General features: G+C 52.9%; 6 protein-coding genes and 1 long non-coding RNA gene across 10 annotated transcripts; 3 read left to right on the top strand and 4 right to left on the bottom strand.

Annotated features, from left to right (window-relative positions):
• Positions 1-16,596: 16,596 nt before the first annotated feature.
• Positions 16,597-38,477, bottom strand: tsr1 (TSR1 ribosome maturation factor). The gene is made up of 15 exons (XM_033045896.1): positions 38,324-38,477; positions 37,412-37,515; positions 35,381-35,597; positions 34,794-34,928; positions 33,677-34,089; positions 31,946-32,093; positions 30,607-30,773; positions 26,855-27,060; positions 23,996-24,155; positions 22,535-22,645; positions 20,672-20,804; positions 20,023-20,139; positions 19,164-19,304; positions 18,153-18,227; positions 16,597-16,835 (listed from the first exon to the last, which is right to left on the bottom strand). The coding sequence occupies exons 1-15, from the start codon at positions 38,439-38,441 to the stop codon at positions 16,657-16,659; spliced, it is 2,424 nt and encodes an 807-aa protein (XP_032901787.1). The 5' UTR covers positions 38,442-38,477; the 3' UTR covers positions 16,597-16,656.
• A 2,592-nt stretch (positions 38,478-41,069) lies between these two features.
• Positions 41,070-50,484, bottom strand: LOC116989154 (tyrosine kinase receptor Cad96Ca-like). The gene is made up of 11 exons (XM_033046381.1): positions 50,391-50,484; positions 49,486-49,573; positions 48,245-48,419; positions 47,653-47,791; positions 46,767-46,865; positions 45,387-45,547; positions 44,647-44,778; positions 43,960-44,074; positions 42,862-42,961; positions 41,971-42,070; positions 41,070-41,703 (listed from the first exon to the last, which is right to left on the bottom strand). Exons 1-11 carry the CDS (start codon positions 50,482-50,484, stop codon positions 41,590-41,592), a joined length of 1,317 nt encoding a protein of 438 aa, XP_032902272.1. The 3' UTR covers positions 41,070-41,589.
• Positions 50,485-57,580: 7,096 nt separating this feature from the next.
• wdr81 (WD repeat domain 81) lies at positions 57,581-79,564 on the top strand. The gene is made up of 11 exons (XM_033045895.1): positions 57,581-57,633; positions 63,996-67,635; positions 68,136-68,243; positions 68,705-68,892; positions 69,285-69,466; positions 71,090-71,255; positions 72,551-72,692; positions 73,292-73,936; positions 75,128-75,273; positions 75,685-75,864; positions 78,769-79,564. The coding sequence occupies exons 2-11, from the start codon at positions 64,050-64,052 to the stop codon at positions 79,087-79,089; spliced, it is 5,664 nt and encodes a 1,887-aa protein (XP_032901786.1). The 5' UTR covers positions 57,581-57,633; positions 63,996-64,049; the 3' UTR covers positions 79,090-79,564.
• Positions 79,565-83,846: 4,282 nt separating this feature from the next.
• On the top strand, positions 83,847-94,929 carry LOC116988888 (alpha-2-antiplasmin-like). 4 transcript variants are annotated; one of them, XM_033045892.1, is made up of 8 exons: positions 83,847-83,996; positions 85,498-85,569; positions 86,733-87,384; positions 89,235-89,378; positions 90,201-90,404; positions 92,517-92,659; positions 93,376-93,574; positions 94,318-94,929. In XM_033045892.1, exons 1-8 carry the CDS (start codon positions 83,862-83,864, stop codon positions 94,650-94,652), a joined length of 1,884 nt encoding a protein of 627 aa, XP_032901783.1. In that variant the 5' UTR covers positions 83,847-83,861; the 3' UTR covers positions 94,653-94,929. The 4 variants fall into 4 exon arrangements, with proteins under 4 accessions (XP_032901783.1, XP_032901782.1, XP_032901784.1 ...); XM_033045891.1 differs by having other exon boundaries at positions 83,847-84,005; XM_033045893.1 differs by lacking the exon at positions 83,847-83,996 and adding an exon at positions 84,029-84,121.
• Positions 94,930-96,818: 1,889 nt separating this feature from the next.
• Positions 96,819-110,176, top strand: LOC116988886 (pigment epithelium-derived factor-like). The gene is made up of 8 exons (XM_033045889.1): positions 96,819-97,046; positions 102,176-102,263; positions 103,496-103,706; positions 104,838-104,993; positions 106,180-106,383; positions 107,701-107,843; positions 108,165-108,375; positions 109,320-110,176. The coding sequence occupies exons 2-8, from the start codon at positions 102,189-102,191 to the stop codon at positions 109,586-109,588; spliced, it is 1,269 nt and encodes a 422-aa protein (XP_032901780.1). The 5' UTR covers positions 96,819-97,046; positions 102,176-102,188; the 3' UTR covers positions 109,589-110,176.
• A 6,441-nt stretch (positions 110,177-116,617) lies between these two features.
• On the bottom strand, positions 116,618-117,086 carry LOC116988887. The gene is made up of 2 exons (XR_004416083.1): positions 116,887-117,086; positions 116,618-116,787 (listed from the first exon to the last, which is right to left on the bottom strand). It is a non-coding gene; the product is annotated as an uncharacterized LOC116988887 (long non-coding RNA).
• Positions 117,087-117,443: 357 nt separating this feature from the next.
• LOC116988885 (unconventional myosin-Ic-like) lies at positions 117,444-135,890 on the bottom strand. The gene is made up of 15 exons (XM_033045888.1): positions 135,781-135,890; positions 134,812-134,929; positions 133,171-133,284; positions 132,895-132,971; positions 131,707-131,775; positions 129,528-129,612; positions 127,869-128,028; positions 126,440-126,523; positions 125,208-125,301; positions 124,602-124,657; positions 124,202-124,337; positions 123,138-123,208; positions 120,924-121,021; positions 120,238-120,337; positions 117,444-117,729 (listed from the first exon to the last, which is right to left on the bottom strand). Exons 1-15 carry the CDS (start codon positions 135,848-135,850, stop codon positions 117,703-117,705), a joined length of 1,359 nt encoding a protein of 452 aa, XP_032901779.1. The 5' UTR covers positions 135,851-135,890; the 3' UTR covers positions 117,444-117,702.
• Positions 135,891-136,024: the final 134 nt, after the last annotated feature.

Below are 136,024 nucleotides of genomic sequence, written 5' to 3'. Positions count from 1 at the left end.
GACACAGCAATGTCATGTAAATGAAAGTATTCATGTTTAGTATTTTATTGCATATCCTTTGCATGCAATGACTGCTTGAAGTCTGCAATTCATGGACATCACCAGCTGCTGGGTGTCTTCTCTGGTGATGCTCTGCCAGTATTGCAGCCACCTTTAACTTATGCTTGTTTTGGGGGCTTCAGCATATGAAAGGCATGCTCAATTGGGTTCAGATCAGGTCAGATCGGGTCTTGGCCACTCAAGAACTGACCATTTTTTAGCTTTGAAAAACTCCTTTGTTGCTTTAGCAGTATGTCTGGGATCATTTGTTTAAGAAAGAAATGCAGTTGCTGGAAGGTAGACAAAAAATGCTGGAGAAACTCAGCGGGTGAGGCAGCATCTATGGAGAGAAGGAATAGGCGACGTTTCGGGTTGTGACCCTTCTTCAGACTGATGTCGGGAGGGGGGGGGCGGGAAAAAGAAAGGAAGTAGGCGGAGACAGCGGGACTTGTGGGAGAAGGGGGAGGGGAAGGAGGGAGAAAGCAAGGGCTATCTAAAATTTGAGAAGGCAATGTCCTTGTTACGAACTCTAGGGACTCTACCCCCTACTCCCAATTCCTCTGTCTATGCCACATCTGTGCCCAGGATGAGGTGTTCCATACTAGGGCATCGGAGATATCCCCATGCCCCTACTCGTAACAAGGACAGAGTACCTCTTGTCCTCACCTTCCACCCCATCAGCCGTCGCTTACAATATATAATCCTCCAACATTTTCACCACCTCCAACGGGATCCTACTACTGGGCACATAGTCACATAGAAACATAGAAATTAGGTGCAGGAGTAGGCCATTCGGCCCTTCGAGCCTGCACTGCCATTCAATATGATCATGGCTGATCATCCAACTCAGTATCCTGTACCTGCCTTCTCTCCATACCCCCTGATCCCTTTAGCCACAAGGGCCACATCTAACTCCCTCTTAAATATAGCCAATGAACTGGCCTCAACTACTTTCTGTGGCAGAGAATTCCAGAGATTCACCACTCACTGTGTGAAAAATGTTTTTCTCATCTCGGTCCAAAAAGATTTCCCCCTTATCCTTAAACTGTGACCCCTTGTTCTGGACTTCCCCAACATCGGGAACAATCTTCCTGCATCTAGCCTGTCCAACCCCTTAAGAATTTTGTAAGTTTCTATAAGATCCCCCCTCAGTCTTCTAAATTCTAGCGAGTACAAGCCGAGTCTATCCAGTCTTTCTTCATATGAAAGTCCTGACATCCCAGGAATCAGTCTGGTGAACCTTCTCTGTATTCCCTCTATGGCAAGAATGTCTTTTCTCAGATTAGGAGACCAAAACTGTATGCAATACTCCAGGTGTGATCTCACCAAGACCCTGTACAACTGCAGTAGAACCTCCCTGCTCCTATACTCAAATCCTTTTGCTATGAATGCTAACATACCATTCGCTTTCTTCACTGCCTGCTGCACCTGCATGCCTACTTTCAATGACTGGTGTACCATGACACCCAGGTCTCGTTGCATCTCCCCATTTCCTAATCGGCCACCATTCAGATAATAGTCTACTTTCCTGTTTTTGCCACAAAAGTGGATAACCTCACATTTATCCACATTATACTGCATCTGCCATGCATTTGCCCACACACCCAGCCTATCCAAGTCACCTTGCAGCCTCCTAACATCCTCCTCACAGCTAACGCTGCCCCCCAGCTTCGTGTCATCCACGAACTTGGAGATGTTGCATTCAATTCCCTCGTCCAAATCATTAATATATATTGTAAATAGCTGGGGTCCCAGCACTGAGCCTTGCGGTACCCCATTAGTCACTGCCTGCCATTGTGAAAAGGACCCGTTTACTCCTACTCTTTGCTTCCTGTCTGCCAGCCAGTTCTCTATCCACATCAATACTGAACCCCCAATACCGTGTGCTTTAAGTTTGTATACTAATCTCTTAAGTGGGACCTTGTCGAAAGCCTTCTGAAAGTCCAGATATAACACATCCACTGGTTCTCCCTTATCCACTCTACTAGTTACATCCTCGAAAAATTCTATAAGATTCGTCAGACATGATTTACCTTTCATAAATCCATGCTGACTTTGCCCTATGATTTCACCACTATCCAAATGTGCTGCTATCCCATCTTTAATAATTGACTCTAGCAGTTTCCCCACTACCGATGTTAGACCAACTGGTCTGTAATTCCCCGTTTTCTCTCTCCCTCCCTTTTTAAAAAGTGGGGTTACATTAGCTACCCTCCAATCCTCAGGAACTACTCCAGAATCTAAAGAGTTTTGAAAAATTATCACTAATGCATCCACTATTTCTGCGGCTACTTCCTTAAGTACTCTGGGATGCAGCCTATCTGGCCCTGGGGATTTATCGGCCTTTAATCCATTCAATTTACCTAACACCACTTCCCGGCTAACCTGGATTTCACTCAGTTCCTCCATCTCATTTGACCCCCGGTCCCCTGCTATTTCCGGCAGATTATTTATGTCTTCCTTAGTGAAGACAGAACCAATGTAGTTATTCAATTGGTCTGCCATGTCCTTGTTCCCCATGATCAGTTCACCTGTTTCTGACTGCACATCTTCCCATCTCCACTCCTTTCTGCTTTCCGCAGAGACCATTCCCTCCATAACTCCCTGGTCAATCTGTCCCTTCCTACCCAAACCACCCCCTTCCCGGTTATTTTCCCCTGCAACCACAGGAAATGCAACACTTGTCCCTTTACCTCCCCCCTGGACTCCATCCAAGGACCCAGTCTTTCCAGGTGATGAAGAGGTTCACCTGCACCTCCTCCAATCTCATCTACTGCATCCACTGCTCCAGGTGTATATTCTCTACGTCCGCGAGACCAAGCGCAGGCTCGGCGATCGCTTTGCTGTACACCTCCGTTCAGTCCGTGTTAACCAACCTGATCGCCTGGTTGCTCAACACTTCAACTCCCCCTCCCATTCCCAATCTGACCTTTCTGTCCTGGACCTCCTCCATTGCCAGAGTGAGGCCCAGCGCAAATTGGAGGAGCAGCACCTCATATTTCACTTCGGTAGTTTACACCCCAGCGGAATGAACATTGATTTCTCTAATTTTAGAAGATAGCCATTGTTTTCTCCCTCTTTCCCCTTCCCTTCCCAGCTCTCCCACAGCCCATTGTCTCCGCCTCTTCCCTTCTTCTTCCTGCCCCCCCCCCCGACAGCAGTCAGAAGAAGGGTCTCGACCAGAAACGTCGCATTGTCTTGCTGTAGAATGAACCGCCGACCAATGTGTTTTGAGGCATTTGTTTGAACTTGACCAGATAGGATGTATCTATACACTTCAGAATTCATTATGCTACTACCATCAGCAGATGTATCATCAATGAAGATAAGTGAGCCAGTACCTGCAGCAGCCATACATGCCCAGGCCATAACACCCCCACCACTGGGTTTCACAGATGAGGTGGTATGCTTTGGATTGTGGGCAGTTCCTTTGCTCCTCCATAGTTTGCTCTTGCCATCACTCTGATATAAGTTAACCTTCGTCTCACCTGTCCACAAGACTTTTTTTCCAGAACTGTGGTTGCTCTTTTAAGTACTTCTTGGCCAACTGTAACATTGCCAGGTACACAAAAATGCTGGAGAAACTCAGCGGGTGCAGCAGCATCTATGGAGCGAAGGAAATGGGCGACGTTTCGGGCCGAAACCCTTCTTCAGACTGCTTCAACATTGCCATCCTATTTTTGCGGCTAAACAGTGGTTTGCATCTTTGCAGTGCAGCCTCTGAATTTCTGTTCATGAAGTCTTCTGCGGACAGTGGTCATTGACAAATCCACACCTGACTCCAGAAGAGTGTTTCTGATCTGTCGGACAGGTGTTTGGGGATTTTTCTTTATTATAGAGAGAATTCTTTTGTCATTAGCTGTGGAGGTCTTCCTTGGCCTGCCAGTCTCTTTGCGATTAGTAAGCTCACCAGTGCTCTCTTTCTTCTTAATGATGTTCCAAACAGTTGATTTTCGTAAGCCTAAGGTTTGGCTGATGTCTCTAACAGTTTTATTATTGTTTCTCAATCTCACAATGGCTTCTTTGACTTTCTTTGGCACAACTCTGGTCCTCATGTTGATAAAAACAGCAATAAAAGTTTCCAAAGGTGGTGGAAAGACTAGGTGCTGAGAGCTCTCTAATACCTGCATTAAGGAGGCATTTAAACACACCTGAGCAATTACAAACACCTGTGAAGCCAAGTGTCCCAAACATTATAGTGCCCTGAAATGGGGGGACTATGTATAATATGCAGCTGTAATTTCTACATGGTGAAACCAAAATGTATAAAAATGGCCTTTAATAAAATCTGACAATGTGCACTTTAACCACATGTGATTTTTTTCTATTACAAATCTCACATTGTGGAGTACAGAGGCAAATAAATTAATGATGGGTCTTTGGCTCAAATATTATGGAAGGCACTGTAAGAAATGTTGCAAGTTGAAGCGGTGGGAAGTTAATGACGCATGGTGAGGCCATTTGGCCCACTATGTCCGTACCAGTCGCATAGCCTGATCCCAGCCTCCATCGGCAGCTGCAGGTCACAGCTCCTCAAGGGGCCAATCTTCCTACCTCGATATTGAACCACATCTCCAACAACCAGCCTGCAGGAGTGGAGCTGACCTTCAGAACTGATAGGTAACTGTTCAACCCCTGGTGACTGTACTCCAGAACCAAGGTTCATCTCAGTAATTAACCTGCTGTGTACAGATGAGACTTACTTTTGCACACACTCAGAGGCCAAGCTCCAAGCCAACATTGAATACGCCATGTACTCATCATACACCAAAGTCCTCCATTAACTTGTTCTGCTGCCCTCCAACAATTAAGGTTGGTGGAAAAGTGGATCAACTTCTCATTAGCCCTGGAGCTACCTCCTGACAAAAGCGAACGTTGTTGATGACAGTTGATGCCTTCAATATGGCAGCATCCCCCCATCAATCGATCGAGGAAATGTGTACTTGAGGATTAAGATCTCAAGCATGGGACAAATCTCATGGTTCATTGGGCAGCAGTGATCCCAGCCTCCTGTGTGTTGCTGAGACCTGGACCACCACCAGCAGCACCACAAGTAACTGGAGAGATCCCACCAGTGGTGTGTCTGCAAAATCCCTCAGGTTCACTGGGAGGAGAAGGGAACCAGTGTCAGGTCAGTCCTCTCCCAGGTCAGTGGCCTAGACTGGAGGTCTCGATACACTCAGTCAGTAGCCACTTCATTCCTGCACCCAACCCTAGACTCCAGAATCCAGAATCAGACCCTCTATTCCGAGCTCTGACTTGGGAAGAGATTCCCAGAGGGGCAGGAAAAGGGAATCTAGGATGTGCTGGAAGCCTCAGTAAGGAAGTGCACCGTCCCCGCTGACTCTGGGAACCTCCGGTCTACGACCACTCACAGTGGAGGAGGAGCGTTTAGGGTGGGATTGAGAACCTCAAGCCCATGTAGCGGGAGAGCACAGAGCCCCCACGTCAGTGATAAACGTTGCGCACCACCTCCCACAATACCCACCCACCACTCGGCCCATTAAATCCCTGCTGCCCCTTCTGGGGAAGGACCTGGAGTACTTACATTGGCCTCATCAGTCACATCAGAGCCCACAGAACCAGAATGGAAGCAAGTCACCCTCCATCCCCAGGGACTGCCTGAGAAGGTGGGCTGGATCCACGTATAGTCCACGTGTGACCCACACATCACCATCCTCTCGGTGAAAAGTTTATTTCTCACCTCTCCTCAAAATACTCAGTAGTTCAGACAGCGTACAAGGAGGCAGGAGAGACTGGAGGCTTTAGGGGTTACAGAGATGAGGGAGGATGTCAGACTGGAAAGGTTACTGAGGTAGGTAGGGTGGATGTAGGGGTTTGAGGGATTAGAGCTATGGAGCGGGTTACAGAGGCAAGGTAGGATGCAGTGGCTAGAATGGGCTACAGAGACAGGGAGGGGTTTAAGGGCTGGAGGGGTTTGCAGAGCTAGGGAGGGATCTTGGGGCCAGAGGGTGTTACAGAGATAGGAAGGGGTGTAGCAGCCTGAGGGGGTAACAGGGGTAGGGAAGAGTGTAGGGGCTGGAGGAGATAAGAGATAGGGAGGGTGTAGAAGCGAAGAGGGCATACTGAGATAGGATGTTGGGACCAGAGGGGGTTACAGATATAGGGAGGGATGTAGGAGGCTGAGGGATTTACAGAGATAGGGAAGAGTGGAGGGTTTGGAGGGGGGTGATAGAGATAGGGAGGAAAGACGCGGGCAGAGGGTGTTACAGAGGGTGTTACAGAGGGTGTTACAAGGGGGAATGTAACGGGCCGGAGGGGAGAGATGTAGGGGTTGCAGCAGGGAGGGGATTGAAGAGATAGGGAGAGATGCAAGGATTGCAGAGGAAGGGGTTTGCAAGGATAGGGCGGGACCCATTCTGCAGTCAGTGTGATGCTGCAGAGCTCCTACTGTGCACCACAGCTGTTGGCAGCAAGTTGCAATATTGGGCTGCAGCTCCTCTGTCTGGTGAAGCATGGTACTGCAAGCGGCAGCTGCCGTGCTCCTGAGACCAGGACTGTGCGATGGGATGTGAACACCAGAGGCACTTGAATGCCGTGTTTTATATTCATCAATGTGAAACCATGTCTTGAGAGTTGTAGTTACACCTAATCCACATTGTAACTCTGAAATAAAAACCGACAATGCTGCAATTATTATTGATTATTTTATATATTTTTTATGTTATTGTGTTAATGGGCCTGTTAATCTGCAACAAGTAAGAATTGCATTGTTCCGTGGCTGGCACTTATGACAATTACATACTCCTGACTTGATTTGATAATCCTACAGCAGGAATCCGTTGTTAAGAACACTTAGAAAATTAAATTGGGATGAATAAGCATGTGGGCCGAAGGGCCTGTTCCTGTGCTGCATTATCTCATGTTCTATGTAATATATCCAATGATACATGTGAGGTAGCAATGTGGGTTGTGAGGAGAATGGAGAAGGGCTCCAGGGAAGGTGCAGACACGCAGATGAAATGAAACATGTATAGATGTGAGGTCAGATACTTTTGCAGACAAAACGGAAAGGGATTGAATGGTGTTCAAAAAGGAACTGCAGATGCTGGAAGATCGAAGGTACACAAAAATGCTGGAGAAACTCAGTGGGTGCAGCAGCATCTATGGAGTGAAGGAAATAGGCGTGTTGGTTTTCACAGGGACCTGGACGTCCTTCTGCACCAGTCACCTAAAGTTAAAATGCATGTACAACAAGTGATTGTGAACGAAATAGTATGTTGACTTCTATTGTAAAATATTTTTTGTTCAAGAATAGAGATGTTTTGGCACAAACTATGTACACTCTGGCAAAACTATATCTGAAATATTATTTACTGGTCTGCTCTCTGGAAGGAAGGGTAGATTTGTTAATGAGGGAGCACAGCAAAGGTTCCCTGGACTGCTTGCTGGAGTGGTGACTTTATCACAAAGTGGGGTCGGGGAGGTTAAGTAGACTGGACCTAGGCTGCAAGTTCAGAATATGAAGTGATCCATTAAAATAGATAATTTCCTCCGGGGCTCAACAGGGTAGATGTGGAGTTCGTTGAGGTGTCTGGAACCAGGGGTCACAATTATAAAACAGGGCCAAGCAGGGGAGGGATGTATGCAGCCTTTTCACCAGTGAGTGGTGAATGTACAGAATGTACAGCATGGAAACAGTCCTTTGGCCCACCTTGTCTATGCCAACTATACTGGGCTAGTCCCATTTGGCCCACGGCATTCTAAACCCTTCCCATCCATATATATAAGTAAGTACGTTTATTGGCCAAGTATTCACATACAAGGAATTTGCCTTGGTGCTCTGCCCACAACAAGATATCCAAATATCTTTAAAAGTCATAATTGTATCTGCTTCTATTGGCAATGGTTGCAGCTATTAGTTGATTCGAGAGCCAGTTGTGGTTTGGTGCACATTATTGCAACCCTGGGTAGAAAAACAGTGAATCGCGAAGTGAGGGACATCGCAGAGCAACTTGGGCCCTTGCTTGGGTCATTCCTGTGTGACCGTAGAAGTGCGCAGGGAATTTTCATCAGATCACTGACTATCCATTTGATGTCGAGCAGTCATGAATCAAGCAAAGCGCTGCACACCTTCGCTCCGTGACCTCCCTGTTAGTCAGGCAGGAGAACGTTCAATATTGTTCCGACATAGACCGAGCCCTTGCAGGAGTTCCACTCCTCTCTGCTGGACAAGCCACGTCACCATGTCCCAGGTGTCCTGGGAGGATGTGAAGCTTCTCCCCCACTGGTCATCCACAGGCACACACAGTCCACAGTGAACTCCTCTTGACTTTATGGCCAATGTTTCAGTTGGTAGGGTTACAGGGAAGCTAATGTTCCAAGGACACTCGGAGACCACAGCACTCTGATACTTAACCTCACCATTCAGGAAACAGCTGGTGGTCACATTTGTTTGACAGCAACGAAGTTAAAGGAAACGCCGTGGGGAGATCAGCCTGGAAATTAGAAGCAGAGTTGGATAATTGGGAGAATTCTACACTTGTTCCTACGCGAGCGTCTGACACATCACGGTATTGCCTTTCAGACATGAATTCACTCGTGGCCTCTTAACACCATCTGGATTGAATGGCAGGTCTCTGGCAAAGTACTTCCATCAGGAATTGCTGTGCTGGGGCTGATCAGCTGACGTGGCAGAGGCTCCGCGATTACTGTGCCCAGCCAGCTCCGTCCTCCCTTGGCCCAGAGGCTCAGATAACACTGGAGATCCATTCCTGGGCAGATAGTCAACTCGGGAGTGGAACACCGTTCCCTGCTGAAGATGCTGCTATTGTTAAAGCAGCAGAACCCTCACCCCAACGCAAGGCAGTAGACAAGTTCACCCACCACATGAACCCTGAAAAGGGGGTTGCCAACTCTTCATAAGACACAGGAGCCAAATTAGTCCTCAAGAAGGAACTGCAGATGCTGGAAGATCGAAGGTACACAAAAATGCTGGAGAAACTCAGTGGGTGCAGCAGCATCTATGGAGCGAAGGAAATAGGCGACGTTTCGGGCCGAAACCCTTCTTCAGACTGATGGGGGGTGGGGGGGTGAAGGAAAGGAAAAGGGAGGAGGAGGAGCCCGAGGGCGGGGGGATGGGAGGAGACAGCTCGAGGGTTAAGGAAGGGGAGGAGACAGCAAGGGCTAGCAAAACTGGGAGAATTCAACGTTCATGCCATCCGGACGCAAGCAACCCAGGCGGAATATGAGGTGCTGTTCCTCCAATTTCCGGTGTTGCTCACTCTGGCAATGGAGGAGACCCAGGACAGAGAGGTCGGATTGGGAATGGGAGGGGGAGTTGAAGTGCTGAGCCACCGGGAGTTCAGGTAGGTTATTACGGACTGAGCGGAGGTGTTCGACGAAACGATCGCCCAACCTCCGCTTAGTCTCCCCGATGTAAATCAGCTGACATCTAGAGCAGCGGATGCAGTAGATGAGATTGGAGGAGATACAGGTGAACCTTTGTCGCACCTGGAACGACTGCTTGGGTCCTTGAATGGAGTCGAGGGGGGAGGTGAAGGGACAGGTGTTGCATTTCTTGCGGTTGCAACGGAAAGTGCCCGGGGAGGGGGTGGTACAGGAGGGAAGGGAAGAATTGACAAGGGAGTTGCAGGGAAGAATTGACAAGGGAGTTGCGGAGGGAGCGGTCTTTGCGGAAGGCAGACATAGGGGGAGATGGGAAGATGTGGCGAGTGGTGGGGTCACGTTGTTTGATAACCCAATCTGGGTTTTTGCGGAGTGATTCAATGGCAGTGCGTTCAGGGGGGGAGAGATTGGAGTGAGACAGGGGAGTGGAGAAGTTGAGGCGGTTGATAATGGCAGTGCGTTCAGGGGGGGAGTGGTGGGGTCCAACGTGATCCCACCACTCGCCACATCTTCCCATCTCCCCCTATGTCTGCCTTCCGCAAAGACCGCTCCCTCCGCAACATCCCCCAGCCCTCGGGCTCCTCCTCCTCCTTTTTTCCTTCCTTCTCCCCGCCACCCCCTATCAGTCTGAAGAAGGGTTTCAGTCCGAAACGTTACCTATTTCCTTCGCTCCATAGATGCTGCTGCACTTGCTGAGTTTCTCCAGCATTTTTGTGTAGCCAAATTAGTCCATTCGGTCCATTGAGTCTTGTGGTGTCCTCCCCTTGAGCTTTGGTCACACATTGATGTATTTATTGTTCTCAGTCGATGGGCAATGCTGGACTGTCCGTAGTCCTCACAACAATGGGCAAGTTGTGCTAACACTCAAACCTCGTCTATACAATCTGGTCATCTCGAGATGGCTCCAGACCCGAGGAGTACCTTCAATAGCCAATCAGCCCCTCATCAGGAGAAAGCTCACTACAATAACTAGTATCAGGCAGGCACTGAGAGTCAATGGCACAATTCACACCGAGAATACTCATTCTCTGAGCGTGGGCATTGCATATTAAGGTTCCTGGTTGATGGAGTTTTCGGAGTAATGAAGGTGTTAAACTTTGTTGCTAAGCTCTTGAAGTTCTTCCACTGCTGAGGAACTGCTCCAGGCCTGTCGGTGCCTGACCCACAAGGTGCGACTTTAACAGTCAGCCTGCTCTGGGCTCGCGCCGCAGTTACTGCACCTCTCGTAACCCCACAAATAACAAGAAGATGGACAGCTTGTTAGTTTTCATTCTGGTGGTGTAAGTTGATGGATAACTGTTGGCCGGGACACCGAGAGAACTCCCCTGGTTGTCTTCTACCCGTGGTATCTCAAACATCTAACTCCCCTCCTCCCCCAGACTGACAAACAGAATTAAAACAATAGGCCTGACATCCCAGGAGTGAAGTTCACAAATATGATGGCTGGTGTCCAGCAAGAGGCATCTGGCTTTGTTATGCTTGTCACAGAAATCCAATCACACTTCTTCTCAGAGCTAGTAAACTTATGCCAGTGCGTAGAACTGGTCCAGGCAAATTGTTTTAGCAGAAACTCCTGTTTCAGACAATGCAACACTTTGGTAATGGATTGCCGGACAGCCCTTGGAAACAATTCCAACTTTTCCATTTGCAAAATGCACTGGTCGTCAGATGCTGTCATTGATTCCGAATGCTGGGGCCTCGGGCAGTACACCAGGGCCGACGCAGCTCGAGGCAGCGCACTGGGTATTGGACAAGTCTCAGGTGTACGGCCACGCCTGGGAGATCCTGTGCATCGTTTCACCCATTCATTGCCAGAGTGAGGAGGTAAAAGATCGTTCTCCCTGCGTGGGCGTTCATAGTACAGGGACACTGGGTTACTCCAACAAAGTTAGTTATAGCCTGTTTAACACTCATTGTCAAATTTTCCAGGAACCGCTCAAATAATTATGCTCTCTATCACAAAATCCTCATCATCTGGAGAGCATACATAGAACAGTACAGCACAGGGTCAGGCCCTTCGGCCCACAAGATCTGTGCTGAACATGATGCCGAGTTAAACTAATCTCCTCCGTGATCCACATCCCTCCATTCCCTACATATCCATGTGCCTATCCAAAAGCTTTTTAAACACTCCCATCATGTCCACCTTCACCACCACCCCTTGCAGTGTGTTCCAGGCATCCATCATTCTCTGCATCAAAAACTTGTCCTGCACATCTCCTTTAAACTTTCACTTTAAAGCTGTCCTCTAGTCCTAACCCTACCCCAGGTAAAAGGTTCTAGCTGCCTACCCTATCTATGCCTTTCATAATTTTATATACTTCAACCTCTGGTGCCTCAGAGAAAACAATCCAGATTTGTCTCCTTATAACTGTAGACACAAGGGACTGCAGATGCTGGTTTACTAAAAAAAGTTATAAAGTGCTGGAGTAACTCAGCAGGCCAGGCAGCATCTCTGGAGAACATGAATAGGTGATGTTTCAGGTTGGGACCCTTCTTCAGACTGATTATGGTGGACGTGGGGAAAGCTGGGAAAGAGGAGGGACAGGACAAAGCCTTCTTTTCAGCATGTTCTCTTTATCGCAAGAAAAGTTGACTCCATAATTCACCATAAAACCACATTAAGCTAAGGCCAACAAAGCATCTACTTCCACCTGTAAGGCAACTCTTACCAACTTCTACAGATGTACCAAAGAAAACATACCATTGGGATGCATCACAGCTTGGTTTGGCATCTGTTCTGCTCAGGGACTGCAAGAAATTGCAGGGAGTGCAGATGCATCCATCCCATCACACAAACCAGCCTCCCTGCCATCAACTCCATCTACACTTCACACTGCCATGGGAAAGCAGCCAACATAATTAAAGACCACTTACACCCCAGTCATTCCCTCTTCTCCCCTCTCACATTGGGCAGAAGATTGAAACCACATACTAGCAGATTCAGGAAAAGCTTCTTTCCCGCTGTTATCTGACCATTGACCACTTCTCCCAATAGCTAGGGTGTCGTCTCAATCTTCCAACCCACTTCATTGTGGATCTTGCACTATTTCTTTGTAACTGTAATGACACAATGTTGTAATACTATATTTGCACTCTGGTATTTTTCTCTCTGCACTACTTGTTGTCCTTGTGTATGGCTTGATTGGACTCATGTGTGATATGATTCGACTAAATAGCATGCAAAAACAAATGATCATTGTATCTCAGTCCACATGACAATATTAAACCAATATCAAAAACTGTGAATCTAACTGTATGGGTAGATTGGGAAACCAGTAGATGCAATGTATTTGTAATGTACTTACCAAGGGGATTATGACACTGAATTCAGGCTCCCAGGTTTGGGGCGGTTTGTAATGTAATGACATGAACCAGGGATCAGGCAACAGACAGGATCATAAGGTACACAAAAATGCTGGAGAAACTCAGCGGGTGCAGCAGCATCTATGGAGCGAAGGAAATAGGTAACGTTTCGGGCCGAAACCCTTCTTCAGACTGATAGGGGGTGGCGGGGAGAAGGAAGGAAAAAAGGAGGAGGAGGAGCCCGAGGGCTGGGGGATGGGAGGAGACAGCTCGAGGGCTAGGGAAGGGGAGGAGACAGCAAGGACTAACAAAATTGGGAGAATTCAATGTTCATGGGATATTGTCAATTCTTCCCTTCCCTCCCGTACCACCGCCTCCCTCTGGGCACTTCAGATTCAGATTCAATTTTAATTGTCATTGTCAGTGTACAGTACAGAGACAACGAAATGCATTGCAACCGCAAGAAATGCAACACCTGTCCCTTTACCTCCCCCCTCAACTCCATTTAAGGACCCAAGCAGTCGTTCCAGGTGCGACAGAGGTTCACCTGTATCTCCTCCAACCTCATCTACTGCATCCGCTGCTCTAGATGTCAGCTGATCTACATCGGTGAGACTAAGCGGAGGTTGGGCGATCGTTTCGCCGAACACCTCCGCTCAGTCCGCAAGAACCTACCTGACTTCCCGGTGGCTCAGCACTTCAACTCCCTCTCCCATTACCAATCCGACCTCTCTGTCCTGGGTCTCCTCCATTGCCAGAGTGAGCAACCAGAAATTGGAGGAACAGCACCTCATATTCTGCTTGGGTAGCCTGCATCCGGCGGGCATGAACATTGAATTCTCCCAATATTGTTAGCCCTTGCTCTCCTCCCCTTCCCTAGCCCTCGAGCTTTCTCCTCCCATCCCCCAGCCCTCGGGCTCCTCCTCCTCCTTTTTTCCTTCCTTCTCCCGGCCACCCCCTATCAGTCTGAAGAAGGGTTTCGGCCCGAAACGTTACCTATTTCCTTCGCTCCATAGATGCTGCTGCACCCGCTGAGTTTCTCCAGCATTTTTGTGTACCTTCGATTTTCCAGCATCTGCAGCTCCTTCTTGAAGACTGGATCATAAAATCGGATGGCCAGTCTTTGTCCCTGGGTAGGAGAGTCCAAAACTAAAGAGCTCATGTTTATTGTGAGAGGGGAAAATTTCAAAGCGAACCTGGGCAATTGAGAAAGACCACACAGAAGTTGGCAAGGGAATGTGATTGCTCTGGGAGTTGACACAGGCTCAACGGGCCGAATGGCCTTCTATCATGTAAGGGAACGTGAGCAAATGCAAAGTCACTGCCACTGTAGATGTTCCCAGTGAAAGGGTCACACACGGTCAAAGGAGAACGGACAAACTCCACACTGACAGCACCTGAGTTCAGGATCGAACCCGGGTCTCGGGTGCTGTGAGGCAGCAGCTCTGCCAGCTGCTAAGACAGAGCGCTTTCCTCTGTGCTCTAACCCTCACTGAAGGCAGCTTCATCGGGCTTCACCTCCTCCCTCTCTGCCACTGCTGCACATATCGACCCTCACCCGCAATTTGTTCTTATTTCAGATGTCCACCATCTGTAATTCTCCCTTCCAGCTCATTCTCTTTCCCTCCCTTTGCCCTGTTTGATCCGTGACTTTTCGCTTCTTCAGTTACTCAGTACATGTTGCGAGCTTCACTTAAGCGAGGGCCTGTGTGCTTGAATCGATGTCAGCTGGCATCTAGTCTGGTAACGCTGGCTCCCAAAATAATTACTGATTACTTTCATATTTTCCTCCCTTTGCTGACAGCAAGTAAGGTGATCGAGGCCAGGCAGTTTATTTGGCATCGCACGGAGGCTCAGACAGGTCAGGCAGAGTTTTTAATTGTTTACGTCAGGGTGTTTCCAAGCTGCCAGCCAGGGGCCAGCTCTGGGTCACTGCGGCTCTTAAACTGGCCCTGCTTCTGCAACAAAGAGAATATGAAACCTCGGCCCGTTAGGCTGAATGGCTCTCCTGGGACTGTGCAGGGCGGTGCCGGGTTCAGTGCTTGCAGTTCGGCCAATCCTCCAACACAGACTGCCACCCCTGCAGAGGTTTGTGCTGCTGCCCCCGGGCTATGTGCGACCTGCGCCTGTGGACCTCGAGTTGTCCCGAGTGTTGGCGCTGGCAAAAGGACCAAGTGGCATTGAGGGGCGTGTGTGTGCGTGTGCGTGCGAGAGCCCGGTGGTGGGGGGAATGGTGCTGACAGCACGGCTCCTCTGGCAGATCACACTCCTCCAGTAACGTTATAAGTAGGTGCGTTCCAGTCATTGCTCAACCCGTGCTTTCCGTACAGATCATCGTGAACCGGCCTTGTCCCTTTACTAACTGTGCAAAGGCAAACCCTGTTCGCCCATCTTGTCCCCCAAACCCTAATGCTCTTCCCAATCTCTTCACCATCAGCATTTTTAGGACCTGGATTGTGCCGGCCTGATATCGGTTTAACCTGGTGCTATGTTCAGCATGGACATAGAGGGCCGAAGGGCCTGCTCGTGTGTTGTTCCGTGTTTTCCCTGTGACCACTTGGCTGTTCCCCTCTTCAGCCCCCCCCCCCCCCCTTCCTCCCAGCTGCTCTGCTTTACCTTCCCACATCCCAAAAACCATGTGGATGGATGAGTAAATCGGCCCTGTAAAATGTCCCTGGTGTGTGCGCAGGACATCTGGGGGAGTTGGTGAGATGCGGGATGAATAGAATGGGAGCAAATACAGGATCAGTGTAATCGGCACATGGTGGCCAGAATGGACCCGGTGGGCCAAAGGGCCTGATCCTGTATCGCAACACTCTGCTTAGTTTGTGCAGATGATGGGGTGCTCAGAAACTGAGTTTAGACACAGGGGTTGGACATGCGCAGCATGCAGTGGTGTGAGACGTGCAGCACACCCTTGACATTAGGAGGTGCCATCATACTGTTTAACGCCCAATGCTGAAGCGAGTTCCGGAACATTCAGCAGTTTGGGCACCCTTAACGTTCCAGCCAAAGCAATGCTTGTTCTGTCAGGGCAACACGTTTAGCCCAACCTTCCCGCCCACCTTCACCTGCTGTGCAGGGCAGGCTCATTGCCCCTTCGCAGAGAAGCTGTTCCTCCCAGCCTGGCACTGGCCACAGAGGGTGAGAACAGCTCATTGCACTGACCCCTTGCCATCCACAGTGCAATCACTGGGGCTCTGAATGGACGGGCGTGGCACCAGACAGTGAAACCCGATCCAAACCACACGGGGCACGGGTCATGTGGGCAGGAAGTGGGCACAACTCGGAGTTCTGGAAAAGAGTTTTCACTGTGGCTGGAGATCGACAGGACAGTCTCCAGGCTAGGTGTATGAATGGGGTTCCCACTCCCTCTCCCCCTGGATGCTGCTTTGTGGCATGCAGAGATCAGCTCGGACATAACCCAACCACTGAATGGGTCATGGTTTAATTCTCTTCACTGCCACACTGTACTCTGAACCCGTCCCCTCTCTCACTCATGTCACCTCGTGCACTCCCTGCTGACAGCCCTACATGTGCATGCCCTTGGGCCCCTGTTACAGACACAAACACCAGCATTCCCAAGCCTGTATGTTAGGCAATAAAGTCAAGCAGCACACAGCCACTTCCTACTCCCTGGAACTACACCAGGCGAGGAACAGCCTGAAGAAGGAAAGGAGTATCTGGAAAGGGAGCACATCGTGGGAAGGACTGTGGTTACTATGAGTCACAGCCCAGGTTCCAGCAGCACACATTCCATCAACAGCACATCACTGACTCCCTGTGGCAGGGCCTGGGAACTGCAGTAATCTCCTCACAGGTAAAACACGGCTCCAGACATCGCAGTGCATTCGGGGCATTGGCACTCCAACAGGATTCAGAGGGTGGCTAACAGTAACATTTTAATATAAAGGCACAGAGTCCAAACTGCTGGTGCTCACTCTAGTCCATCGCCACCTCCTGCACATCAATGCTGTCCTCACACTTCTCCCACGGCACTGGCTCGGGAACATGCGGATCATACGCCCACCGTGGGAAAACCCTCTTGTACAAGTTCATCAGCACGGTGTCCTGGGATTTCAGCTGCCCGTCAAACAAACACTTCATGTGTCCATGTGTCCCTGCAGACAACACAGTGCGTACCAGATCAGAGACATACGCGCAGCAGCAAACAGCAGCTGTTCCAGAAACAAGGAACTGCAGATGCTGGTTTACAAAATAAAACACAAAGTGCTGGAGTAATTCGGCAGGTCAGGCAGCATCTCTGGATAGTTGGCGGCTTGGGTCAGTACCCATCTTCAGACAGCAGCAGTTGACTATTCAAGCCTTCACAACGCTCCTCCGTTCAACACCTGATCATCCACTTCAGTACCCTGTCCCCACCTCCTCCCTGTTTCTTTAACCCCTTCAGCATCAGTGCTTCTTCCTCTTTCTTAAATATATTTAACGATGATTTACTTTACATACCGTTATACACTCACCACCCTTTGCACGAGGAAATTTCTCCTCATAACATGCGGCTCTGGGCACCGCATTACAGGAAGAATATGGAGGATTTGGAGAGGGTGCAGATGAAGTTTACCAGGCAGAGGTGTGTGGGCTGGAGGGAGAGAGTGTTGAGGGTGGCTGAGGAAGGGGGTGTTGAGGGCGGGGGTGTTGAGGGTGGGGGGAGTGTTGAGGGTGGTGGAGAGCAACACCATTGAGTGTCGAGGATAGGTGGTTAGACTCTTGTTCGAGATGATCACCGCCTGGCAGCTTTGTGGCATGAACGTTACATGACACGTATCAGCCGGTACCTGGACGTTTTCTGGGACTTGCAGGCATTGCTGCACTTGCTGAGCAGCTGTGAATGAATTGAAGATTGTGCTAATGACCATCCCAATACTGATGGATGGAAGGTCACTGATGGAGCAGCAGAAGGTGGCTGGGTCTGGGATCTTGCCCTGACCAACTCCAACATTGATGTCCTGGGGCTGGGATGAGTAACCTCCAACTACCATCTCCATCTGTGTACGAAAAAAAGACACCAAGTGCTGGAGTAACTCAGCGGGCCAGGCAGCAACACTGGAGGATGGGGATAGGTGCCCATTCGGATCGGGACCCTTCTGCAGTTCGACATGTATCCACGTGCTCCAAGGATGCTGATTGATCTGCTGGGTTACTCTAACACTGTCTTCTTTTAAAAATATACTCCAACATCTCTAGTTCCTTGTGTCTACATCCGTGTGTGAGCTCGGTCTCCAGCCACTGGAGGAGTTTCCCCCACTGCTGCCCATTGACCATTGACCTGGGCTCCTTGATGCCACACTCGGTCAATCGTGGACTTGCTGTTACAGGCAGTACCTCTCTCCTCAGCTGACAATAATTAGCCTGCAGAGAGCATCATCTCACAGCAATGTCGCCCCATGTAAAACCTGTGTGATTGGGCAACTGCTTACCTAAAGGCTCCTTGATGTGACCTCTGCGACCCCACTTCGTGCGAAGCTCCACTGGCTTGAACCACAGCACGTCATCTTAAAGAGAAACAAACTTGGTATCGGCAAGACATGCTCGGCACAGTAACTTTATGCCCTTAACCCCCGCAATCAGTACCTCCATCAAACATTACCAGGGCAGGGGCATCAACAGTATGGGTACAAAGTAAAGCTTCCTCTACACTTCCACGTCACACACCTCCCAGGGCAAAGGCAATAGATGCCAGGTGGAATCACGGGCTCTTCCACCTTGGAGCAGTTCCTCAGCACCAAGGCGGTAACTGAGGAGAGCAGCAGTAAGATCACAGGCAGACAAAAATGCTGGAGAACTCAAGGGGGTGAGGCAGCATCTATGGAGCGAAGGAATAGGTGACGTTTCGGGTCGAGACCCGAAACGTCACCTATTCCTTCGCTCCATAGATGCTGCCTCACCCGCTGAGTTTCTCCAGCATTTTTGTCTACCTTCGATTTCTCCCGCATCTGCAGTTCTTTCGTAAACAGGAGTAAGATCACTATTACCTCTGAGCCCCGATGCTCAATGGGATTCATGGAACACCTCAGTATGACTCAATAAGAACAATTTGTAAGACCGGCTTCACATAATGACAGCAGGTAGCTCAGTTATTTTCAGACCAACCAGGACAAAGAGGTGGAGGGAAAAAGAAAGGCAAAAGAGCTTGGTTTGGACTTTTTTACGAATTACATTCAATAAAATTGTTTGGAAGGAGATAGTGGGCTGGACCCAGAGTGAAGCTGCCTCTACACTGTCCCATCACACACTCCCGGGGTCAGACATAGTGATGCTCGCTCTCAGGGCAGGGATAGTGCTCGTTGGACATGGTGACCAACACATCAGTTGTTTCTTCACATTTTAATGAATAAGATCACGTTGATGACTACACCCCCACCCTCTCATTATCCATCTTTCCTCTCCCCGCCACCTCCATATTCAACCCCCCCTTGCCCAGCCCTTACCACGGTTAAAGAACATGTATCGAACCACCGAGGTTTTGGTCATGATCTTGAAAGGGTGGCCGCTCAAGGTGATCCGTTTCACGATCACTCGGTCAGGGTCGACCTTCAGCACAGAGCCCGTGGCTATCAGGTCCTGCATACCTGGTGAAGAGCAGAGGGACAGGCAGTGAGTGATGATGGGGCAGGACACCAGTAAACCCCCAGAGCAGGGCACTGCTGGCTTACTGCTTACCCCAACCCCACTACATCATGTTCGATAGCAAGCGCAGGCAGGTAATTCCACTGCGTGCAGCACCACAGATGATGTCCTCAGCCCCTGGGCAAGGAGGGCTCACCTGTCAGCAGGCCCCCCAAGCAACACCAGGCAGCCATGGGCACACGACCAGCTGAGCACTCGCCCTGCCAACATACCCAGCTCCGCTGGAGGGAAGCTGCAGCCATTCTGGGCTGTCCGGTCACTGCCTGCAGCGTAACAGGCCCAGATCTATCAGAATCCCACTGACAGGAAGTTTTCACACCGGCAGACCATCTGTACCGACTGCAAGCCCAGTGAGAGAGTAAGGCACAGCAACACTTGATGTTACATCGGCACAGACACATGTTCTCTTCTGTGAGCACTCACACATTCCACCCCCCTTCCATTGCACAAATACACATGCACATCCTTCCACTGCACAGATACCCACACCCTCTGCTCCACTGAGTGCTCATCCTTCCCCCTTCCACTACACACACACCTTCCTTGCATGCACACATTTCCCATGCTCTACCATATACGCCCATACAGGCTCTCCTCCTCCACCACACTGGAGAACAGCCGCGCACCCCAACAATATTGGCAAGAATCAGCAGTACCCACCGTTGGCTCTTTGTTTAAACATCAGCACAGATGCCGGGGGAAAGGTAATGGGGCAGTAGACCGTAGCCACCACAGTGGCGTTGGAGCGCAGAAACCGCTCGTACTTGAACTTGTTGGCTGTGGGGGGGATCAAGCAGATGGTGAATGAAGAAACACGCCTCGCAACACCAAGAACCCTCAGTCTACAACCACCACCCGTGCCCTCAGGATCATCTGACCCAGCGCTGACCAAGTGAAAGGAAAGCTGCCCAAGACTGACGAGTAACCCTGCTCCGCAGGACCCTCTACAGAGGGGCCTCATCCAGGGTGGCGTGCCCCCAGTACCAACTCTCAGCGTCGTTATTTACACAGTTACTCCAACTGCATCCTCAACCCTGCAGCCGGTACCAGGGAGGACATGGATATTAGGCACAGAGGGCACCATCTCCTGTGGCTTCCCCTCTGGCTCGATGTCACAGTTCACCATTGCTGGCTGCAAGTCCAGGAACTCCCTCCCTGACAGCACAGTGCAGACCCTTCAGCGGGCAGTCTGCGGTGGGTCAATGGGGCAATTTCACATTGGGCAGGGATCTACTAGCCCGAGAAACCAACCCTGGCAATCCCAGTCCCACCCTACACGGGATGTCCAAGGACAGGAGCTGACACTGACCGGCTGTGTGCTGTGAGTACAGAGGTGGGGCGCGGAACCGCCTGCAGCCACAGTGGAAAACCATCTCCTCTTTCGACTTGACCGGTCCGCTGTTGCTCGCATGTCTCCTGAGCAAGAAATGGGCAACCGACAGCTGGAAAAGAGAGGGCAACTCTGACAGTCCTCATCGTAACACTGCCCTCAAACCCTCAGTTCTACCCGTGTTCTCCCCATCCCTCCGGGAACCCCCCTCCCTCAAGTCACTCTCTGTGCTGTACTGGATATTGCCACAGGGCAGCAGAGGCACAGTGGGCAGAGCCACTACCTCACAGCACAGAGACCCTGGTTCAATCCTGACCTCCAGCACTCTTGTGGGGAGATTGCATGTTCTCCCTGTGATCACGTGGGACCGCCTGGGTGTCTGGTTTAGATTTAGACAATAGAAAATAGACAATAGGTGCAGGAGTAGGCCATTCTGCCCTTCGTGCCAGCACCGCCATTAAATGTGATCATGGCTGATCATCCCCAATCAGTACCCCGTTCCTGCCTTCTCCCCATATCCCTGACTCCGTTATCTTTAAGAGCCCTATCTAGCTCTCTCTTGAAAGTATCTAGAGAACCGCCCTCTGAGGCAGAGAATTCTACAGACTCACAACTCTCTGAGAAAAACGTGTTTTCTCTTCTACGTTCTAAATGGCTTACACCTTATTCTTAAACTGTGGCCCCTGGCTCTGGACTCCCCTAAAATCGGGAACATGTTTTCTACCTCTAGCGTGTCCAAACCCTTAATATGTAAAAGTATATATTTCAATAAGATCCCTTCTCATCCTAAACTTCGGAGTATACAAGCCCAGATTTGATTTGATCAACAATTAAATCCACCACCCTCAACCCACCAATTGTTACCCGGGTCTCCCTCACACACTTGAGATCATTTAAACTTGGTAGGCCGAAGAACCTTATTCCATGCTGCATCTCTCCAGCACTCTAATATTGGGAATCTACGGCACTGGTGGGGACAGGTTTGTCACAGTAATGGTGGGATGGGTCTGATACTGCATCACAATAAGGTACAGTACTGGCGGGGACGTTTTTGTCACTGTATAACACTGGGGTATAGTACTAGTGGAGGCAGATCTGTTGCTGTATAACACTGGGATAGAGACTTGGTGGGGACAGGTCTGCCACTGTATAGTGAAAGGCTTGGATAGAGTGGATGTGGAGCGGATGTTTCCACTAGTGGGAGAGTCTAGGACTAGAGACTAGAGATCATAGCCTCAGAATTAAAGGACATTCCTTTAGGAAGGAGATGAAAATAATTTATTTAGTCAAAGGGTGGCGAATCTGTGGAATTATTTGCCACAGAAGGCTGTGGAGGCCAAGTCAATGGATATTTTTAAAGCAGCGATAGATAGATTCTTGATTAGTACGGATGTCAAGTTATGGGGAGAAGGCAGGAGAATGGGGTTAGGAGCGAGAGATAGATCAGCCATTATTGAATGGCAGAGTCGAATGGCCTAATTCTGCTCCTATCACTTATGACCTTATGATTGTATATCACTGGGGTACAGTACTGGTGGGGACAGGTCTGTCACTGTATAACACCGCAGTGTCACTCTATACACAGTCCCCATATTTGTCATAGTCCAGAACTATGAAATGAAAAACTAATTTAAGGTACTGAAGATCAAAATAATCTCATCATATGAACCACTGAGTATAGAACAAATATCAACAATCTCATTACAACTGCAGTCAGATAACCCAATAATGCAAAGTCCTGCCCTGCTGTCCTTGTCCAACTCATCCCCCATTCACCAGCCCCGACACCTATGGCCTCTGCCCTCCATAACCGGGCTCTACCCCCTTCCACGCCCTCCGTACCTTTTGTTCGTGTGGCAACAAGGTGAAGAGCACCAGGGGTGCCTGGGGCTTGTAGCTCTCCATCACTGACAGCGGCACGTTGCAGATGTGGACCGTGACGTACCACCCAGGCTATGAAGGAAGTAAATAAATAGCTCTGAGGCTGAAGACCAGGGTGGCATGTAGGACATGAACAATATTTTCACCAGTCACTAAGTTACAAGCAATTCAAAAGTAAATCATAACATTGAGGCGTCACCTGATGGTCAGACCACTTACGGTCGAACCCTAGTCAGGACAGTCACGTGACGTTATGGGTTAAGGGGAGTGTCCTGCTACTTAAGGAGATCTTACCTTGAGATCACGAGTCGACAGGTAGCTGAGCTCAAGACAACACCCTCGCTCAGCAGCAACAGCAATGACAATATGTTAGAGGACCAAACGTGCATGTACATGTAATGTCTGAATAAAGCAACTGTTTGTTCACCATGTTTGGTGCTGCCACAACATTGGCTTTTAATACAAGGAGACTGAAGCACAAGGTTAGCAAGGTCTTGTTGCAATTGCACAGTGCTTCAGTAAAACCACATCTCAAGCAGTGCATGCCATTTGGGTCTCTGTATCCATGGAGACATCTCACTAGAGACACCTGCCTTGGGGACAGCTCAGTCTTGATTCACTGCTCTGACTCCTGGAATGAGAGGCATGTCTGGTGGGGAGACGGGGACTAAGAATGGAGCACTGAGGTTTGCTGTCATGCAGAAGGGATCAACAGAATGAATGCCAAGGGGGTGGTTCATCAGACTCGTGAGTCTAGAACCACGTTACAAATTCTCGGTAAATGCCAAAATAAGGATTCTGCTTTTGTTCTAAATGCAGAAAAGTTTTGAAATTCTCCCTGAGAATTAATGATCCTACCTTCCAAAATGGAATGGATTTGGGAGGGGTCCGAGGCTCATCATGGAACCCACCATAGGCTCATCTATACTCAGCATTGAGTATATCCAGGGCTGTGATTCACAGATGTTTAGACACCACAGATCAGGGAAAGGGATTAAATGGCCGTGAACCGCAGGATCAAAAGCTCCTGCCCCTTCTGCTGTTACATCTATTGTGGGTGTACCTAATGCTGACATGACCTCCTGAAGTATAACTATAGGCTGCAGTGAGTCTGAGGCTGAGGCATGTCTACTCCTGTGTAATCACTGGCAAGTTCCCACAGGAACCAGCCAGGAGAATAACAAACTTGGCCTTCCAACAGGAGAGATCAATGAAGTGACAAATGCATCAGCTCCCAGCAGGTTAGCAACTGAAAGGAGAGGGGGAGGTTACAGATGGATCCCAGCACACCACCCACATCGGCTCCATCTTGGAACACAGCAGCAGAAGGACATTCACTATCCCGGGCCCATAAACTCTAAAGCAGGAACCAGCGAAGGATACTAGTGTCCTTTAACACCACAGTACACACAGTCACGTTACCATTGCACCTTCCTGCTCCTCGCTCAGCTCATTGAAGATTCGTTTTCTCGTTCGGGTAAAGTTCTGGAACTGGAAGATTCTGGCATAATCTTGGGGTAGATTCTCCTTGGGGTCCCATGGTGATGCCCGGAAACTCTTCAGACCTCTGTACTTCTGAAACCTGTGATGTTTACAGGAATTCATCAAGATGCATGTATGGTAGCCAAACGCCGCATCGGAGTGGGGGGGGATAGTGTGCAATCTGGAAATACTGACACCTGCATTCTGCCTTGCAACTGGGGAACGCACCTACCCGTTCGAAAGCTGCTCACAGATCTTTTACATCTATCAAGACCAAACCTGGTCTTGGCATTGCATCAGAGATGAGGCACCAGCCCTACACTGCACTGGCAGCATCATCTTCCCCTAGTCAATGTACACTAGTACTCTAGTGGTGTATTGTAGCTCTTTAGAGGATGGAGGAGCATGAAATGACAAAGCTGAAACTGTGGCTGTAATCTGGATAAAAGAGAATGCTGGAAATACGCAGCAGGTACAGCAGCATCTGTGGAGAAGGAGAAATGGAGTCCAAGGATCTGAAATGTCACCTTTCCACGTCCTCCAGAGAAGCTGCATGGCCCACTGTTCCATTGTTTTCTTCACAAGATGCCAACATCTGCAGTTCCTTGTGTCTACATGAATTTGAGCCAACATTATTGAATCTGAGCATAAACTCCGTTCAGTTCTCTCCACGGATGCTGCCTGGTCTGCTGGGCATCTCCAGCTTTTTCTTTTACTGGATTGCCGGCAATTACTGTGTTCTATATTTCACGGTTCCAGCATTGCTTTGTCCTCTGCACCTCCTCTTATTGCATTACCTCCGGCATTTGCATTGCAGTTTTAAATGGTTGGCCCCTTATTTTGTAACTCTGCCTCTTACTGTGCCCAGTTTTGATTCCCTTACCTAACAAATGGATAGAGTCATGTTTAAGAAAGAACTGCAGATGCTAGAAAAATCGAAGGTAGACTAAAATGCTGGAGAAACCCAGCGGGTGAGGCAGCATCTATGGAGCGATGGAATAGGTGACGTTTCGGGTCGAGACTCTTTTTCAAACGGATGTGGGGGTGGGGGGGGCGGGAAGAAGAAGAGGCGGAGACAGTAGGCTGTGGGAGAGCTGGGAAAGGACGGGGAAGGAGGGAGGAAGTAAGGACTGCCTGAAATTGGAGAAGTCAATGTTCATACCGCTGGGGTGTAAACTACCCAAGCGAAACATGAGCTGCTGCTCCTCCAATTTGCGGTAGGACTCACTCTGGCCATGGAGGAGGCCCAGGACAGAAGAGTCAGATTCGGAATGGGAGGGGGAGTTGAAATGCTGAGCCACCAGGAGATCAGGTTGGTTATTGCGAACTGAGTGGAGGTGTTGGGCGAAGTGATCGCCAAGCCTGCGCTTGGTCTCATCGATGTTGGCACCTAGAACAGCGGATGCAATAGATGAGATTGGAGGAGGTGCAGGTGAACCTCTGCTTCACTTGGAAAGACTGCTTGGGTCCTTGAATGGAGTCGAGGGGGGAGGTAAAGTGACAAGTGCAGCATTTCCTGCGGTTGCAAGGGAATGTACCAGGGGAGGGGGTGGTTTGGGTGGGAAGGGACGAATTGACCAGGGAGTTATGGAGGGAGCGATCTCTGCGGAAAGCCGAAAGAGGAGGAGATGGGAAGATGTGGCCAGTGGTGGGATCCCGTTCGAGGTGGCGAAAATGTTGGAGGATTATCTGTTGTATGTGTCGGCTGGTAGAGTGGAAGGTGACGACAAGGAGGACTCTGTTCTTGTTATGAGTGGGGGGGGGGATGGGGAGTGAGAGCAGAGCTACGGATTTAGAGGAGACCCTGGTGAGAGCCTCATCTATAGTCGAAGAGGGGAACCCCCGTTCCCTAAAGAATCAGGACATCTCCAATGCCCTGGTTTGGAACACCTCATCCTGGGTGCAGATGTGGCGTAGACGGAGGAAATGTGAGTAGAGGATGGAGTCCTTACAGGAAGCAGGGTGGGAAGAAGTGTAGTCCAGGCAGCCATGGGAGTCAGGGGGTTTGTAGTAGATGTCGGTCAGTAGTCTGTTACCTGCGATAGAGATACCGAGGTCTAGAAACTGTAGGGAGATGTCGGAAATGGTCCAGGTGAATTTGAGTGCCGGATGGAAGTTAATGGTGAAATGGATGAAGTCAACGAGTTCTGCATGGGTGTAGAAGATAGCACCAATGCAGTCGTCAATGTAGCGAGTTCAGGGATAGGGCCAGGGTACGCCTCGAACAAGGATTGTTCGACGTACCCTACAAAGAGGCAGGGCCCATGCCAGAACAGAAACAGAAGATTTTTGGAGGGTGAGGACCCAATGAGTATGGAGGTTAGTGCAGGAAAGTGAACCTGAGGCAATACACGTCCCATGATCTACTGAATGGTGGGGCCAGCATAAGCGGCTGAATGGTGTACAGGCTTCAATTCAGTTTAGATTAGTCTAAAGATACGATGTGGAAACAGACCTGTCGGCTCACCAAGTCCACGCCGGCCCTCAATCATTTGTTCACACTAGTTGTACCTTCACCCACTGTCGCATCCATTCCCTGCACACAAGGAGCAATTTACAGAGGCCAATTAACCTGCAAACCTACATTTATTTGAGAAATTGAAGTAAACGGGAGCACCCGGAGGAAACCCATATGGTCACAGCGAGAACATTCAAGCTCCACACAGACAGCAGCCAAGGTCACTATCCTGTTCAAGGGCCAGATTGTTTTCTGCAAGGGATTCCTCACGCTTGCTCCAAAGCACCAAATGGAAAGCAGTCAGAAATTGCCGAGACTGGTAGCACTCAGCAGCAAGGTACCTGACTCTAGCAAGTACATCTTTCGGTGTGTCCACTTCATCCGGGAACATTTCATCCATCCGCTCCTGTTTGTACTTTTCCAGCATCTCCCTCTCCTCAGACTCGTCAATCTTCTCGTCGTAATTATCATCACGGACACTTTCGGGCAAAGTCATGGTTTCACACTCCTCTGTGGCCTCTCCCTCATCGTCACTCTCATTGCTGGCCTGTAGGGAGAGAACACCGGGATACGTCAGGCAGCTTGGGACCAGCCAGTCACCCTCAGCTACAAACCCCATGGCCCATCCCTTCAGCAGTGCATCAGCATTCATTTATCACGTCAGGCATTTTAAATTGTGTCCTCCAATGCAGGAGGCCACTCTGCCCAGAACCTGATCCTCCACTCAGTACAATCACATTTTATCTTGTGCCTCAACCCATATCTCACGTTATTCCCCATTGCATCAGTGTTCATTAATCTCATTCGTGAATATTCTCAACAATTGACCATTTGTGGTGGAGGAATCCAAAGACATGAAGCTCTGAATTTTAAAAAATCCTCCTAAATGCTGCAGCTCTTTCATTTGGACAGGTACATGGACATTTAAACAGGTACATGGATCGGATAGGTTTAGAGGAATGTATGCCAAATTTATGAGGCAAGTGGGACCAGTGTAGATGGGCATGTTGGTCTGCGTGGGCAAGTTGGGCTTGTTTCCATGCTGTATGACTATGACTCTTCAGCTCAATAAAACAACCTCTCATTATCCACTTTGTTAATCCTTCTTAGAAAGATAACCTCTCATTCTTCCAAACACGTGAGAAAAGACAATTTTTATGATTTTTATGAGGGCAAACCTACATCCAGAGTCAGCTCCTGAACTAATGTTATAGGAACATAGAAAATAGGTGCAGGAGTAGGCCATCCAGCCCTTCGAGCCAGCACCACCATATGATCATGGTTGATTATCCAAAATCAGTAAGCCGTTCCTGCTTTCTCCCCATATCCCTTGATTCCATTAGCACGAAGAGCTGTATCTAACACCAATTCATTGACTTGTAAAGCAACAGCACTAATCCTTACCACTGACAGGTCAGTTATATTCTAATTTAATTTTTGTTCCAATTCAATTTCTCCAGCTGTCAAGCTAGGACTTGAACACATGATTCTGGATCAGCAATCCAATCTTAGCCACATTACTTTAATACCCTGTGAGAAACTAAACTGAAATACAATGTTTACAATCAAATTAGGTGTGTATTGAATGTAAAGAGCTAGAGGGGGGAAGCAAGTGTAAATGGGACTGCTCTGCTAAATCAAGCATTTTCTGTTGCATCATTCTATAAATCAGTTATTTTCTTTTCCCTCTCATTTATTCCACACATCCCATTTATATCCTACCATCAATTTCACCTCTATTCATGCTCAGGTGTATTGCTAGTTCTTGAAACATTAGCTCATGGCACAAACAAACAAGATATTCCACTGAAGGATCATAACTATAATAAAGGTGTATTGAGTGACATCTGTAGAAGTCATCATATTAAGCATTAAGGAACTGGAATACCACGTGTCAAATCTTTAGTGTCCTCAACACAAAAAGAGGTGCTCAAGTTAAAAATGTATTGACCTTGCTTAGAAAGTGTAAAAATCATGGGAAAATTAACTAGTAGGAGTTACTAAATTAAGAACTGAAAAACATTCATCTCAAAGATTACTATAGCAAAATAACTTTCCTTTTCATAAGATAACACTAAAGAATTGTACAACAATTAACTAGTGGTAAAAGCAAGGGATTACGTCTGTGATTAATGTATAAGATTAGCCCACATTCATAGGCTTCACTGGTAACTTCAGCACATTTTAGAAAGAATTAATGAGACCAAATGATGAGAGTATGTTCTTACCATCTTTGTCCAATGTTCCTTTATAATGATTTGGCTATCCATTTTTCACAATTTTGAGCGTGGGGTACATACCAATATAAAACCTTTGGCCCAAACTAGTTTGTGATGTGCCATCAATTTTGGCAACTGTAATGGGAGGATCATTTTCATTTAGCTCAATGGCAATCTTTTCATATTCTGGTGCAGACCGTTGACAGTGTTCACACCTGGGCGCAATGACTCCTCAACTATGCTTCACTAGAAACCAGCAGCAAAATGGACACACTCTTCTAAAAGTGGTCTCAGTAAAGCCATGGACAATCCCAGCAAGACTTCTTTACATTTGTAAACATATGGTTTGCTTTTCTAACTATTTGCTGTGATCTGAATGTTTATTTCCTGGAACCACACACCAGTGCACCCTCTACAAGTCAATGTCTGCCATCTAAATTCTGTTTAAACATGACTGCCATTTTGCTTCAAATCTGAAGAAGGGCCCCCAACTCAAAAGATCATCTGTCTAGGAGGATGTGTAACTTGGAAGGGAACCTGTTAATGAAGGTGTTCCCATGTACCTGAACTTCATTGTTCAGGAACGCAGCATTCAGGTGGGCGGTGCGACTCACATCGCAGCGGCCTCTGCAGTCGTCTGTCTTTTTTTTTTTTGTTGTCTTGTTTGAATGTAGTTTATAGTGTTTTTTAAAAAAAACTGGGTATGTGTGTGGGGGCGGGGGGTGGTGTGTGAGGGGGGGTGGGGAAACTTTTAAAATCTTTCCCCTGTACGGAGAACCCGACCTTTTCTCTGTCGGGTCTCCGTTGTCGTTGGGGCCTAGCACAGTGGGCGGCCTCCAACCGGAACGACCTGGGGCTCCAGTCGCGGAGCCTGGGGACTTACTTACCATCGCGGAGATGGCCGAGTTCGGAGCATGGAGAGCTGTGGTGGCGAGCTGCTGCAGCCGGACCCCGGAGATTCGGAGGCTCCATCCGCAGGTCTGGTGGACAGTAACACCGGGAGCCCGTGGGTCCCTGGTGGGAGACCGCTTTTCGGGGCTTCCGCAACGGCGACTTCTTCCGCCCGAGTTGCGGGGTTGAAAATTACCTGGAGCAGGGCCTTACATCACCGCCCCGCGCGGCTTTAAATGGCCGCGGGACTTACTTACCATCGCCCGCCGGGGGCTTTGACTCTGACATCGGGAGGAGAATGAGGAGTGCAGGGGAGAGATAAGACTTTGCCTTCCATCACAGTGAGGAGGAGATTCACTGTGATGGATGTTTGTGTAAATTGTGTTGGGTCTTGGTTCTTTTTTTTTTTTCTGTGTGTTTGACTGCAGAAACCAAATTTTGTTTGAACCTCAATGAGGTTTAAATGACAACAAATAAATTGTATCATTGTATTGTATATCATTGTATTCTTGCACCACACTCTTACAGCAACCTGACACGGTACACTCAGCCAATACAAGGACGCTAGTGTCCAAGATTTAGTTTAGTTTAGAGATACAATGCGTCCCACCGAGTCTGCGCCAACCAGCGATTCATGCAAATTAATACTACCCTATACACACTAGGGCCAATTTACCTATAAACGTGTACATCGAGGAGTGCAGGAAGAAACCGAAGATCTTGGAGAAAACCCATGCAAGTCACAAAGAGAACGTACAAACTCCGTACAGACAAGCACCCGTGGTCAGAATCGATCCCGGGTCTCTGGCGCTGTAAGGCAGTAGCTTTACCGCCACGGCACTGTGCCGCGTAGGGCAAGGAGAAATGTAATACAGCTCTCTGGCACCAGGGAAAAGCACAGCACAAATGCACCAAGACTTCTGACTTCAGAGATTCATTAGCAATTCCAGACAATACAGATGATACATCCAAACGTTACTCACCTGCGACATTGCCTCCCCCATCAGGTCTTGCCCCTCCATATCATCATCATCATCACTTTCTTCCTCCTCATCCTCCCCTTCCTCATCGTCCAGAATCCATGCAGCCTGGTAGTCCGACGTGCCTTTTGGGACTCTCCGAACAATCTTCTTGTTTGCCTTTAATGCCTCTAAAGCAGAATGGAACAGAAGTGACATTGATAGCATCAAGGATTCGAATCAAGGAGCACAGCCTCCTCACTTCCAATGCAGGAATTCGAAGCTCGGCTCCTGTGATGTACCTCAGAGACGAGATCAAGGTAAAGATTGTCTGTCTGAATAACCACTGAGACGCAGGGGTGAAATAATCAAACTGACCGTCAGACACAAATATGTTAACTCTTCATAAATCTGTTATTGATATCCTGAGGGGAGTATTTTATGACTTTCAGTTAAAAACTCATGTGGTAAAGCTGAGTGGGAGACAGAAGCACACACCATCTGTACAAGAGCCTACAGGACTGCTCTGCCATACCAGCTCCAATAAATAAGGCAACAGCATTAATGATTATTGATTGTCTATTTCACACGGTAGTCTTCGACCATAATCTCCATTTTGCGCTCCACAGTTACTGACTGACCTGCTGAATGTTTCCAGCAGTTTCAGATTTCTGCAAGTGGTGATTTTCATAGATTCTATCAGTATTTGAATTCTATTCTTCACGATCATGTTCAGTGTTTCTTGCCCCATGGATGCTGCATGACTGGATGAGTCTATTCAGCAGAATCAGAAGGCAGATTGAAGTTCCAAACTAACTTAATTCTTGAAACTGTGTGTGCTGTTGATGAGCCCAACATTGAGATCTAACCCCTAGTTTATCACACCACCAGCCTCCCCACCATCGACTCCATCTACACTTCATGCTAGCTCCGGAAGGCAGCCAACATAATCAAGGACCGCTGCTGAACCGTCCTCACATAAGCTAGGGTCTAGTCACGATCTTCCAACCTACCACATTGTGAAATTTGCACTTTCTTTTAATCTGCACTTTTTCTGTAACTAACAGATGATGCCTGACCTGCTGGGTTTCTTCATCACTTTGTGCTTTGCTGATAGGACATTGACCATCGCTGTGTCTATATCCTCTAAATGTCTCACCGACAGTGTTGTGAGAGCACCTTCACCAGAAGGACTGCAGAGATTAAAGAGGGGACTCATCACCACTTCTGCAAGATCATTGAGGGATGGGCATTAAATGCTGCCCTTGCCAACAGTGCATTGTTAGGAAATGCTTAACTCTGCATGGTTGCCGAGGGGTGGTCTTGGTATTGGTATTGTTACTGGAGAATGACTAGTACGCACCATCGGCCTCTCTCAGTTCCTCATCTGTTGGCCAGGTCTGCTCCCCTTCCATCGGGTCTGGAACCACCTCCGTCTCCAGCGATTCCTGCTTGCTGGAATCCGCTTTCATGAGAACCTTCAAATCTTCTTCCATCTCAGCAACAAGCTCCTATAATCAGAAAGGAGCCTAATTATTGGAAAGGATCATGCACACCCCAGAACTATCAGCATTTCTCATTTACAATGACTTCACCCAGAGAGCAAAAAGTGGCCCGAGTCACCAATAATAACTATAATAACTCTCCGACTAATGCAGACACTGCATCAACACTAGTGATAGGGTGTCATTACAATGTGACATTTAATGCTTTAATTGCAAATGAACATACACATTGGTAATACAAAAATATACATCTTCTGGAGCAACAAGTGAATGTAATGTACGGCCCTTGCCCAACTACTTCCTGGCATACAATCAGGACCACATTTTGTCTTGGGTATTACTATGGGAGACGGGCCAGCACTGATACTAAACATTTGCCATATTTCCCACAGCAGTCACAAGGAAGTAGGACATCAATAGACAATAGACAATAGGTACAGGAGTAGACCATTCGGCCCTTCGAGCCACCACCGACATTCAATGTGATCATGGCTGATCATCCCCAATCAGTACCCCGTTCCTGCCTTCTCCCCATATCCCCTGACTCCGCTATTTTTAAGAGCCTTATCCAGCTCTCTCTTGAAAGTACCCAGACATCAGCTGCAGGGGAAGGTACAAAGATTGAGGTGAGACTTATAGAGGGGTTCAGAATCATGGACCCCTTTTCAAATATCAACGTTTGTACAAAGGTTGAAGTCTTATTGTTTGTAGTCTTTTCTTTTCACTGATATGTGTGACTTTTGACTTGGTGTGCCGACAGAATCAATTGTCATTGTGTGCTGCCAGCAGGTTTTTCACTGCACCTCCAGCTCATGTACTTGTGCATATGACAGTAAACTCAACCTGATTTGACCAACATGAATGAATACAACAGCAAAGAAAAGCCATCTCAATTCCATTGACCAGATCACACGGACAGATTTAGTGGAGGAAAGATTGCAGGAAGCATCAATGGATCTTAAATGTCTGCATGCACTGGTTAGGCCTGTTTCCGTGTTGCATTCCCTATGTAATTACAGTCGGAAATACAGTGGACAAACGTGGCACCCTGATGCTGCAGGTAGAGCTGCTACCTCGCTGCTTCACAGAGCCAAGGTCAGTCCTGATCTTTGGTGCTATCTCTGTGGAATTTGCATGTTCTCTTTGTGGCCGCATGGGTTTCCTCTCCCTCATCTAACAGACAAGCTCATTGGTAAGTTAACTGCCCCGATAGATGGACGAAGAATTGGGAGATGTTGATGTGAGATGGGACTGGTTACACAGAAATGTTGGGAAGGGGACCCGAGGCTACTCGGCGAGTCGACATAGACTCAATGGGTTGAGTGGCTTCCTCCTTGATCAGAAGAAAACACGAAAAACACGAGCGGGGAGATGAAAACAGCTTCTTCAGTGAGCTGTTCCGTTCAGGAATACATTTCCTGCAGGTTCCACAGATTTTGAAAGAGAACTAAGCAAGGAGCAGAAGGGGTAAACATGCAGGAAGTGGCACTGATCAGAGGGCTCTTCTGAAGGGCTAGCACCTGCTCCATGGGCTGAATATCCCCCCATCCCTCCCCCCGTGCTTCGCAGATCCTGCAACTCACTCTCACCTCAGCACCGGGTGTTTTCTTCGTAACCTTAGGGTTCATGGGCATGGGGTCAGGTGGTCCATCGACCTGGCTCATCTGGAAGTCCCCGTGTCCCACAATGTGCACCAGCTTGTTGACATCCAGATTCTTCCCTCGGACATAACCGGACACCTTCAGCGTTCCCACCAGACCGCTTTCCTCGTTTGGTTCAAAGGCCACATGCTGAGCCAGTAAATAGGAGCGACGTTCTCGAAAGGTCAGATGTTTCTGCTTCTGCATGGCCATGTGCCTGATGACCAGCGTGGCCTCCTGCTCGGTGTCCAGGTGAAAGGATTTGGCATCCAGGAACCGGCGCTCCAGCATCTTGCTCAGGTTCCTCTTGGCCTCTGCCCGCTTCTTGATGGGAAGGTCGTTAACTCCCTGAACCACAAACACTGCAAAATAACAGTTAGTTGTAGGTGTAGGATCAACCATCCCCACTCCTCCTGACAGCAGCCAGCAGGTCACCTAAGACTTGTGTAAGCTATTAAACGCTGTCCTGTTGGGACTGGGTTCAATGCTGCAAACTCCCTCTAAACCAGGTAATAGGAGAAGATAAACATCCCCAAAAGCAAAGACCAAACAAGTTTTACCACAATCATTCTGAAGAAGGATCCCAGCCTGAAACATCATCTGTCCATTCCTTCCACAGATGCTGTTTGACCCACTGAGTTCCTCCAGCACTTCGTGTTTGCTGCTTCTAGGTTTTATCTACAGTTCATTGGCTCATTACATATTGTTTGCTTTAAACAAAAGTAGAAAAGATTAAATGTCCAAAACTATAATTTTGCCATTTGCACATTTGATTCCAGATCACTAATCTAGTAGAAAATGACCGCACACCCACATTTCTTAGAGAAAGCTATGGAAGCAGATACAATTACGACTTTTAAGTCATTTGGACAGATATGGATCTCATATGGATAGGAAAGGTTGAGGGGGATATTGGCCAAATGCAGGTATATGGGACTAGTAGCCCCACTTGCCAAATTGGCCAGCCTGGACAAAGTGGGCTGAAGGGCCTGTGTTCGTATAACACAGCTCAATGACACCATGACTCAGCGCGCCCTGATAGCCAATGGAAACTGAAACCACATACCATGGCTAGGTAAGCCTTGAGCAAATACGCAAGAGAGACAGAAGTCCCCATAACTGTCCCAACCCTCATAGGGATCCAGTACAAACAGCAGCGTGTCTGCTACCTTGGCCAGGTCAAGAACTGCATGAATATCACCTAAAAGGGAACAAAAAGATATGAATATCAAAACCAAAAGGGATGTACAGCCCATTGAGCCACCGCTACAACATTGCTCACTGCACCACAACTCTACACTTGCTCTGCATCCTTCCTCTCTGCCTTCAACATACAAACTGACCCCACCACCCCAGCCTTTGATCAGAGTTCCCCACATTTACACCTCCTTAATCCCTTACCCATTTACTCCCTAATCACAATGTGACCCAGAATAAATTGCTTGATAATATGGATGATGGCCATGTTCATTCCATGTACATACAGCTCTGAGGGAACTACCAGTCCCAGTTCTAACCCGGTGAGTGGAGCAGGCAGTTGCTGCCTGATTTCTTTTAACCTCGGCCTCATCTGTTGTCTCCCCATGGCAACTATGGTAGCTCCATCCGCCCCACTCACAAACCCACCCAGGACAGGACCGTGAAGCCGCTCACCTGCGTTCACTCGGATGAAGTAAAACCTCCGCTTGAACCGGCTGGAAACCAAGCCAAAGCTCTCGCCACTCTCATCGCTGTTGAACACGCTAGCTGCCTCATCGCTGCGAATCAGCCGTAGGGCGCCCTGGGCACTAATGCCACCGTGCAGCGGGATCACCGCCACCAGGTGAGGTGGCCCATCTCGACTGCCCAGACTCCGCTTCTCAGCCAGCACCTGCAGTAGGAAGGAATGGCTACACCTCACGTGCTGAACTCTATACCTCGCAAGCTTCACCGATGCAGAGTTCTGGCACACTCAAACCTGGATCCTTATCACAGAAGCAGAATCGTACAGCACAGAAACCAGCCCAACTCATTCTGGCCAACTGGGATGCTCATCGACTCTGATCGAATTTGCTTGTATCAGGCCCATATGTATCCATTCCTTTCCAATCCAATTACCTGCCCAAAGATCTTTTAAACAGAACTGTATCGTTCTCTACCACTTCTCTGACATCTCATTCCAGATAACCATTACTGTCTGTGTGAAGGACAAGACATTTTAAATTTCTGATAACCATCACTGTCAGTGTGAAGGACAAGACATTTTAAATTTCTATCCTCTCAACTTCAACCTGTGCTCTCTAGTTCCAGGCTCCCCAACTATAGGAAAAGGACTCTTTGTGTCCTATCTATGCCCCTCAGAATGAGAGGGCGATAACAATCACAATCACAGCAGTGAGAATAAACCAAATCTGTCCAATTACTGCTTCTCAGGCACCATCCCGGTGAATCATGTGTTTGGTTCTGAGAAGGAATACTAGCCACGGACAGGGCACAATACAGATTCGCCAGGATCTATTCCCAGACTCTTTCTTTATTTGGAAATCAGCAGCAAGGTCTACAATATCTTTCAAGAGGTGGGGACAAGCCACCATAATCTTACCACTGGCAGTGAGGGAGTTCCAGGATTTAGACCTAAAAGGTGAAGAGGTAATGCCATCATATTCCCATTGGGATCACGCAACTTGGAGGGGAGTACGAGTTGATGTTCCCATCCACCAGTTGCTCATTCTCAGTGGAGGAGATGATGCGTTTGGGAAGTGCTGTCGGAGTAGCTGGGATGAGTATCTGTGGTGCAGCCTTGGGTGGCCAGTGGTGTTAGTGAGAATGAACATTTAGGGTGGTGAATGCAGTGCCAGTCAAGTGGGTGCTTGTCCTGAATGGTGTGGAGCTTAGAACACAGAATAGTGTAGCACAGGAACAGGCTCTCTGTGTCTGCACCGACCATGACAACAACTAGCCTCATCTGCCCGCACATGGTCAACATCCCTCTGGTCTCTGCTTGTTCATGTGCCTATATAAATGTTTCTTCAATGCCATTATTGCATCTGCCGTTACCACCACCCTTGGCAGCACGTTCCACACACCCACCACTCTGCAAAAAAAAGCCCTGCACATCTGCTTTAACCCCACCCTCCCCTTACTTTAAAGCTATACCTTCCAGTCCTTGATATTTCCACCCTGGAAAAATGTTCTACTGTTTATCCTATCTGTTCCTCTCATCATTTTATATACTTATATCAGGTCTCCTCTCAGCCTCCAACACTGCAGAGGAAAAAAATCCATATTTATTCAACTTCTCTTTATGGCTAATACCCCCTAGTCCTGGTGAACTGCCATCTCCAAATCTTCACATACTTCCTGCAACACGATGATCAGACCCAAATGAGTAAAACTGCACGCATCCAAGCAAGTAAAGAGCGTTCCATCACATTAGGGATGTCAAATGGTGATCGCCCATCACAGGGTCCCCAACCTCTGACCTATTCTTGGAACTGTGGAATTCATGTGGCTGTTCCAATAAAATGTCTGCCGTTTCTTCCTTCAATTTCTCTCTCCCCTGATTGGAAGGTACAGTGGCACTGATGTTGGTAAACAGTAGGATTGCAGGTAAAATTTCCTCTTTTCCTCTGAGACCCAGCAGACACCACAGGTACAAGTGTGGATGAGGGAAGGGTCAGGGTCGGTGGGAACAGGGTGACTCACCGTTTCCCGACTCTGCAACCGCCTCTGGCTGGCTTGGTGTCTCCTGTCATGTTTCTTCAGCTCCTTCTTCAGTTTCTTGCTGATGATCTTCACATCGACTCTCCCTGTGATGGAGCATAGAGTCAGCCAATGACCCCAGCACTGGAAAACGGAGCCGGGGGGAGCTGGACAAGAAGAGAATGTGGAAACCAGGGGGCAGGGCGGGTGGAAGAGGAGGCAATGCAGGGGCTGAGTGTTGGGGCATGGAGGAGCTATAACCAAGTGTTCAAACCAAGAGTCTGGAGAAGAAATTCTGGAGAAGGGTCTTGACCCAAAACGTCACTCCACAGATGCTGCCTGTCCCGCTGAGTTACTCCAGCATTTTGTGTCTACCAGGTGTTAAGTGTTGTGGGAGGGGGAAAGTGGGAGCCAGGCATCAATGGGAAAGGAAGGGACGGCATGGGGTGCTCAGGGGTGGATGGTGCTGGAGAAGACCAGGTGTTGTGTTGGGGGAAGGGAGAGGGGTTGGGGATTGGAGGGGAGGGGGTGCTGGTGTGTGTGTGTGGGGGGGGGGGTTGGGGATTGGAGGGGAGGGGGTGCTGGTGTGTGTGTGTGTGGTGGGGGGGGTTGGGGATTGGAGGGGAGGGGGTGCTGGTGTGTGTGTGTGTGGTGGGGGGGGGTTGGGGATTGGAGGGGAGGGGGGTTGGGGATTGGAGGGGAGGGGGTGCTGGTGTGTGTGTGTGTGTGGGGGGGTTGGGGATTGGAGGGGAGGGGGTGCTGGTGTGTGTGTGTGGGGGGGGGGGGGGGGGGGGGGATAGTGTGATGATGGGAAAGCTGGGCATTGGGGGGTCCAGCCGGGTAGAGCCGGGAATGGGGGGAGGGAGGCGAGTTCCTGCCGTACTGCGGGCGCCGGGGACCCAAAGCCTCCGGTACCTCTGCTCGTCCGCTCCACCGCGCCTTTGCTGCGGTGCCGCCCGGCCTTGTGCGTCTTCTTGGGCTGCTTGAAGCTGCCGGGCCGGTGCGGCTCCTGCTTGGCCACGCCGCTCTCCATGACAGTCCGCGCTGCACTCTGGGATGCTGGAGGACCCGCTGCCGGGTGGGCGGGTGGGCGGGCGGGCGGGCGCCGCAACCTCAGCAGCCGCGTCGTCTCCCTGTTTCTGGTCGCAGGGAGAGAGAGCAGAAACCGTGCGGGAGGCGCAGGTTTATTCCGCACGCTCGCTTCCAGAGTCACAGAGTCCCAGATAGAACGATGAAATTCTTACTTGCAGCATCACAACAGAATATGTAAATATAGTACTCTGTAAACAATATAATAAACGAGAATAAACATGTTCAGTGCCGGGAGATTGTCACTAGTTGGCGATGCCACTGCCCAGGTTGGACCCTCCACCTCCACTCTCCCAGCCACAGTCGCCCCAATGGTGGAGCTGTAGGGTGCAGACCAAAGATCAGACGGCATTTGCATTGTGTGCTCTTGGAGTCTGAGCTCCCAGATATCGCTCGCTCGTTAATTGCACCAGAGAATGGGCCTTTCACTCGACATCCACAAGACCAAAGGCAGCCTGCCCCTGTTGAACAACTCGGCTATCTGACTGTAGATAGACACAACGTGCTGGAGTAACTCAGTGGGACAGGCAGCATCTCTGGAGAGAAGGAACGGATGACGTTTCGGGTCGAGACCCTTCTACAGTTCACACACTGAACTGTAGAAATTCACAGTGGGACCCTGTGCAACATGGACAATTATAAGATCTCCAAAACCACCTCTTAGTGAAGGTGGACATCGATGATGATTCTCACCGCTGCCTGCACGAATGGAGTCTTTAGACTTCGATATTGGCATGTGGAAACAGGCCCTTCGGCCCATCGAGTCCATTCAAACCAGCGTTATCCGACACACTTGGGACAAGTTGCAGAAGATAGACACAAAATGCTGGAGTAACTCAGCAGAACAGGTAGCATCTCTGGATAGAAGGAATGGGTGCAGTCTCGACCCGAAACGTCACCCTTTCCTTCCATCCAGAGGTGCTTCCTGTTCCGCTGAGTTACTGCAGCATTTTGTGTCTATAGCCAATTAATCTCTATGTCTTCGGAGTGTGGGAGTAAACCGGTGCACCAGGAGAAAACCCACACGGTCATAGGGAGAAAGTACAAACTCCATACAGTTTGGAATGGAATTCACAAGGTCACAAGTAATAGGAGTAGAATTAGGTCATTTGGTCCATAGATGTCCATCTGCCATTCAATCATGGCTGATCTCTGCCTCCTAATCCCATTTTACTGCCTTCTCCCCATAACCCTTGACACCCGTTCTAATCAAGAATTTGTCTATCTCTGCCATAAAAATATCCACTGACTTGGCCTCCACAGCCCTCTGTGGCAATGAGTTCCACAGATGGACAACCGTCTGACTAAAGAAGTTCCTCCTCACCTCTTTTCTAAAAGAGCGCCCTTTAATTCTGAGGCCATGACCTCTGGTCCTAGACTCTCCCACCAGTGGAAACATCCTTTCCACATCCACTCTTTGCCTATCTATGGGATCATGATGGTACTTTCTCATCATTTGTACCTAGCTAGGTGCAGTGAAATTCTTTGTTTTTGCATACAAAGTGCACAAAAGAGTTGCCACAAAGGTGCCGACAAAGTTACAAAAAGTACTCATCCCTTCTTCGCCCCCCCCCCCTCCCACTGGGTCCCATTTCGTTCTCTGCACCCCTCCCCCATGCCAGGAACCTGAGGGGCAACTGACTACTGGGAATCGCTGCCCCATGTCTGTTCAAGTCGTGAGGTACTGGGGGTGGTATTGAGAACCTCGAGTCCATGCATGGGGAGTACATAGCAGCCCCACCCTGAGCCCGCTCACACATTACTCACTCACCCATCCTGTCAGTCTCCTTCAGCCCTATCTGTTATTACCAAATAATAACAAAAACGCTGAAAGTTTTCACAGGGTCAGGTTGCATCTGCAGAAAGAGAACGTTTTGGGTCAAAACCCCTTCAGCAAGACTGGGAACGAGAGAGAAATTTTAAGTTGCAGAATGGGTGGTGGAAGGGAAGATCATGAAGACATGGCCCATGACAACAGGGATAACACTCATCGAGTGGGGCCAGGACTGTCGAGCGAAGAAGCTGTTGAAACAATGTCATCCAGTCAATAGATTAATGATGGATAATGATATCAAATACTGAAGGGTATAGCTTTAAGGGGAGAGGGAGAAAGTTTAAAGGAGATGTGTGGGGTAAGTTTAAGCCAAAAATTAGTGGGTGCCTGCTGCTAGTGGTGGTGGCAGCAGGTACAATAGTGACATTTAAGCCTTCAGTTAGGCACATGGAAATGCAGAGAATGGAGGATAGGGACCACGTGCAGTTAGAGGAGATTAGTTTATGTTGGCATGTGTGGATTGGACAAAGTGAGCTGAACGGCCTGTTCCCTAATGTACTGTACTCTTTCTATGTCTTATGATAAAGGGAAGTGAGGAGAATAGGATTGCTCTGTTAGCAGACAGCATGGGCTGAATGGCCTCCTGTGCTGGAGTATGGAATGTACATTGAAATTTCTCCCTGAACGCACTGCTGGCAAAAACATTTGGTCATTCTGTTGCAATCACGATACTAATGCAAGTTGTTGTTTTCATAGCAGTAACATCAGACCAGCTGGCAAGAGAATAAATCAGTCAGATTCATGTTTTATTCCAGCTTTCACACAGTTTTACACAACGTAACACGGCAGAGTCAGACTCCGACAGTCAGCCCGACCACATCAAGTGTGTGGCTGGAAGCTCACTGGCTGTGGGTCACAGACCCACTCCCAACAGCACGATGACCAGCAACGCGCCAGTTCAGAGCCAGGGTCACCCACAGGCTCACAGTTCAAGGCCGCACAGCATGGCCAGTATCACTCCTAGAATCCCAGTTCTTGGCCAGGGTCACAGTTCAAGGCAAGAAACATTCTCAGGGTCACAGGTCGAAGACTGGGTCACACAGGATGGCCAGGATCACTCCCCTGTAGTACAAGGCCAGGGTCACAGTTCATGGCCAGGACCACTCCAAGGGTCACAGTTCACAGCCAGGGACCCTCACAGGGACACAATTGCCAAATCACTCGGCCTCCTTCCACCAGGCTCCCTCCAGGCCACGATAGCGATCGAGACTTTGGTGGGGGAGTCGAGCTCTGACCCACCCCTACCACCAGGGCTGCCTCAGACTGAGTCGAGCCAGCCACTGACGTGGGTCTTGTCCTCACGCTGGGTCCAGGGAGGGGAGCAGCTCTGCGGCACGTGCTGCTCAAAGCAGTCCTCCACCTGAATGTAGTCCTGAAGGAAGATGGTTCAGAGGGTTAGTGCGGATACATTGAGGCCCCGCTCGCTGAAGACCACACTCCCTGGGATACGGTCCGTAAATGCATCGACCCACCCCAGGGTACAGTCCCTGAAGGTGCCCTCGAGGTGTAAGTTGGGTCAGTGCACACAGGACCAGCAGTAACCCCCCGCCCACCACTCACTCCCTCCAGAGTCCACAGCCCAGCACTCCACAGGGCACACCCCCACCCTCCCCCCATTGCCCCACCTCTACCCACTTACCGCGTCGTTCTCCACCACAGCCTCCATGTATTTGGTGATGTCGCTGAACATGGGCCTCTCCTCGTGCCTGTGTATCCAGCAGTACTCCATCACCTCGTACCTGGGGAACGAGAGCAACTCTTAGACAGCCCAGCGGCGCTGACACCCGTCATCTCCACACCGGGAACCTCCCCACTGCCCACCGCACCATCCCAGGGCACCCGGGCTCCGACCGCTACTTACTGACCCCGGGGTCAGTAACTGAAGGTCCTGCTCCTAGGTTGCATGTCCCTGACCTTTGGGCACCTGGCGTGGACCTGGGGGGGGGGGAGGGTAAGTGGACAGGGAGGTTCTTATTGTCCTGCTCCCTGGGATAGGCCACAGGTGTGGGGACCACCAGAGCCGACTGTCTGCCCCACAGCACCCATAGTCAGGTTCGAACCCGGGTCTCTGACGCTGTAAAGCAGCAACTCTACCGCTGCACCACTTACTGTGCCACCTGAATGATGTTTTCATTTATGTTAAGTCGATGTCTTCATGTAGTTATTTGAAAGCAAAGCAAACAGAGAGCACACAATTGGGACCTGAGGTAAAGACTAATAAGAGGGATTCAATTCAGAGGAGAGATCCTCCTGATGTTGCAACTCTGGGACATCAGGCAAGGGAGAGATGCATCATCATGTGGTGTGGCACTCCCTCCTCACCGCCCCTCCCACAGCGCGGCGCCCCCTCACCGCCCCTCCCACAGGAGTATTCCTCTGAGAGTGCGGCTCCTCCAGTGCTGCCCCACTGACCACTCTCAGCAATTGGAGTGATATCGTCAGATGATCATTGAGTCAGGGGCAGAGGTGGGGGCAGAGGTGGGGGGTGGCTGGAATGCACAGTGGGTCCGCGGAGAGTGTGCATACGTACACTTCTTGTCGACAGCCCAGGGGGGCCTTCATCTTGTATCCGAAACAGACGTTGCACACAACCTCCTTTGCCGTCTCGAACTCTGGGTAGGGCGAGCTCCCTGTGTGAAGAAGTGAAACGGGATCAGTGTGCCCACGAGAACCTGTGTCAGGAGCACCTCACCGAGCAACACTGAGACCAGCTGCTTGTCTCGCCCAGGGAAGCCCTAGAAACCAGGGAGGGGCACGCTGTATCCACCCCTGCCCCCGCCAACGAAGAGCAAGGCCCAGGGATTTGTTCACCTCTTTAGACTTCACTAAACTTTAGCGATACAGCGTGAAAAACAGGCCCGCTGGCCCACCGAGTCCGTGCCCACCAGTGATCACCCCATATACTAGCACTATGCGACACATTAATAATGGATGATATTTATATAGCGCCTTTCTAATACTCAAGGCGCTTTACATCGCATTATTCATTCACTCCTCAGTCACACTCGGTGGTGGTAAGCTACTTCTGTAGCCACAGCTGCCCTGAGGCAGACTGACGGAAGCGTGGCTGCCAATCTGCGCCTACGGCCCCTCCGACCACCACCAATCACTCACAGAGAGTTGAAAACAGGGCAGAGCAGAGGGGAATGTTCGAGATGGTAGTCTTTGTGGGAGTGAGTCGTGTGGAGGAGATGTGGCAGTTTGGGGAGAAGAGCAGATTATGTACCTCCTATATCTTTAATTCCCCTTTCCCCTGATTCTCAGTCTGAAGAAGGATCTCGACCCGAAACGTCACCTATTCCTTTTTTCCTGAGGCGCTGCCCGACCCGCTGTGTTACTCCAACTTTATGTGTCCATCTTCTTGGGTAGGAGGATAACGTTGGAGTGAGGATTTGCACTCGTATTGGCTTTATTTGTTTATAGATTTATTTTTGTTTATTATGTTAAATATTGAGTACTGCGTTTACAAGCTTGTTGTGCTGTTGCTGCAAGTAAGAATTTCATTCTTCCGTTGTCGGTACCCACGACAATTAAACACTCTTGACTCTTGATTTGGTGAAGGGACAGTGCTGGGGTATTGGGGTTCAGGATGCGACAGGGTGGACATCAAATGGTTCATTGTTCTTACCCAAACTATGCAGCTCCCAGAGCAAGATGCCGAAAGCCCAGACGTCTCCCTGCAGGTTGTAAATCCCGTCCTTGAAGTATTCCGGGGGATACCACCGGAACGGGATGCTCAAATTCTACACAACAGAGAGAGGACACAACAATTGGCGGAGTGTCGGCAGGATGTAGCACAATATAGAGAGCATTAGAAATGAGGGCAGAGAAGTGGCAGATGCAGTTTAATCTGAACAAGTGTGAGGTTTTGCGCTTTGAGATGTCGGGGGAAGTATATACAGTTAATGACATTACCCTGCACAGCATCGATGTACAGAGGGAGCTTGGGATACAAGTGCATGGTTCCCGGAAACTGATGACATAATTAGATAGAGTGATAAATAAGGTGGACTGTATGCTTGCTTCCTGGGCATTGGGTATAAAATTTTAAAAAACATGCTACAGCAGCTGTACAAAACCTTGGTGAGGCAATATTTGGAATATGGTGTGCAGGTGTAGTCATGGCTTTACAGGAAGGAAGCTGAGGTGTGGGAGAGGCGTCACTTACAACACTGGGGTACATTACTGGTGGGGACGGGTCTGACACTGTATAACTCTGGGGTGCAGTACTGGCGGGGACGGGTCTGTCACGGTATAACTCTGTGACCAGACCCCACACACACTGCCCCCACTTCAGCGCCTCCAAGTTGCTCACCCCGTTCCCTTTCTTCTGCCTGGTTGCTCCAGGAAAGGACACATCGGCGGCCAGGCTGAATTCGGCAATTTTACACTCCTGGGGAAAGCGACCGACCAGGATGTTCCTTGCAGCCAAGTCCCGGTGAGCTATCTGGAAACGATAGGCAGCGTTAGGGATCTCAGTCCACACAAGCACGTCTGCAGCCGACCCACACCGCATCAGGCCAAGCTAAGCCATGCAGAACCATCCAGTCCAAGCTGGACCAAAGTGAGCACAGCCAGGCCAGAAAAGGACACAAAGTGCTGGAGTAACTCAGCAGGTCAGGTAGCATCTCTGGAGAAGATGGATGCTGCCTGACCTGCTGAGTTACTCCAGCAGGAGTACCTTTACCTCAGTTCTTCCCACCAACCAGGGACCCAAACGGGCTTTCCAGATGAAGCATTCATTTGTTTGCATTTTTTAGTAATGTATAACATTTAGTGCTCCTTTTGTGTATTAACCGGCATCTGCAGTACTTTGTTTGTTTCCACAAGCCAAGCCAGCAGGTTGAGCAGGAACACCTCACCGGATCTTGCTGTCAAGCCGAGTCATGCCAATGGGGAGATGGGTCACACCAAACTCAACCATGCCAAGTGGTGCTGTGCTATGTCAAGGTGGGTGTAGCTGAACCAGGCCAGGTGGGAGCAACGTGCCATGCTGAGCTCGCCGTGCCCTATGCCAGCACTCGCTGCCCATGCACGGCCGTGGCTGTCCTTTACCTTTTTGGAGGCGATGTGTTCCATGCCCAGCGAGATGAAGTAACCGGCCATTGTCAGCTGGGTCGGCAGGTCCTTGCAGCTGCTCAGCTCTGACCTGTGGGTCTGTAGGAAGCTCTTCAGGTTCTGGCTTCCCACGTGTTCCATGATCAGTATGTACGGCTCTGCAGAAACAGCCAGCAGACAAGGTCAGCAGGAGCAGGAGGTCACCAATCACCCTGCAGCCTGATCCACCACACAATAACATCTTGTCGGCTCCAGCCTCGAGCTGAGTACAACTCTCTACTCCCTCCCCATCCCCACTGGCCTCCCAACCCATCAATCACCACCTTCAATATGTTCAGTGACTCTTGCCTCCAATTGTAGAGGATTCTAGAGATTCACTGCCCTGGGAGAGAAGAAATTCCTCCTCAGAAGCAGCTTCTTCAATCAATCAATCAATCTTTATTGTCATCTTGCATAGCAACAGTTGTACAGTGCAAAATGAGAAGACGCAGAGCATCGCACATGAAACTTAAAACATTTCACACATAATAACAGTAAAAACAATCCAGTCCCTGATGAAACAGTATAAATAGTTAAAAGCAGGTAAAACAGCAACATTAAAATACAGTAAAAACAGTCATTAAAATGTCCAGGGCAGCTTGATTAGTAAGGGCATCAAAGGTCACGGGGGGATGGGGTTGAGAGGGATAAATAGATCAGCCAGGATCGAATGGTGGGAGCAGACTCGATGGGCTAAATAGTCTAATCTTGTTCCTGTGTCTTTTGTTCTCAAGCTCTAGATGGGTGTAGTGCAGGGGTGTAGACATCATCTCTCCCGTTGACTCACTGTCTATACACCAGCGGCCTGTGGTCCCAGCAACACTGTGCCCTTACCTGACTCATTCATACATACAGCCCCAAAATGTGAGACCCCGGCACTGAGTGACCCTGGGCCACCGACTGGTTACACGTTACCCAAGTGTGAGAAGTATCTAAGAAGGAACTTCAGATGCTGGAAAATCGAAGGTAGACAAAAATGCTGGAGAAACTCAGCGGGTGCAGCAGCATCTATGGAGCGAAGGAAATAGGCAACGTTTCACAGGTAGACAAAAATGCTGGAGCAACTCAGCGGGTGCAGCAGCATCTATGGAGCGAAGGGAATAGGCAACGTTTCGGGCCGAAACCCGACGGGTTTCGGCCCGAAACGTTGCCCATTTCCTTCGCTCCATAGATGCTGCTGCACCCGCTGAGTTTCACCAGCATTTTTGTCTACCTGTGAGGAGTATTCACTCGTCCCCATTCACATTTCCTTCGGCAAGCCGTGCCTCTCTGCAGGGTCACACGGAGTCTCGGCGTCAGAGTCACCCGGCCAGTCCCACACTGCGTCCACGCTCTCACCTTCCACTACGTTCCACTCCAGCAGTTGGATCACATTCTTGTGGTACCCGAGTTTCTTCATGATGTTGATTTCCGACTGCAGCTTCTTCTGGGACACGGCTGTGGAAGAGAAACATAGAAAATATGTACAGGAGCAGGCTATTCGGCCATTCGGCCCTTCGATGGAGCAGGAAAGGTCGGAGTTCAGCCCTAGGCTGGATTAGAGATCGGGCGAGGTGGTGCTGGGGGGGGGGGGGGGGAGCACAGTGTGACGTTGGCAGGCGAGTGTACATGCCCGGGGAAGTGGATGTGCGTCCGCTCTCCACCGACGCTCCGTGCTGTCCACCATTTCCCACCTCTACCCTTCACTCAATACCCCGCCAATGGGTTTCACTCCAGCAGCTTAGAGAAGTCGGAGGAGTTCCACATTCTCAAAGGAATACGCTTGTGGGAGGAGCGGTGAGGGAGCGCCGCGCTGTGGGAGGGGCGGTGAGGGAGCACCCCGCTGTGGGAGGGGATGTGGGAGCGGTGGTGAGGGAGCGCCGCGTTGTGGGAGGGGCGGTGAGGGAGCGCCGCGCTGTGGGAGGGGCGGTGAGGGAGCGTCGCGTTGTGGAAGGGGATGTGGGAGGAGCGGTGAGGGAGCGCCGCGCTGTGGGAGCGGTGGTGAGGGAGCGCCGCGCTGTGGGAGGGGATGTGGGAGCGGTGGTGAGGGAGCGCCGCGTTTTGGGAGGGGCGGTGAGGGAGCGCCGCGCTGTGGGAGGGGCGGTGAGGGAGCGTCGCGTTGTGGAAGGGGATGTGGGAGAGACGGTTAGGGAGCGCCGCGCTGTGGGAGGAGCGGTGAGGGAGCGCTGTAAGTTTTCAGATCAGACACGAGTGATCAGAGACAGCGGAGCGGGGCTGTACTCACTCCTCATGGTGAGTTTGCAGGTCACCAGCCGATGACCCCTGCAGTTTCCCCTGGTGATCTTGGCCCGGTAGATGCGACCCAGCTGCCCCACCTTGAGCACCTCGAGCAGCGACAGGTCCTGCACTGTGAAGTGGGCCCGCTGTGGGGACAAAATGCTGTGTGTAAGCCCCTCTCTCACTCAAGCTCAGCATACACTAATAAATGATACCCATTGTGCACTGTCCCCACTGATATATCAGTCCTGTGCACATAAGCCCCATGTACACCCACTGATATACCAGTCCTGGTGTAGATATGCCATGTGACAGCCCCCACTGATATCTCAGTACACGGTCCACCATTGATATACAAGCCCTCTGTACATGGCCTCCACTGTTATACCAGCCCTGAGTACACAATCCCCACTGATATTCCAGCCCCGTGTACATAACCTGTGGACAGTCCCCACTGTTAACACCAGCTCTGTGTACCAGGATCCCACTGTTACTCCGGCCCTGTGTACCAAGATCCCACTGTTACTCCGGCCCTATGTACAGGGTCCCCCACCATTACCCCAGCTGTGTTTGCAGCAGCCCCAGATGGGCGAGTGTACCTGCAGGGTGGCTGCTCGGGCTGGTTGCCGTGCTTTCATTAACTCCCTGCTGTCTCCTCGCCTGGGAGCCACATCCTGCGGCGAGGGCAGAACCTTCACCATCAGTTGCCTGCCTTCCGCGCCTGATCTTTGCTGCCACGCCACCGATCCTCCTTTCCGGCCTTTCCTCCTCTTCCTGAATAGTGAATGAGATGAGAGGTTACTCTCTTCAGAGGGACTGAAGGAAGGCGGTTGGAATAATCTTTCAGATTGTTTATTGGGGCATGGCTTCTGGGTCCTTGTCCACTGCTTTGAATTCCTAACCCGGAAGGATGACTTTAGACTTTACGTTAAACTTCAGAGATACAGCGCGGAAACAGGCTCTTCAGCTCACCGAGTCTGCGCCGACCAGCGATCACCGCACACTATAATGCCCCTGTCCCACTTAGGAAACCTGAACGGAAACTTCTGGAGACTTTGCGCCCCACCCAAGGTTTCCGTGCGGTTCCCGGAGGTCTTACCTTCCACTACCTGCAACCTCCGGCAAACACCTGCAACCTACGGCAACCACCTTCAACTAGCATCGCAACCGGCTTCGACTAAAAAATTGCCGATTTTTAAAACGGCAACCTATTTTTAGTCGCGGCCGGTTTTGATTTTTTTGAAATAATCGCCGGAACATAAAAGAAGTGGTAACCACTTTCGACCATTAGGGACACTGACAAAAACCTCTGGGAACCGCACGGATACCTTGGGTGGGGCGCAAAGTCTCCAGAGGTTTCTGTTCGGGTTTCCTAAGTGGGACAGGGGCTCCTACATACACTTGGGACAATTTACAATCTTTACCAATCCCAATTAACCTGCAAACCTGTACGTCTTTGGATTGTGTGAGGAAACTAGAGATCATGGAGAAAACCCACGTGATCAGAGGGAGAATGTGAATGAATGCTTTACTGTCACACGTGACAAGTCACAGTGAAGTTCTTTGCTTGGACACCGAAGGTAGGCAAATAGTCACCACATAAAGGGTGCTGATAACGTTACAAAGTATCCCGCACTGGCTCCTCTCTTGTTCTCCCCCAAACTCCGTGTAGACAAGCACCCGGAGTCAGATCGAGCCCGGTCATTGGTACTGTGGAGCTGCACCATGGGGTTGGATGGTGGGTGGTACCTACGGCAAGTGATGGAACGATGGGCCGAAGGGCATCCCTGCGCTGTAAATATCCGTGACTCTGTGGGGTCGGGAGGGGAGGGGGACTCACCTCAGGGTGTACATGGCGAGGAAGGCGAGGATCCCTGACACCAGGATCACGGGCAGGAGCAGCCACAGGTAGCGGTTGAGTCCCGAACCTGCTGCAAAACATCGGGGGTGTTAGAGGGGGTAGAGAGGAAGGGGGGTTGGGTTAGAGAGGGGGGGGGGGGGGAGAGGTTGGGAGAGGACAGAAGGAGGAAAGGGGGTGAGAGGGAGGGTTGAGAGTTCAGAATAGGGGGGGGGGGGAGCGAGAGACAGGGAGGAGGAAGGTGAAACAGGGTATGGGTGTAACGGGTATAGCTTGGACCCAATAGCAGCACAGAATTAGGCAGGTATAGTTGGTAACGAACTTTATTACAATACTGTAACACAGAGTAGTGATACAGGACTGGGTACACCGTACTCACACAGAGGCTCAGGATTGAGCGAGGGTTCCGAAGAGGGGCAGGCAGGAGACGTAGTCGGGGTAGCGGAAGGTCCGGTCACCAGGAGATCCAACACACGATGCAAACAAACCAGCGAGGGACAGACGAAAGGAGAGTCGAAGCCAGGCAGGAAGTCGGGGAATCGCTGGATAGTCTTGCATGAATGCTGAGAACAATCTGGCACTCTGTGAACGGTGAGGAGAGTCTATATACCGGGTTAATTGGTGATCAGAGGCAACTGAGTGCAACAGGTGAGGAGAGTTGGGCTGATGAGAGGGGAGTGGCAGGCAGGCAGGTGAGGAGAAGGAGCGACCGGTGGAAAAGTACAGGGAGGTGAAGTGGATGAGAATGAGGAGAGGGCAGACTGTGACAGTGGGACAGGGAAGAATGAGTGGCAGCTGGAGAGGGGCAGGGAGGTGGGGCAGGGGAGGGAGGTGAAGACAGAGGGGAGGGGAGGGGGAGGGTGCAGGGGAGAGGGGGAGAGTTTCACTCTCCGAGAGCAGTAAACATTGCCCCAGCAGCTGGTCACAATATAGAGGACCCACCTGGATTGTGAGACTGTACATAGCTGGAAAGTTCTCCATTCACTCTTTCTCTATCACTCTCCTCCCAACCAGCCCACCCTCCACATCCCCTCCCGCCCTCCACTCCCACTGCCCACCCGTTGCCTCTCATCCTCACCACTGTGTGAGCTGGTGGTTTGAACCAGGCTGGTGGTGAAGTCCCCGCTGGTGGAGTAGTTGGTCTGCAGGGTGTTTTTGGCCATCAGTGTCGCTGGAGATGGTGATGCCGGCCATCTGAAACACACACACACACTGGGCGGTTACTGCCCCTTGTCTCCATCGCCCTCGCCAAGCCCAGCACAGGCTACAAACAGACCCACTCCTGGCTACACCCAGCTCCCAGTCACACCCACGACCACACTTCGTGGGAAGCACCCACTGCACAGGGCTCTGTGCTTCCTGACTTTTTTTCTCTCCCTCTCCTTCCCTATCTCTCCCCTTCCTTCCCTCTCTCTCTCCCACCTTCCCTCTCTCTCACCTTCCCTCTCTCCCCTTCCTTTCCTCTCTCTCTCTCTCTCTCTCCCCTCCTCTTCCCACCATCTCGCTCTTCCATCCCTCCGTCTCTCCTATTTCCCACCCTCTCTATTTCTCCCTCCCTATTATCTCCCTCCCCCATTCTCTCCCCCCCCCCCCCGAACATGGGGGGTTGGATCGAAGAGGCTTCTTAAATTCTGACCAGACATCACTTTTAGTGTCCATTCCCGATTCCCAGCATTTCTGCACAATCCTTAGGAATTTTGAACATTCACTGTAGTCCCACACTGGGTTGCGCGCGCACACACACACACACAAACTGGCCCTCACTGGGGAACAGGTCCTCCCCACACACACACACACACTGACCCTCACTGGGGAACAGGTCCCACACACACACTGACCCTCACTGGGGAACAGGTCCCACACACACACTGGCCCTCACTGGGAAACAGGTCCCACACACACACTAACCCTCACTGGGGAACAGGTCCCCCCCCCCCCCCCCACACACATACACACACATACACACACACACACATACACACTGACCCTCACTGGGAAACAAGTCCCACACACACACTGGCCCTCACTGGGGAACAGGTCTCACGCACACACTTCAATGGGGCAACGGCTGACTTGGATGATAAAGTGAAAATACGAAGATACTGATTTCAAATCACTGACTTATGTGTGGTCTTCCCTACAAAACAGAGACAGTGAGAACCTCGTCAATAGAGAGCAGAGCGTGAGGGAAGGTACATTACCGTGGGGTGTGGAGTCGATGCTCCCCCCATCACTCACCCATCAGACTGCAGGCTGCTTCTGGATGTAACCATGGTCCACGCTCACTTCTCACACCTTGTCGCAGCACTGCCACTGTCCTCTCTTTATCTCAATGTTTCTCTCTTTCTGTGTCCTTTTTCAAACTTTCCGGCCCCACAGCCTCCTTTCCTCTCTTCCTCCACCTGTGTCGCTTTCTTTCCTGCTTCTCGCTCTCACTGTGCCTCTCTCTCTCTCTCCCGTCCTTCCTCGAGCTCTCACCGGCTCACTCACTTGCTCCGCTCTCATCAGTGACGACAGAGCCACTCTGACCATTTCCTCTCCGGTTTGCAGCAGCAGCAGCAGCAGCTTAGTGTTCCATCAGCTCCGGGCTCCAGGAGCAGTGTATGGTTTCCGCTGGCGTGCTGCTCTCGGCCGCCGGGCCTCAGACTCTCTGACTTGCTGCTCTGGGCACCTCCTCTGGGTGACAGCGTCTCATCTTTTCCACCACGAGTCTCTGGGACAGGAAGAGGGCGACAGGTTACTCATGCGATCTGCTTGAGAAGTTGAATGATGATCTTGGCATCATGTTCGGCACAGACATTGTGGGCTGAAGGGCCTCTTCTTGTGCTGTACTGTCTATTGAAAGAGACAGCATGTCAACACGCGGCCCACGAGTTGCCATGCATGCCATCTATCAATCACGCGTTCACACTAGACCAGTCTGAAGAAGGGTCTCGGCCCGAAACGTCACCTATTCTCCTTCACTCCGGAGATGCTGCCTGTCCCGCTTTTTGTGTCTATCCAAGCGTTCACACTAGTTCTATGTTACTCCACTTTCGCCCCCACTCCCTATACATTAAAGACAATCTAGAGGCAAATGAAACTCCTCGACTGCATACCTTTCAGACGTGGGAGGAGACTGGAGCACTCGGAGGAAACCCTCGTGGTCACGGGGAGAACATGCAAACTCCACATGGACAGCACCCGAGGTCAGGGTCGAACCCGGGTCTCTGGCAACGTGAAGCAGCAGGTCTGCCAGCTACGCCACTGTGCCGTCCTCCAGCAGGGGTGGTGAGGGGTGAGATTGCTGATCACAGCGAGGTGGTGTGGGGAGGAGGTGTGGTGATTGCATTCTGTGACCTGCAGTTGGTCCTCGGGTGAGCTGTGGGAGAGAGCAGGGAGGTTCACATCACCCAGGGGCGCACAATCAGAGGAGCAGGCGAGAGAGTGGACCATCCCCCAAGCGGAGAGGTTCCCGCGAGGGGACAGTAGGAACCAGACTTGCTCTGTGCTCTCGTCCATGAAGTCGGAGACAAGGGTTCAATCCCAGGCTACAAGAGCACACACTGGTACCAGCACAGAGGCAGCGCTGCTCTGGGGGCCCCGGCACTGGCGGCACTGCGCTGGGGGCGCGGCGCTGGCCGTCTGTGATCTGCCCGCTCTCTCCATCAGAAAGGAAAGATCCCGTGACCACTACTTTGTGAGAATTGAGCTTCGCCATGCTCTGGGCCCAGTGTTAACCCTTAGCCAACCTCATGGAACAGGCGGTCCGACCCCTCCCTGCCTAGAGTCCTGCTATGTAAGCTTCTCATTGTCATTGCCTTGCCTCAGAGACTCGAGAACATCATTGACGCCTGCTCAGCGTTTGGAAGACCCAACGGAGGGGAGAGGTGCTATAGAAATGAAAAAGTTTAGTATAATAATAATAATAATAATAATAATAATAATACATTTTATTTGTATAGTGCTTTTCAAGGACTCAAAGTCGCTTTACATGGTTAGTCAAGAACAAAACAAAATAGAGCAGTAAGACAGAGATGCAAAGGGGAGGGGGACATGGGACTAATGGTATGCAGAGGTGAAGAGATGGGCCTTGAGGCGGGACTGGAAGATGGTGAGGCACTCAGAAGTTCGGATCAATTGTGGGAGGGAGTTCCAGAGCCTGGGAGCTGCCCTGGAGAAGGCTCTGTCTCCAAAAGTGCAGAGGCTGGATTTCAGAATGGAGAGGAGACCGGCTGAAATGGATCTGAGGGACCGTGAGGGTTGGTAGGGGGAGAGGAGGTCAGTGAGATAAGGGGGTGGGGGGTGGGTGGGGGGGGGGGGGGGGGGCAAGTGGTTGAGGGTTTTGTAGGTGAGGACCAGGATTTTGTAGATGATCCGGTGGGAAATGGGAAGCCAGTGAAGTTCTTTGAGGACTGGGGTGATGTGGTGCCAGGATTTGGTGTGTGTAATGAGTCGGGCGGCTGCATTTTGGACCAGTTGGAGTCGGTTGATGTTGCTGGAATTAATGCCAAAGAGAAGAGAGTTGCAGTAGTCCAGTCGGGAGGAGATGAAGGCATGGATGAGTCTTTCAGCAGCGGGTGGGGGGGGGGGGGAGAGAGAGGGTCTGATTTTGGCAATGTTGCGGAGGTGAAAAAATGATGTTTTGACAACATGGCGGATGTGAGGCTCAAGGGAGAGGGTTGAGTCAAAGATCACGCCAATATAACATTATGTATCTGTACACTGCGGGCGGCTCAGTTGTAACCATTGTAAAGCTTTCCGCTGACTGTTTAGCACGCAACAGAAAGCTTTCCACTGAACTTCGGAATTCGTGACAATAAACTACATTCTGGCTTCACGCCAGTGGGCACAAACTAACGTCAGTCAAAAGTCGCATGTTCTTTCAGACAGGGACAAACTCGTGTGAGACCCAGACTATGAAAGGGGATAGACCACCACTGGCACAATGACCCATCTGTGTTGCTTAACAACCACATAGTGGTGCAGCTGGCAGAGCTGCCGCCTCACTCCACCAGAGATTCGGTTCTTCTTCTTATCGAGTCCACACACAAGATTAGAAGTTGTTCAGCCAGAGCTGAACACACTTCTCGGCATCTGCACAATGGTGTCTGTCTTGCGCTTCTTGTGCGTCTTGTGCGTGGTGGTGGAAAGATTGGTTGAAACAGGGCCGCGACGTGAACGCTCTTTCCTTGACCCCAGAGATTCGGTTGATCCTGACCTTGGATGCTGCCTGTGTGGAGTTTGCACGTTCGCCCTTTGACCGCATGGGTTTTCTCCGGGTGCTTCGGTTTCATCCCATGTCCCAAACACGTGCGGGTTTGTCGGTTCATTGGTCTCTGTAAATTGCCCCTCGTGTGCAGGGAGTGGATGCAAAAGTGGGATAACATAGAATTAGTGTGAATGGGTGATCAATGGATGGGCGGGGACTCAGTGGGCCGAAGCGCCTGTTTCCATGCTGTATCTTTAAACTAAACTAAATCAAGCAGCCCACGGGAGATCAGGCCATGAGGTTAGGACACTGCAGTAAACGGAAGGACATCACATTCTGCAGCATCGAAGGGTGAAACCAAATAACTGTGACTGGTTTGTGAGCAAGGTGGATTAAAGTCCCACACATTGCCCAACTAATCTCCACCACCGCACGCAGCGCAGCACAGACACACACTGATGGTAGCTCAGATAGCCAGAGGCCCGGGTGCATGATGCAGGATGTGGCTTCTGTTGACAAGAAATGACCGGTTTACGAAGCTGCTGCAGGCTGGTGTCAGCACACGGACTGATCTCAGAGTCTCAAACTCCAACCCACAGTCACAGAGGTCTCATCCCCACCGCTTCCACGTAACATCGAGGTAGATCAGAGATTGCCACAGGTCCCACGCAGGCTGGTCTAGGCCTGACACAGATCAAGTCTGGGACAGTAACACGGGTCACACACGGGGTGATCCAGGGCTGAACACAGTTCAGGTCTGGTACCATGACACATTATGTGAGAATACAACAGAGAAGGTGGACGAAGGGGAACCAGTCAGCATCATGTATCTGGCTTTTCAGAAATCCATTCAGTAAGGCAGTGCATCAGAACTTACTGCGCACAGCGGGAGCATCGGGGATTGGGTCGAATACATTGTCCAGGATCAGGAATAGGGTGATCACTGGAAAACATAAAACTCAGCATACATACATAATTTTCTGAATGGCAGTCAGTAGGTAGCTGGGTGTCAGAGCCTGAACTGTGTAGTCTACATTAATGACTTGAACAAAGTGACTGGGTGCAGGCTGGGGATGATACAGAGATATTTGTGTTTAATAATAATAATAATTATTATTATATCTTTTATTGTCATTGCACATAAGCGCAACGAGATTTGGTATGCAGCTTCCAACCGATGTCATAACATAAATAACTAATAAAATTTGGATTTAGATATCCCGAGAACATGGATTGTAAAAAGAACAGTAAAGCAGTCAAAACAGTTCAACAGACTAAAGTGCAGATGCAGAAGGAACTGCAGATGCTGGAAAATCGAAGGTAGACAGAAATGCTGGAGAAACTCAGCAGGTGCAGCAGCATCTATGGAGCGAAGGAGATAGGCGACGTTTCGGGCCGAAACGTTGCCTATCTCCTTCGCTCCATAGATGCTGCTGCACCCGCTGAGTTTCTTCAGCATTTTTGTGTATCTATGATACAGAGATAGGCTGGCCAGCAAGTTGTGAGCCTGCAGAGGGACAGAGACAGACTCAGTTGGTGAACAAAGAGGCAGGTGGAACATAAAGTGGGGAAAGGGTGAGGTTTCTCCTCTTTTTGGAAGGAAGAGCAAAGCATTATTTAAATGGAGGGAGGCCACAAGACATTGTGGTGGAGATCTGGGCACCAGTACATGAAACACAACAGATTGGTGTGCGGTTCAATGGTGGTCTTCATTGCAAGACGTGAGGGAACTGTGGATGGTTCAATTGTAATCATGTATTGACTTTCCGCTGGTACACAAAATTGCTGGAGGAACTCAGCGGGTGCAGCAGCATCTATGGAGCGAAGGAAATAGGCGACGTTTCGGGCCGAAACCCTTCTTCAGACTGATGGGGGGTGGGGAAAGAAAGAAGGAAAAAGGGAGGAGGAGGAGCCCGAGGGCGGGCGGATGGAGGGTGGGAGGAGACAGCTAGAGGGTGAAGGAAGGGGAGGGGACAGCACAGGCTAGCCAAATTGGGGGAATTCAATGTTGATGCCATAAGGGCGCAAGGACCACAGACGGAATATGAGGTGCTGTTCCTCCAATTTCCGCTGTTGCTCACTCTGGCAATGGAGGAGACCCAGGACAGAGAGGTCGGATTGGGAATGGGAGGGGGAGTTGAAGTGCTGACTTGAGTTGACTTTCCGCTGACTGGTTAGCACGCAACAAAAGCTTTTCATTGTACCTCAGTAGCGCGACAATAAACTAAACTCAACAGATCAAAATGTGATGTGTTACAGGGCACGGCAGAAACCGAGCCCGGAGCGCGGTGAACAGATCAGTCTCTGTATTTAAGGAACGCTGTTAAGCGCAGGCAGGGTAGGGAAGGTTCACTGGCTGATGTATGGAGCGCGTGCTGCTCTCAGTTAAAATTTGACAAGAGCTGGTTGCAAGAAGGGGTTGGGTGCTGGAGGACGATTCCCCTAGTGGGGGTATCCACAAATTAGTGGGCAATGTTTGAGATACAGGTGACAAGGAGCTTCTTAACATCATGCACAGCACAGAAATCGACACTTAGCCCACATTGTCCATGCTACCCCTCCCCAGTTCTCTCTTTTCCTCCTCTCCCCCATTTCCCCACCTTCTCTTCCCGACCCCTCCTCTTTCCCCATCTCTCCCCCCCCCTATTCCTCCATCTCTCTTTCGTCCTTTTTCTCCCTCCTCGTTCCCTCCCCCCTCACTTTCATTTTCTCTTGCCCCTCGTTCTCTCCTGATGTTCTCTTTCTTTCATTCTCTCTCCCCCTTGTCCGCCCCTCTCCCTAGCGGCCACAAACACAGCTCTCAGCACTTCATCTGTTTCCGAGTTCCGGGTCACGTGCCCGCGTTGTAACAAGGCGGGCGGCACATGACCGGTCACCTGACCTCCCCCCCCCCCCCACCACGCAAGCGGCTCTCCCAGACACAGAAGAGGTGGCGGACGGTGAGTCGGGGACCCGGCCCGGAGAGTGGGTGGGGATGAAGGCTGCGAGTAGCGGGAGATGGGGCGCGGCCATGTCAGGAACAGATAGAGAGAACGCTTTACTCTCCAGCCCATTGCAATGCCTGCCTCGGGAGTGTGTGGCGGTACCGGGAACTTCAGTGTAGAGCGAGCTTCACTGTGTGCCTGACCCAGGGAGTGTGTGATGGGACGGTGTAGAAGGAGTTTTAATCTGTGTTTAACCCTGCGAGTGCGTGATGGGATGGTGGGAAGAGTGCTTTATTCTGTGTTAAACTTTATATAATAATTTAAAAGATCAGCAAAACGTTTAGATTACAATGCAATCACCGTGCTCTGCGATGTACCCTTGCCTTTGGTTCTGAAAGACATGTGGAGAACCTCTATGGATGTTCCCTTGGGAGACTAATGCAGGCCATTAGTCTGTTTGACAAGGAGGTTCTTGTCAGCCCCTCCTTACTCCTCTACTTACCCCTCCCCCCTGCACTGGGAGAGTGGGGCTGAAGTGCAGTCAGAACCTGAGGAACAGCCTCGCAGAGGCTGCAACCTTGCTCCAGGAAAATATGGAGCGCAGACTCCTGCAGGCAGAACCAACTGGAAACCCTGTTGCACTCTGCAGCCCAGGTCCCCAAGGTACAGTGGGTGGAGTGCACGTGTAGAGAGATCTCTATATCAAATTGAGAAGCATAGACAGGGTAGAGAGTCTTTTCCCCCAGGGTGCAAACGTCCAACACTAGAGAGAGGGCACAGCTCAATGGCGAGAGGGGGAAAAGTTTAATGGAGATGCGTACGACACATTTTTTTGCACAGAGTGGTGGGGACCTGAAACCCATTGCCATGGGTCGTGGTGGAGGTAGATACGATAGTGGCGTTTAAGAGGTTTTTAGATAGACATATAAAACTGAAGGTAATAGAGGGATGTGGATCATGTACAGGCAGATGAGATAATTTGGCATAATGTTTGGCCCAAATATTGTGGGCTGAAGGACCTGTTCCTGTACTGCAGTGTTCTATGTACCTTCACTGGAGAACCCCTCCATCCATTCCTCAGTATTCCCTCCTGCTCTACCAATCACGATATGTGTCTCTCCCTTAAGTGCATCATCTTGCCCATAGCAACTCACAATTGCAAATGCAATTTCACTGCAGACTTTACCAACTGATGATTCTCATTGTGTAGCGTATGACTATCCACACTTCCTATTTTCACATAATCTGCAAAGCAACTTATTGTGCCTCCTGTAAATACAGCCAACTTGTTAATCTACATCAAGGGTTCCCAACCTGGGGTAAATTTTGCCTAACCAGGGGGTAAATTTGTTGATTCTGGATTTGTACATGTTTTTTCTCATTGTCTGACTGTGTTTGGTTCTGGTATACTGGTATCTGTTCATCATTAGTTGTTTATAAATAAGTGAAATAACATTGTTATGTGCTATTAAAGTTGCCAATCGTAAAAAACCCTCTGACTCCTGATACATTTGCCCCCACCCCCCCCCCCCCCCCCCCGCTCTAACCCTTTGAACGAATCTCCCGTGTGGAACCTTGTCAAAGGCTTTACTTGAGTCCATGTTGCCCTAATCACCCGCATTGCCCTCAGTAATACATTTTCTTACATTTTCATAAAATTCAACCATATTGATCAGAGAGTATCTCTCCCCAACAGACTCTACTGGCTTTCTGTGAGTAACTCCTGCCTGTCCAGGTGCAGATTGATCTTGTCCCTCAGATTTATTTTTCCAATAATTTCTCTACCACTGACAGGGAATTCATTGGCCTGTAGTTGCCAGGCTTATCCCTGTGTTGAATAAAAGTAGCTCATTTGCTATCCTTCCATCAGTTAACATTCATGTGGCCAATGAAGATTTGACATCACATTCGGGGACCGGGGCACCTTGCATATCAGAGCAGCCTGGGACACACAAGTTCCTTCCTAAGCATCTCTCACCCCCCCGCACAATGTTTATACCTATGGTGGCCTCCGTTGCTTTCAATTCTGTATTCCTGCTTCATGCTTCCTCTTTTCCCTTGCGTTTTACCCTGTACGAACAAGATGACCCTGAACACTCACTGTTTCCCTTTTTGAGTGACTCCTTGTGTTAGATGTAGACACGAGGTGTTGCTGTAGCTGCCCTTTTCCAGGCCCTTCTGTGATATTGAAAAAAGCCTTGCCCCAATTTAGGACGGTGATTTAGAAACCTATCTTCTCCAGAACTACTTTGAATAAGTTCATGATATGGTGAAGCAAGGAGATGGGATATGGGAATGATTGAGTTGTTTTAAGAATGAGGGTAGGCCAGTGGATGTTGTCCGCATGATAGTTTGATCCACAAGATTAGGATGCATGGGATCAAAGGTGACCTGAATGCTTTGTGGTGGAAGGATGTTATTCTGGCTGGAGGTCTGTGACCAGTGGAGTTCGGCAGGGACCTTTGCTGAGATCTGTTGTCTGTGATTTAGATAAATGGTTTGGATGTAAATGTAGATGGATTGATCAGTAAGTTTGCAGACAGCACTGTCAAAATATACGGTGGGATGTAGATCAGATATAGAAAGGAGCAGAGAAATGACATGTGGAGTTTAATCTGAGCAAGTGTGTTGTTACACATTGGGTGGTCGAATGTAAGGAGAAAGTTCTTGCAATGGCAGGATTCTGAACAGAATTGATGTTCAGAATTAATGATCAAGTCCATAGCTCCCTGAAAGTAGCAACACAAATAGATAATGGTAAAGAAGGCGTATGGTATGTTTCCCTTCAATGGTTACGGCTTTGAGTATAAGAGTCAGGAAGTCATATTGCAACTTTATTGGACTTTGGTTAGGCCCCATTTGAAGTATTGTGTGCAGTTCTGGTTGTCCCTTTACTGGAAGGATGTGGAGGCTTTGGAGAGGGTGCAGAAGAGGTTTACCAGAATGCTTCCTGGATTGGATGGCATTAGCTATGAGGAAAGGTAGACAAGCAGAGATCGTTTTCTCTGGAGCTTCAGACTGTATACAATTATGAAAGGCAGTTAAGGTGAGAGGGGCAATACTTAGAGGATATGTGCAGGGCAATTTTTTTTTTTTGTGTGCAGAATGGTGGGCTCCTGGAACTTGCAGAAGATACAATAGTGACATGCAAGAGGCTTTTAGGTAGGAACTTGGATATGGATAGGGATAGGCAGAGGTTCTGTTCTCTTTATCTTCCACAGAGGGAGTGTGGTCAATGTCACCAGCTTGGTGCCCTGGACAGAGGATGTGCTGTCAGGGGAAAGATCAACCAGACTGGGATGGCATGCTCTAGTTTAGAAAAAGGACAGAAAATCTCAAACTTTGATAATTCTTCAAAGGCTAAAACATCCGGATGCACAAAGGTTATTTTCCTCTGGCTGAAGTCCAGAGGATGCGAGAGTAGAATTAGGGATAGGTTGCCTTGGACTAGGTGAGAAATTTCTTCTCCAAGGGTGGTGAACCTTGGAATTGTTGAATCCAGATGGGCTGGAGGCTCGGTCATCAAGTTCGTTCATAGATTCATACATAAATAGTTTAAGTTGAGTTTATTGGCATACACATGAAGACAGTGAGTTACAGGAACAATGAAAACCTTGCTTGCAGACACAGGCACACAGACTCAGATAACATACAAATCAAATTATACAAATTACAAATATAATAAAATTAAAACGTCTAGAATTTGTACAAAAACATAGTTAAAGAAAAAGTCCATGGTAGTGCAAGAGGTGGTCTGCAATGTTTTGTTATGTGTCGGTTGCGGAGCTAGGATTAGGGTTATAGGAATGTAGGTGTTCTTGAACCGATCTATAGTGCCCTCCATAATGTTTGGGACAAAGACCCATCATTTATTTATTAGCCTCTGCACTCCAAAATTTGAGATTTGTATTAGAAAACAATCACATGTGGTTAAAGTGCATATTGTCAGATTTTAATAGCCATTTTTACATTTTGGTTTCACCATGTAGAAATTACAGCAGTTACATGTCCCCCCATTTCAGGGCACCATAATGTTTGGGACACAGCAACTGTCATGTAAATGAAAGTATCATGTTTAGTATTTTGTTGCATATCCTTTGCATGCAATGACTGCTTGAAGTCTGCAATTCATGGACATCACCAGTTGCTGGGTGTCTTCCCTGGTGATGCTCTGCCAGGCCTGTATTGCAGCCATCTTTAGCTTGTGCTTGTTTTGGAGGCTAGTACCCTTCAGTTTTCTCTTCAGCATGTGAAAGGCATGCTTAATTGGGTTCAGTTCGGGTGAGTGACTTGGCCACTCCAGAATTTACCATTTTTTAGCTTTGAAAAACTCCTTTGTTGCCTTAGCAGTATGTTAGGGATCATTGTCTTGCTGTACAATGAACCGCCGGCCAATGAGTTTTGAAGCATTTGTTTGAACTTGAGCAGAGAGGATGTGTCTATACACTTTAGAATTAATTATGCTACTACCATCAGCAGTTGTATCATCAATGAAGATAATTGAGCCAGTACCTTCAGCAGCTTTTGATCTTGGCAGTTCCTTCTCTCCTCCATACTTTGCTCTTGCCATCACTCTGATATGTTAATCTTCGTCTCATCTGTCTACAAGACCATTTTCTAGAACTGTGGTTCCTCTTTTAAGTACTTCTTGGCAAACTGTAACCCGGCCATCCTATTTTTGCAGCTAACCAGTGGTTTGCATCTTGCAAACCACATAGCCGCTGCATTTATGTTCATGAAGTCTTCTGCGGACAGTGGTCATTGACAAATCCACACCTGACTCCTGGAGAGTGTTTCTGATCTGTCGGATAGGTGTTTGGGGATTTTTCTTTATTATAGAGAGAATTTTTCTGTCATCAGCTGTGGAGGTTATCCGTTGCCTGCTCGTCCCTTTGTGATTAGTAAACTCACCAGTGCTCTTTCTTCTTAATGATGTTCCAAACAGTTGGGTTTGGTAAGCCTACGGTTTGACCGATGTCTCTAACAGTTTTATTCTTGTTTCTCAGTTTCATAATGGCTTCTTTGACTTACATTGGCACAACTTTGGTCCTCATGTTGATAAACAGCAATAAAAGTTTCCAAATGTGATGGAAAGACTAGGTGCTGAGAGCTCTCTTATACCTGCATTAAGGAGGCAATTAAACACCTGAGCAATTACAAATGCCTGTGAAGCCCCAAACATTATGGTGCCCTGAAGTGGAGGAACTATGTCTAAACACAGCTGTAATTTCTACATGGTGAAATCAAAATGTGTAAAAATGGCCTTTAATAAAATCTGACAATGTGCACTTTAACCACGTGATTTTTTTTTTTTCCTCTATTACAAATCTCAAATTGTGGCAAATAAATAAATGATGGGTCTTTGTCCCTAACATTATGGAGGGCACTGTATATCAGCCATGATTGAATGGCGGAGAAGATGTGATGGGCTGAAAGGCCTAATTCTGCTCCTATCACTTCTGAAATTATGAACCTGGTTGTGTGGGACTTCAGGCTTCTGTACTTCCTGCCCGATGGTTGCAGTGAGAAGAGAGCATGCCCAGATCCCTGATGATAGATGTTTTCCACTGAAGGAGTTTTCAATGTTGTTGAGGGTTCTGCCTGTAATGGACTGGACTGAGTCCTTCACTCTCTGCAGGCTCTTGCACTCCTGTGGAGCATGGAAACAGGCCGTCCAACGTGTCCATGTTGACCAATATGCCTATCTACGCTTGATCTATTCACCTGTATTTGACCCACATCCCTCTATTTCTTTCCTATCGATGCACGTGTCTAAATGTCTGCTAAATGTTGGTAGTGTATCTGCCACTACCGCCACCTGCGTGTGCAAAGTTCGTGCATCCCCTTTTCCCTCACCTTAGACTTATGCACTTTTTTTAGACTCTTCTGCTCTACGAAAAAGACATCAGTCCTATGCCACTTGTAATTTCATAAACCTTAAAAATCAAATCAGATCATCAGATTTCTGGACTTTAAGTAAATCAGGGATACGGGGAGAGCGATGGAGGATGAAACTGAGGAAGATCAACCGTGATGTCTGAATGGAAGCGCAGGTAGCGAATGGTAGCAATTACAGTGCTCAGACCTTCGCTCTCCCCAATGCTGGGAATGACTGAGTGGACAGTGTAGAGGGAGTCCCATTCTGTTTGCATGCCTCGACTGAGAACCCTTGTCAAGTGAGTCCGGTGATCCGACGTGGTTGTGTGGTCTGTGGTACCAATCTTAGCAAGTGGTGCAGGGTGACGCGGAGTGAATGAGCCCGATGTGTTCGGTGAAGGGAGAGAAATATTTGTGGTTTGAGTGGGGCCTTGTGTATGAAGGGGGTGTATGCCCGGCAGGATTCACAGCCTGAACCCGCCCCTCTTTGTTTCTCGCAGGTGGGGTGCTCGGACATTGTCCACCCGGCGGCCTGGGGCCCAGGGCGGTGAAGGATGGAGTGGCTAGTGTCCGGCGCGGAGCGGGAGCTGGGCATCGAGCGGCGGCAGCTGGCGCTGGGCGAGGGCCGCCAGCTGGTGGCCCTGGTGCCGGCGCGCTGGGCCGGTAGCCTGCGGCAGGGCTGGCCGGGCCCCTGCCCCCGACCCGAGGGTCTGAGCACGGCCGAGCTCTCCGCCCTGCTGCAGCGCTCGGCTTACAAGCTGCCGGCCGGCTGGACCCGCGTCTCCATCCAGGGCGTGCGGAAGAGACGGCTGTCCCGCTGGCAGCCGCCAGAGGCCGGCGCTGGGCCGCCCGACCTCGACTCCCTCTGCGGGTTCATGAGCCATGTGGCCGAGCAGAACTTCCGCAACCTGTGGCGCGAAGCGCACTGCGCAGCCGCAGGGCGGTGCCAGAACAAGGCCACGGCCACGGCCACATCCGCGTCACAGACCCCGTCAATGTCCCATGCCACGCCCACATCCGCGTCACAGACCACATCATATGGCACGCCCACCTACTCGTCACAAACGCCGCCCACGTCGCAGGCCACGCCCGCATGCACGTCACAATTCACGACACCCGACCTCTCCAACGCCCCGCCCAAGAATCCCAATTTGGCTCCACCCACCTCGACGTCACATTGCACTTCCACCCCCTCGTCACAAGCCACGCCCACCGCCACCTATTTCCCGCCAACAGCCGCGGCCCTGCCTACCCATACGTCACGGGCCGCTTCACTCGACGCCTTCAAGGCCGCCCTCAGTCGGGCGCTGGGCTGCAGCTTAGTGCGGGTGGAGGCGCATGAAGGCGGCCCGTCACCCGCCCCCGCCCCAAGGCCTATCCACCCCAACCTGCTGCCGGCCCACGCCCTGCTGGAGACGACCGAGGCCCTGTACCTGGTGCAGCAGCTCCCCTGCTACACCCTGCGGGATGCCGTCACCTTCAGCCCCGCCAAGCTGGCTGGCAGCCACGCCAAGGTGCTCTTCGTGCTGTACCAGGCCCTGCAGGCGCTCCGGGCCTGTCACCGGGAGGGGCTGGCTGTCGGCGGCCTCACGCTGGCACACCTGGCGCTGGACGAGAAGCTCTTCACCCAGGTGCGCCTCAACCTCGGCGACTACGAAGGGGATGACGACGACGAGGAGGAGGAGGAGGAGGAGCAGCAACAGCCGGAGGAAGAGGAAGCGGGGGCCTTGGAGCCCAGCTCGGAGCCCCGGGACCTGCGGGAACTGGTGACCAGCTGGGTGCAAGGCCGGGTCAGTAACTTTGCCTATTTGATGGGTGTGAACAGGCTGGCGGGCCGACGGTCGGGCGATCCCAACTACCACCCGGTGCTGCCTTGGGTGGTAGACTTCAGCAGCCCGCACGGCGGCTTCCGCGACCTGCGCAAGTCCAAGTTCCGCCTGACCAAGGGCGACAAGCAGCTGGACTTCACCTACAAGATGGCGCGGGAGGCGCTGTGGGCGGAGGCCGGGGGCCCCGGCGCGCGCGTGCACGTGCCGCACCACATCCCCGACGTTCTGAGTGACATCACCTACTACGTGTACACGGCCCGGCGTGCGCCGCGCGCGCTCCTCTGCCGCCACGTGCGCGCGCAGTGGGAGCCGCACGAGTACCCTGGCAGCGTGGAGCGAATGGCGGCCTGGACACCCGACGAGTGCATCCCTGAGTACTACAGCCAGCCCGCCCTGTTCCAGTCGCTGCACCCCGACATGGCCGACCTCCAGCTGCCCGCCTGGTGCACCCAAGGCCCCGCCGCCTTCGTGGCCGCGCACCGCCGCCTGCTCGAGTCGCGGGAGGTGTCGCAGGAGCTGCACCACTGGCTCGACCTCACCTTCGGCTACAGGCTGTCGGGCCGGGAGGCCGTGCGGGCCAAGAACATCTGCCTGCCCCTGGTCGACGCCCACACCCACCTCACCTGCTACGGGGTGGTGCAGCTCTTCGACCAGCCCCACCCACAGCGCATGATGGGCCCGGCCTGGGCCCTCGCCGAGCCCCCGGCCCTCACAGGCCGGCCCCAAGCATGGCGCGGGCAGGGCCGGGCGGATGGGGCGACGCCCGAGGAGGAGGAAGGGGCCCAGGCTCCGGTGGGGGAGGAAGAAGGGGCCGGGGATCTAGAGGAGGGCACCGAGGCGCTCGATTCCCTTTCGGCCTTGGACGGGCCCTCTGCCCCGTCCTTGGATGTCCCTCCTGCCGGCCCTCCGCAGAGCAAGGCCTGGGGACCTGGCGAGAAGGAGGAGGGCCCGGTGCATCTGCCCGAGGGCTTCAACCCACTGCAGGCCTTGGAGGAGCTGGAGAAGCTGAGCAACTTCCTGACGCGGGGCCTGCAGAGCTCTCCGCCGGACCTCCCGGCCTGGGACGGGCCCACGATCCCCAGCTTGTCCTGCCTGCTGCAGCGGGACATGCAGTCCTTCGGGGTGCTGGTGGCCGAGATCTTCTTCGCGCAGCGGCTGCGGCCGCTGGGCCTGGAGGCGTCGCTGCCCGAGCGCTTCCAGGCGGTGTGCAGGCTGGCGCAGTGCCGGCTGCGGGAAGTGGCCGAGCCCCTGCAGCAGGCCGTGCTCACCCTGCTCCATCTGCAAGAGGAGAGGCCCGGCGCCTCGACCCAGCCCCCGCACCCCGCCCTCTTCCACTTCCCGGCAGTTCTGGCGGGCCTGCCCCCGCCCAGCCCCAGCCTCCTGCTCAGTCCCTGCTGCCCCATCATCCCCTTCCCGGCCTACTTCCCCAGGCTGCACCGGCTGGCCTGCAGCTTCTCAGCCCCAGGCCAGGGCATCCCGCTGGGCCGCGAGTTTGTCTTCTCCCTGTGGCAGCAGCTGGACAGGCTGCTGGAGGTGGTGGAGCCCGAGGGGCTGGAGATTCTGCTGCCCTTCGTGCTGGAGCTGCTGTCAGCCGAAGGCACGGCCGTCTATTCGGCCTGGTACCTGTTTGAGCCCATGGCCCGGGCCCTGGGTCCGCGGGGGGCCCAGCGGTGTCTGCTCAGCCCCCTGGCCGGGGTGTACGAGAGGCCTGGGTACCTGCCTGGCCGCTTCTATCTCTACACGGACTGCTTCGTGTTGCAACTGATGGTCAGGCTGGGCCTTCAGCCCTTCCTCACCAGCCTCCTGCCCCACATCCTGCAGGTGCTGACCGGGCAGGAGGGGACTGCCGAGGCCCAAGGGCTGGGAGGAGGGCCAGAGGATGAGGCAGGGCTGTCCTACGGCAGCAAGGAGGGGAAGGAAGCAGCTGACTCTGGGTCCTACATGGGCTGTGAGCTGTCGGAGGGTGAGGAGCCGCAGGGAGGAATCTTTGGCGACGAGCAGGAGGCGGCTGGCCAGGCCAGGCCGAGCGACGGCAGCAGCAACGGCGAGGCCTCAGGCGAGGAGCAAGGCCCGGACTCCGAAACCAAGGACGGCATGATCCTCCCCTCCCCCAGGGGGCAGGACATGGGTCTGGCTGAGGAGGAGGAGGAGGAGGAGGAAGCAGCAGAGGAGGAGGGAGCGGAACAGGCAGCCCCTCTTTGCACCACTCCCGAGGGCAGGCTGTGCGAGGTGCTGAGGGAGAGTGCCGAGCAGGAGCAGGAGCTGGAGGAGGAGGAGCTGACCGAGGGCAAGGAGCAGAAAATATTACTCGGTAACTGGCACAGCTTGTCCTGGGGGAGGGTGGTTGGGCTCCGTGTGGAATGAGGTGTGCAGGTGGGGGCTTGGTGAGGAGGAGCTGGGGGGGGGAGGGAGCTTGGTGAGGGTGGTAGGGGGCTTGGTGTGGGGGAGGGGGCTTGGTGGTTGTGGTTGGGCCCTGTGAGGGGGGGGGCCAGGAGTTGGGTTGGCGTGGGAGGGGTGGTGAGAAAGAGAGGCGAGAGGGTGGGGTGAGGGCGGGGACGGGTATGGATGATGTGGAGATGGGCATGCGGAGAGGGGTTGAGGGCGGACCGTGAGGGAGGAGAGCGTGGCCTACTGAGGGAGGTGGAGGGCAAGTGGGTCGAGAGGGATGCCGAGCCGAGAAAGGGAGGAGGAGGGAGGGCCAGAGCGGGTGAGGTGTGAGTCTGGGCTGGGCCAGGAGTGGATGGGCTGTGGGCAACTGGGTGGTTGAGGGGGTAAACCATGTGTGGACTGACACCATTCCCTCTCCCGCAGACACAGCCTGTAAGACGGTGAAGTGGCTATCGGCAAAGCTGGGCCCCACCCTTTGCTCCCGGCACATCGTCCGCAACCTTCTGCGCCTCCTCGTCACCTGCTACTTCGGTAAGGTGTCCCCTGCCCCTGTCCTCACAGAAAGTTCACTGTGCGGTCACTGTTATGGGACATGGACGGCCTGTTTCCGCACTGTATCCCGAAACTAAACATAGAACACCCCCTTCCACCAGGCCTTCACCCCCATGTGGCCAGAATTACTGAGACTCTGGTCACCCTCGGTGCCTTGTTGCGCTCTCAATGCTTTCAGACAACAGTGCATCTGTGATCACCGCTCCCCTTCGGCCGCCCTTCCATCCCTCCCTGCAGCCTACACCACCCTTCCCATCCAATCTGTCCCTTCCTACCGCACTCCAAGGAATAACATCTGAGCCTGCGCAACCTCTCCTTGTGCTCAGCCTTTTTCCTGTGGTCTGCTGTTCTGTGTTAACAAAGACATTGACTGGACACCTCCCACCGATCAGGACCCCTCTGCTGGAATATTGCCGTTAACCTCTGCTCCCCTTCCACAGGGCCAGAGAAGCAGCAGTTTGTGTTGAATGGAGAGGAGGACGTGCCGTGCGTGGGCAGTATCTACAAGCACCGGCCAGTGCTGGGTGACCTGGTGGCACAGCCGGTGTTGGAGTGCCTGGTGTACGTGGCTCAGCTGTACGGCGAGCCGCTGCTCACCTACCAGTGCCTGCCCTACGTAGCTTACCTGGTAAGCTCAGGGCACGCCTAGCACCAGTACTGTGGGAGGGGTGGTGAGGAAGCGCCATGGAGTGGGAGGGGCGGAGAGGGAGCACCACAATGTGGGAGGGGCGGTGAGGGAGCGGGGTGGGGGGGGCCGTGAGGGAGCTCCAAGCGATGAGAGAGACGATCGACCATGATGGTAGGCAGGAGGAGGAGTTGTGCATTGCTGGGTTGGTGAGGAGGCCACCTTATGGATTAGTAGTTGATGGTACCCGTATCCCTGGTGAGGCAGTCTGGAGTGGGTGATTCCTGTGCTTTTGGCTTGGGTAACCAGCCGGTTTTAAACAGTGGTGTCATGAATGGGGTTGGGTCAGACTCTAGTGCCAGCTGCCCTTTGACCCTGAGCCTGGTGACCCACAGGTTGCCCCCAGCAACAGCCGGCGGTTGAACAGCCGGAAGGAGGCCAGCCTGCTGGCAGCAATGGTGCTGATGCAGAAGATCATTGTCTACCTGTCCGACACCACCCTGATGGACATCCTGCCCAAAGTCAACCAGGATCTGCTGCTGCCCGTGCTGGAGGTTCTCACCTCCCCCCTCGCCAGGTGAGTCCAGTCCCCCCGCAACCTCCTTCTGAACCCCCGCCCCTACACTGACAGGACCAGTGACGCACTTCCGGCCCGAAACGCTCCTAGTGTGTGCTCTCGACATGTGTTCCTGCCCGTGCTCCTGGGAGTCTGGGCAGTGAGTCATCCACACAGCTGCCCCTCCTAACACCACCAACCACATCCAGAAAGGACCACTGGGATCCCCCCTCACAGAGGAACCTCTACTGCGCCCCCCCCCCCCCTCACTGGGGCGACCTCCGCAGGGCAACCCCCCACTGCCGCAGTACAGCATGGACCCAGCAGACGAGGAAGTGGAGACTGTGCAGGGGGCAGCTGAACAGGAAACGTCACTGTGGTTGGAACAGTGGTGGGGATGTGTTTTTTTTTTTAACCAAAAATAATTTTATTCAACCATTTGCAAAAATACACACAAAAGTACGAACAAATCCACCACCATAGTACAAAATAAACAAATATTCTTAAATAATAAATAATATTTCCCCATCCTTATTGAGGATACATTCCATGCCCCATGGCGCGTATTCCCTCTGTAACACCACCTGGGCGCAGACGTAACCCTGGAAAAGGGCCAGGCAGCCGCCTCAGGCAGAGCCCTCTTCCGCCTGACGCTGTGACTCGTGGATGGTCAGCTTGGCCAGGCCTAGGAGCAACCCAACCAGGACATCTTCAGCCCTACCCTCTAGGTTGTCTAAAGATTAGGATGGTGGGTGTGAAGTTCAGCCAGAAGGCAAGTAGCAGCCCTTTTAGATATTGTAACAGGGGCTGCAATGTCACACACTCCATGTACACGTGGAACACAGATTCTTCAAGCCTGGAAAAGTAGCAGGCGGCTGGCGAGTGTGAACCGCAAGAGAAAAAGGTTACAAGGGATTCCTCGGTACAGTACCCTTCACCCCAGGTCCCCGATGTAGAGGGGGAGAATCCCTGCGTAGAGCGACCCCCGCTGGGGGGCCCTCGTGACCAAAAGGCAACACTAACCGCCACTTTGTGTCCGAATGGTGTGGAGGAGGAGCCTGTACAGGAGACGCCTCCCTGCGTCTCAGAGGGAGATGAAGGGTGTCGAGGAAAGGCAGCTCATGTTGCGTGGGACTGGCTCCCGAGAAGAATTTTGGCGCCTGGGTCCGACGAGTACTTCCGGCTGAGCGAGGGTTTGCTCATATGCAAGTACTCCACACGTTCGAGCCTCCCCGATACCCGGTGGGGCGGGACAAGGGTCTGCCGCTCTCATGACTGAGCCATTGCCCTCCGCCGGCGGAGGAGGGCCCGGTTGACGGCAACCAAGTTCCAGACTCTCAGCCGGTCCTGGTAGAAGCCGGGCATCCTCTGCAGGACAGCACGGCTGATGCCCACCACCGGCGTTGGCCCCATTGGAAAAAGTGCGTTGCCCGCACGTGCAACCTGGGAGGATGCCCAGAGTACAGGTACATCTGCCGGGTCCTGAGGCTGAGAGGCGCCAGCTGGGTGCGAATGCACACCAATGACTGACTGCCCATGTGGGGCTGTAGTGAGGGGTTACATTGTGACGGGGAGGTACACAACTCAAACCTCCTGGGGCTAGTGCGGGTCTTGTCCTGTTGCTGACAACTGTCTCTCCCTCAGCTTCCCCGGGGGAGCCCAGGCCCGCTCGGTGCTGGGGGTGAAGACCCTCAGCCTCATCGCACTGGTGTGCCTGCGGATCGGCCAGGAGATGGTGGTGCAGCACATGAGCGAAACGTTGCGCCGCTTCTTCGAGGGATTCTCCATCATGCCGGAGCAGCGGGAGAAGGTGGGTGGACACCGGGCGTGACAAGGCAGGGGGGACGGATGGTGGGAGGTGGACCCCTCCCAGAGCAAAACCTCCTGGGAGCAGGGCCGATTGGAACGATTGCTCCCAATTGGGCCCCGCGCCAGAGTAATCCAAAGCTCCACTCTAGGATCTTTGGAGTAATCTACTCTCGGCTCGGATAGATCTACCCCGGGTGAAGGGGATAGAGAGTAGAGGGGTTGAGAGAGAGTAGAGGGGTGGAGAGAGAGTAGAGGGGTGGAGAGAGAGTAGAGGTGTGGAGGGGGAAGAAAGGGGTAGACGGGGAGGGGGGGGGGTGTGAGGGGGAATGGAGAAGGGGGAGGTCCCTCACGGTCCCAGGGCAGCGCTCCCGCCCCTCCAGTCGCCGTGCTTCATGCAAACAGCCCCGGCTCCACCCCTCTCTGTCCCCGGGGAGACGCGGTGAACAATACAGGGAGGGCCGGGCCGGGGTTTGGAGCAACGTTTACAAACCTCGGCCTCAGCTCACACGCGTGTGCCAGGACCCCGGTATCCGCTCCTGCCGCCGGCCCTCTTTCTACCTTCTCTCCTTCCCTTCCCTTCTTCCCTCCCTCCCTGTCTTCCCTCCCTCGCTTGTCTCCTTCCCTTCCTCCCTTCTCTCCTTCCCTCCTCTTTCCTCTCTTTTCCCTTCTCTCCTTCCCTCCCTTTTATACTCTACTTCCCTCCCTTTTATTCACTACTTCCCTCCCTCCCTTCTTTCTCTACTTCCATCACTTCCTTCTCTCCTTCCTCCCTTCTCTCCCTCCTTCCCTTCTCTCCTTCCGTCCCACGCACATAACGCACAGACAACACACGTACGCACACGCACACACCCCCCCCCCAAAATTAAATGCCTGGACTGGTTTTTCGCCGATTACTTGGAGGAGTAGTGAGGGAGCGACGCGCTGTGGGAGGAGTGGTGAGAGAGTGCCACACTGTAGGAGGGACAGTGAGGGAGAGATGGCAGAGGGGCGCAGGGCTTTGGGAGAGGCGAGGGGGTGGGCACCACGTTTAAGTCAAGTCTAGGCATTATAAAGAAGCCATTGGCTGTTAGCTTCGTGGGATCTTGCTGTGTACATGTTGGCTGCCACTTTGCAAGTGCTGGAGGGACTGAAGGGGTTTGTGGGAACATTCTTGTGACAGGCCCTCCTTCACCAGCTGTGGCAACTTCTCCCTTACCCGTACTGGCCCTTACCTCACCGACCCACACCCCTCCCCCCGACCCCGCACCCCCACCCCCACCCCCATGGTGTTGCTGAGAGCTGAACTGCCCTCTGCAGGCGGGCGAGAGTGACACTCCCTGGCCAGGGACACCCGAGACCGATGCCGCCGACTGGGATCCTGCTGCTCTAGACGAGCTGGACGAGGTGTTCAGCCTGGAAATGGCTTTCTCTGCCTACATCCCATTCAACTGCCTGATCGGTAGGACATCAGGGAGCGGCTGGGGGATTAAGGGGCGCAGATGGGAGCATGGGGGGTCATGAGGGCAGGAGGGATGCGGTGACCCAGATGGGGAAGAGGGGAGAGTGGGATGGCTGAAGGGGGGGTGGGTATTGGGCGGGGGTAGCTGGGTGGGAGGGGAGGTGATGAGCATTGCTCAGCGGTGTTTGCAGGAGGTTATGGATGTGGGGGTGGTGTTCTGCTTTGGAATGTGGGTGGACAAACACAAGGGCAGTGTGCGACGGGTCAAGTAAATAGGGTGATTGGTGGGTGGACAGGAGGGTGGGAGCAGTGTTGCCTGTGGAAGGGTGGGTGGGTTTTGGGCAGTGTGGGTGTGTTGAGTGTGAGGGACACTGTTGGTTGGGGGGGGGGGTCTCTTTTTCTTGCCCCTCCCTGCCGGGGACCCTGTTAAGCCCCTCCTTGTTGGACATTGCCTCCAGGGGGCTCGTCTCCCTTCTGCACACCCCTCCCTCATCTGCTGTGAGCTGATCCCTCCCTCTGCCCCATTTTCCCCCCCTCCCCTGCCGCGCCCCCCCCTCCCACGCTCGTCATGAGCTGATCCCTCCCTCTGCCCCGTGCAGGCGACACCACCATTAGGCGGTTACTGCGGAACCACGAGTTGGTGTGGGGGATGGCCGCCCGCTACCAGGAGGAAGTCAGCGGCCGTGGTGCCGAGAGCCCACCACCCCCCTCGCCGGACACCGGCGACCCCTGGCCACGATCCGGGCCAAGGGCTGAGGACGGGGCCAGCGGCACCTTCGGCAGCGCCATGGTGGGCAACCGGATCGAGATTGGGCCGGGAGCACGACCTGCCTGGCTGCCCCTGTCCGGCGACCAGGAGCCCGGCTCCCTGAAGCAGGAGCTGGGCCGCAGCGGGCGATGCCTTGACGGCAACTGGCTGGCACACTGGCGCTACGAGGTGGGGCGCGGGCAGCAGGACGGCCGCTTCCACTTCCACCAGATCCGGCTGCAGACCTTCACCGGGCACACCGGCACCGTCCGCACCCTGGCGCCACTGCCCAGCGAGGACTTCTTCCTGAGCACCGGGCGGGACCGCACTGTCCGACTCTGGCCCCTCTACAACCAGGGCGATGGCACGGGCACCGTGGAGCCTCGACTCACATACGCCCACCACCGCCGGCCCGTCTACTGTGCACAGCAGCTGGGAGCCCTGCAGCAGGTGGCCAGCTGTGACGGCACCGTGCACATCTGGGACCAGTTCACAGGTGAGGGGAGCAGAGGGCCGGGCTCCGGGTTGGGGGGCCCTGTCCCTGGGTTTGAGGGGAGCAGCCGGTGGGACCAGGGTCTGTGTCTGGTTGGGGGTCACGGAACAGTGGGCTGGGCTCTGGGACTTGTTGGGGGGGGGAGGGGGAGAGCAGTGGGTCGGCTCTTGTTGGTGGTGGGGGGGGGGAGGGAGCAGTGGGCTGGGTCTGGGTTGAGGGGTGAGCAGCAGCGGGCCAGGCTCTGGGTCTGGTTTGGGGGGAACAGCTGGGTTCTGGGTCTGAGGGTGGGGCTGGGGCAGTGGGTGTGCTCTGGGTCTGGGGAAGAGTGGGCAGGATTCCCCCTAGGGTGTGGGTGCTGGGGAGCACTGGGGGAGTACGGAAACCTTCCTCCAGTCATTCTGATCCCCTTCCACCCCAGCCTCTGCACCCACCCCTCCCCATTCCCTGCGCCCATGCTCCCCCTGCACGGACCAACCCTACCTCTCATTCTCCTGAATCCCACCAACTTCTGCAAGTTGACCAAACCCCAGCCCTGTCTCTGCGGTTGGGTTGAGGGGCTACCCTGGGGTAGAATGGCCAGCTGGCGTTCCCGGGCTCACAGCTTGCTCCATCCTCTGCTGCCTCCCACAGTCGCTCAGAGAGCCTGGACCTCTCTGTTATGGTGAGGTCACACCCTAATTCTCAGCTCTCTTTAGGGTGCGGGGGGTAGCTCTGAGGGCACCCGGTGGGTGAGCCTCCCTGACTTGATTCGAGCGCCTGCAGCACCAGGGCTGACCACCAGGGGACCTCGGTGGGCCAGGATCAGGGGGATGGGAGGAATAGCTCCTCCCAGATTATGGGGGGAGAGGGTGGGGGGAACCTGTGACACCCACCATGGGCACTGCCCACCTGCCCAGTGCACACTAACAACTTCACCTTACCCAGTGCTGCTGCTCCCAGACTGGTGTACTTGCCCCTCCCTGTCTCAATCCCACCCCCTGCCCTTATTCGGTCCCCCATTCCCTCTTCTCCTCACCCTCGCTCCTCCCCTTGCCCACTCCATCTCCCAGCACATCCCATTCACAGCTCACTCCTGCTCCCGTTGCTCGGCGCCTCCTCCCCTCTCACCTGTTGCCCATTCTCAGCATGTCCTGCTCCCTGATGCCCCCTCCCCCAGCACCGCTTCCGACATTCTTTGACACTGCTGTTTTCCAGGGAAACCAATCCGGATATTTGACTGCTTTGACTCCCGGAATCCGATCACGGCGGTTGCCGCCATGCCGGCCCCACACTGCAGCCTCCTGGTCGGCACGTCCGACTCCGTGCTCCACTTCATCGACCCCCGCAAGTCCGGCCTGCAGGTAACATCCCACCACCCCTCAGAACTCATCCCCAGCCGCAGGGGCAGTCTGCCCCACTTGTGATTGGGCCATGGGAGGGGCGGCGAGGGAGCCCCTAACAGCGGGAGGCGCAGGAAGGGTGCGTCGTGCCATGGGAGGGCCGGTGAGGGAGCGGCGTAATGTGGGAGGGGCGATGAGTGAGCGCCACACAGCCACTGGGGCAGGGAGGGAGTGTCGCATTGTGGAAGAGGCGGTGCGCAGTGGGTGAGGCAGTGAGTGCTGCGCTGTGGGAGAGGTGGTGAGAATGCTGCGCTGTGCAGTGATAGACGTGGGGAAGTGGTCTGTGAGGGGGAGGAGTTGGCGCTGCCTTGGTTTATGCCCTGTGAGGCAGCACGAGTGGGTTAGAGTGACGGCCACACCCTTACCTTGCAGCACGAGTTCCGTCTGGGCATTAACGCCAGCGCGGGGCTGATACGCTGCATGGCGATCAGTCCCAGTGGCCGCTCCGTCGCCGTGGGCTTTTCCTCGGGGTTCATCTACCTGCTGGACACACGGACCGGCCTCATCCTGAAAGTGTGGCCCGCGCACGAGAGCGATATCCTACAGCTGAAGGTAGGTGGTGCGGGGAGGGGGGGAGATGGCTGGTGCACAGACAGCGGAGCAATCCTGGGGTCTGGACATGCTATGATTTATCCAACGCCAGTCCCAGTCTCTCCTCAGACCTTGACTCATGGTCCCATTTGCAAGCTCCCTCAGAGGCAAACGCAGACCAGGCCCTTCGGCTGACCATGTCTCTGCCATCCATCAAGAACACATCTGTACCACTCCCATTTCCCAGCACCCTCTCTGGGCTTGTTTACATACCTGAATATTATGGGAGTCTCTGTCTCCACCAACCCCTCGGGCAATGTCATATACAGCGTGGAAACAGCGTGTGCCCTTTGGCACAACTTGCCCACACTGATCAACATGCCCCATCTACACTAGTCCCACCTGCCTGCTTTTGGCCCATATCCCCCTAAACCTACGCTATCCATATACCTGTCTAAACCAGTCTTTTCCAAATTCTGGCGAATCACTGTGGGGAATGTTTTTCCTTGGACTCTCTGTGTACCTCTTACTCCTCACCTTAAACCTATACCCTTGGAAACATTTTCTGAGGCACCTAATCATAGACCCCTCCATTATGAGGAAATATTTCTTTATCTATCTTGTAGCCGCCCTTGTATCAGGTCCCCGAGGTCAATACTTTCAGCTGGGCAGAGTGAGCATTTATTGTGCTGCTTTGGGGCGGCGCAGTAGTAGAGTTGTTGCCTCACAGCACCAGAGACCCTGGTTCAATCCTGACTACAGGTGCGGTCTGTATGGAGTTAGTACGGAGTTTGCACATTCTCTCTGCGACCACATAGGTTTACTCCGTGTGCTCCAGTTTCCTCCCACATTCCCAAGGTTAGTATGTTAATTGGCTTTTTTAAATTGTCCCTAGTGTGTTGGATAGAACCAGTGATTGATGGACTCGTTGACCACATTCTATCTCTAAACTAAACTTGTGTGGGGACTTTTACTGATTGGTCCCAGCAGGAGGGTGGGTCCTTGCCAGCCCACAGCACAGCAATCCCACTGGTCTGTTTCCCACTAGCCCTGAAACCTGTTCCTTGTCATTTCCCTTTTCCACTTCCCTCCACACTAGGGACAGCTTACGACGGGGAAGTGGTGGACGCAGGCTGGGAATGGAAGCATGAGGGACAACATAGGCAGATAGGATTAGTTTAGATTGGCAGCATAGTCAGCATAGACACAGTGGGCTGAATGGCCTGTTCCCGTGCTGTACCATTCTATATTCTAACCCACACGTCTCCTAGATGTGGGAGGAAACCGGAGCACCTGGGGGAAACCCACGTGGTTACAGGGAACATGCAAACTCCACACTAGAAGTCAGGATCAATCCCAGGGGCACCGCAGCTGTGAGGAAGCAGCTTATCCCTCACCACGGCCGGGCCTGAAGGGTTGGGCACCGCAAGGGTTAAGTGCGTTGTGTTTGAGTTCGATAGGACAGTGCGTGGGTGAGGAGTCTGTTGATTTTTTGGCTAAAGTTTCACAGGAGAGTAAACATGCCGACCTGTACTCTCCAACACGTCCCCACAGCTGAAGGTCCACGCACTCCCTCCGCATACTCACACATCACATCACAGCACGGCACAGGCCAGCGTGCCCAGTCATATATTTGTAACCCCCAGGTTGCAGAAATCTGCCCCTGTAAAGCTGGGAAGATCACCTTCCCCCTCAGCATGAGCTTTGTGCCAGCTAATCAGGAACTCTATAAAGAACCTCATCCTGTCTCAGTGCCACTCTGGCCTGTTGCTGCCCTGTCCCAGTGGAAGCTCAGGGGCAACGACACCTCCTCCCACTGGACAGCCCTTGGAATTCTGCATCTCCTTCCAAACACATGGTGGTGCAGCGAAGGAGTTGCTCCCTTAAGGCACCAGGGATCCGCGTTCAATCTGGTCCAAGGGTGCTGTCTACTGAGTTTGTACGTTCTCCCTGTGAAGGTACGGTGCTCCGGTTTCCTTCAAAGATGAACGGGCTTGTAGGCAAATTAGCTTGGTAAAATTGTAAACTGTCCTCAGTGTGTGTAGGATGGTGTTACGGGGATCACTGGTCGGAGTTGGCTCGGTGGGCTGAAGGGCCTGTTTCCGCACTGTATGTCAACTAAAATCAGCCTTCCTTGTTCCCACACTTCCTGCAGTTACTCCCTCTTCCATAGATTCACCAGTTCCCTCCTCCGATTCAAATCTCACAACCCCCCCCCCCCCCCCCCCCCACCCCTGACCCTCCACTTCACCCTCTCAGCATCCCCACTCCGCCAGCCAATCAACATGGTTTGCACCTACATCCATCCATATCTCTGTCATCCCATCCAGCTCCCAGGCCCCTCCCTGTCATTGCAACACCCTCTAGCCCCTATATCCGCCCCATTTCTGAAATGCCCTCTGGCCTCTACATCCATCCTTATCTTGGTCATTCCTCCAGCCCTCCTCCAATTGCTGATCGGTTGTTGGCAGTCAGGCCTAGCCCTGAATTCTGGGATCCTCCCTGACCATCCCCTCCCTCCCTCTGTGCCCGATCCTCCCCACACTCTCCCTCCCTCCTGTCCCTCTGACCTGACTTGCCCCTCCCTCTCTCTGTCGGACCCTGCCCACACTCTGCCTAACCCTCCCTCCTCCTCCTCTCCCTCCGACCCATCTGTCCCTTGCTCTCCCTCTGCCCTCACCCTCCTCTCCACACCCCTTTCTCACTTATTTTCTCGTTGTCCCCTGCTCTCTGCCTGACTGTTGCCTCCTCTCACCGTCCTTCCAACACTCCCCTCTCTGTACGCCCGACATTCCCCTCCCTCCCTGCTCATTCTCTGCCTGACCCTCTCCTCAGTGAGTGTTGTTGGATGTGATGGTGCCTGGGAGTCCCTGGGTTGGTGGGGTCAGCCCCTCATTGTGCACTCTCTCTCTCTCTGCCTTGCAGTCGACGGAGGGGAATGTGTTGGTCAGCTCCTCCACTGACCACTCGCTGACTGTGTGGAAGGAGAGCGATCCCAAGCCGCTGCAGCATTACAAGTCGCCCTCCGACCCGGTGCATGCCTTCGATCTCCACGGCCACGACGTGGTGGCGGGCACCGTGGCCAACCGCATTGGCATCTACTCGCTGGATGGCTCGGTGCCGGTGGCCACCAGCAAGCTGAGCTGGGAGAACTTCCGGGGAGTGTTGACCAGTCTGGCCATGCTCCCTGCCAAGCGGCTGCTGCTGCTGGGCTCTGACAACGGCATGATCCGTCTGCTGGCCTAGACGGAGCCTGCCCTGGATCACCGGCCAGGGAACACCTGTACCAATCCAACAGCGATGGTGGAGCAGGAAGACCACACTGTCCCAGACCCAGCAGTGCCAGCTCTCTCCATGTCCTGCACGGATCCGCTTGGAGGAATACACACGTTGGGTGATATTTTTAACCTTCCGTTGGCCGCGGAACTCTGGGACTCGGATCCGTCTGCAGTTCACCTGGAGCCCCAACAGTGGCCCGGAGCAGCTCCCCATTGACCCATCCTTGTTTGGGCCTTGGGCTCAGTTCCCAGGATCTGTCCCAGGACTGGCACTGCTCCAGTTCGGAAACCACTCAAAGCCTCCGACTCAGAGGCATCGGATCCCAACGGCCAGAGAATGGACGGGAAGGCGAGGCAACGAGGGGTTGCCTTGTCTAGGAGGAAGTCAGCAGGCTTCTTGGGGGGGGGGGGGGGGGGGGGTTGTTGGCCCTGAGCAGCGAGACAGCTGGTGGGTGGGTGGGTAGGGGTCAGTGGGTGGGTGTGGGTGGGTTGGAGTGCTTCTGACGGGGTAACCATGTCCAGACCGTTTACTGCCTTACTGCGCTGCATCTAGAGACAGAGCTGGCGACTTTGCCCACTCTCTGAGAGAGATTCCAGGAAAGATCCTTCCAGCCACGGGGTGGGGATTGAGGTGGTCTCTGCAGCAGCTCGTCCCTCCAGCCCAGCGACCGTGAACACCATGCTCTGTCGTTAGTTATGTCCCCCCCCCCAGTGTCCTTGTCCACACACCCCGCCCCCCCCCCTCCCCCAGTTGTGGTCCCCTGTTGTTTGGGATTAGAGGCAGTGATGCATTTCTGGTCCCGAGCTCGGGAAGGCTGGCACATCCCTGTTGGGATTGGAATCTGCCCTGACACGGGGGTGTCGGCTGTGATCACCAGCACTCCCTCCCCCACGCACCAATGTGTCTCCGTGCGCCGCCTCTCCCCACCCCTGCCACCCCACATCCACCCCTCCGAACCTAAACTCACGCTCCTACTGCTCCCTTCCCCACCCAGCACATGCGTGCACATACTCTATGCACTCTGACCCACGTACAATCTATGCACTCTCATTACTAAAACACTGGGCACCACTGTGCCACCTGCACTCTGGGATCCTCTGGCACATCTAACGACAAGTATTCTGGGCTGGGTAGGGCAGGGAGAGGAGTGCTGGGCAGGGAACGTCCGCTTCCCAAATTGTGTCTTGGTCAAGTGACCTTAAACTCCCCTACCCCCCCCCCCCCCCCCCCCCCCATCTGCTGGAAGGGGCCGGGGAGGTGACTCATTCGTGCCCAGGTCAGGCTACACTGAGCCTCTGCACTCTGTGGCCAGTGGGAACTTTCCAGAAATGGGGCAGAGATTTATCTGTGAATATTTATAAATAAAAGATCTTAAAACCCAGGAGTGTTTGCTGTTAGTGGGGAATGCGTGGCTGAACCATTGATGGGGAGACACAAAGATGTTGGTTTATGAAGAAAAGCAGACTTCTGAAGAAGTGTCTCGACCCAAATCATCACCCATCCATGTTCCCCAGAGATGCTGCCTGACCTGCAGAGTTACTCCAGCACTTTGTGTCTATCATTGGGCCATTGGTGTAGGAGGATCTGTGGTGGGCAAGGGGTCTGGAGCAAGCCATGGGTTCTGGTGCAAGGCTCCATCATTGGATGTACCCCAGGTCGGGGGTATCATACAGACCAAGTACTGGGGTTGATGTTGTATGTGCCTCAGTCAGATCACGTGGCGTTTGCCCAACATACTGCTGCAGGTATGAAGAGAGATGGGAGACACTACGTGTCAGTGAAAGGTGAGCATGCAGTGTTCCCTCGGCACAAAAGGCCGAGTGGTGAAGAGACTGCAGGGAGAATGTTTCTGCCAGTCATGATCAGACAGCACAGAAACAGGCCCTTTAGCTCACTCCACATATTCTGGCCATGATCTCAAACCTGCAGCCTTCTCCACCAATGCATCTTGATGCAAGACCACATGCCCACATGTTGCTGCAGAAAAGAAGGCTACATGTGGATTATTTATACACACACAACTCCCTCCCCCAGGGAATGGCACGAGCCACAAAGCTCCTTCCGTCCCTCCAGGGAGTGGTGAGGTGACTGCAGCAACTGGATTTAATTGGCGAATAAAAAGGGTCGTGCTGATAGATTGAGGAGGTGCTGGTATGGCCTGGTGGGGAAGAATGGCCTGCTTGTGCTGTATGTGTGACAGCCTCGGGATTACCCGTGAGTACCCATATCAGTGTCAGATCCGCCTTCCTGAGGATGAACACGCGGAAAGCAACTGGCTAGTCGGAGTCTCGGAACCTGTATGGACCAGCTGCTCGGAGCATTTGTGGACATCTTTAACCTCTGTCTGCTCTGTTTTATGGTTATCACCTGCTTTACAAAGACTAATATCCTCCCAGTGCTAAAGAAAAGGCAGGGTAATGTGCCTTAATGGCCATGACATCCACCATCATGAAGTGCTTTGAGAAATTGGTTATGGCACAAATTAACTCCAGCCCAGCAGACAGCCTTGATCCATTACAGTTTGCCCACCATGCTAACAGGTTCATAACAGACGCCATCTCCCTCGCCCTTCACTCATCCCTGGAATACTTGGATAACAAGGACACCGACAGCATCCTGCTGCTTATTGTCTCTAGCTCCACCTTCATCATCATCCCAATCAAACTCATCTCCAGACTCCTGGACCTTGGAGCCAGCACCCCCTTCTGCAACTGGATTTGCGACTTCCTGACCCATAAACCACAATCAGTAAGCATAGACAACAAAAAATCCACCATGATAATTCTCAACACTGGATGTGTTCTCAGTCATTTACTGTATACTCTGTAAACTCGTGACTGTGGCCAAATCCTGCTGTAACTCCATTTGCAGATGACACCACTGTGCTGGGCAGGATCTCAAACAACGTTGAGACGGGGTGCAGAAAGGAGATGGAAACTTAGTAACACTTAGGTGTCAAGAAGACATCCTCTCCCCTCAATGTCAGCAAAGCAAAGGAGCGAGTCACTGACTTCAGGAAATGTGGTTCATCCGCCCAGGCAGCATCGATGGTGCTGAAGTGGAAATAATTGAGAGATTCAAGTTCATGGGAGTAAATATCACTGCTCCTTGGTTCACCACCACACTGACGCCATGGGTAAGAAAGCACACTGACTCGTCTATTTCCTCAAGAGTTGGAGGACATTTGACATGTCTTCAACGACTTACCAATTTGTACAGATGCTCCATAGAAAGAACCTTACTGGGATGCAACACAATGTGGTTTGGCCGAGACCGAGACAGCAGGAAACTGCGGTCAGTTGTAGACATGGCCCAGTCCATCACACCCCCGGACTCCCAGCTTGCAGGAGGGAGGGCAGACACTTCAGCAGAGAAGGGGACAGGATTCAAACGGGTAGAGGGGCAGAGACTAGTGGCGAGGAGGCAGTCGGTGCATCTGGATAACAAGGACACCCATGACAGACAGACTCCTAAGAGAGACACAAAGTGTTGGGGTAACTCAACGGGTATTAGGACGGCATAGGTGAGTTGCTGTCTTGCAGCGCCAGAGACCCGGCTTCCATCCCGACTACGGGTGCTGTCGATACGGAGTTTGCACGTTCTCCCCGTGGCCTGCGTGGGTTTTCTCCGAGATCTTCGCTTTCCTCTCACACTCCAATGACGTACAGGTTTGTAGGTTAATTGGCTTCTGTAAATTGCAAATTGTCGGGGATCGGTGTCTGGGTGGGCCGAAGGGCCTGTTTCCGTGCTGTATCTCTACACAGGTCAGGCAATATCTCTGGAGAAAAGGAATGGGTGATGTTTGGGGTCTGAAAACGCAACCCATCCCCTTTCTCCAGAGATTCTGCCTGACCCGCTGTAGTTACTACAGCACTTTGGGTCTATCTTCAGTTTAAACCAGCATCTGCAGTTCCTTTGTACACATGACTCCTGTTTATCGACTATAGTTCAACCTTCAACACCATAATCCAAAACAGACTGCTGGACCCAGGGGTCAGCAACCCCTCCTCTGCAACTTGTGCATTAACTGTTGACATAAACCAATCAGTGAGGTTAGAAAACAAAACACCCTTCACAATAACCCTCAACACCGGTGTCGTTTCGTGTCGAGACCCTTCTCTCCAGAGGTGCTGCCTGTCGCGCTGAGTAACTCCAGCTTTTTGTGACTATCCCCGCAAAGACATGTTCTCAGTCCCTGTACACCCACCACTGCAGCCACAATCTGCTCTAACTCCATTTACAAATTTACAGAGGAAATTTAGGGGAGGGGAGGGTATGCGTGTGGTTCAGGGGGAGGGATGTTAGGGGGTCAGATGGACTTTAGGGGGATGGAGTTGAGCGGGGCAGAGGGAATTTAGCAGGATGGGGTTGAGGGTGCCAGAAGGAGTTTGGGGAGAAGTGGTGTGGCTGGAGTTTATGGGGGGAAGGATGGAGCTTTGGGAAAGGATGTTGGAGTTTAGGGAGAGTGGGATTGGAGAGGGGTGGATGGAATTTCGGGGTACAGGTGTTGGAGGGTGTTTCAGGGTACGCGATTTAGGAGGTGGTGTGGATGAAGCTTATGGTTGCGGGTGTGGAGGGAGTTTAACTTGAGGGGCAATGGAGAATGTTTCGGGGAACGGGGTTCAGGGGTACGGGTATGAAGGGACGTGGGGCTGCCCTGTGGTCAGCTCGGACACGCTGAGTGGCCGGTGTTTGTGGGGAATGTGCAGCAGGCTCCGAGCAAATATTTAACAGGCTCAATGTTTGTTGAAGGGAAGCTGGTGATAAGTGTGGGTCTGGCCAGCGACTGCTTGTTGGTTCAGTGGTCGAGTATACCACTGACCTCGGCAGCCTTTGGCCATTTCAGGCTGGGAGTGGATACGGGACGGGCTGAGGCGGCAGAGGTAGGTCTTCCCGCTGGGTACCCTCGCCTCCCGCGGCCATGGTCCGCTCTCCCAAACTCGCGACCTCCCAGCTGCAAATGGTCTTGTGTTGGGGAGCCGGGCCCTTTGGAGGGGGGGGGGGGGGGGGGGGGGCGAGTAGGGGAGGGGGTTGGGTAAGAGGGTGTTGACGGGGTAGGTGAGGTGTTTGGGTTGGAAGCCTTGTGGGGGGAGGAGGAGTGGGGCGGAATAGGGGTTATGCGGGTGGGGGTTGTTGGGTGGGAGGTGGGGTGCTGTAGGAGGGGGCGTTGGGTAGAGGGGTTTGGGTGGGAAGCCATTTCGTGGAGATTGGATCGCCCCCCCCCCCCTTGCGGAGGGAGGGGACGGGACGGGGGGTTTGTATTGACGGGGAGGGGGGGGGGGCTTCCTCGTCCGAGGCAGGGGTGACGGGCCGGGTGGTCAGATACAGCCCCCGGGGTCTGACCACTCCCGGGGTTGAGGTGCGAGGCGCGCGGGGCAGTCCCGGGATTGCGCGTGCCCGTGTTTGCGCGTGCCCGTGTTGGGGACAGACTGAGGGGTGGCCGGGTTACCATACGGGTGGACACACCGCCCTCGGCTACCCCTCCTCCCCACACCTCCCGCTAGGACGGGGCCGGCGCTCTCCGAGCAGCAGCCGATGCGGAGCCCTGTGTGTTTGCTTCGAGGCAGGGTCTGCAGGGAAGGGGCGGCGGTGGGCGGCGGTGGGGGTAGGGGGGGGGAGGTGTGAGTTGTTATGAGCGCCGTGGGGGAGGGGCGGTCCGATCAAGTTCCCGTAACGCAGTTGGAATGATAAACGGTAAATGAGTGACGGTTCGTGGAACGTGAACCTTTATGTACACGTTGGGGGTGGGGGGGCAAGGTCAAGAGGGAGGAGGAGAGAGTGGGATCTGAGGAGAGCGGGCACGGGTGACAGGGGAGGAGGAGACTGCTGTGAGACGGCTTGGGTGTGAAACCCTCGTGGTAGGTGCTGGCCCATTGGCCCAGGAAAGAGGGTCCCACAAGCTGAGATGTGCATTCCTTGCAGAAGCTGGCCCACCACAATCCCTTGCCCTCTCTCCCCTCCTAACCTTGGACTCTCTTGTGATGGCTGCCCAGTTAACCCCCCCACCCCCTCCCTCCACCCTCCACCCCCCCTCCCTCCACCCTCCACCCCCCTCCCTCCACCCTCCACCCCCCCCCCCCCCCCTCCACCCTCCACCCCCCCCCCCCCCCCTCTCCCCTTGTAGCTGGGTTTGCGTCTCCATAAACCAGCCTGCTGGAAGTTCAGGTCTCCCAGCACTCAGACCACTGCTAGACCGACGTGGTGCTGTTGACTGTGGGGCTCTGGCTGTGTGTGTGCCAGGCACTGGACTGTGGGGAAGGGTTGCACTGGGGCGCAGGGGAGCGCGGTGACCCTACTGCCCACCGCCACCCCCTCTTGCTCCACCGCCGCTCCACCGCCCCCTGCCGGAGGTCAGACCTGTGCTTTGTTTTGCAGAGATCCAACATGAAGACTCAGACTTTGGTCGTCGTTCTCTTGTGTTTCCTCACGTCCGTGAACATCGCTGATGTAAAGAGTCATCTTATCTCCTCATCCCTCCTCACGCTCCCTCTCTCCCCCTCCCTCCTCTCTCTTTCCTCTCTTCCCCCCCTCCCTCCTTGCTCACCTATCTCCCTCCTTGCTCTCCCTCCCTCCCTCCCTCCCCCTCTCCTCTCTCTTCCCCTCCTTGCTGTCCCACCTATCTCACTCATCACTCTCCCTCCCTCTCTCTTCCATCCCTACATCTCCCTCCTTGCTCTCCCTCCCTCCTCCCTCTTCTCGCTATCCATCCTCCCTCTATTTCCCCCCTCGCCTTCCTACCTCCATCCCCCTTGCCCTCCTCACCCCCCCCCCTCCCTCTCCCTCCCACCCTCTCTGCTCCTCCCCCCACCACTGCCCTCCACCGTAGAATTCTACCCCGAGCTCACGGTCGCCAATCCTTCAGCTTGGAGGGGTAGAGTGCCCCACCCCCCACCCCCGTGATGGCCGGAGTCCCCTGACGGTCAGTCTCCGGAAGGCTTCCCTTCTGAAGATCAGCGGCTGATCTGCAACTGAGCAGGCAATGACCGATTAGACCCAACACCCCCAGCCCACACACCCCTCTGTGGGGTGGTTACTGGTCATTGGTCAGTGAGATGGTCTCTTTTTGGTTACTGGTCAATGGGTTGGTCACTTGTCACTGGCCCATGAGATGGTCTCTGGTCAATGAGATGGCCACTCACTCTCCTCTCTGGTCAGTGAGATGTTCACTGTGTCCCAGCACATCCACCACTCTCCCTCCTTCACTCATGCGCTCGTGGATGCAGGACGGCTCATTCAGCCGCTTGCTCCCATTGCCTCAGTGGCCGGCATGAGACTGATCGCTGTTCACCATGTTTCCCCAGGGGGGAGGATGACATGCTGGGTCCGGAAACCTCCAGCACTGGGAATCCTGCAGAGGTAACGGCCCCGCGCACAGGTCAGGGGAGAGTGTGCGGGATGTGGAGAGGGAACGCCGCGCTGTGGGAGGGGCGGTGAGGGAGACTTGGTCAGGAAGTCTTGCAGAAAAGCAGACTTTCATCTTGTCTTTCTTCTCTTCCTTTGCCTCTTCATTCTTACTGCTCTGATATTTTACCCCCTCTTTGCCCCCCCCCCCCCCCACACACACACAACCCCAGCACCTGCCTGAACAACCTTGCCTCTGACTTCCACAGGTGCTGACTGAAGCCCAGGAGCTCTCAGCTCCCCCCTCCACCCCGCCGTCAGATGAGGATGTCCAGCAGGCTGGGACAGAAGCTGACCCAATGGACACCGACAAGCCTTGCAACTGCTCGGAAGGTGCCCACTATCCAGATGTTGATCCAGAAGATGACCATCCAGATGTTGCTTGTGACGGCGGCCACTATCCAGATGTTGATCCAGAAGTTGACCATCCAGGTGTTGCTCCGGAAGGTGACCATCCAGATGTTGCTTGTGACGGCGCCCACCATCCAGATGTTGATCCAGAAGTTGACCATCCAGGTTATGATTATGACGACGCCTACCATCTAGATGTTCATCCAGAAGGTGACCATCCAGATGTTGGTTGTGACGGCGCCCACCATCCAGATGCCCCATCATTTTCCGATGATACTTGGCTTGCAACGATGAAGGAGTTGAGGAAGCAGCAGCGTCGGAGTGATGGTGGGGAGCAGTTGCCAGAGTCATGTGCGGGTGCCAGCTCACCGGAGACCATGCAGCTGTTGGGAAAAGCCATCACTGACTTTGGCATGGAGATGTTCCGGGAGGTCCTGAATGGAACCAAGAAGCCAAACGTGATCATCTCCCCTCTCAGTGTGGTGCTGGGACTCGCTCAGCTCTCTCTGGGTAACAGATTCGTTCCAATTCAAAACACAACATGCTGGAGGAACAGCATCTGTGGAGGGAATGGACAAGCGATGTTTCGGGTCGGGTCCCTTGGAGTCCTCGAGAGTAATAGTGAAACAGTGTGGAAATGGGCCCTTCGGCCCAACATGCCCCAGCTACACTTGTCCCACCTGCCTGCGTTTGGCCCAAATCTCTCCAAATGTGTCCTATCCATGTACAGTACCTGTCTAACTTTTTCTACCTCCTCCGGCAGCTTGTTCCGTACACATACCACCTTTTGTGTGGGAAAGGTTACTCCTTAGATCTCTATTAAATCTTTCCCCCTTCACCCGAAACCTATGTCCTCTGGTCCTCGATTCACCTATTCTGGTTAAGAGACTGCATCTGCCCGATCTATTCCTCTCATGAATAGGGGGGAGAAAGTGGAAAAGGGAGGCACATGTGGAGGAGGGGGGGGGGGGGGGGGGGGGGAGCCTGGCAAGTGATAGGTGGATACAGGTGAGGGGGGGGGGGTGGTTGATTGGCAGATGGGTGGAGTAAGGGACAAAGGTTGGAGGTGAAAAGGAGACAAAAGGGGGACAGATTCGGAGGGAAGAGGGTGTGAAGTGTAATAATAGATGTTGGGGGGATGTGGGTGGAAGGGGGTGAAAATAAGGTGGGGTAAAGGGGTCTTGTGAATGGAAGATAAATGCACAAAGGAGGGGAAAGGAGCAGGGTGACAGGGCAATGGGAATTGGGGAAGGAAAGGGGGCAGCTGGGGTGGGTGCACTGTACAGAGGATGGGATGGGGCGGGAATGGTACTAGCAGTTGGATAATTCAGTGTTCATACAGTTTTGGGTGGGAGGTTAATTCAGGGGGAGCCCCAGAGACGGGGAGAGACAGAGAGCTTGGGGATTGTGGTGCTGCAGGAGGGTGGGGACATTATTGTGGGGGGAGTGTACGTTGCTGGAATAGGAGCCGGGGTGGGTTTACAGGCAATGGGGAGGTGAGGGAGGGGGGGGGGGGGCGATGAACGAGGGTGAGGGCGACGGAGCTCTGAGTGAGTTGAAGGTCGGAGAGTTGACCGGTGGAGTAATGAGATGGCAGAACAGGTATGAGGGCCGAATGGCCTTCAGGTACAGTGAATACTGTCCCAAGAGTGGAGAAGGATTGAGATGGTAGTGGTGGCAGCGGTCGAGCTGTTGCCTCACAGCATCAGAGACCCGGGTTCGATACAGACCTCAGGCGCTGTCTGTATGGAGTTTGCTCCTTTCCCCTGTGACCGCGTGAATTTCCTCCTGGAGCTCCGGGTTCATCCCACAGACGAGCGGATTTGGTGGGTTAATTGATGGGGGGGGGGGGGGGGGTAAATTGCCCCTGGTGTGCGGGCGAGTGAGAAACTCTGGGGAGGGGGGAATTGTGGCTGGTTACTGATTGGACTAGTGGGGGATGAGATCGCTCTTTGGTTTGGTTTAGAGATACAGCGTGGAAACAGGCCCTTCAGCCCACCAAGTGCGCGCCGACCCCACACACTAATACTATCCTACACATACTGGGGACAATTTACACTTATACCAAGCCAATTCATCTACAAACCTGCACATCTTTGGAGTGTGGGAGGAAACCGGAGATCCCGGAGAAAGCTCACGCAGATCACGGGGAAAACGTACAAACTCCGTACAGATTACACCCGTAGACCCAAACCCGGGTCTCCAGCTCTGTAAGCCAGCTCTACCATTGCACTACTGTGTCGCCCCATGTGAGACAGCATAAATTGAGTGGGCTGAATGGCCTCCTGTGTTGTGCGGCAGTTGGGAGAGGGCTCCCTATGGACTGAGTAACCCCGTGTTATTCTCTCCCGTTGCCCCAGGCTCTGCGAACGAGACAGAGAGGGATCTGGAGGCAGCTCTACACTGGGGCTCGCTGGGCTGCCCACACCACACCATGCGCACCGCCATCAACACCTTCAGCCAGCGAGTGCTCGCCATCGCCTCCACCATCTACGTCCGCCATGGTGAGGACACGGAGACCCCCCCCCCCCCCTCGGGGGGGACAGAGGGTGTGGGGGTATAATGAAGGGATGCGGTTAAACGGGAGGGTGTGAGGGTGAGGCTGAGGGAAGGGGTGGGGGTAGGTGTGTGGGTGTGTGACCAAGTGTGTTGGTTAGGTGTGTGGCCATTGGGGTGACATCTACTGGGTGCTATCAAAGCAGGAGTGTCGGAGAAGTACAGGGGTATGTTTCTGCTGCCAGATATATCAGCAATGCTCAGGTATGGATCATGATGTCAGCCAGGTGTGTATTCAATCCAGGTGTGCGAGGTGTCCAGATGCGTGTGTGACACCAGGTGTTTGCCATGACAAGCGTGTATGTGATGCCCAGGTGTTTGTTTGTGTGTGTGTGTGTGTGTGTGTGTGTGTGTGTGTGTGTGTGTGTGTGTGTGTGTGTGTGTGTGTGTGTGTGTGTGTGTGTGTGTGTGTGTGTGTGTGTGTGTGTGTGTGTGTGTGTGTGCTGCCAGGTGTGTGTGATGCCCAGGTATGTGTGTGATGTCCGGGTGTGTACGTGTGATGCCAGGTGTGTGTGTGTGTGTGTGTGTGTGTGTGTGTGTGTGTGTGTGTGTGTGTGTGTGTGTGTGTGTGTGTGTGTGTGTGTGTGTGTGTGTGTGTGTGTGTGTGTGTGTGTGTGTGTGATGCGAGGTGTGTGTGATGCCCAGGTGTGTGTGTGTGTGTGTGTGTGTGTGTGTGATGCCCAGGTGTGTGTGTGGTGCCCAGGTGTGTGTTACCATTGCCGCACACATGTGTGGCAAGCACTGCTCCAGCCGTGTGTTTGCTCCTGCAGGGTTCCACGTCAAGTCGGGCTTCCTGAATGACTCGGAGAGTTTTTACGAATCTCGGCCGCAGCCTCTGAGCGGCGACAGTGCGAACGACACGCGGAAGATCAACGCCTGGGTGGAGGAGAAGACCGGCGGCAAGATCAGAAACTTCCTCAATCGCGTCCCCGGTGACGTTGTACTGATGCTGGTCAACGCCATCAACTTCAAAGGTTCGCGATCGCCAGCAACAGCCCTCACGGGGACCGTTCGCAGGGCCGGGTCCCTCACATACACTGACCCTCACTACGGGATGGGTCACACACACACCGACCATCACTGGGGGACGGAGCTACATTGACTGAAGAAGGCAACTGTGGTTTTTGAAAAAAAAAAAAAAAAAGCAGTTGCAGGAAATCTGTAACAAAATCTGTAACAGTTGCAGGGTGACCTGGACAGGTTGAGTGAGTGGGCAGATGCGTGGCAGATGCAGTATAATATAGATAAATGTGAGGTTATCCACTTTGGTGGCAAAAACAAGGGGGCATATTATTATCTCAATGCCTGCCTTAGGTTAGGTATGGGGGAGGTACAGCGAGACCTGGGCGTCCTTGTACACCGGTCACTGAAAGTTGGCGTGCAGGTACAGCAGGCAGTGAAGAAAGCTAATGGAATGTTGGCCTTCATAACAAGATGATTTCAGTATAGGAGTAGAGAGGTTCTTCTGCAGTTGTATAGGGCTCTGGTGAGACCACATCTGGATTATTGTGTACAGTTTTGGTCTCCTAATTTGAGGAAGGACATCCTTGTGATTGAGGCAGTGCAGCGTAGGTTCACGAGATTGATTCCTGGGATGGCGGGACTGTCATATGAGGAAAGATTGAAAAGACTAGGCTTGTATTCACTGGAGTTTAGAAGGATGAGGGGGATCTTATAGAAACATATAAAATTATAAAAGGACTGGACAAGCTAGATGCAGGAAAAATGCTCCCAGTGTTGGGCGAGTCCAGAACCAGGGGCCACAGTCTTAGAATAAAGGGGAGGCCATGTAAGACTGAGGTGAGAAAAAACTTGTTCACCCAGAGAGTTGTGAATTTGTGGAATTCCCTGCTACAGAGGGCAATGGAGGCCAAATCACTGGGTGGATTTAAGAGAGAGCTAGATAGAGCTCTAGGGGCTAGTGGAATCAAGGGATATGGGGGGAAGGCAGGCACGGGTTATTGATTGGGGACGATCAGCCATGATCACAATGAATGGCGGTGCTGGCTCGAAGGGCCGAATGGCCTCCTCCTGCACCTATTTTCTATGTCTATGTCTAGAACATAAACACTCAGCGAGTCAGGCAGCATCTGCCAAGATTGCAACAGAACGAATGTTTCAGGTTGAAGACTTCATTAAAACCCATTTGTTTCAAGAAGTTTAGGGGTAACATGAGGGGAAACTTCTTTACTCAGAGAGTGGTAGCTGTGTGGAATGAGCTTCGAGTGGAAGTGGTGGAGGCAGGTTCGATTTTATCATTTAAAAATAAATTGGATAGGTATAAGGACGGGAAAGGAATGGAGGGTTATGGTCTGAGTGCAGGTAGATGGGACTAGGGGGAGAATAAGTGTTCGGCACGGACTAGAAGGGCCGAGATGGCCTGTTTCCGTGCTGTAAGTGTTATATGGTTATAACCTCTGTTCCACATCCACCAGTCTCCTCCTCTCTGTATTGTGTTCAAGAAGGAACTGCAGATGCTGGAAGATCGAAGGTACACACAAATGCTGGAGAAACTCAGCGGGTGCAGCAGCATCTATGCAGCGCCATAGATGCTGCTGCACCCGCTGAGTTTTTCCAGCATTTTTGTGTACCTTCCTCCTCTCTGTATCTTAGTTCCAACTTTTTTTATCTCTCCTTCCCACTTCTGACGAAGGGTGTTGGACCTGAGCTGTGAATTTTCTTTCTGCAGATGCTGCCTGACCTGTTTTGTGTTCCTGCCCAGTTTTTGTTTCAGAATTTCAGCATCTGCAAACATTCAACCATCCCTGTCACTTCCTCTCCTCCCCCCCCCCCCCCCCCCCCCCCCGTCTTGCTGTGTGGACTCATGCCTGATCTATGCCCCCCCCCCCCCCTCCCCACACACACACTCCCCCTCATGTGTTGGGCCTACTCTCCCTCTGGGTGAGTTTGTCTCCCCGACCCTCTGCTCTTGCTCTTGGGGAACAAAACCCCGCAGACGCTGGCGAATCCTAAATAAAAACAAAGAATGCAGGAATACCGCACAGGCTGGTCAGCGACCGTAGGGAGAGGAGAGGGCTGGTGCGTTGGGTGGAGGGGGTGCTGAGTGTCGGTGTTTGCTCCCACAGGGCTGTGGCAGGTACAGTTTGACCCCAAAGCCACGGTATCCGAGCCCTTCTACCTGGAGGACGGGCGCATGGAGCAAGTGGCCATGATGCAGCACCCCAAGTACCCGACCAGTGTCAGCCGCAATGAGGAGCTGCAGAGCGAGGTGAGACCCCCCACCCCACCGCCCCACTGCACTGCACCGCCTCCCACTAACTGCCCCCCCTCCCACTGCACTGCACCGCCTCCCACTAACTGCCCCCCCCCCTCCCACTGCACTGCACCGCCTCCCACTAACTGCCCCCCCCACCCCACTGCACCCCCTCCCACTAACTGCCCACCCCTCTGCACTGCACCGCCTCCCACTAACTGCCCCCCCCCACTGCACTGCACCCCCTCCCACTAACTGCCCCCCTCACACTGCAACCGTCCCACTGCAGCTACAAGCCCGCAATGCACCCACTACTGCGTTGCACCCCTCCCCACCGCACCCACTCCTCCCACCCACCCCACCCCTGTCCCCACCACAGCCGCTGCTGCATCTCCCTCACCGCGCCCCCTCTTCCCACCGCAGCCACAGCACCCACCACACCCCAGCGACACAGTGCAACTCACCCCACCCCACCCCACCCCTGCTCCCACCGCACCCCCCACAGTCGCCGCTGAGCCGAGTGTTTGTGCAGGAGCAGCATTTAAACACCACTGGCAGGTTGGTGGGAAGTGTTGAGCAGAAGCTAAGACAGTCCTTCTGACGAAGGGTCTCCCACAACGCGGCGCTCCCTCACCGCCCCTCCCACAGCGCGGCGCTCCCTCACCGCAGTGGGCATTGGGCCGTGGGCAGGTTCAGGGGAGGCTGGGTTTCTGACCACCCTGTCTTGCCAGATTGTCAGGATAGCCTTCCAAAACAACATGAGCTTCATTGTGGTCAAGCCCATGCTGAGCAGCAACCTCAACGCCGTCGCCAACAAACTCAAAATCTCCGCCATCCTGAGGCACCCCAAGACTCTGCCGCTGCTGCTCAAGATGCCTAAACTCAACATTGACTTCGACACCGACCTGCGGGAATCTCTGCAGAGTCTCGGTAAGTTTCTATGCGATCCCGATCCAGCGTTATATTGTGGGACAGGGCCCAGTGGTACACGGCCCCAGTGGCACACGGCCCCAGTGGTACATAGTGGTTCAGGACCCCAGTATTATAGGGCCCCAGTCGTACACAGTGTTGCAGGGCCCCAGTGTTGGCGGTGCTGTCACTCCATGTTGTGTGTGTGTGTGTGTGTGTGTGTGTGTGTGTGTGTGTGTGTGTGTGTGTGTGTGTGTGTGTGTGTGTGTGTGTGTGTGTGTGTGTGTGTGTGTGTGTGTGTGTGTGTGTGTCTGTGTGTGTGTGTGTGTCTGTGTCTGTGTCTGTGTCTGTGTCTGTGTCTGTGTCTGTGTCTGTGTCTGTGTCTGTGTCTGTGTCTGTGTCTGTGTCTGTGTCTGTGTCTGCCTGCCTGGGGTGGTCTGTGTGGTGCGGACCAGTGTGGGTTGATTGGGCCAAGGCTCTGTTCCGTGGGGTTGGCTCAGCTCTGTGCTCTAGGGAATGGTCTCCTGGGGAGCATGTTCTTCAGGATGCATTGGGGGGGGGGGGGAGGCTGCTGGGTCGGGGACTGTGGATGGAGGGGGGGGGGGCTGCTGGGTCGGGGACTGTGGATGAAGGGGGGGGGGGGGTGATGGTGGTGCAGGTACGGGTTGGGGTGGGCTCTGGATGTGTCGCAACCAGTGGTCAGACACCCGCCCACCCCGAGAACATCCTGGCTAAGCTGTTCCCCCCCTTCCCTCCCCATGCAGGTCTGGGCAGCATCTTCCAGAATCCGGACCTGAGCCGGATGGCGGGCCTGCCCCTGGCCGTGTCAGCCGTGCAGCACAAGGCCACCATGGAGCTGACGGAGGAAGGAGTGGAGGCTGCTGCCAGCACAGCCATTTCCATCAACCGCTCCCACATGCAGTACGCCCTCAACAGCCCCTTCTTCTTCCTCATCCGCCACGACCCCTCCGGCATCCCCCTCTTCATGGGCACCGTCAAGGACCCTCAGCCCCAACTCCCGAAGAGCAAGCGCGACAAGCTGCGTCCCATCCCCGATATCCTGATGGAGGAGCAGGTCGCTGCTTCCGACCCCAAGTGAGGCCCGAGCTGGAGCCCACCCACCCACCGCCAGCCCTCCCTCGCCCCCCCCCCCTCCCCGACCCCACCGCCTGCCCTCCCCCTGACCACCGACCCTCGCCCTCCTCCCATCCGGTCCACGACCGCCCACCCGAACGACCCCCGCCTCCCCACCTGACTCATGACCGCCCACCCGATCCGAACCCAGACCTTACCTCCCCCAACCCCACCACCCGCCCAGCCCCCGCCCACCCGACCGACCCCTCCTCCCAGTTTTGTATAAATCAATAAACAATGATACACACTCTGTGTCCGCCGTTTGCTGCAGGGATTGGGCTGGAAACCGGGATAAATTAGTTGGAACCACACAGGTGCTGGTTTACAAACAAAAATGAACAGAGTGCTGGAGTAACTCAGCGGCCCGGTCAGCAACTCTGGAGAACATGGATAGGTGACGTTTCCAGGCGACTCTGTCTGAAGAAGGGTCCCCAACCCTAAACGTCACCTATCCATGTTCTCCAGAGATGCTGCCTGAGCCGCTGGGTTACTCCAGCACTCTGTGTCTTGTGTTGGTGGGGTAACGCTGGGGGATGGGCACACACCAATCTCAGGCACCTGCCGGATAAAGGGCCGTGGGTCGGTCAATTCACCTACCATCATTGGACAACCCCGGTCTTCCTGCCTGAGGCTGCCTGTACTTGCCGTCCGTCACCAGGCTAGAACGCCTGTACTCCATGCAACGCTGATCCAGGTTGCTTGTATATAGAAACATAGAAAATAGGTGTAGGAGTAGGCCATTCGGCGCTTCGAGCCTGCACCGCCATTCAATATGATAATGGCTGATCATCCAACTCAGTATCCTGTACCTGCCTTCTCTCCATACCCCTGATCCCTTTAGCCACAAGGGCCACATCTAACTCCCTCTTAAATATAGCCAATGAACTGGCCGTTCGATATCCAGTGCTAATCAAGTTGCCTGTACCTCCTGGGTCTCTGGGTATGGTTGCCCATGTTTCCCGTGTTAATGAGCAACTTTCCCTGTATGTCCTGTCTTACTCTGAGTTGTCTGTATTACCCGTGTCTCCGTGCAGTTTAGTTAAGACGGACAGGCCCTTCGGCCCACCGAGTCCGAGCCGACCAGCGACCCCCGCACACTACACTGTAACACAATGTGTGGCTGAGGAGTTGGTGCAGGGGGGTAGAGATTCAGATAGGAGTCCTGTCGATTCCTGGTCTATATGACTTTTGGTTCCATTCGCGTCTGGATTTTGAGTTTTTCTTCAGTACTTCTCGATGAGTCCTTTCCATTTCGGGGTCTCCTCACAGATTAGTCGACCAGTATGGACTCGGCAGGTGATTGTGACCAGCCCCGACCGGACCTGAGGATTTACTGTTTATGAAGGAACTGCAGATGCTGGAAAATCGAAGGTACACAAAGAAACGCTGGAGAAACTCAGCGGGTGCAGCAGCATCTAGGGAGCGAAGGAAATAGGCAACGTTTCGGGACGAAACGTTGCCTATTTCCTTCGCTCCATAGATGCTGCTGCACCCGCTGAGTTTCTCTAGCATTTTTGTGTACCTGAGGATTTACTGGCTCGGTTGTGCAGGACTGGCTGTTCAACTTCAAGGCTCCACTCTTAGCACCCATGAGTCTCGATCGAATAGACCAACTCGTAGAGCGACCATCCAGCGGTTGGCAAACAAAGTCAGCCAGGCCCTGTCACACCTCGCCAATTCCTCCCGTGTCTGCTGATGCCTCTCCCGACAGTTCAGTCCCGACCAGGACAACCATTGGGCTCTGACACTGTTTAGACAAGCGACCATTGTTCTATTAGGTATAAGATAGTTATGGATTTAGACTATAATTCTAAATTGCTATAATTCTAAATTGGGGCAAGGCCAACTTTGAGGGTATGAAGATAGACACAAAATGCTGGAGTAACTCAGTGGGACAGGCAGCATATCTGGAGAGAAGGAAGGGGTGATATTTCGGATCGAGACCGTTCTTCAGAGAGTCCAGGGGTCTGTGTGCTGAGCAAACCCCCCCCCCCCCGTCCCCTCCCCCCACGTTACAGCTACTCCATGCAGCTGATGGATTTCACCGCCGATTGGCTGTAGAGCTGGGTGTGGGCTGTAGACCGCATCTTGGCGGTTCCCCGCAGCCGTCTAGCTGCTGCCATGTTTCCTTGTGCCTGCGTGGACAGGAAACAGTTATTTTTAGCCAGGACTCCCTGTGGAGTAGACCCAGACTCAGCCACGTTGCTGCTGCAGGCAGACGCGACTCTCCGCCTCGACTCTGGTCCGCAGCACCTCGTGTTTGCCCGCCTCACTACAAATATTGACCCAGGAACGCCGAGGATAAAGACCAGTACCGCGAGCTGCTCGACTGTGCAAGTCGGGCTCTCTGGTGGAGCAGGTAAGCAAACAGTTTGATTATTGAGCAGGGAGGAGGCAGCCTTCACACTGAGACAGGAGCCCTGATACCGAGAGAGGAGCCCTGAGATTGTGCACAACCCTGACCCTGTACACAACTCTGACACTGGAACAGGAGCCCTGATACAGAGAGACAGCCCTGATACTGGGGCACAACCCTGACCATGTACACAGCGCTGATACGGGCACAGTCCTGATACTGTGCACATTGAGACATGAGCCCTGATACTGGGACAGAAGCCGTGATACTGTGCACAGTCCCAACACTGGCACAGGGGGTCCCGGCACTGGCGCAGGAGCCCTGGCATTGGGACACAGCCCTTCCCATATGCACTGCCAAAAGCCTTCACAATGCAGAGTGAGCAGGGGTAGCTGGAGAAATGAATGTGCCCTCGATTCCTCTCCGATCGGAAGCTTGTCAATCAACTACCAAGATGCCAGCTACCAAGACAGATGTGTACAGCAATTCATTCTTTCCCCGCACAATTAAAGCATGGAATAGTCTTCAAGCTACCGTAGTTACCCAACCAGACGCAACTAAATTTAAGGGAACTCTTCCCCAAGAAACCCCCCCCCCCCTTTTTTTGTTGTTGCTCGTCCACCCTCTGCCTTCTCCAGTTTAAATTCCATTTGGAATATTTTTGAGGACCAAGAGTTCAACATTAACAGGATAAAGTTTAAACTGGAGGTGAAACCTTTATGGTGGGGCAGAGGGATGGGCTAACATTAGAGCGCCCCTTCTCTGGAACACCCACAGCAGTGAGGGGCTAGCAGCTATCAGATGGGAGGAATTCCGTTCCTAGCCTGGGCAGACTCGAGCAGCTGGTTAGGGTTCTGGAAACACTCAGCCAGGATCAGCCAGAGTCAGATGGGCAGTGACCTCTGGTTCGAAGGCTCTGCATATTCTAATCGGCTTGTTCGGGTCTGAACTGGACAAGGCTGAATGTTCATTGCCTCGGCATCAAAATGATTCTACAAACTGGGGTGGTTTTCTCTGGATCGTCAGAGGCCAAGGGAAGACCTGATCAAAGTATGTACAATTAAGAGAGGCTTAGACGGGGTAGACAGCTAATACCTTTATCCCAGGGTGGAAATGTGATGTGGAGAGCATAGGTTTAAGGTGTGAAAGGCGAAGATTACAGGGGAGTTGCTGGGCAAGTTTTTACATAAAGTCGTGGGTGCCTCGATTGTGCCGTGGTGGGAGCAGATATGATAGTGGTGTTTAAGAGGCTTTTAGATAGGCACATGGATATGCAGGGAATGGAGGGATGTGGATGATGTGCGGGCAGAAGAGATTAGTTTAACTTGGCATCATGCTCGGTATGGATATTGTGGGCCGAAGGGCCTGTTCCTGTGCTGTACTGTTCCATGTAAACTCAGGATTGGGGGAGCAGGAGAAGGGAGTTACTGCACTGGAGTAGCCATCAGTGACCAGAATTGGTGTTCTGGCTTGCCTTATGTCAGGTGTCAGAGGTTATGGGGAGAAGGCAGGAGAATGGGGTTAGGAGATAAATAGTTCAGCCATGATTGAAAAGGCAGAGTAGACTTGATGGGCCGAATGGCCTAATTCCACTCCTATTCCTTATGACCTTACGCCACGCCAGCTGGGAGTTCACGGTCCAGCAGTGAAATAAAAACATCGCAGTAATCCAGGAAATGTGTCGAAAACCCTCGGCTTCAACCACCAGGTCCATGTGTAACTCAGCACCACCTAACGTGTTGCCCTGAACTGGCCCAACAAACCCCACAAACGGTTCAGGTCAGCCGGAGTGATAATAAACACTGACCCCCACCAGCGCACACACACGTCCCGCAGAGGGATCATTAAACTTGTTGTCTCAAAGCATCGCGTACCTTCAGTGTTGGGGCTGAACCACCAGAGAGAGTGCAGAGTGACTAATGGGTCCATTGGGAGTGAGAACGGTGGGAGTGAATGGGAAGGGGTCTATGGGGAATGTGGGCAGTGGGAGTGAATGGGAAGGGGTGGGGTCCCTGGGGAATGTGGGCAGTGGGAGTGAATGGGAAGGGGTGGGGTCCCTGGGGAGTGTGGGCAGTGGGAGTGAATGGGAAGGGGTGGGGTCCCTGGGGAGTGTGGGCAGTGGGAGTGAATGGGAAGGGGGGGGGTCCCTGGGGAGTGTGGGCAGTGGGAGTGAATGGGAAGGGGTGGGGTCCCTGGTGAGTGTGGGCAGTGGGAGTGAATGGGAAGGGGTGGAGTCCGTCGGGAGTGTGATCCCTGGTAATAGCCCTTCACCACATGCCAGCAGCAGAGGCATCCACACAGTGGGGATCCCGGTTTAGACCAGCACTACAGAGTGGTGGATATGTGGAAAACACTGCTAGAGGAAGAAAAGGAGGCAGGTAGAATTACAGAGGGTAAAATACACCTGGATGCAACAGGTTTAGAGGGATATGGGTCAAACCTGATCAAGTGGAAATGGTTCAGGAATGCGTCTTGGTTAGCATGGATGAGCTGGGCTGAAGGGCATGTTTCCGTGATGCATGACTCTGATTGACCCTAGCCAGTTCCAGCTCACCCAGGGCAGAAACGGGGCTGCAGGTGATGGATACTTACTGGGGTTAAGGAGTTAAATGCTGAATCATGTTCCCTAGGCTGGACGAGCTGTGGAGGACTGAGGACTAATTGAACTGGCCTGTATGACCGGTGGAATGGGGCCTTGACAGAGGGTCGAGCAATGTCCACTCACTGTGTGCCGTGGGACCAGGCACAGTGCAGGCTGCTATTGATCACCGTCCACCAGAATCTATCACCTCTCACGGGTGGCCCCACAGGCTAACTGTTCCTCCCTCCCTCATCCCCCCCTCCCCCTATCTTCCCCCTATCCCCCCCCCCTCCCCCTTCCCCCCCCCATCCCCCTTCTCCCTCCCCCCCCCCCCCCTCACGTCACAGTTCCCTGAGCCAGGGTGAGTGACCCAACGTTGCTTCTCTTGGTGTGGGTAAACATGACCCCAGAGCTGCAGGTTGGATAAAGGTTTGGCGTTCTCTCGAGGCCCAGCGCTCAATCTTCGATCCCTGAGGCCCCTCTTTGGACCGGTGTGAACACAGTGGAGATGGGGGCAGTGGGGGACCCTTCCCCTGGACTCCCACCCTGGCACCAGGGGCACAATAATCCTCAATGTGCTGGAGGAACTCACCTCTTGGCCAGCTCACAACCCAAAGGCAGCAACATTGACATCTACCATTTTAAGTGTAACCCCCCCCCACCCCCACCCCTTCTCCATTTCCAATGCACCCCCAACCCCGGTGCACGCACATTTCAATACAATGAAATCCTATATTGTCTTCCTGCTGACTGGTTAGCACGCAACAAAAGCTTTTCACCTCGTGGCAATAAACTGTACCGAACTGACTTCTCCCATTCTCCTGCCCCTCTTCCCCCTTCCTGCCCCTCCCCACCTGTCACCTTCCACCCTTATCCTTCCCTCTGGCCTTGTATTTCACTCGTCTTCTCTCCTTTGACACCCTGTTGGCTCCTTTTGAGCTCCAGCCTTTGTCACTTACCCCAACCCATCTGCCAATCCTACCCCCCCCATCTCAACTGTATCCACCTATCGCTTGCCGAGCTTCGTTCTTTCCCCCAAGGGACCCAACACGAAACGTTGTTTGTCCACTTCCTCTTCAGATGCAAAAAAGATGCAGATACAATAAGAAAGCTTTTCGCTTCCCACATGACAATAACAAAACTAAAATAAACAAAAGATGCTGCAAGTAGCTCTGAGTTGCTGAGTTACTCCAACACTTTGTGTTTTGCTCAGGATTCCAACATCTGCAGTAGTTAGTGTCTCCACAATAATCCTCAGTTTAGACGTTAGTTTAGGGCACAAACAGGCCCTTCGGCCCATCAAATCCGCGCCGATCAGGGATCCACACACATTAACATTATCCTACACACACTGGGGATAATTTACAATTAACCTTCATCCCCTTTGATGTCTCGTTTTACACACCTTACACTTCCTTGTCCGTGTCTCCCTCTCCCTTGACTCTCAGTTTGAAGAAGGGTCTCAACTTGAAACGTCACCCATTCAATAGACAATAGACAATAGGTGCAGGAGTAGGTCATTCGGCCCTTCGAGCTTGCACCGCCATTCAATGTGATCATTCCCAATGTAGCCCGTTCCTGCCTTCTCACCATATCCCCTGACTCCACTATTTTTAAGAGCCCTATCTAGCTCTCTCTTGAAAACATCCAGAGAACCTGCCTCCACCACCTTCTGAGGCAGAGAATTCCACAGACTCACCACTCTCTGTGAGAAAAAGTTTTTCCTCATCTCGGTCCTAAATGGCCTACCCCTTATTCTTAAACTGAGGCCCAGGGAACACCGCCACCTGGTGAATCTGTGGAATTCATTGCCACAGAATGCCGTGGAGGCCAAGTCAATTGATATTTTTAAGGCAGAGATAGATTCTTGATTAGTACAGGTGTTAGGGGTTACGGGGAGACTTAATGGGCCAACTTACGGGGAGACTTATGAACCTGCAGAAACCTCCATCCACCAAGACAACGTTGAATCCATTGGCCCTCAGCTTCAGGCTGGGTCATGTTGCCAAGTCTCTGCAGCCTCGAACTTCTGACACGGGGGCAGGTTCAGAGTGCATGACAATGCTGCTTCTCCAGTGAGTGAGAGGTGCTCCTGATTCCCAGTGTGTGGCCCTGCAGCTGTGGGTGAGGTACTCCTGATTCCCAGTGTATTAGTTTAGTGTAGTTTAGAGATACAGCACGGAAACAGGCCCTTCGGCCCACCGAGTCCGGGCCAACCAGCCGTCCCCGCACACTAACACTATCCTACACACATTAGCGACAATTTACAATTTTACCAAAGCCAATTAGCCTACAAACCTGTACATCTGTGGGATGTGGGAGGAAACCGGATATCCTGGAGAAAACCCACGCAGGTCATGGGGAGAACGTACAAACTCTGTACATACAGCACCCATAATCAGGATCGAACCCGGGTCTCTGACGCTGTAAGGCAGCAACTCTACCGCTGTGTCACCCAGGGTGACTGTGACTGTGGGAGAGGGGCTCTGGTTCCCAGTGTGTGTACCTGGACTGTGGGGACCTCACGGCTGGCTTCTGTTCCTCTCCTCAGATCCGAGGCCAAGATGAAGATCCTGACTGTACTGATGTTCCTGGGAGCCATGTCGCTCATTTCCAGTCAAGAGGACTACTTTAGTCCGGTAAGTGGCAACGAGTTGATGTGGTTCTACATTTCTGCCAAGAGGGCATCTGCCCTGTTGTGCCTCCTCATCTCACGGGCTCCATGGTGCTCATGATCGGAGTATCGGAGCAGTCCGCCAACCACACCTTGGGAAGGGGAGGAATCGCGTGTTGGTTTATTATTGTCACCTATACCGAGATATATACATCTTTGCTGTTATCAGGCAACTGAACCATTCTACCAACAACTAGAGAGCTGTCCTGAGCTACTATCTACCTCATTGGGGACCCTCACACTATCTTTGATCAGACTTTCCTGGACACTATCATGCACTAAACGTTATTCACCTTTATCATGCATCTGGACGCTGTGGATGGCTTGATTTCAATCATGTATTGTCTTTCCGCTGACTGGTTAGCATGCAACGAAAGCTTTTCACTGTACATTGGTACACGTGACAATGAACTAAACTAAACTGTGAAAAACTGTACAGTGTTATGTAGTCAAGCATACACAAGAACACTGGTAGTGTAAAGAGGAAAGTACCAGAATGTGGTGCTACTGAGTTACAGCGTAATAGTTAACGAGAAAGTGCAGAGAAAAAATGTGCAAGTGTTGCATTGAGGTAGATCGGAAGATCGGGACTACATTCTGGCTTGTGGAAGATGGTTCAGAAGCACCCTGATAACAGAGGGGAAGAAACTGTTCCTGAATCTGGTGACACTGAGATGCAAACTTTCCAATCGATGCGTAGCGTTTGGGCAACAAATTCAGAAATATTTTTCACACTAAATATATTGCGGATATCTGAAGCTGTCAAAACATTTGCTGAGACATCACACAGCTATAAGGAGAGGTTGGACAAACTTCTGGAACGTCAACAGTTGAGGAGAGACCTGATAGAACGATATAGAATTATGAGCTTAGAAAGGGGAGACAGTCAGAACCTTTTTCCCAGGATGGAAATGCCACAGTGTTGAGGAAACAGCTTTAAGGTGAGAGGGTCAAAGTTTAAAGGAGATGTGTGGGGGGTGACTGGAACACACTGCCAGGGGTGGTGGTGGAAGCAGATATGACAGACGGGTTTAAGAGGGTTTTAGACGGGCACATGGATTTGCCGGGAATGGAGGTGATATGGATTACGAACAAGCAGATGAGATTAGTTCATCTTGGCATCGTGTTTGGCACAGTCACTCTGGGCTGAAGGGCCTGTTCCTGTGCTGTACTGGTCTATGTTCTACCTGTTTGCAGGAGCCGTTTGTGGATGAAAGCCAGGTCGTGGATTTGGTCGAGGAGGAGGTGGAGGAGGAGGAGATCCTGGGAACGCCAGTGCAGAGACTTGCCTATTCAGTCTCGGAGTTTGGCTACGACCTTTATCGGCTGATGGCCAGCAAGGATCCCAGTGCCAACGTCTTCCTGTCTCCCCTCAGTGTGGCTGCTAGTCTCTCTGCACTCTCGCTCGGTGAGGGGGGGGGGGGTTGGGGTTGGGGTTGGGGTGGGGGTGGGGGGGGGGGGGGGTGGGGAGCTGCATGAGGGGGCTCCTGAACGCTAAGGAATAGAGTCCTAACCTGACCACCCCTCTCCCTACAGCTCAGGCCCTCAAGTCCTGGCAGCAGCCTCGTAAATCCTCTCTGCACCCGTTACAGTTTAATGACATCCTTCCTAGAGCAGGGTGACCAAAACTGAGCACAATACTCCAACTGCATCCTCACCATTGCCTTGCACAACTGTAACTTAACAACCCAGCTTCTGTACTCGGTTGCGACTGATGAAGGCCAATGTGGAAAAAGCTTTCTTCACCACCTTGTCTTCCTGCCACACCAGGGGCAGCACAGTGGTGCAGCGGTAGATCTGCTACCTCACAGCGCCAGAGACCCGGGATCGATCCTGACCATGGGTGCTGTCTGTACGGAGTTTGCATGTTCTCCCTGTGACTGCGTGGGTTTTCTTCGGGTGATCTGGTTTCCTCCCATACTCCAAAGACATAGAGGATTGTAGGTGAATCGGTTTTGGTAACAAATGTAAATTGCCCCTACTGTGTAGGATAGCGTTAGCGTGCGGGATCGCTGGGTGGTGCGGACCAGGTGGGCCGAAGGGCCTATATCTGCGCTGTATCTCTCTAAACCACTTTTAGGGAACTATGTACCTGCATTCCTGCATCACTCTGCTGTCCAACGCTCCCCAGACCCCCTACAGTTCACTGTGAAGATCTTGCCCTGGTTTGACTTACCAAAATGGACTTGCATTGATCTGAATTGAACTTCAGGTCTAACTCCTGGAACCCCCTCCTCAAGAGCACAGTGGTGACATCTTCACCAGAAGCAGTTGCAGACGGTGGCTCACCCCATCCTCTCTGGGGCAGTCAGGGATGGGATGTGGATGCTGGCTGCATCCTTTGCTGCACCCACTCCTCTGCTGTTCCCAGTGGAACAGGCAGCGTTGACCAAGGCTGTGTCTGAGGGAGAGAGTACCACGTCCTGCTTCAGCCCTCCCACCCACAGCACTGGGGGGCCCGAGAGGAGGCATTCACGTCAGTGTGATGCGGGGCACTTACATCTGGTCCCCGTTAACCTGTTCTTTGTTCTTTATTAAGGTGCCACATCCACAAACAAGGACATTCTGCAGAGAATCCTGAACTACAACTCACTGCAGGACCTGGATGTGCACAGTGCGTTCAAGGACCTGCTGACTGAAATCAGCATGCAGCCCAAACAATTCAAAACAGTCTCGCGCATATACGCCAAGAAAAGTAAGCAAATAATGCCCACAGTTCTTGACCGTGAAATTAATTTGAGCTTTGTGCGTGTGTGTCTGTGTGAGAAAGGGAGAGACTGTGTGCATGCGTGTCCGAGTGTGTGTGTGTGTGTGTGTGTGTGTGTGTGTGTGTGTGTGTGTGTGTGTGTGTGTGTGTGTGTGTGTGTGTGTCTGTGTGTGTGTGTGTGTGTGTGTGTGTGTGTGTGTGTGTGTGTGTGTGTGTGTGGTGTGTGTGTGTGTGTCTGTGTGTGTGTGTGTCTGTGTGTGTGTGTGTGTGTGTGTGTGTGTGTCTGTGTGTGTGTGTGTGTGTGTGTGTGTGTGTGTGTGTGTGTCTGTGTGTGTGTGTGTGTCTGTGTGTGTGTGTGTGTGTGTGTGTGTGTGTGTGTGTGTGTCTGTGTGTGTGTGTGTGTGTGTGTGTGTGTGTCTGTGTGTGTGTGTGTGTCTGTGTGTGTGTGTGTGTGTGTGTGTGTGTGTGTGTGTGTGTGTCTGTGTGTGTGTGTGTGTGTGTGTGTGTGTGTCTGTGTGTGTGTGTGTGTGTGTGTGTGTGTGTGTGTGTGTGTGTCTGTGTGTGTGTGTGTGTGTGTGTGTGTGTGTGTGTGTGTCATGTATTTTGTGCATGTGCATCTGTCTATGTGAGTGTGTGAGGGTGTGTCTCTGTGTAAGCAAGGGAGTCTGTGTGTGTGAGTGTGCGTATAGGTGTGTGTGTGATTGAGTGCATACATGTGGGTGTGAATTTGTGTGAGGGTGTGTGTGTGAGCGTGTGTGTTTAAGAGTGCATGTGTATGACTGTATGTGTGTGTGTGTGTGACTGTATGTGTGTGTGTATGACTGTGTATGTGTGTGTATGACTGTGTATGTGTGTGTATGACTGTGTATGTGTGTGTATGACTGTGTATGTGTGTGTATGACTGTGTATGTGTGTGTATGACTGTGTATGTGTGTGTATGACTGTGTGTGTGTGTGTGTGACTGTATGTGTGTGTGTATGACTGTGTATGTGTGTGTATGAATGTGTATGTGTGTGTATGACTGTGTATGTGTGTGTATGACTGTATGTGAGTGTGTATGACTGTATGTGTGTGTGTATGACAGTAGGTATGTGCGTGGTCGGAGCCAGTGAGTGAGTGAGAGTGGTCAGTGATGGAGGGTGCTCCCACACTAACACTGTCTGCCTTGGGCCAGGGCTGAAGGTACAGCAGGCCTTTGTGAACCAGGTCGCCCAGTATTATGGATCGCGGCCCAAACTCGTCGCCAACAACATGCAGCGGGAGCTGAGCAACATGAACCAGTGGCTGAAGATCCAGACGGGAGGGAAGATCAGCCAGGCTGTCCGCAGCCTCCCTGCCAGGCTCAGTCTGCTGCTGCTCAGTGCAGCCCACTACCAGGGTGAGAGGGGCCATGTGTGGGAGGGGTGGGGAGAGGGACCGGGGGGGGGCGGGGGCGGTGGGGGGGGGGGGGGGGGGGGGGGGGGGGGGGGGGGGGGAGGAGCAAGGGCACAGGGGTGGGTGGTAGGGGGGGGGGGGGCGGTGGCCGGCTTGAGGGGCCGAGCATGGACGAGGAGAGTCATCTTGGTGAATCTCTGGGATTCTCTGCCACAGAAGGTAGTTGAGGCCAGTTCATTGATAATATTTAAGAGGGAGTTAGATGTGGCCCTTGTGGCTAAAGGGATTAGGGGGTATGGAGAGAAGGCAGGTACAGGATACTGAGTTGGATGATCAGCCATGATCATATTGAATGGCTGTGCAGGCTCGAAGGGCCGAATGGCCTACTCCTGCACCTATTTTCTATGTTTCTATGTTGAGTCTGAAGAAGGGTCCAGACCCAAAACATCCCCTATACATGTCCTCCAGAGATGCTGCCTGACCCGCTGAGTTACTCCAGTTCCTTTTGTTTTACTCAAGATTCCAGCATTGTGGCCTCTTGTCTCTCCTTATAGCTAACAGCCTCCAATCCAGGCAGCATGCTGGTAAACCCCTTCTGTATCCTCTCCAAAGCCTCCACATCCTTCCTGTAATGGAGCATCCAGAACCGCACACTATATATAAAACGTCCTGTAATGAAGTTGGATAATAAAGTCCTCTAAAGCTGCAACATGACTTCCTGACTCTTCTACTCGATGCCAGGACTAATGTTAAGCGTACCATACACCTCTTCACCACTCCATCTACTTGATGCCACTTTCATGGTGATGGGGGTTTAGCCCCTCTGCACATCAATGTTGTTAAGGGTCTTACCATTAACTATATACTTTCCCCTTACATTTGACCTCCCAGCGTGCAACACCTCACACTTGCTTGGATTAAACGCCACCTGCCATCCAGTTCTGCAGCTGATCTATGTCCAACATTGGAGTCCTTCATCACTGTCCACTATTCCACTAAACTTGGTGTCATCTACAAACTGACTGGCCAAGCCATCTACATTTAAGATAAGACACAGAACTCTGCAGTAACACAGGGGGACAGGCAGCAACTCTGGAGAGAAGGAATGGGTGACGTTTCGGGTCGAGACCCTTCTTCACATTCCGTCTACATTTTTGTCTATTTATATATCGAAAACAACAGAGGTCCCAACACTGGTCAGAGACCTCCATCAGGGTAGCGTCATTCCACCACAAGGCTGTGTCTACTGTCAGTGTCAGACTCTCTATGTGGAGTGGTCCCACACTCCCAGCCAGTGCTCATCACTGTTGTTCCATTCCAGGGAGGCTCGTGACCAAATTCAACGCTGCCAACACGATGGAGAAGTCATTCCAGTTGGAATACGGGCAGGAGGTGAACGTTCCCATGATGAGCAGCCTGCACTACCCGCTGCGATACGGCTACGATTCCGAGCTGAACTGCAAGGTACCGGTTCTGGCCAATCCCCCTGTTCAGCCCCCGGGTCACTCAAACCACTCGCTGTGGGGTGGGGGGGGGGGGGGGGGGGGTGAGTGAGGGGCGGTGAGGGAGTTGAGGGAGGGGCAGTGAGGGAAGGGGGCGAGAGATGGGGGTGGGGGTGAGGTAGAGGCAGTTGGGGGGGGGTGAGAGAGGGGGGTGAGGAAGTGGCTTTGAGGGGGAGGGGTAAGGGTGAGGGGGTGGGGGGGATGAGGGGCAGTGAGGGAGGGGCGGTGAGGGAGTGGGGTGAGGTAGAGGGGGTGAGGGATTCACCTGTCGGTTGTCCTCCAGATTGGCCTGTTTCGCTACATGGGGGACATCAGCCTCCTGATCTTCCTGCCCAGCGGCCTTGGGCAAAACATGAGCGCCATCGAAGAGAGTCTGACCCCTGTGTTCGTGTATGACCTGGTCAGTCAGCTGCATCTGGCCAAAGCCAGCGTCTCCCTCCCCAAGCTGAAGGTTACCACCAAGCTGGAGCTAATGGAGGTGCTGGGTGAAATGAGTAAGTGTGGCAGGTTCACCCCGCCCCCCCCGCCCTGTGACTGTCACCCCTTCTCCACTCTCCATCACTCCTCCAGTGATCCACCCCACCAGCCCACTCCCTGTGTAAGCACAGCAACAGGCCCTTCGGCCCACAGCGTCCGTTCTGAACACAATGCCAAGTTAAACTAATCTCCTCTGTCTGCACATAAGCCATATCCCTCCAATACCTGCATATCCATGTGCCGCTTCATAAACATATTGTATCTGCCTCCACCACCACCCCTGGCAGTGTGTTCCAGGCATCCCCTACCCACAAAAACCTGCCCCACACATCTCCTTTAACCTGTTCAGTTGTAGCAAAGTTTAATGAGACTGGTTGCACTTTACTCTGGAGTGTCTGGTTCTGAGGGGAGACCTGATAGCGGTTTACTACATGGTGAGAGGCGTAGACATGGTAGACAGTCAGAGCAGTTTTCCCATGTGGAAATGTCAAAGACTGGAGGGCATAGCATCAAATATTCCCTGGGGCAGCCGGGACGGGATCGGACCCTTGGGCAGGCGCTGGGACACTGGGGGAGGGGGCACTGGGGGAGTGGACACTGGGGGAGTGGACACTGGGGAAGGGACACTGGGGGAGTGGACACTGGGGCACTGGGGGTGTGGACACTGGGGAAGGGTCACTGGGGGAGTGGACACTGGGGCACTGGGGGAGGGGTCACTGGGACTGGGGAGGGGTCACTGGGGAAGGGACACTGGGGGAGTGGACACTGGGGCACTGGGGGAGTGGACACTGGGGGAGGGGTCACTGGGGGAGTGGACACTGGGGGAGGGGGCACTGGGACAGGGGCACTGGGGAGTGGACACTGGGGGAGTGAACGGGCACTGGGACAGGGACACTGGGGGAGTGGGCACTGGGACAGGGACACTGGCTGGACCTGAGGCCACTGTGTTTGCTTTGAGCAGATCTGAAGCCGCTCTACTCTGCGACGCAGCTGGGGAAGTTGAGCAACAGCCCGGCCTCCATCTCCAGTGTTACCCACGTGGCCTCGCTGACACTTGCGGAGGGCGGCCAGGAGGAGGCAGCGCCACCGCTCCCCAACAGCCCCCAGTTCAACCTCCATTTCCTTGTCAACCGGCCCTTCCTGATGCTGCTGTACGACAACCCCAGCGGCTCTCTGCTGCACATCGCCAGGGTGATGGACCCCAGGACCCTGGGCCAGGGGCGGCAGTGAGGCATGGACACTGGGCCCCACAGGATGCTCCCCCACCCTGTACCACATTGACCCAGGACTGGCCCTGCTCACACTGACCCAGGATTGGCCCTGCTCACACTCTCCACCAACCCAGGACTGCCACGGCCCTCTCTTCACTAGCATGACTCTCATGACTGGCACAGTTGTCATGCTCCACTAACCCAGGCTAGGACTGGCACTGTCCACACTGACCACTAACCCAGGCCAGGACTGGCACTGACCACTAACCCAGGCTAGGACTGGCACTGCCCCCACTGTCCACTAACCCAGGCTAGGACTGGCACTGCCCCCACTGTCCACTAACCCAGGCTAGGACTGGCACTGCCCCCACTGTCCACTAACCCAGGCCAGGACTGGCACTGACCACTAACCCAGGCTAGGACTGGCACTGCCCACACTGTCCACTAACCCAGGCTAGGCCTGGACCAGCCCACACTGACCTCTGGCCCTTGTGGGCAGGGGCAGAGTTGACCCATGGGCGAGCCACTGGCACAGGCGTGTGAGGCAGAGTCCATAATTGTCATGAACAAACGCTGACGTTCTGGAAATAAAGGTCAAACAAACACCTCCGCACAGTCAATTCCTTTCAACCTTGTTGTTGGCCGCGACTTTCCAGCCGGAGACGGGGTTGGGGAGCCGTTCCACCAACCCGCGTGTGTGTGTCTAGACGGCGTGCGCCTAGACGGTGTGTCTGGACAGTGTGTTGCCGAATGGTGTGTGTCTACAGTGTGTGTCTGGACAGTGAGCTTCCAGATGGCTTCCCTTCCCTTGGTGACCCTATGGCCCCAGGTACAGTTCATTCAAGACATGTCCACTCTGCTGAGTTGACAGTGCCGGCGGTGTCATCCTCGGGGGGGTTTGTCAATTTCAAGCTCAGCGCGGCCAGGTCGCGGTGAAGAGGTTGGGATCTCAGATCTACCGCCCATACGTTTCACCGGCATACGTCTCCCGTGTGTCTGCAGCCTCCATGTGGCCGGTACCGTGCTCGGACCACCGTGCACATCCGTGTCCGTGTACCGCCACTAGGATAACCCGGGGGTTAGTGATTCTGGGAACGGGCAGTCAGACAGACACGGGGTAGACGGAGGGACCAGCAGCTCGAGTGGTCCCAGGTCCAGGTGCTGCTCCCAAATGATGGCTCCTCCGTCACAGATCCTGACCTTCCGCCCGAGACGACCACATCCTCCTCCTCCGCCTCCGCCTCCGCCTCCTCCCTCCTCCCTCCTCCTCCCCCCCCCCCCCCTCTTCTGAAGAAACATCCGTGTTGGATATCCCGGGACAGGGATCTCACCGTGACCACAGGCTCTGTATTAGCCCTGGCTGGGACACCACGGCAGCACAGATAGAAGACCAGCGTTTAATTTGAGAATTTTTGATCTGAATTTTTGTAAATATGTAAATGAAGATGCTGCATTTGTTGTAAATAGCTGAATAGTCCTGTTTTATTTAGTGGGTCAGGCAGAGAGTGAAGCGCCCTCTACAATGCCCCATCACACACACTCCCCCAGGGTCAGGCTTAGAGTGACCTCTACACCACCCCTTTAAACATTCACAGGGCTGTAGCTAATCGGGAGCACCTGCCTCCAATCAATGACTGTGTGTGAGATGATTGGAGCTGAGAGAGTTTCTCTTTTCCATCGTCTTTACTGCTGGAAAGACAAGAAATGGCTCTCATTACGGGAAAGATCGGCACATTAGGTGTCTGTGCAAATTGAAATGACTGGCGAGGCTGGAAGATTGCCGGGTTGGGGCTGTAGGTTGATAGGGAGTTTGTAGCTTTCAATCCTAACATGTATTAAATGAAGCATCTAAGAAGGAACTGCAGATGCTGGAAAATCGAAGGTAGACAAAAGTGCTGGAGGAACTCAGCGGGTGCAGCAGCATCTATGGAGCGAAGGAAATGGGCAACATTTCGGGCCGAAACCCTTCTTCAGACCGAACTGTGAAATGAAGCAGGTACACAAAATTGCTGGGGAAACTCAGCGGGTGCAGCAGCATCTATGGAGCGAAGGAAATAGGCGACGTTTCGGGCCGAAACCCTTCTTGCAGCAGTTAGGCAGGTACAACATTTAAAAGCACATATGGACAGGTACGCGGACAGGAAAGATTCGACTCGCTTGGGGGCAGTATGGACGAGTTGGATCAAAGGGGCCGTTTCCATGCTGCGTGACTCCAGGACTCTCACTCCACCTGTCTGGTCATAGGTCCTGTTCAAGAAGGAACTGCAGATGCCGGAAAATCGAAGGTAGACAAAAGTGCTGGAGAAACTCAGCGGGTGCGGCAGCATCTATGGAGCGAAGGAAATAGGCAACGTTTCGGCACGAAACGTTGCCTATTTCCTTCGCTCCATAGATGCTGCCGCGCCCGCTGAGTTTCTCCAGCACTTTTGTCTGGCCAAAGTCCTTCTGTCTTGAAGGCAGCAGAATCAGTCTGCATTCAGTACGAGAGCCAGGAAGTCATGCTGCAGCATCATGTGTCTTTGGTTAGGCTGCATTTTGAGTATCGTTTGTGGTCCTGGTCACCCCATAACAGTGAGGATGTGGAGGCTTTGGAGAGGGTGCAAAGGTGGTTTACCAGAACGCTGCCAGAATGAGGAGGTATTAGCTACAAGGCGAGGCTGGATAAAATTGGATTGTTTGTAACACTGGAGGTTGGGGGAGGAGGGGAGGGACCTGATAAAAGTTTATAAACTAATGAAGGGATAGATAGGCCAGGCAGTCAGAACCGTTCTCCCAAAGTAGAAATGTCAAAGACTAAAGGTACATAAAATTGCTGGGGAAACTCAGCGGGTACAGCAGCATCTATGGAGCGAAGGAAATAGGCGACGTTTCGGGCCGAAACCCTTCTTCAGACTCCAATGTCAAAGACTAGGTGAGAGGAGCAAAGTTTGAATGAGATATGTTGGGCAGACTTTTTAAACAGAGGGTTGTGGGTGCCCGGAACATGCTGCTAGGGTGGTGTTGGGGAGAGATATGTTAGTGATGTTTAAGAAGCTCTTGGCTAGGCACATGGACTCGGAGTGATATATGGATTATGAGCAGACAGAGAATAGTTTAACTTGGCATCATGGTTTGCACAGATATTGTGGGCCGAAGGGCCTGTTCCTGTGTTGTGCTCTTCCATGTTAACTGCAGGCCAGTGAGTCTTGCGTCAGGTTCAGGGAGGTTATTGGAAATAAAATCCTGAGGCACAGGATTAATCTACACTGGGGGACAATAGACAATAGGTGCAGGAACAGGCCATTCGGCCCATTCGAGTCAGCACCGCCATTCAATGTTATCATGACTGATCATCCCCAATCAGTACCCCATTTCTGCCTTCCCCCCATATCCCCTGACTCCGCTATTTTTAAGAGCCCTATCTAGCTCTCTCTTGAAAGCATCCAGAGAACCTGCCTCCACCACCCTCTGAGGCAGAGAATTCCACAGACTTCATCAACATGATTGGTTAGGGAGAGATCTGGGCAATTAAATTGAATTTTTTGAGGAGGTGAAAAATACATTGATGAGGACAGTGTGGGTGAGGCAGTCAATGTGGACTTCACTGAGCGCTTTGACAAGCTTTCACGTGGGAGATTTGTGCAAGGGGTTGGAGCCCAGGGTACTGAGGGCAGGTTGTGGTGGCAGGAGGCACAGGGTGGTGGTGGTGGAGGGTTGTCTGTGACTAGAGGGCTGTGACATGTGGTGCACCACAGGGATTGGTGTGGGACCCTTCCATCCACGTTAATGACTGAAGAAAGACACAAAATGTTGGAGTAACTCAGTGGGTCAGGCAGCATCTCTGGAGAAAAGGAATAGGTGACGCTTCGGGTTGAGACCCTTCTTCAGACTGAGAGTCAGGGGAGAGGGAAACGAGAAATATGAAAAGATACATCGAACAAATGAATGAATGATATGCAAAAAGCAACAATGATCAAGGATATGTTGAGCCCACAATGGTCCATTGTTGGCTGTAGGGAAGGTGATTAGTTATTTTGCAGGTGATGTAAAAAGTGGTGGTAGTGAGGATAGGAGGTGTGTGAGGCAAGTTTATTACATAGATGGTGCCTGGGACACGCTGCCAGGGGCAGTGGTAGAGGCAGGTACAATAGTGACATTGAAGAGACTTTTGGCCAGGGATGTGGATTATGTACAAGGCAAGTAATAGTTGGTCTTGGCATCATGTTAGGCATAGACATTGTGCCTGATCCTGCGCTGTACTATTCACTATTTTATGCATCACCTTTACAATGGATTGTTTAGGTAAGGGGATCAAACTGTGCACAGTATTTCAGGTGAGACTGGGATTCAAGCCTCAGAATTAAAGGGCATTCCATTAGAAAGGAGGTGAGGAGGAACTTCTTTAGTCAGAGGGTAGTCCATCTGTGGAACTCATTGCCACAGAGGGCTGTGGAGGCCAAGTCGGTGGATATTTTTAAGGCAGAGATGGACAAATTCTTGATTAGAACAGGTGTCAAGGGTTATGGGGAGAAATGGAATTAGGAGGCCTAGTTTTCTCTCCCCTGGCTCTCAGTCTGAAGAAGAGTCTCGACCAAAACGTCACCCATTCCTTCTCTCCAGAGATGCCGCCTGACCTGCTAAGTTGCTCCAGCATTTAGTTTGGTGTCTAAAACCCAGTTTCACTCGCTCACTGTGGCCATAGTTTCACCTCTCCCACCTTCAGACGTCCAGGGCTGCGGCTGTAACCCTGAGGCAGGTTTGAAGGTGAGCAGCAAGGTGTCAGATACGGCGGCAGAGGGATCCGGTGTGGCAGACATTGGCTGTGGGTCGGAGGATGTGGGGAAAGTATAAACAGGAGGAGAGCAGCTTGAGTAAATGATTGTCACAGAGTATATGACTGGCCATTAATCACGGGGAACAGACAGAGTGGAGATTCTGAATTATGATGGGTGTTTGCAACAGAAAGCACTAAAAGCATTCCAATCATTCTTGCTAATCAGGGGCTGCGGAGAGGGAGGAGGTGAAAGCGATCCCCATCACTGAGGGAGGCAGAGCAGGATTTCACAACGTGACAGATTTGCTTGATGTCTTTGAGAGTTTGTAATGGGGAACCCGTGGACGTGATGTACTTGGGTTTGCAGTAGGTATAGGATGAGGTACCACATCATGAAAATCACAGCATAAGGTTAAATGTCTGATGGTTGTGTGGAAAGTATTGGCCTGAATCTGGCATTGGTGAACTGGCAGGAAACAGTCGGGATAAAATAAATGGATCATTTTCCAATTGGCAATCAGTGCCCTGGGGATCAGTGTCAGAGCCACAGCTATTTCCAATCCACATTAATGACTTGGACAAAAGACTGGGATCAGGAAGCACAGGTTGGTGATGGTTGGTCATCTAGATGTGATTGTGTGGAGGGTTAGAAAGAGAGGCTCAGTCTGAGCAAGGTGTTGGCAGATGGAGCTTAAAGTGGTGAAAGGTGATGGATCTGCTGGGTTTTTTTAGGGTGGATAAAGGGGATCAGCAGATGTAATGTACTTGGATTTCTAGGTTTGGATGAGCTACAACAGGGTGGCACAGCGGTAGAGTTGCAGCCTTACAGCGCCAAAGACTTGGGTTCGATGCTGCCTGTGCGGAGTTTGCATGTTCTCCCCGTAACCTGCATGGGTTTTCTCCGGGATCTCCGGTTTCCTCCCACACTCCAAAGACGTGTAGGTTAGTTGGCTTAGTATAAATGTAAATTGTCCCCAGTGTGTGTCGGATAGTGTTAGTGTGTGGGAATCGCTGGTCTCGATGGGCTGAAGGGCCTGTTTACGCGCAGTATCTCCACACTAACACTATACTAAAGAACATAGCAGCACAAGGTAAGAGTACGCTTTAGAAGGAAGTGAAATATTGGAATGGAGTGAGACTACTAGACATTGTGGTGGAGAGGGATCTGGGGTGCCAGGGTACAAAACACTACGGTTTGGTGTGAGGTTTGGGTTAGGGAGAGTAATGGAACAGTGGCCTCGATATCAAGGGGTACAGCGATCAAACGTGGTCGTGTTACACCGTGCGGCGGAGACTGAGCCCAGAGTGAGGCGGGCAGATCGGTCTCTGTATTTAAGGAAGGCTGTACTGGAAGGGAAGGTTCGCATGTTGATGTATGGAGACGTTGAAGGTCTCAGCTGAGACAGGATCTCCGTGAATCACGAGGTTCTGAGGGGGTTGGCGATGTGGGTCTTGGGGGGACGTTTACCTTGGAACCGGGGTTAATGTTTCAGAATTTACATTTAAAAGCTTTACATTTAATCTATCCTTTTCTCCTTATCTGACACCCTATTGTCTATTTTGTCAATCACCCCAACTCTTCCCACCCCCCCCCCCCCCCCCCCGCCATCACTTGCCAGGATTTGTCCTGCCCCCACCTCGTTTTCCAGCTTTCTCCCCTCTACTCTTATCAGTTTGAAGAAGAGTCCCGACTTGAAACATTGTCCAATTAGTCCCTCCCCAGAAGCTGCCTCCTGTACTTGGTGTTTTGCCGTTTTCCATGACCCAGGGTGTGGGGGAGAGAGGGAGGGAGCTGTGGAAGGGGGTGCAAGGAGGGGGAAGGTGATGGGGAAGGGGGTCGAGGGGGGCAAGGAGGACAAGGAGGAGGAGGAGTGGGAGCAGGGATTCAACACACAAACCTTGTGGAAAATATTTTTTTATTGAAACTGAGTTTGACACATCAATCCATACAAAGATTATTACATTCTTTAATTAACTTTAAGGTATATTTTATTTACGATTGCTCCTGATGCACACTGGTTTTGCTGGAGGTTTGGGTACCATTGCGGGCTTGGACTCTGAAGGCAGCCTCACTGCTCCCTGGCTGACTCCCCCTCCCTCAGGCCCTTGCTCCCCTCCCTTAGGCCCTGCCTCGGTCCGGGTCCTCTGTGCCTCGGGAGGATGTTGAGAAAACTGTGGGGTGGTGAGGAAATGTGGTGGTGGGGGGGGGGTCCATTGGTCTTGCTCCCTTCTACTCACCCCCTGTCCCTGGTAATGTTGTGACCCAGGTCTCTGTGTCCCCCCCCCCCCCCCCTCCCCCCCAATAACCCTCAGCCAGGGGTGAAAGTGCCTCAGCGAGACCAACCCACCTCTGGTACGACAGGCCCAGTGTTACAGGCACAGCCGAGGGACTGCCCTCTCTGGGGGGGATCAGGGGTCACTGACTGCCCTCTCTGGGGGGGATCAGGGGTCACTGACTGCCCTCTCTGGGGGGGATCAGGGGTCACTGACTGCCATCTCTGGGGGGGACAGGGGGGGACACAGGGGTTACTGACTGCCATCTCTGGGGGGGACGGGTTACTGACTGCCCTCTCTGGGGGTTGTGGAGTGAGGGGGGGGGGGTGTCTAGTGCTGTCCTCACCACCCTGTCTGTGAGAGTCAGCGGCTCCAGGCCACCATTGGCACAGTGCCCCCCACTATGACCCCGGCTGCCGAACCACAGTGTGGACTGACCGCAGCCCCCCACACTACAACGTCCATAACACACTGAGCACAGACCTGACCCAGAACGTCTACACCTCACTCACTGACCACTGGCCGCAGCCCATTCCCCTCTCTCCACACATCTACACTCACTCACCACCAGGACCCTCTGGAGGGACGCGCACTTTTGGGGAGCTCAGCGAACCTTCAGCCAACTGCAAGGGGGGGGGGGGGGACGAGAATTTCATTGTGGAGGCAGGAGGGAGGAGGTGGGGAGTCAGTGACCCTACCCTTCCCTCGGCTGCCTTCTCTCAGTCCGTGCAGGGCAAGCGGAGGCAGCGTGGCACTGTGGCTTTGGCAGAGAGAGATTACACTATATTGCTGTAAGCAGCACATGTGCACAGAGGCAGGAGTGTGATTAAATTTAGTGAGTCGTCGATAATGGCAAATATCTTTTAATATAAACGTCCATTAGATTTACTTTGCATGATTAATGTATGCCCTGGGAACGGGCGTCCCCAGCTGGAAGCTCTGACTTTGGCAGCCGTGGAGGGAGCACAGTGGGTGGAGGGTTGCGGCGAAGACCAACGACTCGGATGTCTCACCGATAAACCGTGGGCTGCTGCGGCGGAGAGCAGCCGATCACCGCGTGTGTGTGTGCGAGCGAGCTGGCCATCGCTGCCCTCACCCCTCACTCGTCATCTCGAGTTCAGCCGGGGGGCCACCTGTGGGCAGAGCTGCCATCAGTCCTTGTGCCATCCACCCAGCCACTGCCCGTCCCGTCATCTCCGCCTCTCCCCGTCCCACACCCCTCCCCTCACTCCCATTCCACCCCTCCCCTCCCCCTCCCCTTCCCCAGCCACCTCTCCCATCCCTGCCTCTCCCTCCCTCACACCCTCGGTGAGATTTCATCAAGCTTTGGGGATTTGTCCATCTTAATGTGCGTCAATCTCTCCAACGCTTCGTTATTCCTGTTAAACACACGTGCATCAGGAAAGAGGAAGTACATCAGCGTACACTTCCCCTAACTCTCCACCCTCCCCATCTTTCTCCATGGTGAAGACTGACACCAAGAAAAAAAGCACACAAACACGCACACTTTCCTTTGCTCTCCTAACCGCATTCATAAACATTTCCCCTATCCTTTGCAAACCTCAAAGGTCTCACTTGATAATAATTCCCTCCGCCTGACACACGCTCCCTTATTTTTCCAGGTCAAACTCTCAATTCCCTTTATTAACTCCAATGTTCCACCACTTAAAGCCCTGTCCCACGGTACGAGTTCATTTCAAGAGCTCTCCCGAGTTTGCCCTGATTCGAACTCGGAGATTTACGGTAATGGCCACTCGTCGATACTCGGGGCTCTCGTGGACATTTTTCATCATGTTGAAAAACCTTCACGAGTCTTCCCGTGCTTACCTGCCGTTAGCGAGTCTTCCCGAGTACCTGCCGTTAGCGCTAAGAGACGTCCCCGAGCTCCAACGTACCCGCTACGTTCATTCTCCGTGCTTACCGCGAGTTTGATTTTTTTTTAAACTCGGGAGAGCTCTTGGAATTAACTCGCACCGTGGGACAGGGCTATTACCATCTTTGCCTCTTCCCCTTTCACCTATAGATGTTGATTCTCCATCCAGCAGATGCTCCTAATCCACCATAGACAGTCCTCTCTTGCACTATTGAAGTCAGCCCCGCCACAATTTAAGAGTTTAACTCACGGTCCAACTTATCCGTTTCCATGGCCACCTGAAAGCTGCCTGAACTGTCATCACTATTCGCCCCGATACTCCCACCACTTGCCCATCACCATTCCACAGGCAAATGTTGAGTGCAGCTCCCAGCCACAGTGGGTCTCTCCACACAGTGCTGTGAAAACCTCTCCTGGATGCGTTTATCAAATCCTGCCCCATGCACTAAGGCAATCCCAGTCAATATGGGGAGCTTACAGTCACCAACTACCACAAGTGGCCACACCTTCTACAGCTCTTTGTGCCCATACCTTCATCAGTCATAAGAGCAAAATTAGGCCATTTGACCCAAAGTCTACTCAACCATTCAATCAAGGCTGATCTATCTTTCCCTCTCAACCCCATTCTCCTGCCTTCTACCCATAACCCCCGACACCTGTACTAATCAAGTATCTGTCAATCTCCACCTTACAAATACCCAATCACGTCATCCACAGCCGTCTGTGGCAATGAAATCCGCAGATTCACCACCCTCTGACTAAAGAAATTCCTTTCCAATGACACATTTCTTTAAATTCTGAGGCCATGACCTCTAGTCCTATTCTCCAACCAGTGGAAACATCCTCCCCACATTCACTCTATCCAGGCCCTTCACTCCTCGGTAAGTCTCAATGAGGTTCCCCCTCATCCTTCTAAACACCAGTGAGTACAGGCCCAGTGTCGTCAAACGCTCATCATATGCTAACCTAATCATTCCTGAGATCATTCTCGTAAACCTCCTCTGGACCCTCTCCAGTGCCAGCACATCCTTTCTTAGATATGGTGCCCAAAACTGCCCACAATACGTTGTTCTTCTAAAACCTGCTGACTACCTGAATGAAGTTCCACACTTCAATCCCATCAAAGTGGTCACCCCTTCCTTGCACCTGGGTCCTACCCATGCAGCCTCATTTGTTGATCTCTCCAGGATGTGGTGGTAACACTCTCCCCAGTCAGCAATGCATCACCTCCTCCTTATCCCCCCCAGCCTCTATCAATGCCTGACAACCCTACACCCAGGAGCATAGAACAGCCATGTTTCCGTGGCTGCGATCTTATCATTGTCCCCAACACCTTACCCGCCCTCAGCTCGTCCCTCGTACCTGCGATGGTCCCCGAGTCTAAGCCAGCCAGGCCTCCCAGGCACCCCCACGAGACCGGCCTGTCCATGTCCCACACATGCTTCCCCTCACCCCTCCAACTCCGCTGGGCTACACTTACCCCCCCCCACCCCCTCCCTCATGTCCTGCTGCCCCCTCCCCAAACCCCTTCCCCCAGCACCTTCATCACACGGACAGCAGTGGTTCACCCCCACCATGTCTGGGGCAGAAAATGCTGGCCTGGCCAGTGACACTCAGCTTACAAGGAGCTGCAGAGACTAGGCTGCGGTGAATCTTAGCCAGTGACACTCAGCTTACAAGGAGACGCAGAGACTAGGCTGCGGTGAATCTTAGCCAGTGACACTCAGCTTACAAGGAGACGCAGAGACTAGGCTGCGGTGAATCTTACCACAGACAGGTGGCCGTTCTTTGCTTTTGAAATGATCAGCTCCGACCCCGATGTGAAATCGATGATTCCCTCCTTGCCTTGTTTGATGGTGAACTTAATGCTGTAAACAGATAAATGGGTCCAGTCACCTGGGGCCGGGGGGGGGGGGATCTGCCTGACAATTTCTCCCCCTCCCCCTTGTCTACCTCCCCACTTCCACTCTCTCACCCCCCCCTCCCCCCGACATCTATCTCCCACCCACTCCCCCAGTCTCTCGTACGCCTATCTCCACTCTATCGGCCCCTCACCCCCCCTCCCGCCCACCTCCCTAACGTCGATCTCTCCCCCCAATCCCCCACACACCTATCCCCACTCTCCCAGCCCCTCACCCCCCCCTCCTCGTACTTCACCATACCTATGCCCACCTTTCTCGACCTCCTAACCCCCTCCCCCATCACCACGTTCCCTTCCTGCCCCATCCCCTCCACATTCCCTTCCCCATCCCATCTCTCCTCCCCCATCTTTTTGCCCACTCCCCCTTCCCTTGCACCACCCACCCCCCCACCCATCCCCGCACCTCCCGTCCTCTCCCACATTTCCCCCCCCCCCCCCCCCGTCACCTCCCATCCCCTCTTCCAATCTTCCAAAACCACCTTCCCCAGTGAGTGAGTGAGTGAGGGAGGGGGTGGGGATCAGCCCAGTCTTACCTCCCCTGGTTGATGTTGACGCTGTTCACCTTGTCCGACTCAATGGCCAGTTTTGTCAGTGTCTCGATCACGTGGTCACTGCGCAACACCAGGTCGCCCTGCGTGCGAGAGTTGACATTTACTCCAGAGACACAGGACGGAAACAGCCCCTTCACCCACGCCAACTCTCCACCACCCGTTCACAATAGATCTATAGCATCCCACTCCCTACATGTTGAGGGCAATTTGCCGAGGGCCAATTAACCTACAAACCCGCGCAACTTTGGGATGTGGGTGGAGACTGGAGCACCCATGCGATCACGGGGCGAACGAGCAAACTCCACACTGATAGCACCCGAGGTCAGGATCGAACCCGGGCCTCTGATGCTGTGAAGCAGCAGTTCTACAAGCTGCGCGCTGTGCTGCAGTTTTACAGGCTAAATCATGCAAAAACGCACAGAAAAATATAGAATCAACCCTACAATAAATCACCCACAGACTATACCACAGTGCGTATGAGAGAACTACAGATGCTGGTCTACACCAAAGTGTTGGAGTAACTCATAAGGTCATAAGTGATAGGAGTATTTTGACCCATCAAGTTTACTCCGCCATTCAATCATGGCTGATCTATCGCTCCCTCCTAACCCCACCCTCCTGCCTTCTCCTCATAGCAGTCAGGCAGCATCTCTGGAGAAAGGGATTAGGTGACACTTCAGGTCGAGACCCATTCAATATGGCTTGGTGCTGGAGTAAGGTTGTGGTTAGTGTAGTGTTGTACTGCGTTCAATGGCTTCTGTTTGTTTGGAATTATCTGGTCCTGGACCTGGTGCTCACAGTTCTTGGGCAACCTTCTTCCCAATGGCAACAGAGAGCTGAGAGCATGGCTGGAGCAACACAGCTGACCCACACCACGCGGGACTCAGCCCCGCTGCACGGGGGCCGATGGAAGCAGAGCGAACCAGAATTCCCAGAGGAGGATCGGGCACATTCTTGGGAAGCAAAAATGCTGTACTTCACCCGGCAATGTCCGTGCCAAACATGAAGCCAGCTTGTCCCTTCATATCCATGCGTCTATCAAAAAGCCTCTTCAACGCCACTATCATATCTACCTATAACGCCACCGCGCAGTGCAGCGGTAGAGTTGCTACCTTACAGCGCCAGAGACCCGGGATCGATCCTGACCATGGGTGCTGTCAGTACGGAGTTTGTACGTTCTCCTCATGACCTGCGTGGGTTTTCTCCGAGATCTCCAGTTTCCTCCCACACTCCAGAGACATACAGTTTTGTAGGTTAATTGGCTTCAGTAAAATTGTAAATGATCCCTCGTGTGCATAGGATATTGTTAGTGTGCGGGGATCGCTGGTTGGCACAGACTCAGTGAACCAGAGGGCGAAACTAAACCAGCCGTGACAGCACGTTCCAGGCACCCTCCACCCTCTCTGCAGAGAGCTTGCCCTGCCGTCACCTTTATCTGAGTCATTGTAAAGGTATGCCCTCTAGTCATTGACATTTCCACCCTGTGCAATGGGTTTTGACTGTCTATCCCTCTCATAACTGTACATGCTTCTCTGTCGTTCGAGAGAAAACAAGGCAATTTTTTGCTGGACAAAAATGCTGGAGAAACTCAGCGGGTGCGGCAGCAACTATGGAGCGAAGGGAATAGGCAACGTTTCGGCTCAAAACCCTTCTTCAGACTGATGTGGGGGGGGGGGGGGGGGAGGAGGAAGAAAGGAAGAGGTGGAGCCAGTGGGCTGAGGGAGAGTTGAGAAGGGGAGGAGAAAGTAAGGACTACCTGAAATTAGAGAAGTCAATGTTCATACCGCTGGGGTGCAAACTGCCCAAGTGAAATATGAGGCGCTGCTCCTCCAATTTACGGTGGTCCTCACTCTGGCCATGGAGGAAGGCCAGGACAGAAAGGTCGGATTTAGAATAGGAGGGGGAGAAGAAGTGCTGAGCCACCGGGAGATCAGGTTGGTTATTGTGAACCGAGCGGAGGTGTTCGGCGAAGACCCCCCCCCCCCCCCCCCCCCCCCAGGTTCACTGACTGCTGGGGCGAGTGAACCCAGTGCGGAGGTGAGTGGGAGAATCTGGAGAGTTGATAGGAACTTGGGGAGAATAAAATGGTGTTAGTGTAAGTGGGCTGGTACGGACTGTGTTAGTTACTATTTGATGGGCCCGGCGCCTCAGAGGCAGCGGCGGAAATGTAACCGTGGGGGTCCCTGAAATCCCTACCTTCTGCCGGTTGTCTTCACAGGGCACATGCAAGACGAAGAGACCGTCACTCAGGGAGCTGACCGAGATTCCTGCAGGAAAACGGAGATTCCAGGTTAAATCCACAGGGAGAACCACAGCTGAAATCCCAGAGGTCAGGGGACTGCCCCGCATTACCCCCCCCCCCCCCCCCCCACACCACTCCCCCTCTAGTTGAGGCAGGGGTCCCTGGGGCTGCTCATAGTGCAGACGGAAGTGGGCAGGACCACAAGCTGGGTGGGGAGCAGGTGACTCAGAAAACAAAACACACTAAGAAATGTACACCCCTGATGAAGGAAAGGTTTCACCCGTCCCTTCACCTCCCAGTGGGGAATCCACATGCCCCAAAGTCCAGCCATGAGTGGAGGCGAATGGGCAGGAAGGAGTAAGAGACGGAGGTTACCGATGGACAGGATATTTCCAAACCTGCGCGCTCCTCCAGGCAGAGGAGATGGAGAAGTCTCTCTGCGGGAGAGCTGAATGAGGACCCAGTGAATCTCCCTCCACACACTCCCAGCGTCAGACACAACATGAAGCTCCTTCTGCACCGTCCCGTGTTTGGGACAGTTGTGTGCGTCCAGTGCTGAGCCACGCCAAGGCAGCAGCTCTGCCCAGAGTCTCTGCTGGTCACTGCGCTGAGCCCAGGGTGGTTGGTCTCCATACACAGTCTCGCGCACAGACCTGCGGCTGGCCCGTACACACTTATGATCGCACCTGCTCACATACTGCCTCATAAAGCTATACATGTACAGAGCACAGAAACAGGCCCTTTGGCCCACTATATCCTACCTGACCAAGTGACCACATGCATTAGAAGCAGATCTGCTCTCTCACTCTCACAAATACACACACCACTTCTGGAGCTCGCTCATTTAAACCATGTACATACACTGGGCATATAGAGAAGCATCAGTTGTGCCCATCCTCTCCCTCTCACTCCACTTCTCCCCTCCACCCCTGCCCTGCCCTCCCATCCACCGACTCTGTCCTCTTCCTGTCCTCCTCCCCCCCCCCCTCCTCACCCCCCGCCCCACCCCCCCACTCACCTCTGAGGTTGGTGTAGTCGATGGTCTGTTTGACTTTGGCCTCCTCCACCAGGAAGGCACTGGAGGGGGTGATGAGGAGCTGCCGTGGTCGGGCCCGGTAGCCGTTCCGGTCGTATTTGGTCACCGCCACCGCGTACTGCAAGGCAAGGAGAAGACTCAGTGCCATTCGGCCCCTCCCTCCCATGCCCGCTGCTGCCCCTTCACCCACCCACGCTCCACATGTGGGATCTGGACGGTGGTGTGGGCGCGGATATCAGTGACGGCTCAGAGCGGACGTTCCCTCCCGTAGGGACGGCAAGAGGACGTTGTGCAGGGGCCGTGTACGCGCTGGGTCCGTGTACGCGCTGGGTCCGTGTACGCGCTGGGTCCGTGTACGCGTGTACACGTGTGTCTGACCTACCTTGATACTGTCGCCCTCAATTATCTGCAGCACCTTGGCGTTGATCTCGTTCGTCACTGCAAGAGATGGAAGCATCAGCCGAGCTACTCCAGCACTGTCCGACCCCTCCATATCCCCACCTTCCTCACTACGACCCCCGCCCCTCCCATCCATATACCCACCCCCCGCCCCCACTGTTATCCCACTCCTCCATATCCCCACCTTCCTCACTACGACCCCCGCCCCGCCCATCCATATACCCACCCCCCGCCCCCACCGTTATCCCACTCCTCCATATACTCACCCTCTTCACTGCCACCCCTCCCTCTCATCCAATAAACCCACCCTCTTCATCTCTACACATCCCCTTCCATCCATATACCTACCACTGCTAGCCCCCCTTCCATCCATATACCTACCACTGCTAGCCCCCCTTCCATCCATATACCTACTACTGCTAGCCCCCCTTCCATCCATATACTCACCACTGCTAGCCCCCCTTCCATCCATATACCCACCCTCTTCAATACCACCCCTGCCCCCACCCATCAATCACCCCCCCCTCCACCCCTGACGCCACCCTGTACAATGATCCTCCCCGTTCCCCTCCTCCCCCCAACCACTCACTGATGCGGGAGTTGACAAAGAGTTTGGGCACACTCTGCGGGTAGTTGTCCTTCTTGTCTTTGAACAGCGTGCTGGCCACCACCTTCTGCTCCAGCTGGGGGGAGAGGCAGACACCTCCTGGTCAACCAGACACAGACACAGACGCAGACAGACACACCCCTATTCCTAACACTCTGCGGGTCGGAGTGAAGTGGGAGTGGAAAGAGTGAGGGGGGAAGAAGATAGTGTGAGGGGGAGAGGACGGAGAGATGGGCTGGATTTGAAGAAGGGATTTAGAATAGCTGTTCCTGCTGTTTTAGGAACCTGTGGTCATCAGACTGCTCCCACAAGCGAAGGATGTAATCCCAATCTTCCAATCTGCCGCATTGTAATAAAAAAAAATCTGCGCATTCTCTGCAGCTGTAACACTATATTCGGCTCTTTTGTACTATCTTACGTACTTGGCTGGGTAGAATTTGCCTGGAGAGCACGCAGAACAAAGTGTTTCACCGCTAGACAAAAGAGCTGCAGAAACTCAGCGGGTGCAGCAGCATCTATGGAGCGAAGGAAATAGGCAACGTTTCGGGCCAAAACCCTTCTTCAGACTGATGTAGGGTGGGGGGGGGGGAAGAAAGGAGAAAGGAAGAGGAGGAGCCCGAGGGCTGAGGGGAGCTGAGAAGGGGAGGAGACAGCAAGGGCTAACGGAAATTGGAGGTCAATGTTTATGCCGCTAGGGTGCAAACTGCCCAAGCGGAATATGAGGTGCTGCTCCTCCAATTTCCAGTGGTGCTCACTCTGGCCATGGAGGAGGCCCAGAACAGAAAGGTCGGATTCGGAATGGGAGGGGGAGTTGAAGCGTTGAGCCACCGGGAGATCAGGTTGGTTAAAGCGGACCGAGCGGAGGTGTTCGGCGAAACGATCGCCAAGCCTACGCTTGGTCTCACCGATGTAGAGCAGCCGACACCTAGAGCAGCGGATGCACTAGATGAGGTTGGAGGAGATGCAGGTAAACCTCTGACGCACCTGGAACGACTGCTTGGGTCCTTGAATGGAGTCGAGGGGGGAGGTAAAGGGACAAGTGTAGCATCTCTTGCGGTTGCAAGGGAAAGTGCCCGGGGAGGGGGTGGTGTTTCACCATATCTCAGTACACCAAACCAGCAGCTTACCACTTCCCTGTTCGCCCTCACTCTGCCAGGCATAAGCTTCCCCTCTTCACTCAACTCCCTCCCTCCCTCCCTCCTCCCTGCACTCACCTGCTGCTTCCACTCGGCGGAGATCCTCCTGCAGTAGATTTGCACCATGTTGCGCATGTGCAGCTCCCTCAGCAGTTCGGACGCCTGCGACAGAGCACAACATCCCGCTCACACACAGCTGCATTTGCAAAGCACCCATCTCATCCTCAGCCCCCCCCCACCCAACAACTTTCAGCCATTAGGGAGGGGGGGGGGGGGCAGAGAACCGCTCACAGACTGACCTCAGCTCCTCTCTTGGTCTGCAGACCCAGCTCACCCTAACGCACCGACCAACTCGACAGACTGAAGGGCTCAGGAAACAGATCCACAGCTATTTAGTGCAATTGGATTGAGTTTACGTGGATAAAGGTTGCAGTCCACTCTGGCCATGGGCATAGATAAACCTGCACAGAGCAGCCAGAAGCTACCTGCTTAGTTTTGTTTAGAGATACAGCGCAGAAACAGGCCCTTCGGCCCAACGAGTCCATGCTGACCAGCGATCCCGCGCACCTGCACTATCCTATGCACTTGACGGACAATTTACAGTTTTAACTGAAACCAATCACCCTATAAACCTGTACGTCTTCGGAGTGTGGGAGGAAACCAGAGATCCCGGAGAAAACCAAAGCAGGTCACGGGAGAAGGCACAAACTCTGTGCAGACAAGCACATGTGGTCAGGATCAAACCCGGGTCTCTGGCGCTGTAATGCAGCATCTCTACTGCTGCCCCACTGTGCTGCCCCACCGTGCTGCCCCACCGTGCTGCCCCACCGTGCTGCCCCACCGTGCTGCCCCACCGTGCTGCCCCACCGTGCTGCCCCACCGTGCTGCCCCACTGTGCTGCCCCATTGGGGCATTGAGTCAGGTGCAGGATGTCATGCTGCAACATTATAAAACATTGCTTTGGCCAGTATTGTGTGCAACTCCGCCTGCCCTATCACAGGAAGGACGTGGAAGGCTTTGGAGAGGGTGCGGGAGAGATTTATCTGAATGGCCTCTGGGTTCGAGGATATTAGCCAGAACAAGAGGTTGGACAAAGTTGGGTTGCTATCTCTGGAATGCCGGAGGCTGAGGGGAGACCTGATAGAGGTATATAACATTATGAGAGGCATAGATAGGTGTAGATAGTTAAATGTTTTTCCCTAGGGTGGAAATATCAAAGAGAGGGTCAAAGTTTAAAGAGGATGTGCGGGGCAACTGTTTTAAACTACAGCGAGTGCTGGGAGTCTGGAACGCGCTGCCTGGGGTGTTGGTGGAAACAGATACAATAAGGGTATTTATAGTAAGTGGCTCTTTGACAGGCACATGGTTATGCTGGCAATGGGAGGATATGGTTCGAAGGGCCTGTCCCAGTGCTGTGCTGTTCGATGTTCTATGAGTGGCCTCCTCCAGTCCTGGGCAGGTTACTGGACACCGTGTGCTGGAAGCAGAGATCGTAACCGCCACGTACCTCAGAGAGTGCAGGTGGAGGCACCGGCCACGACTTGTCCAGGACATTCTTTGGCAAATTGCGTTTCAACTTCATCAGGAAGGCGCACCTGACATAGTCCACAAAATACTCGTTGTCCGGACAACGAGGCCTTTGTCGGTGGATGAAGCCTTTGATGAACCTGCAGAGAGACAGAGAGAGAGAGAGAGAGAGAGAGAGAGAGAGAGAGAGAGAGGAGAGGAGAGAGAGAGAGAGCGAGAGAGAGCGAGAGAGAGCGAGAGAGCGAGAGAGAGAGAGAGAGGTAAGAAAAGAGAGGGAGTGGATAAGTGAGAGCAAGAGAGAGAGGAGGGAGGGAGGAGGGAGAGAGAGAAAATGGTGGGAAAAGAGTGAGGAGGAATGGGGAGAGAGAGAGAGAGAGCAAAGCGGGAAGAAAGAAGAACATGGCAAGAGGGATAAGGACACAAGAGAGAGAGAGAGAAGAGAGAGAGAGGGAGAGGAGAGAGAAAGAGGGAGGGAAGGGGGAAAGTAGGCAGGAGAGAGAGTGGAAGAGGGGAAGAGGAGAGAGGAGGAAATGAGGCCAAAAGAGATTTTAGAAAAAGAGGGTGAAAGAGAGAGGTGGCACAGGAGCGAGGGAGGGAAACATCGAGAGGGAAAGGGGAAGAAGGAGAGATAGAGATGGGGGCACAAGACAGAACAAAGAAAGAAAGTGAGAATGAGGGGGAGAGAGAGGGGAAAGGGCAAGAGATCGGGAAAGGAGAGAGAGAGAGAGCGTGAAGACAAGAGTGGGTGAAGAGAGCATGGGGAGAGGAATAAAAAGAGAGGGAGAGAGAGAGAACGGGACAAAGTACACTGTCTCATCAAACTAGCGGTGGATGGTTGTACAGTCAGGGACGAGGCTGCAGGATTCTAAGGCCATGCACCCCTCTCCTGTCCCTGGATCCCTCCCACCACGGTTCCCATGTTGACACCCCCCTGCCAAGTGCGTAGTGAGCTTGATCCACCTTGCCCCATCTCGAGGCCGTTGCACGTGGCCCTCCAGTAGAACGGTAGTGGCTCCCCCCTGGGGTCAGGCTACTGCTAACCACACCCTGAGCTGAGGGCTGCCGCTGGTGGCATCAGCGGTGGGGGTAGCACCAACAGCACTGAAACTGGCTGTCGGACCCTGTGCTTGGTGTCGATGTGTCCATTCCACAAGCTTCCTCCACTTACACCTCCCACATCAACAATGAACAAAAAATATATAGAATAAATTATAACACAAAGTGCTGGAAGAAGCTAGGGAGTCAGACAGCATCTGTGGAGGGAATGGACTGGTGACGTCTCAGGTCGGGACCTTTCTTCGGACCCGATCCAATACGCCTCCGGTCAAAGCCTTGCCCCCAATTAATCTGCAAACCTTTGAGAAGTGGGAGGAAACTAGAGCACCTGGAGGAAACCCCACACGGTCACAGGGAGAACGTGCGAGCTCCACACAGACAGCCCCCGAGGCCAGGATTGAACCTAGTTCTCTGGTGCTGTGAGGCAGCGGCTCTCCCTCTGTGCCGGTGGTTAGACCACTGTTGGAGAGGCCCGTTCAAGGCACTTCTATGGCGCGAAGGCTACACTGCCCGCGGTTGTCAGTGTCGGTTGTGGAACGTTCCGTGCGCTGAGGCCCGGGACACAAGCCGGACGGCAGCTTACCTGCGGATTTTTTCAGCGGCGTTCTTCCTGCGAGTTGCCACCTTCCGCCCCATCTCTCCCCTCCACCACGACTGGATGGTGATTGCTGCAGGAACGGGCACAGGTCAGGTTGGCAGCCCAGACCCCGCACACTGCCCAGGCCCGTCGGCACGCCGATATCGTGCCCACTCCTCTCACACCCTCGCCCTCCCACACACGCGATACCACAACAGGCAACAACGGATCAGCAGCCACCCCACCCTCGAGGCTGCTCCGCCCGTCAATGCGATTGTCACGAACAGAGAGGTGGAGGAACAAAGTCAAGAGCAAAGTGCGGACCATGCAGCGTTTGTGGAGGGAAATTATCCGAAGAAGGGGCTGCACAGAGTTGCAGCGGGTAGAGCTGCTGCCTCAGTGCCAGAGACCTGGATTTAATCTTGACCTCAGATGCTGTCTCTGTGGAGTTTGCATGTTCCCTATGTGACCGTGTCGACTTCCTCTCATAGAACTACATTCAACCTATCTATTCTCCGCATGATCTTATTCATCTCTATAAGATCACCCCTCAGTCTCCTGCACTCCAAGGAATGAAGCCCTAGCCCAGCATCTCTCTACTATTCAGGCCAACAGGTTCTGACAACATCCTCAGAGATGTCTGTAACACCACTCTATGTACATGTCCTCCAAGGTCCCTCTCTTCTGCAACACTGCCGCTGATTGAGAAGTTCCAAAAATGTTACATCTCACACTTAGTTATGGAGCTGCACAACAAGGAAACAGGCCATTCGGCCCACCTTATCCACGCTGACCAAGTTTACAATCAGGGCTGGTCCCATTTGCCTGCATTTGGCCCATAGCCCTCTGAAGCCTTCCTACCTTGTATCTGTCCATTTGACATGTGCTTTGACATGTGCTATTCTATCTGTTTCTAAAGCGCTCACTGGTTATCTCTTAAATCTCTTCCCTCTCACCTTAAATCTACACCCTGTAGTTTTAGAATCCTCTATCCTGGGAAAAAAGACTTTATCTGTGCCCCTCGTGATCTCGTACACCTCAAGACGTTCACTCCTCAGCCTCCTAAGTTTCAAAGAAAAACCCTGAGATCCCCATCCATCCTCTTTCTATAACTCAAGTCCGTAAATCTCGGTAACATCCCAGTGAATCTCCTCGGCACCCTTCCCAACTTGAATGATATCCTTCCTCTAGCTGGGTGACCAAAACTGCACACAGTACTCTATGTGATCTCAACAACAATTTGTCCCAACTTTGTCCTCAGTACCCTTCCCAATGAATGCGAGCACGCCAAACACCTTCTGAAGAAGGGTCTCAACTCAAAATGTCATCTACTCCTTTTCTCCAGAGATGCTGCTTGACAACATTGGGTTACCCCAGCATTTGTGTCCATCTTCGGTGCAAACCAGTTCCTCCCTACACCTTATTCACCACCCTGTCCACCTGGCTTGCCACTTTCAGGGAACCCAGATCTCTCTGTTCTGCAACATTCTCTGAGGCTCTATCATTTAATATACAAATCTGACCCAGGTATGACATTCTGAATTAAAGTCCGGTCTCACTCACCCAGCTGATCAAGATCTGGCTGTGATTCTCGATAGCCTCCTTCACCGTCTATGATGCCACCTATTTTAGTGTCATCTGCAAACTCACAAACCGTGCATGGCACATTCTCACGCAAATCGTTGATATGGATGACAAACAGCAATGGGCCCAGCATCAATTCCCAGTCACAGGCCTCCAGTCCAGAAGAACCCTTCCACCACCACCTTCCTACCATGAAGCCAACACTGTATCCATTTACCTAGCTCTCTCTGTATCTCATGTGATCTAACCTCTAGAGCAGCCTACCATGCTGAACCTTAAAAAGCCCTTTCCAAAGGCCACATAGACAACATCTACCACCCTGCCCTCATCAACCTTCCTGGTTACTTCCTCAAGATTGTCACTGAGGGCGTTCCACTCTGTGAGGGGAGTATCCAGAGGAGAAGCTTTGGGAATCTGAGGGGATCAGAGGATGTTGGGAACTAGGTGAGGCATAGCTTTAGCAGCCATTGGATGGGACAGGATGGAGGGCAGAATGGCCTGCTCCTAAATCAATTCCTTGTGTTTAGAGGCTGTGGGACCCTCACTGATGATCAGAGACCAGGCCACCATTCATTGTTCATCCTCGGGTATCTGGTCTTACCTGAGGAGCGCAGCTTCTGGTACTTCTGTCTCTGGTGGTATCCCCGCCATTCCGCCTGGATCGTCGTGGCTGTGGACAGAGAGGGCTTCTGTGAATTGGCCTGGTCCCTCAACCCTCTCCATCTAGCACCACCGCCCCCCCCCCCACACACACACTCCCCACAGCACAATCTGCCTCGTCCATCACACATACCCTGTGTCAACCCCTCACCCCCACCCTTAGCAAGCTCTGCTCCCAGCCTTCCCAGTCCAGCACCTTGTCCACCTGGCCCGTCCCATACTCACCCAATCGACCCCCTGTCCTTTCCCAAGCTCATTCCACTGCAAGTCACAGCAAGCAGGCTGAGAGCGGGCCCAGGCTTGTAACGTGTGCAGGTGCTCGACTAACATCTGTGTTCAGTGGCTCCACACTCCCAGTGCCTTGAACCTTGTCCAGCCCCACCACCGTACAGCTCATCGCCTCCGCCTGAACCGTGCACGGCTACTAATCAGGGTAACAGCAGCCGAGACATCGAGCTCTGCAATGGTCCCCTTCCCAATCATTCCCCCCCCCCCACTCTACAGAACTGGACGCTGCTCCCGCTGGCTGAGGGCAGTGTCCCGGTTTGGAACAACCCTGCGTTGTATTGGGAGGTTTTAAAGGGGGCCGTAGGGGAGCGAGGGGGGTGGGTGAGAAGGGCCAACGGGCCACGAGGAGGGCCGGAGAACAGGGTAGGTAGTCGGGTGAGGACGGCTGTCGGAGAGTGAAGTGGGGGGGGGGGGCACAGAGAACAAAGGGGAATCTGGCGGAGCGGGGGGGGGGCGCCAAGAACGGCGGGGGGGGGGGGATCCGGTGGAGGGCAGGGTGAGGGGGTGGGGGTTGCTGTCATGGACAGAGGCAAGCAATGGATAGGACCGTTCAGTGAACTTTTGTAACTATGTTGGCGCCAAAATGTGGCGACACTTGTGTACAGCCCAGGTGAGATCTGCTACAGGACTTTACTGGGTTGTGTACAAAACAAACCGTTTCACTGCACAGAGGTACATGACAATAAAGTATCATTGTCGGCCAGGTCGGAGGTGTTGACGTTGGGCACTGTGGGGCCACCGGGAACACCGGGAACACCAGCAACCGGGAGCAGGTTGTGGCAAAGCGCTGAGGGCCTGGGTTACCGCTGCTGCTCAGCAACGGCAGAGCGCGGACACTCACCGATTGTGTTCTTCCGCAGCTGAAAGGCATCTTCTGTGGCAAACAGGGTCTTGGGAAAACGAATGAAAATCTTCGTCCTGAAACACGGAGGAGAGGAGATCAGAAACCGGCTGAGAGCCGAGAGGCAGATGCCAACACAGAGCAGACTGTACTGACTCTCCCTGGGGGACAGTCCCTGAAGATGCCCACTCACCCTGGGGGTACAGTCCCTGAAGATGCCCACTCACCCCAGGAGAGGGCTTGGATCACACGCACCCTTCCCGCCCCGTACCTTACCTGCCCAGCTTGTAATCCTCGGGCTTGTATCCCAGGTGTTGAACGAGCGTCGCGACCCCTTCGCCAGGCTGGCCTTTCCAATTGGGCCATGTTTGAGGACAGAGCGTCTTGTACCTGGGAACAACATACGCTCATAAGTTCCCGGAGCTGAATTAGGCCATTCGGGCCATCAAGTCGACTCCGTTCAATCATTGATGATGTATCTTTCCCTCCAAACTCCATTCTCCTGCCTTCTCCCCATAACCCCTGAACTAATCAAGAATCTGCCAATCTCCGCCTTAAAAATATCCATTGACTTGGCCTCCACAGGCATCTGTGGTAATGAATTCCACATGTTCACCACCCTCTGACAAAAGAAATTCTTCCTCATCTCCGTTCCAAAGGTACATCCTTTTATTCTGTGGCTTTGACCTAGATTCTCGCACTAATGGAAATATCCTCTCCACATCCCCTCTATCCAAGCCTTTGTTAAGTTTCAGTGCGGTTTGTTCCCTCCCCCTTGTGTGTTGGATCCTGTGAGTGGAGGATGTTGCACAGAGCAGGGCGGAGCAACAAGTGGCTTCACGGGCTCCCAGCCCACTGCCCTTTCCACATTCTGCAGCAGTCGCTGCACTGTGTTATTGAGGAGCATGCGAGGTTGCAGCACCTGCGTCTAACAGCCCAACATTTGGCTGCATTTCAGCCCCACGCTGATGGTATTTGGTCACCCGTGGTGCGAGAGGGTTGTGCCTGCTCCTGGGGCGACCGTCAAGGTCCCTGACAGCGGGGCTGTGGAGGGTTCCCCACAAGCTGCCTGCCTGCCACTTGGAGTATGTGGAGTGGAAGCGACCGGTGTCCAGGGATCCTCTGGAGGTCTCCCGGGAACGCTGGCCACGACAGGGGCTAGAGAGAGGATCACGATTCTAATTGTCGTGAGCAAATTTACTGAGGGTAAAATGTGTTGGGTGAAAGCTGGACTATTATGGCTGAGTCAGACCCTTCTGCTGGTTCAATATCAGGGTTTGCAGCCAGTTGCCTCAGTAAAGCCACCAGCATAATCAAGGACGAGTTCCCACCCGGCCACCCCCTCTTGTCCCCTCTCCCATCGGGCAAAAGGTATTGATGTGTGAAAATCCAAGGACAGTTTCTTCCCAGCTGTTATCGGGCAGTTGAACCATCCTACCTCAACCAGAGAGCAGTCCTAAACTACTAGCTACCTCAGCGAGGACCCTCGGACTATCTTTGGTCGTACTTTACTGGCTTTACCTTGCATTAAACGTTATTCCCTTGTCATGTATCTGTCTGCTGTGAATGGCTCGATTATAATCATGTTTTGTATTTCCATCGGCTGATTAGCACGCAACAAAAGCTTTTTCACTGCACCTCGGTACACGTGACAATAAACTAAACTGAAGTGAGCAGTCTGATGTTGCCCTGAGGTGGAGCAGGTGAGAGACACAAGGAACTGCAGGTGCAGATCCACAAAAGGACACAAAGTGCTGGAGTAAGTCAGCGGGCCAGGGCAGCATCTGTGGAGAACATGGATGGGTGACGTCTCGAGTCGGGACTCTTGGTGAGGTGAGGAGAGTCAGATGGTGAGGGAGGGGGGGGGCGGGGGGGGGGGTTTGGTGCAGGTGTTGGCACCCAGCCGCGGCTCCTTACCTCTGCAGGAATATCTCAAACCTCCGTCGATAAGCAAACCCGGCTCTGCGCACTCGAAGATTCTCCATCAGCCCGAGGTACTTCACCTGGTGCCTGATCAGCACCTCATCGAACCTGCCTGGAACAGGCGTGTAACACGTCACGGATCCGCCGGGACTCGCTCCCCCACGCGTGACCCCACCTGCCCATGAACCACTCTGGCCACACATTGACTGGGTGGTGTCAGTTGCCGTGGAAACTGGACCCCCCCCCTTGAGAGATTTAGAGAGATACAGCAAGGAAACAGCCCCGTTGACCCACCAAGTCCACGCCGCCCAGCGATTACCCCGTACACTAGCACTATTCTACCCACTAGGGACAAGTTACAATTTTACTGGAGACAATTAACGTACAAACCTGTACGTCATTGGAGTGTGGAATGAAATTGGAGCACCCGGAGAAAACCCACGCAGGCACAAGGAGAACGTACAAACTCCATCTGTACACCACCTGTAGTCAGGATTGAACCCGGGTCTCTGGGGCATTAAGGCTGAGACTCTATTCCTGCACCGCCCCTTCCTGGGGCTTCGCATTATCTCAGCCCCATGTTGATGTGATCCACGGGATTAATCAGCCTCGTGCTCCAGTAACTCCGCACTTGCAGACTCCAAACCCAACGTCCCGAGGAGCTGGAGCAACTTCAACTTGCCCCTATCCTCCCAGCCCAATCCGCCCCCTCCCATAACAGCCCCCCTACACGGATCCCAATCCCCTGTCACCCCCATTCCCCCAGGCCCCCTCCCAACTGCCCTCCCTGACTCCTGAAGCCCACGCAATGAAGATGGGGAGGGCGGAGAGAGGATGGGCAGTGGGGCTGGAGAGACATTAGAGGAGCAGAGGGCGGGGGGGGGGGGGGGGGGTGGGAGGGGGGGGGGAGGTGAGGGGAGGGGGGTGCGGGGGGGGGGGGGTGAGGGGAGGAACGCTCTTTACCTGCTTGCTTGGCATCGTTGGGTTTGATGCAACGGACGTACGACGGGTCCTTTGACATCAGGATCTCCATCAGTTTGGCCAGGCTGTTCTTGAACTGTGTCGCAGCCTGGGGAGGGGAGGGGAGGGTGGGGGAGGGGGTAGAGGGAACGAGGATTCACATGAGAATAGAGAGGGGTCCAGAGAGCGGAGAGAGACACGCAGATAGTGTAGGAAGAGGGGAGGGGGAGAGAGAGGGGGGGGGAGG

The sequence above is a fragment of the Amblyraja radiata genome, chromosome 28 (genome assembly GCF_010909765.2).
Source record: "Amblyraja radiata isolate CabotCenter1 chromosome 28, sAmbRad1.1.pri, whole genome shotgun sequence".
Taxonomy (NCBI): Eukaryota; Metazoa; Chordata; class Chondrichthyes; order Rajiformes; family Rajidae; genus Amblyraja; species Amblyraja radiata.
Note: the sequence above shows the minus strand (reverse complement) of the source record. Positions and strands in the feature narration are given on the sequence as shown.

What these genes read in the sequence shown, in the direction of transcription:
- tsr1 (XM_033045896.1), bottom strand. Translation starts at nt 38,441, where the DNA reads ATGGAGAGCGGCGTGGCCAAGCAGGAGCCGCACCGGCCCGGCAGCTTC. An exon ending in TGTTGCCACACGAACAAAAG is followed by an intron (nt 20,805 to 22,534) that starts GTACGGAGGGCG and finishes TCTCTTTTCCAG; the next exon opens with CTGTCGGTTGCCCATTTCTT. An exon ending in TCACATCAAGGAGCCTTTAG is followed by an intron (nt 16,836 to 18,152) that starts GTAAGCAGTTGC and finishes TGTTGTCTGCAG; the next exon opens with GGACACATGGACACATGAAG.
- LOC116989154 (XM_033046381.1), bottom strand. Translation starts at nt 50,484, where the DNA reads ATGGAGAACTTTCCAGCTATGTACAGTCTCACAATCCAGGTGGGTCCT. An exon ending in ATGTTTACTGCTCTCGGAGA is followed by an intron (nt 49,574 to 50,390) that starts GTGAAACTCTCC and finishes GTTTTGCAGCAG; the next exon opens with GTTCGGGACTCAACCGCTAC. An exon ending in CTGCAAACTCACCATGAGGA is followed by an intron (nt 46,866 to 47,652) that starts GTGAGTACAGCC and finishes TCTCTTCCACAG; the next exon opens with CCGTGTCCCAGAAGAAGCTG.
- wdr81 (XM_033045895.1), top strand. Translation starts at nt 64,050, where the DNA reads ATGGAGTGGCTAGTGTCCGGCGCGGAGCGGGAGCTGGGCATCGAGCGG. An exon ending in TGCCCTACGTAGCTTACCTG is followed by an intron (nt 68,893 to 69,284) that starts GTAAGCTCAGGG and finishes GGTGACCCACAG; the next exon opens with GTTGCCCCCAGCAACAGCCG. An exon ending in CCCATTCAACTGCCTGATCG is followed by an intron (nt 72,693 to 73,291) that starts GTAGGACATCAG and finishes TGCCCCGTGCAG; the next exon opens with GCGACACCACCATTAGGCGG.
- LOC116988888 (XM_033045891.1), top strand. Translation starts at nt 83,862, where the DNA reads ATGTTTGTTGAAGGGAAGCTGGTGATAAGTGTGGGTCTGGCCAGCGAC. An exon ending in ACTCGCTCAGCTCTCTCTGG is followed by an intron (nt 87,385 to 89,234) that starts GTAACAGATTCG and finishes CCGTTGCCCCAG; the next exon opens with GCTCTGCGAACGAGACAGAG. An exon ending in CAACGCCATCAACTTCAAAG is followed by an intron (nt 90,405 to 92,516) that starts GTTCGCGATCGC and finishes TTGCTCCCACAG; the next exon opens with GGCTGTGGCAGGTACAGTTT.
- LOC116988886 (XM_033045889.1), top strand. Translation starts at nt 102,189, where the DNA reads ATGAAGATCCTGACTGTACTGATGTTCCTGGGAGCCATGTCGCTCATT. An exon ending in CAGTGCAGCCCACTACCAGG is followed by an intron (nt 106,384 to 107,700) that starts GTGAGAGGGGCC and finishes GTTCCATTCCAG; the next exon opens with GGAGGCTCGTGACCAAATTC. An exon ending in GGAGGTGCTGGGTGAAATGA is followed by an intron (nt 108,376 to 109,319) that starts GTAAGTGTGGCA and finishes TGCTTTGAGCAG; the next exon opens with ATCTGAAGCCGCTCTACTCT.
- LOC116988885 (XM_033045888.1), bottom strand. Translation starts at nt 135,850, where the DNA reads ATGGAGATCCTGATGTCAAAGGACCCGTCGTACGTCCGTTGCATCAAA. An exon ending in CTCCACCTGCACTCTCTGAG is followed by an intron (nt 126,524 to 127,868) that starts GTACGTGGCGGT and finishes GCTCTGTCGCAG; the next exon opens with GCGTCCGAACTGCTGAGGGA. An exon ending in TTGAGGGCGACAGTATCAAG is followed by an intron (nt 124,338 to 124,601) that starts GTAGGTCAGACA and finishes CTTGCCTTGCAG; the next exon opens with TACGCGGTGGCGGTGACCAA.